This window comes from Zosterops lateralis, assembly GCF_965231275.1.
Source record: "Zosterops lateralis genome assembly, chromosome: 1".
In the NCBI taxonomy this organism is placed as follows: domain Eukaryota; kingdom Metazoa; phylum Chordata; class Aves; order Passeriformes; family Zosteropidae; genus Zosterops; species Zosterops lateralis.
In genome coordinates this window covers 121,520,680-121,664,858 of record NC_139762.1, presented here as the reverse complement: position 1 = coordinate 121,664,858, position 144,179 = coordinate 121,520,680, and the positions used below count along the sequence as shown (strand labels likewise).

At 37.1% G+C, this 144,179-nt stretch overlaps 1 protein-coding gene across 3 annotated transcripts; it reads right to left on the bottom strand.

Annotated features, from left to right (window-relative positions):
- Positions 1 to 50,612: 50,612 nt before the first annotated feature.
- On the bottom strand, positions 50,613 to 112,370 carry HNF4G (hepatocyte nuclear factor 4 gamma). 3 transcript variants are annotated; one of them, XR_014589719.1, is made up of 11 exons: positions 72,222 to 72,422; positions 69,214 to 69,382; positions 66,750 to 66,844; positions 63,179 to 63,285; positions 59,581 to 59,736; positions 57,384 to 57,471; positions 55,292 to 55,444; positions 54,875 to 55,111; positions 54,279 to 54,401; positions 52,870 to 53,868; positions 50,613 to 52,244 (listed from the first exon to the last, which is right to left on the bottom strand). XR_014589719.1 is itself a non-coding variant. In XM_083858191.1 (11 exons), exons 3-11 carry the CDS (start codon positions 69,357 to 69,359, stop codon positions 53,750 to 53,752), a joined length of 1,224 nt encoding a protein of 407 aa, XP_083714317.1. In that variant the 5' UTR covers positions 69,360 to 69,382; positions 87,167 to 87,272; positions 112,326 to 112,370; the 3' UTR covers positions 50,613 to 53,749. The 3 variants fall into 3 exon arrangements, 2 of the variants coding, with proteins under 2 accessions (XP_083714317.1, XP_083714316.1); XM_083858191.1 differs by lacking the exon at positions 72,222 to 72,422 and adding exons at positions 87,167 to 87,272; positions 112,326 to 112,370 and having other exon boundaries at positions 50,613 to 53,868; XM_083858190.1 differs by having other exon boundaries at positions 50,613 to 53,868.
- Positions 112,371 to 144,179: the final 31,809 nt, after the last annotated feature.

The window sequence follows — 144,179 nt, the reverse complement described above, 5'->3', positions numbered from 1 at the left end:
TTTAAATTTAAGTGCTCCTCAGAAATTATTCAGAGCAATGTTGTGTTTCCCTCATGCTGTGACTCCCCATTTCCTCTGAGTGATTCACGTGTGTTAAAACGTGTGGAGAGTGAGGTGGAAGTTGGAGGTGCACTGGGAACACAGCATCTTTCCTGTCTCCAGCTGCCAGGATATGCTAACAGGGGTAGCGTGTGCATGCACATCCAAATAAACTTTAATAACCATTCACCTCTTCTGCTTATAGGTAACCAGTGTGTCTGGAGATGGGGTATATTTTCGTATGGATATACGTGAACACAGCCGTCACAATGCCAAACTCAATAAGTTGTAAAAAAAATTCAAAGGAAGAAAGGTTGCTGTATAAGCAGAACAACTTGCTTCCTTAAAAATAGGTAGTATCAGTGTATGTACTCTCTTAAGAAATACTTTAAATTCAATACTGTATCACTTCACTTATATCCATCTGGTAAGCAGCGAGACGTCTCTGGAAACTGATTTTTAAAAATATTTGATTATTTTTCTAGTATTTAAAATCTCACAACTTAAGAACTGAGTTAGCTTACAACAGGAACATCATAAAATTCAGCAAGGAAATTCTAGATAATATTATAAAAATTTAATTTTAAATATCTATCTGGAGAGAGGTAAAATTGTATCTTACAAATGCCTCACATTTTAATAATACACTTGAACTATAACAGAGTAATTTCAGAAAGAAAGTATTCTATAAGTTATCTTTAATGCAGAATTTAGGGAAAAACCAGTATTGTAATAGTCCTCCACAGCTCTTCCTTTCACTTCATTTTCTTAATTTGGTTCTGCTCACTTCCTTTTGCTTTGTTTTTTTTTCCTGCATTCTTTGTATTTTAACACATGCCGATAACAAGAAAATCGTATTTAGAGCCATGTTTTCTAATTATTTTCATTTCTACAAATTAGATACTTGGGAAAAATCATATTATCACAAGTAGCATCCTTCTGGAAAGTGACAAAACCCAAAAGCTGTTTCGGCAAGGTACTGTTTTCAGCACCTTACCCCTGCCCAAGACAGTTGATAAAGGGATCTTTTACAGGACAGTTCAGTCACTCCATGCCATGTCAATTATTTGGAACAGAAAAACAGTAATGCTAAAAAGTAAAGCCTTAGGACTTTATCGCTTTTCTCCTTCTTAAGATCTCCTACTTATTACTTATTATTTTTTGATAATACAGACTAAGTTTTACCTCAAAAACCAAAAAGGAGTCACAAATGTTTGCCTCAGCTACAGTAGCTCTGTGCTGTGCAAAACAAGGATATACTCCAAATCTTATTTACCTGTGGCCATTTAATGTCTTATCTGTAGATGTAAGAAAACAGATCTGCCCATTTGATTATTCTTTGGTTTAATCACATGTAAGTGAGGGCTTTATTGCTGATACAGAATTTTGCAACTGAGCTTTTCCTTTTCTGTAGTGCTGTAAGATTCAGAAGGCAAACCACGCGCTCGCTCTAACAAAACAGTATAATAGGGATAGAGGAGAGAAGCAATTTGGAGTCTATAGGAAGGTTACCATAAAATTTACATTTTCCATAAAATATAAGTAGCCACCATTTTGCTGTAATCCCAGAGCAGCAACGAAATGGTGGTACAGAAGAAAACTACCCTATCAGACAGATTTCATCATTGCTTCCATCCATCACTATCTTCCTTCTCTAGCATGATTATCATTTATTCTCCGTCTTACAAGCAACATCCTACTTTTAAACTAAAAATTGATAAATATACCGTAGTAAATAGATAAGGTGTAATTATCAAACTAAGACTACAATACTGTACAAGTCCTCTTCCCCTCACCCCATTTCAAACTGCAAAAAAGTACTGCATAGTGTTTCTATCACACACTGATGAACACATCCCTTGGAACCGCTACTGTATGAAAGCTGTATCCTAGAGGTAGAACACATGGTATGGAATATGGCTGCTGCATTGGTCAGTATGTATTTTAATTATTATATGATGAGATATACATAAGTAACACTCAGAAAACCAAAATGGCTTAAGCGAATTGGTTCTGATTGTAATGTACAATGTTGTATTTTGTGAAACATCTTATATTTCAGTGAATATATGTATATTGGCATACTCAGTTTAGAAATTTATATTGAGGCATCAATTTTGATAAGCAATGCCTTTTTTTTGTTTGTTTGTTTGTTTGTTTGTTTGTTATTGCATGTTTTTCAGGTGTGGAAAGGATTGCCTCCTTGTACATAAAAAATGAAACAGTATTTGTATATTGTTGCAGATCTACTCTGTGATGCTGTGCTATACAAACAGTAAGAATTCATAAAGTTTATCCTGTAATCTCTATAGAAGCACTGTGTTATAAGCTTTATTAACTAGGTCCTAAATTTATATATTTGTAATAAACCAAAAAAGTATATTCTGTAATATATTTTCTAAAAGTGTGCTTGGTGTTTATTACTATAAATATATAATGAAGTTAAGATGGATCACATTTTCAAATACAGCATGTAGTAGGAAAATGTTCTTGTTTTTTAGACACAAGTTGAATATTTTCGATTTCAATATCATGTTATAACTAATAAATCAGAAAACATAAAAACGTGGGCCTTTTAGATGATAGTGGATACTGAATTTAAGTTATTTAGAACTCTTCGAAAACATCCTTAATGATGTGATATTTGTTTGTACAAATCTGCAATTATGTACAAGTAAAACAAATGTCCTGTTCCTTTCTAAGTACTCCCATTCTTTTCCAATACAAAGCAAAGAGTATTTAGGTAACACTGCCACCTATTGCTTAAAGGTCATAGTGACTAAAATCTGGTCCAGTTTTTTTATCCCTTATCATTGCTCGTTTTGACTACGATTTCCTCTTTCATATAAAAAATAATAAGCATCTGCCTTCAGTACTATGACTATGATTTATCTGGAATCAATGAAAACTTAAAAGACTTTCAATATTAATAAAATTAAGTTTCAAAAAAATACAAAAAAAAAAAAATTCAAATAAAAATCCATCCACAAAAGAAACAAAAAGAAGATTCTTCAGGTTATAGCGAATATTGGCGAATATTACAAAATCTATTTGTTAAATATAACTTTTCTGATAGAATCAAAATAGCAAAATACTTGTTAGCATTTTGCAAGTAGATAAGCAAATACTCAAATTGTAAACATACATCTGCAGGTCTTTTAAGGACACAGCTTTAGAAGCATGAAAATAAGTCAGTACAAGATCAGACATAATTCTTTTCAGTAAATAATTCTGTTTTCAGGACAACGATCAAAAAAACCACTAATTCCACATCTGAACAAGAATCATGCATGCCATAAGAATAACCTTTGTCAGCTTGGGAAAAAAAAAAAAAAGAAAAAAAAAAAAGAAAAAATAAAAAAGAGAGCAAGAAAGATATTTATTTTCACTTCTTTAAAAGAAAAAGTGAGAAAAATACATTCGATCATACCAAGGAAAGTCATATGAGTCAATTGGGAAGATAACATCGATTATAAAAACTATATAAGTACTGTCTAGGTTAATTTACAGAAATATAGAAAGATTACTTAGTTTGGAATAAAATTTATTGTTGAAAGGCTCTTTTTTATCCTCAGTCTGCATGTATAAAATAAGCTGACTTTAATTCTTCACTTTAATTCTTCATACAGGGAAGTATCCATATATTGGATAAAATCCCTTATATTCTCTTGTATTATTAGAAGAAAATGTACAAATCCATTGCTCTTGTGCCCAAAAATGTTCAGAGTTACTATGCAGAATGCTGACATTTGTCTTACATTAAAATATCTCACCAAGAGTCCAGTTCAATTTCTAAGATTTGTGAAATATTAAGACAGATGGATGCACTCAGGAAGAGCAAAAATAGAATATATTTTAAAAAATAAAGGTGGTTTGGTTTTAGTTTTGCTTAGTTAGTTAGTTAGTTAGTTAGTTTGTTTGTTTTAAGGCAGGAGGGGTCTGCTTCCTGTTTTTTGTGGTTTGATACGTTGCTTTTTTTCACCTATATGCAGGTATTTTAAATTTCAAATATTTAAAATGCCCATGATAGCAGAGAGAGTATTTATACAAACAGAAGGAATCTATATGAAGGCTAAATTCCTTATAGACAATTTTTTTTCTTGTAATCATAACTATATCCTTTCAGAACTCAGAAACAACATAAAACAAGACTGGTTCTTGCAGTTAGGGATTCCTAATCTTTTCCTCACTCTTATGGGTAAAAACCATATGACATTTTTAACCATTTCTCTTCTGCTAGAAGGTTGTCTCTCCAAACAGTCAGCTCTCACAGCCAAGCAGCATCAAAAGCTAATGTCAGAAAGGGAATGACTGAAGACAATACACTAAAGATCTCTACACACCTATTTTTATATTTTCTGCTCTTTTTCTTATTTCTACGTTTTCAACTGTAATAACAATATATGATTCTCATACTGGTGAAAAAAATCCTGAACTTTGTTTTCTCTTTTTTACTTCTTTAATTAAAGTGAATATTCAAGATTCAAGAGCAGTGTTATGTAATAAAGGAAAAATTTAGATATTTTTCAGCTTTCATTAAATGTTTATGTACCTAAAACATTTGATACCAGAGTATTCAACCTTAAATTCCCTCAACTTAGTACAGTAGAATGAATTATTAATGACCTAATTGCTAAACATTGATTTGTAATGTAATTACTTGTTTAATGCACCATTTTATGTAAATATCAGACCAAAACCTAAAAGTGTGGTGTTTTTAATAAATTTTCTTTGATGAATTACACCACTTGTATATATTCACATACAAAAATACATCCTTGTTTTCTCCTTTAACAAACTTTCTATGGAAATTGTAATATGTTTCCTAAACAAATGTTTTGTGGCATCAAAAGTTTGCAGGTATATTTTTCTCCATCCCTTTTACTACATAAATTCTGATACAACTAGGCATAGATTTTATATCAGAAAAAAAAAAAAAAAAATTAAAAGAATATTCAAAATGTGTAAAGAGAACAAACAAAAAAAAGGAATACATTAAATTTGGTGTATGAAACCTAGAACACATACAGAATAAAATGCAATGTCTGAGATTTAAAAGCCACAGAGGGCATTCACAAATAATTTGGCAATTTTATCTCCAAAATAAAATTCACACTTGCATTAAATCAATTATTTTTATAGATAGTCTACAAATCAGTATAATTTTTGTCTATCCTATATAGGAAGATTAACAGGCAGGCACACGCATACTGAAATGTTTGTGAAAATGCTAGTATGCTTTGCCTCTTAACATTTGTGTGCTAAAATATACTTAGTTCAGACAAAGATGAAACTTAATGCAGGGAATAAACAGAGCTTAGGTGAAAAAAAGCATCTTCCTTAGTTATCTGCTCTAATAAACTACACACCTCACATCAGAATGCACGTAAAAATGCAGAGATGCTTATACATCCTCTGCTAACATTATCATTACTTTTATACTTTGGCTTTACTAGATCATTGCTTTAAATGAGCATCACAGAACCAATGGAGCTTTAGTCTCTATGTTATATTTTCTTCATAATCATTTTCAATTTATTTTTTCTTGCATGTCATCATTTTAATGTAAATCTTTCTTTTTCTTTTCAATAAAATGAAATGATTAAGTAATCCTGCTTTTTGCATGATTAAAGATGACGGATAAGCTTGGGTGGATAAAAATCAAGGCTCCTAACAGAATCTATGCACCTCGCATGTCAGAATCCTTCCAGCTTGTTCAGTGCTAATGACAGAAAAAATTAGCATGTCTGTGAGTTGCCTAAAAAGGATAACAAGCTACCTTTAAGGACCTAACCATATCTCTACACTAAATTTTAAACAGTTGTTTTCCATAATTTTCTGTAATAAGCCCTGATGAATTGTTTTGAAACAAATTAATAGAGAAATCTTTATTTAGAGCAATAATAAATGATCATTAAATCTATCAGTGACTACTACTGGGCTGTTTAATCACCACCTTTGTATCACCAGATATAACACATTTAGAGAACAAAATGCAAGGGATACAATATGCTGAATATAGTAGCAATCTGATAAAAAACAATAGCATATTTAAATTAGCCAGTCAGACACGACTCCGTTTTAAAGAACAGGAAAAAAAACCTCCCAACTACTGATTTTTGTCAGTGTCTCTTTCCTTTCAAGAGCCCTATGCAATATGTGTTCAGCTTTTTGTGACTGAGACAAGAGAACTAGGAAGGGGATATTACAATACAGCACATACATACTGCCATCGCCTCTAGACACATGACCCAAAATGATGCTAAGAAGTCTTTCTCTGACCTCCTGCTAACCAGCCTCTTGTGATTAATTCAGCATGTCCTTGAAAGTATCTGCTAGAGACCCTGGATTGTTTTTTTTTTAATTTAAGAGTTTCTGAAGTCCACCTATAGTTTCACTGATGGATTTTTATTTATTTACTCTTTTTTTTTTTTTTTTTGTTTTATCAGAGGTAAAGCATTTATCTATGAACAGAGGTCTGTAGTAACAGAAAAACACCACCTGCCTAAGCATTCGCCAAATAGGACCATAAATACCACAACATTTCCTGACCTAAGTTTCGTAGACATCTGTATCATGGTAACACTGCATTTCCCTCCTTTGACAGATGAAATTACTATTCTTTGATTTCCACACCCCCCCCTCCTCTCTTTTTTCTGATTATGTTCTGGATGGCAAAATTTGGGCCACAAAATGCTAATTTCTAACCTAACACCATGACAGCAATCACAGCCATCACAAGGATGGAATAAAGAGAGCAATCTAACATCCAGGGATATGAATTTCTGATCAGTGGCTGGCAGACTGCCGTGAAAGCTTACAGTAATCCCATTGGACAGCTAGGGTTGATGAAGCCTGGGAACAGGCAGCCACAATGTAGGTAGTTCACAATTGCAAGCATTTGTCCATAATTTAAAGCTATATGAGAAGTGGAGAGTATTCATCTGAACAACAAGCTGTAATTTAACTAGAGTAACATTTACACAGTTTTTAACCCATTAAGTCCAACTCTTCTTGCACTGACATTCTCTCTGTTTAATGCCCATTGTAAACAAAACTCCTGCACACTAAATGAACGTGTATTTTTAGCATTTGCAAAGCTCAGAATAATTTACTAAGATTAACTCTTATTGTATATTGGGCAGAAAAGAAAGCATTTATTCTTAAATCCAAAGTCCAGACCATGTAAAACCTTACTGAAGTGAGTGGTTCCCCTGAAGACAAGGGAGCCAGGCCCAGCACCCCAGCTTGCACTGAGCAAAATCTGGTTTATAGACTGATCATACGATTAAGATTCTTTTCAAAGTGATAACGCCTCAATCATCCAGTGATGTTCCCACCAGAAGAAAATTAGCCCCTGACAAAGTAGGGAGGCTCTGCAAATGGCAGATACTAATGCAGGCTTTGAGCTCTGCAGGACGAGGGGGTTTCTCTAGCAGGCTTTAAAACTGTAGCCTGAAACATAAAGTGTTGTCTCGTGCTTGAAGGCCCCTAAATGCATCTTTCTCTGTGACCAAAGCATGTTCCTCCTCCGTCTCCTGGATTCAGCCATCATTAATTGTCATTTTTCTATTTTGTCAGGAAGCCTTTGCAGCGTGTGTAGCAGTGCTGCCAGGATTTACAAGGCCCAGACGTGATGCCGAAGCTGCTCTCGGTGAAGACTTGTCTACGCAGTCACGGCAGCACGGTGACAACTAATGACACATAAAAGTGGGCAGGTGAAACTGCCACCGCCATGCACAAAATGCAGCCCAACCACAAGCAAAGATTATCAGAGAAATGATAGAAATATGAGAGAGATGCGCTCGCAAACATTTTCTGATTTCCTTTGGAACCTGCACGGCAAAAAAAAAAAAGAAACATATTTACAACCCCAAGGCCCCCAGCAGACAGAGAAGGAGGAAAGCTGGGTCACCCTCTGGACACACAATTGTGGAAATTACTGAAATGAGGCAAGTTCCCAGAAACATTTTACATTTGTATGTTACTATTAGTATGTGCAAAAATGGTAAATGCACGAACGCTAAAAAATGCCAAGCGCTGCTGAAAACATTAACAAAAACAGCAACAAGCCCAGGATCTCTGAATAAGCTCAAAGAAAAACTTTTATTCTTTGTTTGTTTGTAAAAGGGAGAGGCTGCTTCAAGTTTAGTGTAATATGAGGACGGGTCAGTTCCATGTGCCCCCCAGCACGGAGGAAGAGGAAAACATCATTACAGAGATGTGGATGTTGTGGAGTGACTGCTGTGCTTTTAGACACAGACTCACTTTTTTTCATAGTTTCATCTGTTTTGGATATTTTACTGATTTGTGAGCTGGTTCTGAAAGGAAAAAGGGGAGGAGAAGTGGGGAAATAACTACTGTAACCACCTGCAAATATTTATCACCAAAATACAATAACTGCAGAGTAAGATAGGTTTTGTTCTTTTCTTTGTTCTTTCTTTTGTTCTTCCCTCAGTCATTTCTCCTGCTCACCCCCTCCTTCCTCCTTTCCTACCAGTTTCCTTTCCATAAACCCTTTGCTGTAATTTATTTCCAAATTAATTTTTCACTCACATTTGTAAATATTGAATCTACCTCCATCAGTTTCTTTTTCTTACAATCTTTAAATACATTCCTTTATTATTCCATTTTTTTCTTTTCTTTCCTTATTTCTTTTTTTAAGCACTTCACAATGTTCTTCATTACCTTTTTCTTTCACCATTCTTTCATGATCATCTCATTTCACGTGTCCAGGAGACAGCTTATCCAGTTTTAGCATTTTTTCAGAACAACTCAATAAAATATATTTACAGTAGTTTCCTGATCTGAAGTTGAGTCTTGGCTTGTTAACAGGACAACTTAACTGTAGTGCAGGTATATTAGTCATGACAGTGCAAGGTGGGAGGAAGCAGGAGATGGATGCCAGCAGCAGCTCATGCCAAAGAGCAGAGAATTTACATCACAGGTTCTCCTGTTGTGGTCCTTACTGTAGTCCCCCTCAAGCTACATTCAGAACAATTATACATTAGTTTACATTAGAAACATCCACATCTGTTTGGGCAAATCCCTCAGTATGCATGTAATCTACCACTAACTGATTCTGAACAATTTCACAATTTAGAGATGCTCACCAGAAACCCCTTAGCCAGAGCAGGTAATACAGGACTCTCTAGAGGGCAGCTAGACTCTACCTCTGTTCAGCTATCATTCGTATACTGAATTGATCTCTGGGGACTAAGGAGAGTGGGTCTTGACATAAAACAGTAAATTGTATTTATAACTATTTTTCTATATTCCTCATTACTTCTAAAAATCGCTTTTGGATGTGATTGTCCAACAGGCTTAACCATGCACTTTCAGGAATGTGCCTCAGAAAGCATGAGCCATCAAAAAGAAATGATTGGAGTTGTGCTGGATAAATAACCTCAATCAGAACAACAGCACCCATTTCAGAGTCTAAAAATGACTGTGCATTGTGTCCTGCAGAACGGGATCAAAGATTTGAAAACTACCACCAACAGATTTGTATGCAGTCTCACATTTGCTTCTTCCCCTCTAATGCACAACATAGAAACACAGTCAAGATTTGGAGAGGCAGCGTAGGCAGGAGGGAAAGGGGTCACTATGGATATTAGGTCAAGACTGGACTAAGTGTGAACACAAAGTATGGTTCAGAGGTTTCTTTTTATTTTATCCAAGCTGCTTAGCAATGTCTGAAAAGCATTTCCATTTCATGTTATCTGGATAATATTTTAGATCTCCCTAGGTGCAGCCTGCCTTGGGGCATGGCTTAACAAGTCCTCTACCAACTCCATCATGACTGGAGGATGCATCCATGAGCTGTTTAAAGAGAAAAAAAAAAAAAAAAGATTTTTTTTGAAACAGCTTTCACTTCTATAGTTTAACTACAACTAGATCCTGAAGTAGCTTGGCCATCACCAAATAGTATATGCAATTTATCATAGAAAATGTCTGTATATGAATAAGTGATGACAGTGAATATTTAACAATTCCAAGAATAACAAATACGCCTAAAAATCTGACTGCCATCATACAAAAAAACCCCAAAAAAACCCCCAAAAAACCAACTCTGTTATAATAAAAGCTAGGAATCCCAAAGCTGTTTCCAAGAACCTACATATCATCCCTGGTAGCAATCCAAAGCAGCCACTGGCACAGAAGACTCAGGCATGTTTCTGCATGGACATAAGAAAACAGGGAAAAGCAGAAGCCTCAGACACTTCATAAGCAATTTACAGCAGGGATCTCTATTTTCTTTGAAACTTTCTGTAAGTCTTAAAATCTAAGTTCACTCTTTGTTAAATGGGGAAGACAATATCCCTCTCCATGCCTTAACTGCTAAGTTGTCGGCCAAGATTCATTCACACTTGTGTAATGTGGTGATGGAATAAATATAAATGTTTAGATAAATACATACAGAAGAGACAACTAGACACACATGTAAAATGTCATGCCCCAAAACAATCTGCATGGCTAGCTTTGGGAGTTACTGAGTGGGGACAAGTGGGGTTGAACGGCTGTTTGAACCCAACCCAAACCACAGGGGTTGCCATTGGCAACCACTGTAACATATGTCTGCTATTAACCTTCCAAAAGCCTACAAATCTGAAGAAGTGTACACTTCGAAATCCACACTTGTCCATCAATTACACCAAGTCCTAACACAAAAAACAAGTTTTGATGCAATACTTTTCCATTTTTTACCAGAGATTTTATTTGTATTACTTCCAACTTTAAAGGATTCTGAAAAGGTGCACATGCAGTATCAGAAATTAATAAAGCTAGTTCAGAGACAACAGCTTTTTGCCATATTTTGGGTTTATCAGTCCACTAAAGGCAAATTTTCTACATATTAACAGCCAGCTGCTTCTTCAAAATGTTCCCATGAAAGAGAGAAGGTAAAAATTAAACAAAGGTAGCATGCCTCAGATTGTACAAGCTTTTTGCTGGCCTGATGGCAGATCAATTAATTGGGAAAAGAAAAAAAAAAGAAAGTAAAAAATCAATTTAATAGCATTTCTTTTAATCAGGGTTTCAGATTATCATGCAATGTCCAAGCACATAATGAAATACTCATTTTGTCTATTTTATTGGAGGAACCACTACCACAATCCTTTCTGTCTTTTACAACTCCCATTTTCAGTGCTGATTTTGTACTTTGCTTCCAATTATTTTAAGCCTGACAAGATTTCTAGCAAGCCTTACTAAAAGGCAAAAATGCAGGAACTTAAGAATTGCAAGCCCTCTTGATGCAATTCCCGTGCAGTTTCAGTGGATGCAGTTAACTGAAATGAACAATATATACTAAGTCATGCCCACAGTGACTTCCAACATATATTTCTAAGTATAAAATAATCAATGTTCCTAAATACACATTTTAGCCTCTTTCCTATATAGGAAACTTAATTCTTTTGCATGATTGTTTGTAATTCAAATGGTCTGTAATTCAAATGTGACAGCTGCAAATCTTTTTGTCAAAGGCATAATTCTTTAATAAACACAAAATACATGCAAATTTGAATTATTAAATAAATGTATACAAGGATACATGACTGTATGTGTTCTTATGACACATGTATACACATTAAAACATAAAAAAAAGAGAATTATTTCTATACCCACAGTATCAACCCAATTTTTATTATTTCCCCCTACTGCTTTTAAATGTTTCTTATCATGTAAGAACTCTTGAAAAGCAATATATATATATATATATATTTTTTTTTTTTAGAAGTTTGTTAAATCAATAGTATCCTTTACATTACTTGTATTCCTTTTGTATCACTATACCTGACTTATAAATTTACATAATCATTCAATACGAATTTGGCTACCCGAAAGTAACACTCTCACATGTTCAAAAAGCCCTGCAATCCAAAAAGATCACCAGGAGAGACAGAGATCAGGAAATAAGAGATTTAAAGTCATCTTAGGAACTGAATGAACATTTCACGGCACAGCACAAAATTTGCTGAAGCCCTTGCTACACCCAAAATGTTAAATCCTTGAGCAGCCTGTTTGTGTTATAGTCCTTCAAACTGCGGTCAACAAATCTACATAGAAAATTCTGTTATGAACTGCACTAATATGCAACATCCAACAAACTTGCCACCTGTTTTCTCCTTCTGTGCCATTTCTCTGACATCTGGGAAAGTAACATAAGGCTAATAATATTAGCAGAATCAGTTGCATAATTATGCAGTTATCACCCACGTTAGGAAAACACATTTTGTTCCTATTCTAGGTCAAGTCATTATGAAAATTTGTACGCTTGACTAGCAGAATAATTTGTAGAATGTTGTTTGCCCTGACATTTTGCTATCATAGTACCTCTAAAAGCCTGTTAAACTTCACAATTACATTTCAGCTCCTGGGTGCCGTTGGACAGGTCATGAGAAGCAGACAAGTGAGTGGTGAGTCTGTATTTCAAGCCTCACAAAGGAAGCATTCCCGAAGCTGTTGTCTCCTTGGTAGGTGTTCAAATGACCTTTCAACAGTGGATTGGCACAAAGTAATGGTCAATAACAGTGGTTTGCTGTAGGGAAGCTTTCCACTCTGTCACCATGGTTTCTGGAGACACCCTTAAAAGTAATTTTCAGGAAGTGGGACAAAATCAGGAATTGGATGTAAATATCCTTTGTTCAGTATGTTAAATCTGTGTGGGAGTTTCCACAGCTCTACTTTACAGCAGAGACCAACATGGATACCCTGGTTTGTACTTTAAATAAGCACCATGGAAATGCACGTGGTTTTACACTATTAAGTGGTATCTAGAATGTTATTGTACATTATTATAAACAAAATACAGGAATGTCACAGCTGACTAAATTCCTATCAATTATGAACTTAATTTTTACACACATTTAATACTTATCTCATTTCAGACTTTTCTATACTGAGAAATTTTCTTTTAAAGAAAAATGGTTTATACAGTTCACTTCCTGCCATAATCAAGGTCTTTCTAACCTGATATCTGAAGGTTATGCTTCAGTGAATAATTCAGTAGGTTAGTGAAACTGTGGCAGCAAAGAAAGTGCTAATCTTAGATGGAAGCTGTGTGGGATATTAAGAAACAATTGCAAAAAGTGACATATTTAATAGAGAAAGATTACTCTGTGCTACATCTATTTAATTTGAATTGAATAAATTTTGCCAGTATTTTATGAGATGCAGTCTGCAAATTATGTGAAACTTCATAGTGTCACTGAAGTCTAGAGGAAAGAATAAAGGATTTTTTCTCCCTCAACCATTTTATGAGTATTGTGATTTTTTGAGGACTTCTCACTCTTTCAAAAGAAATTTCAAAGGAACTGAAGAATCATTCACTGCAGGACTTTATTAATTTGAATTAAGGAAGAAGAAAGGGTAGTAAAAGGTGATAGTACTGAAAGATAAATAACAGGAGGCAATAGAAGGATCGGGTGTAATGAGACTTCTTGAAATAACTGAATTCCTTCTGGACTGTGACTGAGTGAGGCTGTATATGTTCTCAATCTTTCAGGGAAAATTTAGTTGATCTAGCTGAGACAAGTCTGAAAGTATGAGTAAATGCAAGTGTGAAAAATGATAAGGGGCAGTTTTTTACCCTTAATCACTAAACAGATCCTTAATGCAAAGGCAGTCCTGACAAAAATAATTTGTGTTCATACGATTCCTTGTATGGGTCAGTGGAATAGGAATATGATGCAACTACTAAAAATATTAAACTCATCCTATGTCATTTTAGAAGTAAAAACTATTAAAAATCCCTGCTATTTTTTAGTCTTTCACACACACATATATAGGCTTTTTTCTGTTATATTACTGGTTTTGTTCAATAATTTACAAGACTATTAACAAGTTATGCAAGGTAATCTCTTTAAAATATTATTTGAAAAAAAAATTAAATAATTTGCAACATCTTGTGAAAGTAAACAAAGACTTTATTACATAGCAAACATTTTGAAAAGAGGAAGATACATTTCTGTATACCAAGAAAAAATTGAGAGAGCAAAAAGATTTAATGTAATTTAAAAAGAAAAAAGAAAAGACAAGAAAAGAAAAGAGACCTTGCCCAAAAATTTCATTAGAAATCTGCTTTCCAGGAATTTTGAACTTTGTGCCTTCATCACCACCACCCCACTCCAAGTTATTCTGCTGCTCAATGCAAATTGCATGAAAGTTATGGGTTTATTATGTATGGAGTTTTTATTTGAGGACTGCAAATTCTCGTTTTTCAAACTTGCACTATTTTATTTTCAAGTAGATGATAGACAAACATAAAATATCTCTTTGTAAAATATATTGGGAAAATGAAAACTTCAGAAACAAACTATAAGTTTTGAAGTTAAGTTTTGCAAGCTGTTCGTTCGGAATGTGGATGGTTTCATATTTTCTGTTTCACTATAAGGTCACATTATTAAAAACTGAAAGGAGACAATAACTCCTTCCCCTACACTCTTCTTCCCTCTAAGTGCAAGAATGGTAAAACCACTGGAAGTCTTTACAGCAGGCAAAATAGTTCTCTCTGATCTGCACGGTGGATCCAGTATTCCCAATGCGAATTCTGTGCTGTGTGAATAAAGACACAAATTTCTTAACTGTAATTTCTACTTTGCCCATTCATAATCCCTTTTGTCTGCTCCAAACAGACTGAAAGAACCAAACCACAGATCTACTGTGCACTTCAGAAAAAAAAATTCTCTTGTATGCATGATTAAGCTTATACTGAACAATTCATATATGAGCAGGAGTGGAAATAGGATATGGAGCATTTCACCTGTGCTATAGGTTACCAGATCAAGTCTAGTGCGGGTCACTGATAACCTTAAGATATTACAGACTAATGGACTGTCTGTGACCCACATGAAATGAGCTGGACTTACTTAAATTCATGGAAATATATTTCTGTATCACACGAAAAGCCCACAAAACTCACTCAGGGCAAGCAACCTTCCTGGTAATATTAGCAGCAAACCGTAACTGCAGAGATCGGAGGGTCTTTTCACTTCAAATGGTGGTCATATGAGAAAGCTGCAGAGAGAAAGCTGTTGAAGTGTAGGAAAGACAGAGAAAGAGGCAGAGAGGGGATGCTGTGTTTGTCTATGTATCGTCTGATATGTGTACAAAGAGAAGACTTCAGTCTCAAGGCCTGTCAGTTCAGCACCTTTCACGAGTACAAAATGTCATGTACTACATACTGATGAAATAAAAGACAAAGGTGTCAAAGGAACCATTACACTATATTCTAGCAATGATCAGAGGATCAACAGCCTCCCTTCTAGATTGACACTATGTTAAACTATGCCAGCATATTTGGCCTGAACCTTTCCTTCCCTGCCCCAGTTTTACACCATGGGTGGAACTTAATTTACCCCAACAGCCTCACATTTTGTCAAGAGGAAGAGAAATTAAATACTCACGTATTTCCCTTCTAGATAATATTTCTACTATTTTTCAATAGACAGTGTGGCTGCATACATTCACATACATTAGGAAGCTCACTATTTCTGCTACAACCAAAAATAAAGGGTATGTGCTTACTCACCATACGGATGCAATGAGTAATCACAGTAGGCAGAATAACATCTTGCACCAAGAGGGTTGCTTATAGTTGGGAAAGCAATGTGTGAAAATACCACTCTTTCAAGTTCACTTCATCCTGTATATTTGGCTGGAAATATATTTATTTCATCAAAATACCCTTCTGTAAGTACAGATAATTATGGAAGGGCTCTGCATCTCGGCTAATGTGGATTGTGATGGTCTCATGATATCAGAATGCATTATCTTCTGCTCTAGTCCATCCACACTAGATGATACATTTTGAGAATTCTCTGAGAAACCGAACATATGAAAGATGTTCTTATGACTGTTTGTGACCTCAAACATGAGAAGTGACTTGACATGACTTTCCCAACTGATATTAAACTGATATTAACTGAAATTAAAACTTCTGGCTTGATTACTTAACTTGGATAATCAGTATGAAAGAGAGGAACTCTCTGTTTTGGGCCTTTATAACCATAACTGCTGCAGCAGCAGTGTTCGGTTGTTGATTAAGGTTACCAGATCCAGTCAAAATTAGATAAAATAGTTCTAAAATGTTTAAAAACATAATTCCTTTCTTCACAAATATTTTACTAGTTTGCAAGCCTTCAACAGCTTTGATTATGCAATGAATGTAGGCTAATTGCCTACAGGTCTCCCTGCATTATACCACTTACATAAATACAAGGACTAGTCTTCAAAGAGTAGCAGGTTGGCTTTTACAGGACCTAAAGTGAAATAATATGTAGCTTACTCTTTCCCAGATGCACCTTTTTCCTGGCAGGAGATTTCCCCTATCCATTCCAGAAGCATGGCTATAATGCACAGCTATAATGATGATCGACTGCTGTGTGGAGCCTCCTGCTGCTGACCAGGACGTGTTCCTGGTGGAACGGGATCTTCCCACCATCACAAGGGATTTCTATTTTGGCTTATGTTTTCAGAAAGGCAGTCTAAAAGATTGTTCCATTTTAATTACATTAGGTAATGCAAACCATGTAACAACCATCATTTGGACAGATGCTGTTCCTAGGGCTTTGTAGCTCAAATGACAGCTGGAAAACAAGAAAAAGAAAAAAAAAAGAAGGAAAGGAAAGGAAAGGAAAGGAAAGGAAAGGAAAGGAAAGGAAAGGAAAGGAAAGGAAAGGAAAGGAAAGGAAAGGAAAGGAAAGGAAAGGAAAGGAAAGGAAAGGAAAGGAAAGGAAAGGAAAGGAAAGGAAAGGAAAGGAAAGGAAAGGAAAGGCTACATTACAGCTAGTCCCTTACTCTTTTTTCATCACTATTGCACACAGTTATGGTGACAGCATCCTGTCCTCACCCTGCAAATTTGCCTCACCATGAGGTAAATCTTATGTATAATTTTTCACCCCTTATTATGTTTGCACAAAGAAACACACCTACTTCTTTATCTAAAATTAATATTCAAAATTAACATGGATTGTGAATAAGTGCACAGTACCCAGGATAGTCATGTCTGAACAGCTCACATAGTCTACTTTAGTTTTGTTAGTAATTTACTTAGTTACAACATAAGAGTCTCAGTTTCAAAGATTTCTTCATGACTGGTCATTTTTGTTGGGGCTCAGAAAAATTTCCTGAAATTTTTCTCCCATTTTCTGCAGTTCTTTCATCCATTATACTGCAGGCAAAAGCCTCTAAAACCCTCTTACCTTTTCTTAACCTTACAGGATAGTTTAAAGTAAAAGAAAAAAAGAAGAGAGACAGGCACTCTCCTGTTGATAGAATGTCATTTCAGAAGTCCTTCTGTGCTTCCTACTTTAGTCTGACTACAGCAGTTCGGCAACTTTGCCTGAAGTTTATTTAAAAAGGCTAGAAAGAAACATGGAGGTTGGAAAGGATCACTCTGCATTCTTTGAGCACAGAAATTATTGTTAAATTCCAGCTCTTGTTTTGTCATGCAAGGAGAGATGCAGTCACAGTAAAAATTCAAAAGAGAAACACCCAAGTAGAAACACAACCCCGTGTTTCTAGGCTAAAGCTGTTCAGGTATGTTTATACACTGACCTACGAATTAAGAAGTCAATGTTCAAGGTTTGCCACTCAGAGAGTATCCAAAGAATTCCTTGCTCAAGCAATGCTGAGCAATGCTGGAGGGATGGCACATCCCTCAGATAAACACATTTTAGGCAGGTACTTCTAAAAAATTGGTTTTACCAATCACATGTAAGCAGGAAGACATTTGATTAAGAAGTGTATTAATTTCATAATAAAATCCACCTGTGGAAAAAGGTGGCAGCTACTTCATCAGCCAAACATAATTTTTCCCCAGTGTCCCTCCCTATCTCTGCATTTGTAAGATACAGCAAGGTATAAAGTTACCAAAACAACTTATGCAATGGAAATCATACTAACTACCTCAGACTGAGACTGTGCTGCACTAAAGTCTGGAGACACCCATCCATCCCCCTCACCACGCATACACGTTATCATTGATATCATATAAAAGATGTAAAAGATGTTGCTGGCTCCTCATCCCTTGGTTCTTGCTGTTACACTGCAAAGTATAAAAGAACTTCTGATACCTGACCAGGATTCTTAAAATAGGTCACAAGATTTAAATACTTTCTCCAATGACATCTCAAAAATCACCCAGATTCACGTTGGGAATGTCAGATAACAGTCTCACGGTAGATCCAGCAACAAAAGAGGAATAAACAAATTTGGACAAGGTCTAAACTACAGAGGACTTCATTAGTCAGAAGACTAACACAACAAAAGGAAGGCAGTGAAAATTCTGGAGAATGAGTATCAACACTGCTTCCACTGATCATGTACATTCTGAACTTCAACAAACTTGCCTGTGAGCCAGCAATACGCCCTTGTGGCAAAGGGGGGCAGTGATAACCTCAGGTGCATTAGGAACAGCACTGTCAGCAGGTCAAGTGAGGTGGTTCTGCCCCTCTACCGAGACCTGATGAGGCCAGATCTGGAGTGCTGTGTCCACTTCTGGGCTCCTCAGTACAAGAAAGACATTGAGCTTCCTGAGTGAGCCCAGCAGAGGGTTACAAATATGAGAATTGGGTCTTTTCAGCCTGGAGGATAAACAACTGAGAGGGGACATCATCAATATATGTAAGTATCTGAAGGAATGGTGTCAAGGGCATGGAGAACAAGAGACAATGGGCAGAAACTGATGCACAGAAGTTTCACCTAAACATGAGAAAGAACTTCTTTACTGTGTGGGGGACTGTGCAATGGAACAGGTTGCTCATAGAGTTTGTGGAGTCTTCCTCACTGGAGTTATTAAAGAACTGTCTGGACACAATCCTATGCAAAGTGCACTACGATGACCCTGCAGGAGCAGGGGCCTTGGACTAGATAACCCAATTTTGTCCCTTCCAGTCTTAAACACATTCTGTGATTTTTGTGATTCTGTGATTTCGTGATTCTGTGAATACTATTTCTTGAACCCTGGGATCCCTACAGGTGCTCACTGCAGCCAAGCAAGCCAGAGGTAGCAAACATTAGACAGTGCCAGAAGAACTTGCTTTGAATTAAAATTTTGTGATCCTGTTCCTGGGAGAGAAGGGAAAGGGCATGTTTGCCCAGTTCAAGTATCCTGCCCTCCACAGACGGCCGAGATCTAAAAGGAGATGTACCTGTCATGAACCTGAGTAACAAATTGCAGGCAGTTCCATTCAAATAACAGTAGCCCTGAATCTGCTGTCAACCCTAAGGGTTGACACACTTGTACATCCAACACATCTGAATTTTCCTTCTTTTTTTTTTCAGCCTTTCATTGTTTAGAGATGTCCACCACAGGGGGTCTGGACCCTTTAAAAAAAGATGTGATAACCAGATGCTGAAGACTGGCATGAGGATGCTGAAGACTGGCATGAGGGTGTTCACTTCCCACTTCAACAAACTGTCCAAGAGGAACACACAGAGGAAAAAAAGAGGGTTTCTGAACGCTAAACACTGTCCTGTCACAATTTTTGGTCCTGAGCACTACACCCATTGATCTGTACACAGAAGACAGACAAATCCTTAATCCCCACCTGGCTCTGAATAAAGTATTTTCATTGTGTACAGACCAGGCATCGTTCTGTGCTGTGCCACGTCGTTCATGAGAACAAGCAACAGCGAAGACAAGGATTTTTCTTCCTGCCTTTTATATATCCACCCTGCAAACACAGACACACACACACACATATACACACGTACAAATATGCGCAGGTACGCGGCCACATAAAAATTCACAGTAAGGCTCACAATCAAACAGCAAATTCGCAAACGCTCCGAGTGTGTAACACGCAGTCTAACTAGACACACAACAAAAGGCTCCCGAAGCTTTATCAAGCACAAATTAACAGGAACACACTGGAATCGTTCAGCAGAACTGCGGGAGGGAATCCTATTGCTGCAGCGCCACCCAGTGGCGGGCGGGGGGCGGCGCGGCGGCCCCGGGGAGCGCGGCCCGGGGGCAGCGGGGGCGGCAGCCACGACCCCGCCGCAGCCTCCTGCTGCTCCCAGCGGGAACCCGCCGTGCCAAGGCCCTTTGCAACCGGAACACATGCTCTGTTCTCGGGATCAAAGCTGAGAGGCCGGCTCGCTCTGTCTGTTTGTTCGCCAGGTGAGGCAGCTCTCTCAGAGAACAGCACCCTCTGATACTGGCAGCATCGTCCATCTGAACAGGAGATAAAGCTGCCAGAATTATACATGTTTGTAATCAAAAGGAGTCTGAATTTTTATAGTCATTCAGAATTTTCTCAGAATCACAGATTGAAAGAGACCACTATGGTTCTTCTGGTCCAACATCCCTGCCTCAAGCCTAGAGCATCCCTGCCTCAAGCCGGGTCATCCTAGAGCACAACGGCACAGGATTGGTACCCAGGTCATTCTTGAATATCTCCAATGAAGGACACTACACAACCTCTCTGGGCAAGCTGTTCCAATGCTTGGTCACCTGCACAGTAAAGAAGTTCTTTCTCATATTCAGATGGAAGTTCTCATGCATCAGTTTCTGCTCAGCACCACCGAGAAGAGCCTGGATCCATCCTCTTTACTCCCACCCTTTAGATACTTAGACACATTGGTGGAATGATGAGGTCCTATGACCTTTACCAGATTAAATATACGGGAACTTACTGTGTCCATACTTTATTTTGGTATTTATTTGTGCTTCAGTAATATATTTTATTGTTTTAAAGTTTTTTCTAGATATGCACATGTTGGTATTGTTTATGCAGCTAGAGATGAGTGATTCCAGGGCATGCTTACCAAAATCTCTCTGGTATCTCAGATTTTGGTATCTCTTTGCCTGACATACCCAATTTGACAAAATATGAGAATCATGGTGTCATACAAATACATCACCTCTTCCCAGACGACACAGAAGGTAAGAACTTTGGAAGAGGTGTAGGCAGGAAAAAACAGAACTAATCCAAACCAAGCCCCCAACCCTTTCAATGCACATGGAGAATTGTCACACCTTTCCTGAAAGACAGTGAATGTGATGGCATGTTCACAGCTGAACCCCATGATTTTTATTTTATATTATTCACTTTTTAATAATTTTCTTGCAGCTTCTTTACAAGCAGTCTGTGTTCCATTGTGGCCCATTAAAAGCATCAATCTTTTCCAAAAATCAGCACACTCTGAGGCCCCCTGTGCAAGCAGCATCATTTGCTTCTGTATTTTTACCTAGTTGCTCCACTACTCAGTTTCCATGCTCTGCATGGGACATCAAGAACTTACCTTACATTTGAAGGTCCCTGAGCCACCGGCAGGAAGGCCCAGGGTTTGACTAGCAAAAACTCCAGCCCTGCTGCCAGAGAGGCAACCTGACACTGTTTTCTCCTACTAGAGGAGGTGAAAGAAAAGCAAGATCTGAAAACAAAAGGGGTATTAATGGAGAACAGTCTGCAGAAAGGCTGGGCTATACTGTTTCTTCTTAGTTATAGCATATCCAAAGATTAATCTTAAAGCAGCAGTATAAAAAATTTCATCACACGATTTAATTCATTCCAAAAACTATAGTATACACTCTGTGTGGTAGGGAGAATAATTGCAATTTTGTGCACATTCTTGCAAAAATACTTGTTACCACATGGAGTAAAAATTTAAAGAAAAAAACAGTAGTGAAAATATTTAGTTGAAATCGGAGCTTGCAAGTTTTCCTGTGGCAGCTAATGGGACAGTTCACAGATTTTAATTCACAGATCTCAATTCAGTGTATCAATATATATTTGCAGAGCTCTACATAAGCAAGAGGGAAGGGATCCATCTACCAGAATTATTTACTTCAATATTTGTATCTATTCTAGTTTGTTTCTCCTGAAAATACAAATACCTTTTTTCCAAAGAAGAAACCCAAAAGGTGCATAATGATTCCACTAAATTCACGTTAACTATACAGGGTAAATTAAGCAGAAAACATAAAGACCAAACACTGTACACAGTAATTAAGCTCAATATTACAGGGCTGTACTGTAATAATTACAGCCAGCATTGCATGCACACTCTGATAATTCACTTAAATTGCCTTCAGAACACGCCAAGAAAATCTCCTTTACCCAGAGAGCCAAAGAAGATTTAAAGAAGTCAAAGAGAAAGAAAAGCAAATTTGTACTTTTCATTTTGAAAACTATGATTTTTCCTTTTCCTATCTTGTTTCATCTAGAAAGAAAAAAATATATAAATAGAGCATTTGCTGTTGTCTTTCTACTAAAGCTTTTAAATTTAAGGAATAATAGATGCCTGTCTAGACAACCCTAAAATTGTTTTAGTTACTGATGTATGGATGACTGATAAATGTCATCTTTTCTGCCTGCAGTGCATTTTCCATCCAGTCTAGTGACATTTGTCTATAGCTGACCTGAGTCTGCATTTTTCATTTGCATTAAGCATTTAAATTTTACAACTCTGGGGCTTCAGGATTCACTGTTTACCAGAAAATACAATACCATTCCTTCCTTCCCCCTCCACCCCAAAGGAGAAATGCTTTCTTTGCTTGTCACATGGCCATTTTTAATTAAACCAGCAGGGAAGATTCTAATCAGACAAAGGCAATGGAATTTGCTTCATACCTTTCCAAGTGAAATAATTATTAATTCCCTAGTTTCACATTTCTCATACAGATAAAATGAAACATGCAGCATGGGCAATGAAAGGAGGTTTCTATTTAAATATGGACACATCTTTTGAAACAATGCAAAAGACAGTTAAGTATTTCATGGTAAATGACAAAAACATGGAGATGTGGAAATTAATAGGTTTACCAATTACTTTTAAAATATGCTTTATGCTATTAATGTCTTCAGGCATGTAATTGCAAGATAGTAGAATTACCTCATAGACAGATATCCATTACAAGACAGATCACTGCATTTTTACACATTCCTACAGAGAAATGTTTGTTGCTGCCTGCTTTGCAATACAGAACATTTTGATATTTCATTCTGTGAACTGCATTCTTCAAGCCAACATTGCTCAAACAAGGCAAGATTTTTTGAAATGCATTACCTCAAAGGACTGAACTCAGTGGAAAATTTTTGCAGTCTGTAAGTGTTCACCCAATTTTGACCATGGCTTGTTTTTCAATGGCCATGCAAATCCCAAATTGCAGCAAGTTTTTTCTGCTCATAGTTACTGCAAGCTTTTTTAAGGTTTGAGCTTCTTAAAAAGTCACCAAAATAAAATTCCATGGGAATTATTGTTTTCTATGAATATGTTTGGCAACAAAGCCTTAATCTTTTTTATTATAAATATTCAATATTATTTTTTCATTTCAAAATTTTCCTAGCAGTACTTTTGCAACTGCAGCCAAGGTAAGAGCTGGGGGAGATGATTTGCTTTTTCTGTTGAACTGACAACAAAATGGCTTGGCTGGGAGGCCTAAAGCACTGGTGTCCACCTTCACAAACCTGAATAGTGCCATTAAGCCCAGTGGATTTGCATACATCCTATTAAGGATAAGTAGTGCACAATAGACTTTTTGTTCTACTGATTAAGCTACATCAGGGAATATGCCCTAGAACAAAACCCTTGGGCAAATATTTTCCCCTGCTGACTGGGACCAGCACATTTCCTCGAAGCTCTGGGAAAGACTCACTTCTATGTATCTTTTTTTTCAACAGTTTTCTGAAAAGGTTTCTCTATGGTGTCAGCCTGTCAAGACTTTTCAGATGATGCAGAGAATGGCAACTACTTTTTCTATGCCTGCCCTACCTGTGGCAGAAGTGCACCAATGTAAGAGAGAAGCAGGGGTTTGTACCTGCCCCTGTGTTACCTAAATCTCACCATACCTGGTACAAGACTCCCTGTAGTTCCCTTGGTCTCGGCAAATTTTCTCTTAGTATTTTTCTATCAGGCTATACCTCATTTGCTCCCATTCTGCAGAGCTGGCTTTAATATTTTCACCTCTCTAGAACAAACCAGCACAGAAAAGCATCAACTATCAAGCACCCCCAGCAGTCACAGCTACAGTGGGAGGGAATAAGATTTCGAGGCACATATTTGTTTTTAACCACTGCCACTAAAAATACAGCTACATCTCAGAAAACAGAATTGAGCAGAAATGGTTTCTGGGCTTTTTAACAAGCATAGCAGATACAATTTTAAAATGGGACTTTTCACCAGGTCAAGGCAAATATCTCCGGCCTGAAAAAAACTGACCCAAGGGTTCTTTTTAAATACGATCAAGAAAGCATATGCTCTGAGCTCAGAGGAAGTTGTAGCAAAAGGAAAACAGAAAACAGTTAACCTCCACCTTGTCTATAAATCAGAGCAACAGATGTAAAAGTAAGTGTACATTTGGAACCTACTGACCCAGAACACCAGCACTGAACTTCTGTTTTCTCTCCTCTCCAATATGCCTCCATCCTGTGATTTTTCTCACAAGGCAGAGAAGACAGAGTAGTTTTGTTCTATTGCAAAATTCACTGAGAAACATTTCTGTCTTCTCTTCTAAAGCATCTTTTTTCCTCAAGAGAGTTGATGAGGGCTGTCATCATAGGACAACATCCAGTATTTAGACAATTTAAGGCACATGGTGTTCTTAAATGCAGGAATTGGGTATTGCCAGACCTGAAGAGAAAAAAAAAAAGCCCACAATAATGCAAAACCACTCTAGGATTGGCCTAAGTGCTCTCTCATCAACATTCAGCAGCAGTTCAAAAGCAAAGAGGAGAAAGAAAACACCCCACAGACACATGAGACAGAAGAAAGATAAAAGGTGTCCTGAATGAAGAAAAATGTGTTATTTCTTAACTGAGCTGTGGATTAAGCAGAGGAATGGGGCTCTGACATGGCCTGCAGCTCTTTGTTTATACCAACATTCTTCCAGTGATCTGAACTAACATCAGGTGGGAGCACATCACTATTCCTCATCTACTTTCAGCACTCTGCATCCTGTGCAAGCTTAGAGAAGTACGAGGTAGAAATTTGTGTGAAAAGGCTACAAAAAAAAAAAAATTCAATGTCTTATGCAGAATCTTCTAATTCAATGCTAGGAATCACACTAGAGTTTTGCATACTCACATGTACTATGCATCAAGGTCCCAATCCTGCAGTTCAGCATCTGTGAGCAGCCCTTTGTAGTCCACCCAACTTTAGGAACACAGAGACCTATGGAAAGCTGGAAAGGGTAGCAAGAGTTCAGACATTGATTTGGCAGCTAAAGCAGGAGATCTACCAAAAAAATAATAACAAAATAGAAAATATTTATATAAGTATATAATTAGGTACATATGTAGGTACTTTTATATAAACATATATGTATATATATAAGCAAACTGAAAATTGAAAAAGCTTTTATAAGCATTAATTTATTTCCTTTATTTAGTAAAGTTTTCTCAAAATTCTGTATCTTTTTAGAGGACTAATAAGCCATTTTTCTTTGTGAGGCTGGTACACTCTATATTGCAAATTAAACTCTTTACTTTTCACAAACAGTGTAAAAATTGTCTTCCTGTGACACAAAAGTTCTTCCTTCATAAAAGCAGAGCCTTATAAGAAGATTTTGGTCTTAGAATCCAGCTTGTATATGGCGGAGTAAATTTTGTAAAAGAACATTTTAACATTGTTAAAATGAAAGTGAAAGCAATGGCACTGCTTTATGGATCTGGTTTCATATCACTTCCACAGGCTGAAAATAATTTTTCTGAAACTACTTGTGTTACACCAATACAAAAGTGATCTAAATTGGACCATATAAGCTTTTTCAAGAGAAAAGGAATAAATATGTGTTCTTCAACAGAGGGGCAGATTAGTCTCTTTCCTTGGGCTTTTTTGTTGTTATTCTGAAAGCTGAAGAAAACAATTATTAGGATTGTTGTCTATATAAAAATTTCTGGCTATCATTTTTATTAATTTGTCTATTAAGCCACCCTTCTATCTCACTCGCCTTTATCAATAGGGTTTGCTTGACATCTTCAGGGAGATTCTTCATTAATTTCTACATACTATGCATCCATTTATGTATATAATGTGGCATTTAAATACAGAAATAATTCTATGCTATGTTGGAGAAGATTGCATCCACCAAATATTTACCTGGGAGAGATAGGAAGCTAGACAGATGGATATTTGTAAATGACATTAAAGGAAGGACAAGGTTGTAAATTGCTTGATCAATACAGTACAGCAACGGAGAGAAGAACTGAAAAAGTCTATATCCTATAGGGATAAGGATAAATATGGGTCAATGATGAGAATTCAATTGCCATAATAAAACGAGGTGCAAATGAGAAAGAATAACTTTCATGCACAGGCAATAATTGACTTTACATCCAATGGCTAGTGCTTGAAATATAAAAACAAGGCTATAAAACCAGAAAAATATCATGAAAATAATAATAAGCAGTTGGACCCCACTGCGTGTAAGTGCTGTCTGTGGCAATTTTGCATCTGCAAATTCCTCCCTGTGCCCAAACCCATCTCTGGACCTGGTCCACACAGTTTTTATAACCTGTTTCTAACAGCACTACTATTTAGTAGTCATCTGGACTCAACTATTGCTTATTTTCAGATGTCTTCAAGGGCAATGGAAGTCACATGGACTAATTGTTCTCTGTTTGCAGGTAGGGACACTCAGACGTACAGAGAGCATAATTTGCATATGATCCCCTGGGGACTCAGGAAAGGCCACTGCATGAGCCTCCTTAAGAGTGGGCAATATTCAAGCCCTCTCTCTTGAGGAAAGCCCAGTCCCTATCCCTACACGGGAAAGATTATAGAAGAGTTTTCTGCCATAAAATAGAAAATAGCTCAAAACAGTTCTTGCCAGGCAAGGAAGCACAATGCCTCTTGGTTCTGGGGGCTGGAGGGCTGCCCCTGCAAGCTGTGAGGTTTCACACAAGGTTTGTCCATGACTGGGTGTCCTCACCCTTCCCTGGGTGACCCCACTGTTTGGCTTCCACATTGAACCCCAGCATTATCTGTGACCTTGGACAAAACCCTTCACACCACACGGTCTCTACCTCAGAGTCCTAGATAGAAAAATTACTTCTTCTACATCTTTTAACTCTTCACTCCAGACAGTTCTTTTCTTTCAGAGAAATTTCTTTGCATCCCTCTCACTCAAACTGCATGGCTGTAAAACATCTCTGTCTTCAAGAGTGTGTCTTCCTTGCCATCATATGAATCGGATGTATAAAACATGAGTCTTCCTTCTCAGCATGGGAGACTGTTGGTTCAGACTCTATTACAATACAGCATCAATAACAGCCCTTTTCATGTTCATCATATCACATTCAGACCTTTATAACTTCCTGACATATCTATTTTGCAATCTGAATTTACCTAGGTGTTGATTCTTCCTAAAATAAAATTATTTAAGCTGTAAAACTTTTCCATATATTTCCAAGAGTTAGCTGAAAGAAATATAAAAAGGAAAAAAAAAGGTCCCCTAAATTTTAATTTTGAAGAGATCGAGAAACTAATAGATCTTGAAAACAGCAGAATTTTGGCCTAAGTGAGGAGCTGTGCGTAAATTAGTCTCTTTACAGGAGATTAAAAAAATAAAAGTAAAAATATTTGATAGCTTTTAAACTTTTGAACTGGTCATGTCTCTGAGGGAGGGGAGTGCATGCATTAAAAAAGCCTATAATGTATAAAATTTTCACTCTAACAAGCCTTCCATGTTACTTTATAAAAGAGAATACAGGATTCCATATTGAATGAGGTTCACCAATCTCATGTGAGATGATGATAGTAATTCTTTTCCTTACTATGGATCTCCTCCTTTCCAAATAGTGTAGTTAAGTCCTAAGTTACAACTTAGAGTTCTAAGATGGAATTTCTATGTGAAACTACTTGAAGTTCCTAATTTCAAAAAACTTGACGAGATGAAAAGCATTAAATAAATTAAAGGTTGTAAAGGTTGTTTGGAGGTTTTGGGTAGGTCAGCTGGGAAAAAGTTTTTAAACTGCTATCTTGGGCTAATTCTCAGTTGTCTTTTACATGGTATTGTTGCATGTGCTTCATGATAAAAAGCAAGAGGAGTATAAGTGCCATCAAGTTGAGTTCAAAAATATTTGCAATTATTTTGCACTGGAGTATACAGCTAAAGTAAATTCAATACAACTGGAAACAAGTCCCCTATCTCGATCTGCAAGAGCCCTTAGCAAGATGTGTCTTACATAAGACATTTGTTTATTTGGGACACGCTGTAAAAATCAAGGACAAAAGTCAAGTGGTTCTAGTCAGCTGGAAAATGGGATTACCTGTTAAAACTGTACTTTTTTTGGTTATTGCTTTCACAGTCCTTTATTTCCTATTTGAAACGAGGCAGCAGCAGTTGCTTATGGCTTTAGTTTCTGCTTGCACTGTTTCTGCCTACTAGCAAATTACAGTTTATAGCATTCCAGAAAACCTAAAAATCTAGCTATGGGTGACTCCCCAAGCTTCCATGTATTATTTTCATAAGCAATACATGCTCAGTTCTTTGTGTTGGGAGAGCTTTCTTCCTGATGTTGTTTGTTTGTATATGGGATAATACCTGACTTGTTTCTCGCTTTTCAGTTTAACATGACAGCCAAGGAGCTCTACTTGCACCTCCCCAGAATACCAAAAAGTGAAGTGTCTTGCACCCAGCAGAGGATATGTCATTGCCTTGGCAGCAAAGTCAATGGGAAATTTTACACTGGCTCCATTAAGGTCTGAATCCCCCATCTTAACCAATCTGCATTTTACCTCTGTCTAGGTTCTTAAATATCCTTGACAGCATTGCATGGTAGTGAGCAAAGTCCTCAAGTAGCATTTAAAAGTAGTAAGATTTGATAATATTTTGTTCTGTGAAAACTATGCACCCTTCTTACAACTCAAATGCGAGTTAATGTCACTTCACGGAAAAAGAAGGAAACCAGATCATTCGAATTACATGATTGTTGATGGATTAATTTGTGACAGAAGAAAGTGAAAGTAAGGTGGTGACAAGGGGATTAGTTAACAAGATGCAGTAAGAATGCTAGGAGAGCTGCACTTGCTTTACAAATACACTAGACTTTTTGAAGATACTGCTAGCATGACAGATAAAGGGAATGTAGCTGCATTATATATTTAAATTTTCCAAAGGCACTGGAAAAGATACCGCACAAATGGCTTATTTTGAAAATAAAAGCCCATGTGATGGAGAGAAAGCTGCAAAATGAATTAAAATGTAAGAAGAAAGAAGGGGGAGGAAAGGAATAATGAATATAATGCACTTAAAATGGAAGGTATTCTCCTGAGAAGTATCAGAGCTCTGCAGGCTTAAACCAGGGTATCTGAACCTTGTTATTTAATCTGTATAATGCTTTGCTTATAGACTCTTATTTGACTGAATTGATGTAAATACTTTATGGGATGCAGATGCAATTTTTTTTAACTTTATTTAGAGTATTTATACTATATTCAAAGTATGAAGCTTCTTCTTTGATGGAAGAAGAGGTTAGCAATTGCCTTTTCATTATAAAGCCCACATACCTAATTGTTACAGAAATTCTCTCCCACTTCTCACACAGAAATTATTTTTCTGTAGTACCTCTGCTATGGCTCTTCTTACACTGAACACCTGAAACCTCTAGAAAAGAAGTACCCAGTGGAGTCTATAACCCAGAGGTGTTTCTTTTCAAATAGTTTCTCTTTTCAGCCTTTTTAAATCATTGCCTCACTACCTTCATGAGCTACCGTGTTATTAGATATATCCATGCACAGATTTTACATGGTCCCATTACCTGCAATTTTATGATTGCACTTGTAGAATGTGAGAAGCATCAATATCCCATTCTTTACAGAAAAGGCGAAAAAGACAGAGAGAAACTTAAACATTTGTCCTCTTAAAAGTAACAACATGAGGTATTGCAAAATTTAAGACATCACATATTCAAATCCCTAATCATTAATCCATTATGAGACTCATGAACCTAAACTCAGTTTGTCCTTTTGCAAAGAAAATGACACAAAGGGTATAGACTAAATTGAAGTCTAAAGCATTCACACAAAGGCAGCTCTGCATTCAAGTTCTGCTGGAACTAGACCAAGAATTTTCCTCCTAGCTCTGCTAGTTCCCATGTGAATACCTTAATTGCAAAACACTCGAAGTGTAAATTTGTCTTATTGGTGTTACTCTGTGCTTTATAAATGATGTAGTAAGAAAAAAGAGAGTGCCTCTTTCTTCTAGCACTATTCATCTATCACATGGATGTACTTGTGTTAGATCCCTGCCACGTCAAAGGCAGAACAGGGATCTGAATCCAGTTTTTCCCAACCCAAGGAAAGAGATATTAGCACTTACTCAGTCTTGTGTTGACACAAATAAAACAAAATTGTTTCCAAGAGATCTGTGTTTCAGATATGTGCTTCATTAACCCCAGTTCTAAGCAATGTGTCTCTTCTGGGCAAGTGTCCGTCTGTCCGTACCCTCCTACATGGCTGTCGGCACTGATAGAGAGGATAGTACCTAAGAACCATCTCAAGCCTGTTTTGAAGAAAACAAGATCCATCAGGGTCAAGACATTTACCAAAAGATACATGTTGAAAAAATGGAGAAACTGAATCCATTGCTCCTAAGTTCACAATCTGTGTATAAAACATTCTTTTGCTCACATAAAGAGCATACTATATTTCTTGTCATTAACCACAATTCAGTTTGGCTCCTGTCACATCAAAACTTAGATATTTTACCATCTTTTCATACTTTTTAGGCAATTTTGTCTCCTTTGTAGCCACAGTTTTGAAGAAAATGCTCACATCTACTGAAGAATATAGTAAAGATTTTTGGTTTCATGGTGGCACTTGTAGAGAAGTAACATTTGCAGAGAATAACATTTCAAAGGACATTGAATCAGGTTAAGTGTGGTTTTTTGAGAGGGATGGAACTTTCAACCTGAGTGCAATCTTCTGCTTCTAAGCCATATTTCTTTAAGTGAGGTAATCAGAGGTGATTAAATTCTCTGGGCCCTGATCCAATAGAAAAGCTCTATTGAGTTGAACAAAGCTGTGGCAGACATTACATAAATAAGATGAACAGCCACTGTGACAAGGATGTTCTTGCCAGCCCAGTTCAGGATAAAATATTCAGCATATCTCAAATTTAAACTGCTTAATTCTTCTCAAATCAAATACAACATGCAGATACTAAAAAATTTCTTGGAACGCAAATGGTGCTTAAAGTAAGTTTTTAATATGTCCAATATCAAGATTTACTGCTTGCTTAGGGAATGTGGACTTCAGTTCTTTTCCAACATGAATCATATAACCTCTTTTTTGTTGATATCCAGACATCTAAAAAATCCTTCTAAGCACAAGAAATTATGGAAGTATTTTGGCTCAGAAATTATGAAGAGAGAATTTAATATATGAAAGATTGAAACTTGCAATATATTTTGGATTTTTTTTATTTTATAGTTGGGATCGGATCTGCTGTTACTGTGGGTTCTTAAAAATTTCTGAGATTTAGCTTTAAAAATCATTAATTGAAGCACACAGGCCACATGAATGCATTCTTAAGTATGTACTCCATCTCCAAATAAATGGGCCTGTATTTGAAAGAAAGACAAAACATACATATGGTCAAGCAAGCTTCTAACATGTCTTCAAACCGTTCTTTACTGTGGCCATTAGTGGTTTAAAGTCATGGTTCTACTCTGATATGCACGACTATATCAAAACCAATAATATTCATTTGCCCCTGAATTAAAGAGGAAAATAAATGGTGCAAAAACCCAACAACAATTGGAAGGGAAAATATCAGGAAATTAATAGAAGTGAATTCTAGAGACAATAGGATAATTCAGAAGACATTTCTGATGTGCTCTGCTCTCCTTGAATTTCCTGATCTGTATTCAAGGTCATTTGTTCATAATGTCAATGGTTTGGGCTTGTTTTAATGAAGACTATCATTCTCATCAGCATAATTTAAGGAACAGTCACAACATCAAATTGCAAACTAAAGAAAGAAAACATTGGTGACCATCACATCTGCCAAGAAATTCAGAAGGAATAGAAGTTTCAACAGGACTCAGAACCCAGCCAGTAGAAAAACAAAACCTATGCTGCATGTCTACTGGATGGCACACAGTGTATTTTGATTCATTCATTGTTTCTCTCTCCTTTCCAGCTCCAGAAAGCCTTGAGTTGCCATAATTTCTGTGAACCTGTTCTTCTGTGCACTGAGGATAGGTTCAGGGGTAAAACAGCACAGATTTTGCATAGATCATCAGAAATCTAGTAAGGGAAAATTGAAACTTGAGGGAAGGCAGGGTAGACCCTCAGAGGAAGAACTGCCAGGAAACTATCCACCCAAAGGCTTTCCCATTAAAGACTCAATGGTGAAAGAATTTAAAAAATAGCTGGTGTTGGTTGTGGAATTTCTTTCCTATTCTGGATTGTCTCTGTATTTGATGCTCCTGGCCTTGACATGTATTTTAATTGCCTTTTTATAGTTGATTGATATTTTAGGATTGACAATCCACACATCAGGTCAATCAAGGCTCTTTGGTAAGAAGCTGCAAACATGCACCACACAGCAGAAGTTATATAGGTGCAGTAGTTTCATCAGCTTTTATTTTGGAATCTGGGAAGCATATTAGGTATGGAATGGCTTTGCTGTTCAGGGAAACATTAAGCATGGAATAGCAAAGGAAATAGGATTGGGTAATTTTAACATTGGTATAGATGCAAAATTGTTGATGCTGGCTTATTGCTACAGGGAGGTGTTAGCTGTCAGATCCTATTGATTTCAGCTTAGATGTCTTAATTAGTCAATCCTATTGATTTCGATGAGGATGTCATGAAAAGTAATTACTCTACATTCAGCATAGTCATTTTTCTCTTTTAGCATCTTTTCTCCTTCAAAAATCAGACTTCTTAAATTGCTAATAGCACTAATACCAAGAAGGCAGCTAGATTATTTGGTATAAGAATCAAAACTAGGCTCCCAAGACCACTTATCATCATTTTGACAGTTTTTGAAACATACTACCAGAGCTACACTCAAAACTGTCAAAAAAAGTTGTGTTTCAATACTGCTTCTTCCCCAAGGTCTGATTACAGTTTGGTATTCTTAACTTATTGAATTTTCCCTCAAGTAGTCTTCGTGCCTGAAAATTGTTGGGCTGTTCCATCGTATTAGCAAGAAGTGCTTGTTCTAGTAGTGTACAGCAAGGACAACAAAGCTCAAACAGAGCTATGTCACCTCATTCATTTTTCCACACTTCTCACTTATTTATTTCATGTCTGATATCTTCTCTATGTCTTTGTACGATCAAAGTCAGGAAAGCTACTTTTTGGTGCACTGACTATGGATCAAAGGGTATTTTTATAAAAAAATATTACGTTTGGCTAAAATCAATATACATATTTTATAACGCATTTCAGTCTAGTCTCAAGTGTTGTTTGGGTCATGCTTTAATTTAAAATTAATCACATTTTACAGACAAAAGATCACGAGTAAAAAACTTAATTTGTAGACTAACCACACTAATACTAACCACACTAGAATGTGAATATATTTATACAAACTGCAAGAAAATTCTCCAGAACTAGGACAGCAGGAAAAATAACTTCTGCTGCTTTTATTTAAATAAAAAATAAAGAAATACATACATACACACATAAATAAATATATTAAAGCCAGCAATCTTCATGAAAAGTACCAAGTATCTTCAGGAAGTATTTTTAATTTACCTAAGTAGAGCACAGAAGTTTGATGACTCAATGGCCCTGTCCATGGGATTCTGACTGACAATAGCCCTATCCATGTGATTCCCAGGAAACACAGTTAACACAAACTTTTAGGCTTTCTCTTTTGCTGAGGCTGTCCAAAAGAATTCTAAGGCTGGTTGTCAATGAGCAGTTTTCCAATGTGATTTCCAAAAGCTGGTTGTGAGTTTTAAGAGCTGAGAAGATTATCTTAGGGGATAGGAATGCTAGGTTTTGAAGAACTGCACAAAAATATGAACATATTTATAAACTAAAAGAAAAAACCTGATGTAATGACATTTGACAACAAAAAACAGAGTCCATATTTCAACGATTTCTTGCCCATTCCTAAACAGATTTTTCCCCTCATAATATTGAGATCAGGGAAAGTAACAGAATATAAAATGGACAGAGAAAAACAGAGAAAATGTTTCTTGACAGACTAGCTCACTGCAAGAGACTATTCTCTGCACAGATACGAGTTTCCATGGTTGTTGTCTCACCAGTTCTTGGAGCATCATTGAAATAAAAAATTGTCACCTCCTATTAGTCCAGAAGTAGCACTGGTGAGCTGCAAGGCTATTTCACATGCTCTTCTTGCAGTGTTACCTGCTTGTTTTGAGAAGAAAAGGATGAAACAGACTAAAGAGATCCTTTCTAGCTTGTATCTAGGACATTGTGATCTTGTGCACATGCCCTGCTTTCACAGAAAAATAGTATCATTTTCCTAGCATTTTATACAACATGAACTATAAATATTCATTTATACAGAATGAGTTGAAGACAGTTCATAGACTAATTTCAAACACAAGAAGAGAAATCACTATATTAAAACCTTTTCATTTAGATTGGATTCTGGTAGTTTAAGAGGATAATATTTAGTTCATGGAATGTATATCAAAGATTCTGGGAATCATATGGTTTACAGTATCTGCAAAGACAGTGAACATTCTATAAAGCCTGTTGGATTGATTTAATATCAGGAGTAATTGTCTGACTAGATAAACCTGTGCCACATCTTCCATAATAAATAGTGGTTTATCATAGAGCTGAGATTGCTTTCTTAAAGTATATTTTTTTTATAAAATCACTGTTAATGCATAATTTATTTCAATGTTTTAATGATGTTATGTAGTTGTATAACTATTTATTATAAATTATAAATTTCCTGGCATGGCATATTCTACTTGCTTCAATGTGTATATTTCCTTCTTGAAATCAGGTGGCTTTTATTTTTCATACCTTCTGAGCACCTGCTGCCTGCTGGGATGGGCAGGAATGGAAGGACCTTTTCCTCAATACTTCAGAAATTAAGGAAAAAACCCAAAAGAACAAACTATTGCAGTAAGTTAGATGAGTCTCCATTATCTTCATCCAGGAAAAGCCCATTCTTTTATTTTCACAACTCATTTCATAGTTTTTACAGACCTCGTGTGCAACTTTTTAGTTGGTTAATAGCTTTCTTGCCAATTAATCTATTGGTTAGTAAAAAGTATTCTACTTGTCTATCAAATCTCTCTATTCTTTTATTGTTTACATATTTTCTTTACTGATTCCCATGGGACAAATCCCTTGTTATTTCCAATGCAAGAATAGGTTGTTATGCTAACAAATTTTCATACCAAGATTTTTTTCACGTGGGAACTTGCAAATTACTCAGGAAAAGTGACAGGCTAACTTTGGCAATTTAGCAGAGTAGGCCTGATTTTGTGAGGCCTTTCTTTTATAATTCTTTTACCTGTCACAACACAAACAAATATAAAACAACCCCAAGAATATCTACAGGAATTCAGTTCTGTGGGAAATTTAAAGGAACTGGTGTTTTGTCTGGGATTTCACAATTTAATAATCTATATATTTAGTGACACTTTCTATGAAGGTCATTTTTGAATCTTGTGGTATTTGTACACTATTGCTGTATCAGCTTTTTCTTCTGTGAGGTGTCAAATCTGCCCCTTTCTCTTTGTGCCTGAAATGTTCAGATTTGACCCCAAAGTCTAAGTTGTCGAAGCTGGCCAGGAAGTTCAATGATACCATAAAGCAATCCTTGGTGAACTTTTTGACTTTAATTAAAATAAATAAATAAATAAATAACTTTTATTCAGCTGTACAAGAGAAGTGTAATGCAATCACTTAGATCTTCACAGACACTGTGACTGCTGTATTTGTAGTGTGCAATATCTAATAACCAAGAGAGGATTTTTTACATTTCAATATACCCTCCTGAATACCAGGAGTATTGTTTTATATCCTTGTCTGCAAAGTACAGTGTTATAGGAATGAAAGATGCCATACTACAAAATTACTAGGCCAGAAGGAGGTTTCTGTGTATTACCTCCTGTGCTCCTTCCAGATGATCCTCACAAATCTGATTTTAGTTCAGTGTGTAAATTAAGGTAATAATCTGTAGCACGCAAAACTTTTATGATTTTGAGGGGAAAAAAATAATGTCTTCAGGTGTCATACTAAGCTGGAGTTTCTGTGGAAGAAAGAAGACACATTTATACTACTTTGGATGTCTAAGTTAGCGTAAGATATAAAATAATACTGCAAGAGGCAGTTTCTTCCTAAAATGGATGAAACAGATGGAATAATTCAATATTTATTATATAATTGACAGAGAACCAAAAAATTGAATCTTCTAAGCTTGTAGCAGTTTTTTATGTGCATACAGCAGTTGGTCAATGTAATATATATATATATATATATATATATATATATAAAACTCAGGTATGCACCATAATCTCATACTTTATTTAAATAAGCTTACAAATATAAACATTTTAAATAAATAAATATCTTAAAATTTTGCAACAGAACCTTTCCTGTCAAAAAATATAATTCTGAAGGATCTGAATACCAATATACATTACAGCTCATTTTTTTCTAGCAATCTCAAATTTTGGCTTCTCTTTTTGATTTTGTCACACTAAAGTGAATTGGAGCAGTGGATTATTTTACGCACTGATGTGTATGAGTGTTATGTGTTAGAAATATGGCATCTCAATTTCTTGTATGTCTCCTCTACAAAATTCTGGTGGAGTTTTTATGATACTTTGGGTTGCAACAAAAAAAAAAAAAAAAAAAAAGATTATCCATCTGACATCTTAACATGAATGAGTCAAAGATCAAAAGCAGCAAATTAAAAAATCTTCATATTATCTTTGGTCAGAAAGATATGAAAAATGGGGACTGTCAGATGTGGCTTTGGGTTAAGGAGCAAAGTTAGAGAAAAATACTGTAGAACTGTAGGCAGGAGGTGTATGCATCCCACAGGTCCTAGACTGCCCTAATTGTTACAGTTCCATTAGTTTCAAAAATATTTAGGAATATATTAAACACAGTTTGAAGTAGGAACAACTGTGCCTTGCATAAGGGCTCTTCTGGGTGCTGGGCTGCAGCAGGGTCTGACACTCCATGGCCACTGCACTGCCACTCTCCACCTGTGGGACCCCCCAGAGATGCTGAGCAGCCAGGCAGGCATCCAAGGAGCATGCTGAGTCCCAGAGATGGAAAGTGGCCGTCACACAGAGAGATGAGATGGGAGACAAATATATTTACAGAAAAAATATCCTGCTCTCATGAGCAATTCCTCTTTTTCCTCAGGGAAAACTTGTTTTAGTTTTACTACCATAGGTTATAAAGATAATAAATACAGATTTTTTTCCCTCTCCTCTGATCCCATTTTCATATCACCAAGAAATACAAGAACTGTTTTCTTACTCATCCTTTCAGCTGTGCAAAATTCAGTTGTTCATTCTCATTTATCTTTTTTTGCCTTTTACGGAGAGAAAAAAAAGAAACCAAATCTGTTTATTACCTTCACCTTTATAACTTCTGACTTACTTAATAGACTAAAAAAGTTTTTTTGGATGACCAAGTTTATTTCTACTTTCCTTTTCCACTGTTTTGTTAGCGTGCTCAGGAGTGCTCTGGTATATAAAGCTTTGATTCATCAGATTGCTCAATCCAAAGTTTAAATCTTTTTGAAACACACAATTAGGTGGGTGTTCTACTGAGGCAGTTCTTCAAGATGTGATTTTCTTTTATGAAAGTGATGTGAGTTATAATAAAATGAAGGGATCATTGAACTGGTTCAAAATTGCTCATTTAATTTCTGTGGATTTTTTTTTTACTTTACTGTGCCTGGTAAGATTATTATACCTGTAAGTCTCAATATAATTTTATACAGTTTATTCAGAAGAAAAACATATATTGTCTCTTTGTCACTTGTGTAAGACCTAATACAAAGAAAAACAGATTCTCATGGTTATAGTTCAGGTATCTTAATATCAGTGTGTTAAGCTGATTGATCTCAATGTGTCTATTTTGCAGTTAATGTAATCTTTATTTTGCCTTCATCACCTGTCTGAGCAACACATGCAAACTAGGGCTGTTCAGTCATTTAGCATATGTGGCCAGATGATTTTCTGACCTCTGTCCTCTAGAGGAAGAATAAACAATCCTGCCTGTGCTGTTCCCCAAGGCATGTCCAGCTTCTATAAACCCCTGGAGGGTCAGATGAACTTCCTCTGGAGCTCAGTCTCATATTGAAACCCATAGGCTCATGCTGAAGTTCACACTGGAGCTGACAGAATGCATGAGGCCAAATACAGTATTGCACACATCTAGCTCTATTTCATGATACTTTGAAGGTCTGGCTAGAAATAATTTTTTTTCCCACTCACATGAAATATGTACAAGCCTGTAAGGCTTAGGAGATCACAGTAAGTTGTTGGTACTGAGGTGGTCTTGGTTTGCCAGTGTACCAGCCCTGCAGGAAAGTTGGCTCCAGACCCTCTCCTGATGCATTTATAATTGCAGCAGGTGACAGAATCATGGAAATGCTCTCATTCTGCTGAGCACTTGCACCTTCAGGTTTTTTAACAGATAATTTAACTTCATATATGTCATATCAGTGCCCTGACTCCTTTATACGCTAAATAGAGAAATTACACAAATAATGAAATGTGCAAAAAAAACCCCAACCAAAGCAAGCAAGCAAAAAAAAAAAAAAAAAAACAAACAAAAACAAAACAACAAAAAACCAAAAAAAAAAAAAAAAACCAAACCAAACCAAACCAAAACAAAACAAAAAAACCACCAAACACAGAGAAAGCCTCATCCTCTTCAAAGCTAAATCCAGAATTTCTCAGTCCTCCTGAATCTTAAAGTCAGATTTTGAATAGGGTTCCATATATCCAGTTAGTGTTTCTTCTCAAGGCTAAAAATTGGCCTTTCTTTCTGAAGAAAGAGTAGGGAAAGATGTCAGGACATTATGAAAATGCCTTTTTAGTTAGTCCCTTCTGTCTAATTATTTCAACAACTGCCCCCATAATACTTCTGGACCATCACTAGATGACATCTGTCATCTCCCTGTACTCTGAGGTTTTAAAGACCAGTTTAGTTGTACTACATTTTGTCATTTGGGAGAACAATACAAACCTACACTCTGGGAAAAGATAAGTAAGTATTGGAAAGAAAAAGATCTGTGCCAAATATCTTGCTTGGACGGAAAAAAGATGCCCTTTCAGTCAGTATATACTCACTGAAAATACAGCCCCACCAGTCCATACCATGAGTATGTGTTGGAGTGATTCTGGCAGGGATCCTTTAAATCACGTCTGTTCCTTTGTTACCTCATCTTTCAAGTATTCTAGTGTTTAGTAGATAGTTATGAAGAAGATCATATACAGTGGTCTGCCTCCTTTTTTCTATTATTAGCATGAACCAGGATATTTGAACAATGTGCTAGATTCTGGTTTCTGCCCATTTGCTTCGGTGCCTTGAAGCATTTTGTAGTTTTGTTTCTTGAAAAAATAAGCTGCAGCATGATATTTATCTAAGCACACTCGCCTAGAAAATTCAATGAGCACAATTCACTCTGCAGGCACTTGTTTGTTTTTTGGTGGTGGTGGTCAATTACACAGTGACAATTGTGACACAGGACACTGGAACAAGACTGAGTTCCCTAACAGGCAGGTCAAATGATATTTTTAGCTGGTAAATCACAGAAGCTCAATTAGTACATGAATCATTTAAAACCAAATTGAAGAGAACAGTCAATAACATTCTTTTGGGAGTAATCTTGCACTTGCAGAGGGATCTATCTACTTAGCAAAGTGGCCTCAGGGCTGCTCTAACCTTTGCCTGAGGGCTGGTCCCCACTCAGCAGCCCAGAACAAGGGGAGGGTTTAGGTAACAGTTCTTGTTGTGCATTCCCACCCTCCATTCCCAAATAGAACCATGCACTTAATCACCACCTGGCACAGCACTTTGTTCTCCTGACACTTCTTCACTATCCAGCACCTTAAATCGAACGAAACCAAGATCATTAATTTTGCTATAATTAAACCCCCTTATTTTATTTTCTATTATTTCATTATTTTATGGCAACTTTTGAATTTGAAAAACAAGTGCAATTTAGATGTTTAACAGCAAGTTGAGAACATTCACAGCCATCAGACTTAGGCATGTACTTCCTGCTTCTAAGCATGATGAAACCTTATACATCCTTTAGTCTCACTAATTTCACCCCACTAATTCCAGGTAAAATTATTGCTATCATCAAGTTTCATTCTATATCAGCTTGACCCTAGATTCTTGTAGCAGCTACATCATATTAAGTTATATTTATTTTTAGAATTTACTTACTTCCTCCATCATATCTGCATGCATAGGATAATTAAGAAATCAGAATCAGGGAAGTGGCAAAAAATTCTCCTAAGATAGCACTGAAAACTAGGTCTACAAAGGAATCCAACACAAGCACATGCCTGTGCTGCACAGTGCAGCACAGGTGAAGAATACCAAATTAGCACAGACATACCTGAAAATGCAAACATGCTTCTAAAAGCAGTTTAGCCATATCAGTGCATCACATCTTTGAGATTATGTTGTACTGACAAGGGTATGATGCCTGCAGTATGACAGCTGGCATGACAGTGAGAGCCCAGAGGTGCTTCAGAGGCCACAGCATCATCCTGCGGCATGTAGAAATTGCTGAGCAGTGATTGTTCAGCATCATCAAGTTTTGGAGTGGGATTTCTATAAGCTGTTTTCGCCTGTTCTCCAACATCAGACTAGGTACAAGGAAAAACAATTTTACTATCAGGATGGTGAACAGGTTCCCCAGAGAGGCTGTAGATGACTCATACCAGGAAATAACCAAGATCATGTTGGGTGGGGCTCTGGGCAACTGGATCTACTGGAAGTTGACCCTGCTCATTACTGGACCAGATGACCTTCAAAGGGTTCCTTCCAACACAAACCATTATATAATTCTATGACCAAATTGGAGCTGAGGTGCTAACTGCCATCCTCAAAATTCTGCCTAACACCATGTCCTATGAAAATGTTCCTACATTTTTACTTGCGTACAGAGCCAGAAGCATTTTAGCCTCAATGGTTCTGAACTCAATCAAATTTCCTGAAGGAGATTCAGAAAAACAGAAAAGGGATGATAAAGAAGAAGGAAACCACCTGTTCTTCATTTTAGTAGCCAGCTCAATGGTTAGCACACATGTGAATTTCCACATGAGAGATATCTGCACTAAGAATGTTTAACTTCCTAGCCCACTGGCCACCCGTAAAATTCTCATTCTTGATTTAGGTTCTCTGTCCTTACCATACTTGAAAAGATGTATTTTAAATGGCAACCATGGCAGTCTAGTTAAGTCAAATTATGAGATCGCTGAGTTACCTAGTAGTACAGGAAGGTTTAATGCTTGTTCCTCAGTAGGGGTTTGCTCAAAGACACTGAATGTCTCCATTCAGGATACATCCTTCTCCAGGACTGGGTGTTTGAGATATGTCAGTCCCTTGTGTTAGAGATTCTGTGGATACAAAATTGGGCTAAGGCTTCCACAAGGAAAAAATATATCACTGCTACTATAAAGATCTCAACTTACTCTTTCCAGTGATTTATATACTGCTGGTATATAAACCTTTTCGTCCCTATATGAACTGCAAATGGTAGCCACATTTTTTTCAGATATGACAGACTCATGTAATAGGTTATTTTTTTCCATTAGAACACATGCCATTAAATCCATTATCCTTTCTAGTTTCTCTGTCAGGGCAATCAGTCTCTTTGCTTTGCTACAGTTATAATGCCACTATTAATTAATCTTATCCTTAATTTATAACTCATATATTTTTTAAAGTAAATGTACAGCTTGTAGTGAGCTGGACTGACATATTTTGAGATCAAAGGCACAGATCCTCAGAGATACATGCACACTTAATTACTATTTAGGTAGCCAGCTTTCATTGATTTCTGTAGTAGATAGGTGACAAAATATCTTTGAAGATCGGTGCCGAAGTTTAGATTCATGTGTTAGTTATAGCCCAAAGTTGGCATCACTAGATTCATTTTGAGGAGGGCTGTGTCAAAAGGTGTTAGAACACAGCACAGGGCCTCATAGTCCATTCAGTCTCCAACCTTGCTGCAAGAATATGAGTGCAACTATTTGTGGGCACAGCTTAGTGATCAGACGAAAGTTTTGTTGCGTTGGTGTCTCAGGAGTCTCCTCCTGTCTTGCCTCGGCCGGCCCTGCCACCGGCGACAAGCAAGGTATGGCTCAGTAAGAGGGCAAACCTTGCCGACCCTGGGAGTCCTTGACTCAGCGCTAAGGGTGATCACGGTGAGGAAATGGAGGGAGGACTCTGTTGAGGGGTCTGCCACTGAAGTTTACTGGTGCCCCGCGAGGAGCAACCTCACCACCAGGGAGCCTGCTTCAGCAGAGCACAGACTGCCCTGGTGCAACAGTTTTTATTGGGGTGAGGAACAAGGGGGAGGGTTAGGCATGGGACCAATAGGAACAGATCTGAGAGTGGCTCTGCAGATGAGGGACTTCTCCAGGGACCAATCCTGGAGGGGAAGGAGGGAACAGTTGGGATCCTGACCAATCACACAACAACATCACTGGAACTTTCTAGACCCAGGGTGAGGCCTCAATGTGACAGACAGGACCCGGGGATTACATAACAAATATATTGACAAATAACTGAAACTTGGGGTAAACCATAGGGGAGCGAACTTAGTGGGGGGGGGGATACATGGAACAAACCATTAACCATATACATTAAACAGGTAAAATTAAAAAACACACCACCACAAGTTTCTACCCACCTGGTGGTCAAACATTCAGTTCCAACAGTACTTCTCACATAGATCATAGATTCATATCCTCATTAAGCTAGAAAAAGACTTCCAAGATCATTAAGTTGAGCCTTTGACCAAACACCACTATGCTCACTAAATCATACAGCAAAGTGTCATTTCTACTTCTATTTTCAAGACTTCCAGGAATGGTGACTCTACCACTTCCCTGGGGAGCCTGTTTCAGTATTTATTTATTCTTCTTTCAGTGGAGAATTTTTTTCCTATTGTCCAGCCTGAACCTCACCTTGAGCACCTTGAAGCCATTCCCCTTGTCCTATCACCAGCTGCCTGGTGAAGAGGCCAACTCCTACCTCACCACAACTGCCTTCTCTTGTCCAGGCTTAACAACTCCTTCATTCACTCCTCATAAGAATTATGTTCCCGAACCTTCACCAGCTTCACTGCACTTCTCCTCTGGACACATTCCAGCACCTCAATGTCTTTCTTGCAGTGAGGGGCCCAAAGTTAAATACAGGAGTTGAGGTGTGGCCTCACCAGTGCCAAATACAGGGACATGTTCGCTGCCCTAGTCCTGGTGGCCACACTGTTTCTGATCCAGACTTGGGCACACTGCTGGCTCATGTTTATCCAACTGCTCACCCCTGGGTGTGGATGGAAAGAGCTACATGTTTCCTCCAAAACCAATGTCCAAGGATTAAAATCACAACTTTCTATCTGTGAATAATTTTATATTCAAAATGATGAGGATTTGGGGGAGCCTTTGTGATTCATAGCGGACGCTTAGATCAGAATAAACTTGTCTTCTTACATAATTTCCTGTGGACAGGAGAAAACATCCATTCTGCTAAAAGTGGGTGGGGTTTTCTTACAACTGTGGCTGAAGCAGCAATAATTTTTATGATGGGTTTTTATGATGGGTTGCAGCACTGCAGTGTTTTCTGTTCCACAGGGTGGCACACAGTGCACACTACCTATCCCTACATGGCATAGCATGCCACAGTGTGCTTGACTTCAAGCCTACCAGCAGCTCCAATAAAGTCAGCCATGACTGAATTTAAGTGTTGCTCAAGTGCTCTGTTGGATCAGGTCAGAGTGCTAAGTAGTTTTTTTTTTTAGATTCTATCTCAAATGTCTTAGCCTGAAGAGCTCTACCTTATGTTCTGAAGGCAGGTACTTTTATATACTAAACTATAAGAGTAAATGATGCCCAAATGCTCTTAATTTCTAGGACTCCTATTATCTTTCCTCGAGTTGGCTTACTCATATAACAAAATGTGACCAAACTGTAAAGTAGTCTTTAGTAAAATTTTCCTTTCGATAATACTATAATGCTTTGTATTGTGTCATAATATTGCACTGTAATATTTTTCATCTAAAGAAACAAAATGCCCAATGCATGGACAATAATCATTCCAATGAAGCAGCAGCTTTAGTGGAGGCTGAGCTACCTTTATTCCAGAGAAAAAGAAGCAGAAACTAACTCCCTTCGTGTTACAGGGTGGTATAGCCCTACAGACATGCTGGAGCAGGCACTTCGCTGCTCCCTAACATCAGGGGTCACCTGTGCCACTTAGCCTCATTACCAGGGAGGACACGTGTCACGTGGGACTGACTGAGCCCTCTCAGTGGTATTCCTCATCATTTGAAATGAAAGAATATTAAAGGAGCTCGACATTTTACTTCAAAGGTCAACAAATAACTCTCAGTGTCTCCATATATAAAGCAAACGACAGTAGACAACAGGCACAGCTTTGGCCTTGCAGTGGTTGCAGTTTAAAACAAAGTGACAGGAAATAATGAGGTTTAAATTGGTGAATTGGTTTGTGTGTACTGGGGATTAACCTGTAATACACAGTGCACCCAAATTACAGAACTTCTGAGATGAGCCACTTTAAAGCATTGTAGCACACACTCTGACTGCCATGATGCCTCATTTACAGAAATACTGGTATGCTTCTTTATTCTCCCACAGTCACATCATAAACTTAGACTAAAATCTTAAACTACCTTGCAATAAAATCAAGGGGTATTAGAAGATAAAACAGTCAAAAGACTATTATAATAAAATGTGTGATAGAGAAAGTAAGACGCATCAGCTAAAATGAGGTTTAAGTGTTATATTTTTATTAATATGCCAACATCAGTATTTATGGATGAAATGAAGTGCAAGAGCCAAAGGATGATTCATACATTTGTGCTTTTTAAACAAAAGAATGGGATGAAATAACTGTGCTGTTCGTATCCTTCTGAACACTCCCCATAACAATCCAGATGTGGTTTTCACAGAGAAAATGAGTGGCAGCACACAGACCTTTGTGTCACCATACATCTCCCTGTGACGTGAGGAACTACCATGCAGTCGCTAACATGTTCAGAGGTCATACAGAGCAGGTAGTGAATTCAGCAGCAGTGAGTAACTGAAATGACAGGATGCTCTGCATCTTCTAAATTTCGTGCTGTTTTCTCTTGCCTTTTCTAGACATTCTAGTAGGCAGAGGGGGTTGCTCCAGGAAAGTCAGCCTGAATTCACGTGAAATGGGGCTGGCACTGTGACAACACAAGTGCTGTAAGCTTGATGGGTTCAAGGATTCTCAGGCACGGGATTCAATATAAATTAAGCTGTAAATAAATAAGGACTCTTACTCTGGGAAAGATAAGATTCAGGTGAGAGAGAGGACAGGCCAATGCAATTAATAGTTATTACACTAAAGAACCTTTTATCACCAGCAAATTATGTTAGCATTAAAGATAGTAATTTGAGGAAATTATTCTATTCACATGCTTTAGTTGAAGTAGGTTCCATGAGTCTATTTATTGTGCTGGAGAAGGTATATTCTTTGGATCTGAGAGTTTCCATGGCTTTGGCTTTTTATTGACCTTTTCATGTCTTCATTCACTGCCCCCACCCCCCCTTAGTAAGCAGAACACAAAGATGACACCTGATATATCACAGTCAATTCCATACATTTAAAATCTGAAAAGAGCACCCAGAATATAAAAAAAGATTAACTTGTATAAAAAAATCAATAAGATGAATTCTTTTCAAATCAAAATAACAATCCACCTTATTTTACTGCAATAAGTTTCATTGTTTGAGGAGGTTCTCTGTTAACCATGGTGCCTTCAAGCTTGCTCTGACCATGACAAAAGAAAGATTCCCTTTCACATATTGATATACCTCCAGAATGTGAGGCATTGCAAAGGGCAGCAGCACTGTTAGTTCCTGGACTAAGTGACCTTCTGTGTTCATCAAGCCTTCTTGAATCTATCCTCTCTAACTGGGGACCCTTGAGCACTATATATAAAGAACTGTATTTTTTAAGGGATTTTTTTTCCACACTATTACCCCTATCTTCAAAGTGCAAATTTCTCCTTAAGCAGGTATCCCCTTCTGTAAGTCAAAAGCTGAAAGCTCCAACAGTGCCTTCCTCATGAACAGGGAGATGGGGATTCCTCTCCTGCCCTCCAGAAGGACCTCATCCCTCTTTTCATTTTCAAATTATTTGTTAGTTAATGAACAGCACCTCAGGCTGTCAATCTCTGAAGAGGCACAGTGTCACAAGGGCAGAATATCTGCCTCTATGTATTTAATCACACAATGCAATTTTAATCAGCCTGCAAAAAAGCCTGCATTAAAATAGAGGACAGATCGTGGTACAGTTAAATTGTGATTTTGGTGTTGAGATAAAAAATGGATATTAATGCTCATGTTGCAAAAGAAAAGTGTACTTCACAGTAGATACATTAAAAAAATAAGTTATTTTATAGTACATCTGTCTGCGAATTTTAGAGTATTGTTCCATTTTATTACATTTCTGATCAAGACTAATGCTCATTAAAAAACTAATATGACAATGAAAAATTTTACATTGAAAATTTGTGTCCTCTATTACAATTCCTATCTGCTCCACTTTTTGGAAACCACAGTAAATTAGACTTGGGCCATAGTAATCTTAATTATATCTTGAAATAGATGATGTTGGAAATATATTGAATAAACTCTTTTGGTGAGATTGCCTTTGCCTCTTAATTCAAACTCTATGTTCATATGCTTATAATATTTAAATTACAAAAGGCAGGCATCTGAAAAACTGGATGCTTTGTTGGGCAGTCATATTCATGAAAATTCATTCAGTTGTGAGGAGGTCAAAAAAACAGGGGAGAAAAAAACTGCCTGCTGATCAAATAGTAACATAAGCTGCACCATTTGATTTAAGCTGCAAATGCATAGGCTAAAAAGAGACAAAAAAGACAGTTCAGTATGATCTCAAAACTGTGTTCTATGCATTTGTCATACTTTTAGCTAGAGAGCAGCTGTAACCCAACCTATTTACTTGCTTTATTTGAACAAGACAGGAAATAGGGGCCATTCTAATAGGTGACACCAGCACTCTGCATGTCAGGTGGCTGATGTGAAAGTGACAGAGAAGAACATCACCAGATCCAACACTTTGGGTTTTGCTCCAGAGTTGTATCAGAATGAAATGTTGACTCTGAGTGCAACTAAAACTCCAGCCAAAGTTTTATCTTGTCTCAGTTGGCCTTGTGAGAAGCATGAAACAGAGCACGACACAGCAGGTGATACAAATGGCAAGTTCCACCTGTGTCACATGAAACAAGATGTGATGATAGAAGAGGATTGGTAACAGTAAAGACTGCCATGGGCTACATGAAGGGCATTGTTTCACTCCCATGGCATTACTGCCCATTGATAAGGAATGTGTTTAAGTAAGACTTAGAGGAAGAGTCCCAGAGCTGTGATGCATAATGTGGCCAGGCCTCCCTGTAGAGCGGCCCTGTGAAGAGCCAACAAGCTGCCCATGGGCACCTGAGGACATGTTAAGCTGTCATATGTTTCATGAACTGCTTAATAAAAATTGCAAACAAAGCAGCTGCTCTAAATATGAAGTTTGCAATCTACAAGGGATAAACTGAATCACAAACCCAACTACATTGCATATATAGAGCAAAGCTGTCTAATCTTATACCTCCAGTGAAGAGGTTTTCTTTATCTCTTTGTGGAATCAACAGTGTTACCCAATTTTTGTGTGTCTTCATTCCTTCCTCCTTTCACTGAATTCCCTTGAATGACTGAAGAACACCTTATTATGTACTCTATTTTTTCCTAACCAATCACTAACTCCTTTAAATTGTTCAGGTAATTTCAGTCTCAGAGACACATCTCTGTGTGCAATCTTTATGATTATGTTTCCTTGATGACCTTCAGTATTCTAAAATTGAAATAGCAACTGTTGTCTGTTTCGTCAACCCACCAATAAACTGGCAAAGGAGGTTAGGCTTCCAAAATGTCACTGAGCTTAATCAGACACAAGACACTCAACTGTCCAATTCTTGCTACATTAAGAGTCAAAGAGACCAGACAGAGCAAAGCCAAAGACATTTTATAACTGTGCATTTCTAGGCTTTCTGCTCTGGTCTCAGAGCAGAGTGCTAAGCTTTAGATGAAATTACCCCTTGATCAGACTGGCTAAAGGAAAATCTTCAACACTTGCTGCTCTTCACCTCATCCTGTTAGACACTGGTGATATTCACCCTTGCAAGAGGAGGAGGTGGTGTTGGGCCCAAAATTATTGGGTAATTAAGAGCTCTGTGCTGACGCAAGGGTGTCCCGCCACAATGTGACTTGGAGAAGTTGTCACTTCAGGCCTTGTTTCAGCAACCCTCTCAGCAGCATCAGTAAATCTAGTATTGATGTGCCATCTTTGACTGACACTTGATTCAGGTGAGCTACCAGATTAATGTCAGTAGCAATTATAGCTCCTCCTCAACATTAAGGAATAGAGGTCATTGTCATAAGAACATTTTTAGGCATATGTCTTGATGGGATTTTGCCCATCCTGTTTAGATGGTATTCAAAGGAAATTATTATAGTTCATGATACAAAATGGAAGTTCTCTTTCACTGTCATTATATAAAAAACTTTACATTTGATTATGTCTTCAAGTTTCTTACCCTTAATGTTTATGATTTTGTTTAGAAATCAGGCATGCATTTTAATTTTTATGAAATTAAGTTTTTAAATGTATCCCTGCAATTGAGCATCTTTAATCTCCTCTGCAATCAAATTTAGCTTTTAGCTTTTTATTTACACATAGACTATTCAATTAATGAAAATAGTTGGATTTGCCTCAAGAAAATAAGGAGCCAAAAGAAAGCAGTGATTGATGTCAACCTTGATGACAACAATCTCCTCTATCTATATATTAGAAAAACAACAGAAGAAAGAGAAGCGCAATTGCATTGTTAACATCATAACACTAAATTTATCGATAAATATTTTTTTCTATTTCTTGTTTATTTGTAGGGAGAATAAAGGGAAATAAGAAAGCTAATGCATCTGTATCAGGCCCAAGAGAAAAACTTAAAAATTAATTGGAAACCAATACAGATTTTTGATAGACTTACTAAAACATGGACCTAAGTATTTCTTTACTATATACTTTAGCATAAGTATCACAAATGGTGGTGCACAACGAAAAATAGTCTGTTGAAAGACACAAAAATATGTTAGACCATCACAGACTGACAGACATCCTTGAGGTAAAAACAGAACTTCCAAGTATATGAATAACGAAAGAATTATAAGAAATTTTCTTACATTTTGTGAATTTTAAATTTTCTGTCACAGAAGATTCCTGGAGCTCAGTAAATATCTTTGCTCACTTTCAGAATTCTTTAGTTGGGAGAAATTCTGGATAACGATTAGAACTGAAAGCTAGTTCATCCATCTCTTTCTGTAAAACTCACAATCCTGATTCACCTATTGGAGCTGCTTGTAAATCTGATTTATTAAAATCCTTGAAGAATAGTCTGTCAGGACTTCACTGCACTGAAGTTGTAAGGGGGTTTCCATATTTCCTCTGTTGTAGGCTGAGAAAAAAAAATTCTCTTCAGTTCCCTAAAATCATAAATCTCCTACACCCCAGTTAGCATTCACAAGTAGAGATTTCCTGCATGTAGAATAATCAGCCATTGACTCAAGTTCCTCAGAAGGATGAGAAGATTTCCAGCATTCAAAATAAGGGTCTCATCTTTTTCCCATGGCAGCTTTTCCCTATAGTTCTGCACTCCAGAGTAATGCCCATTTAAACAAAAGCAAGCAGCCCAAATCACTGTATTATTACTACTAACAAAAAATCACTACCACTGACAAATCAACAAACAAACCAACCCATAACACCATTTCGATTCAAAATCTAGTAAAGAGACATGCAACTGAACGTAATTTCCAAGGCAGACAAGATACTGGTTATCTATAAAAATGTATTGTAAAGAGTCTTTCTAAAGTTTAAAATGTCTTTATCAAGTTGCATCTAAAATTTTTTAAATAACAATGCAATGGAGCAAAGGCAGTGATTTCTTATGTTATCCCTGTACAGAATAAAACCGGCTGTTGAACATATGGTTAATTTTAAACACAGATGGAATTAAGCATGTGCTTCAGTTCTTTTTTGAGTCAGAAGTAAAAATTTAAGACCATAGCTATGTAATACTTTGCCATGTTACAGCAGAATCAACTAAAATGTTGCCATCATATTCTTTCATATGATTTCAATATCCTGCTTGAGCAGAGGGGGTTGGATTAGATGACCTCCAGAGGTCCCTTCCAACCTCAGCCATTCTGTGATGCTGTGAACACTGTAGAGATGAAAGCATGTTAGTTATATACTTATTCATTGTGTAAGGAATATAAACCACTCTCATTGTTTAAGTAAATAGTAAAAAAAAAAAAAATACTAAAAGGCAAATGTGTCATTTGGATCATTCATTTTTCTTTATTGAGCTCTGATGAAAAACAGTCCATTTGAAATATTTCCAGCAACCATTTCAATTCCAAATGTTCAATACAAAAAGTTGGTATCAGAGTTCAAACATATAAAGCTACATCTCATTATAATTTAATATTTAACAGCACTAATCATTTTTGATTTTTCATAATTAAGTTTACAAAAATAATGTTACATTTATAAAATAAATCAGCTTTTCCCAATAAATTACAGTGGTGTTCTTATTCAAAAATGTAATATATCATACAAAATAGACAACAGCTTTTTGTCAGATAAAATACTAAAGTATATTTTTCCTCTGGTACGTTTTGGCAGTGTGTGAAAACATTTTATTGTACACTTGATATCTAAAGTTCACTGTGAAAAATAAACTAAGCTATTATGCACATCTTATATAAGGCAAGGGTGGCCAGCTTGGTGACTGATCTTTATTTCTGATTACATGTTTTTAGTCAGACCAATACCACCATATTTATGCAACTGACTTCATATATCTGACCCAGTAAGTTCATGCAGATCCACTTAGAGTCCAACACTCTTTCTATGACAAGTACACAAAAGTGAGCCCAATCAGTAAACTTTTGGGCTGCTCAGTATCTCTCACACTTGTTTTACCTTTGTGTATCACTGTAAATCATTGGTGGTCAACTTGTAAAAACAGCACAGTGCAGATACCCTTAAAGTTAATGGCAAAACTTCAGTACCTTATTCTCATAAAAACTCATACTAAAAGGAACTTGTAAAAAGAGCAATGCATTAATAAAAAACAAACAGAAAACAGCAAAAAGAAAAAGGACCTTAAAAAGCAAAAGGCAAACATTAATAGCTACTGCATACAAACTTTACAAAAGCAACAACTTTAAAATAACAAAGAAACGCAGTGTCCACCTGGTGGTAGGTGCATTCTCATTAGAGCCTTTTGAATGTTCAGGTCAGCTCAGCATTTATTGTGTTGCATTTCCCGCCTACAAAAATGCATTTGAAGAATCATTCTAGATTGTTTGAGCAACTTTTATAAGCCAAGGGAGCAACTGCGCCATTTCTGGATGCTGTAATTAATGAAGGTGTCTGGTTCAGGATGACCAACATCCCACCCCGAATTTCTGACTCCATTATGTTTTCTCTTTGCAATAGTCTAGAAAAATGCAACGTATTATTATTTCTTTTTTGTCTGTTTCTCTCTTACATATCTTCTGGCAGAAAGTCTACTTTAAAGTACTAAATCATTGCTGTCTGGAATAAATAAAATGTGCAAAGTGGTGATTCTCTTATGATCTTAGTATTGTATGAAAAACATATCACTTCATATATCATAAAAGATTACTTTCACAAATTGTAACTGAGTAGTATAAATGCCCCAAGTGAGCATGTGTCACAAGGTCCACTTTGTGCAAATTCACAGAGGGTCCAAATCCAGATGGGTTGTTATGGACTCCAGACAGAAAGCCTAGTCAGTGTTGGATCCCCAGACTGGAAGGGGAGGAAGAGGGGGAGAAAGGAGTTCATCACAGAAAACCAAGTCATCCCATGCTTCTGAAAACTCTCAAAAATTGAGAGGATGAGTATGTGAATTGAGAGGGTGTGCTGTCTTGTGGCTGTCTTCTGTTTGAAATACCATGGCTCAAACCAGGAACACCTGGTGCTCAACTCAGGCATATTTGCCACTGAAATTTGTAAGTCATAGCTCTCCAAACACAGAGCTACTACATTAATTACAATTTTATGTAGGTGAATTTTAGTGATTGCTGAAATACCACCCAGTTAGACAAATAAACACAGTGGCCACTCTTACACTAGTAAACCAAACATCACAAAGTATACTCCAGCCCTGAGGTCAAATGAACTAGGATATGGTCCTAGTTAGACCTCATTGCAGTCTACAACTTCCTTGTGTGGGAAGAGAAGGGGCAGACACTGATCTCTGCTCTGTGGTGACCAGGGACAGGACACAAGGAAATGGCCTGAAGTTGTATAAGGAGGTTTAGGTTGGATATTAGAAAAAGGTTTTTCACCCAGAGAGTGGTTGAGCTCTGAAACAGGCTCCCCAGGGAAGTGGTTACAGAAAGGGGGACAGAGTTCAAGGAGCATTTGGACAAACCTTTCAGGCACAAGGTGCAACTCTTGGAGATGGTGCTATGCAAGGCCAGAAGTTGGACTCGATGATCTTTGTGGATCCCTTCCAACTCAGCTTATTCTGGGGTTCTGTGATACTCTCTGCACCCTTAAAGAGAAGGGCTGGGTCCAAAGAACCTGGTGAAAACCTGTCCCTAGAACCAGGTGAACCTGTCCCTAGACTGGCCCATTTCCCAAAGTGTGCCCATAATTTTTTAGGAAAGTATGAGTTAGTCCAGACCAAAAAGCCTACCAGTCCTTGTTCTAAGTATTTATCAATATAAATGCTTCAGCACGGGCCGATTGACTAGATATAGACATAATATCTATAGATGTTCTATATAGATTTTAAGAAGTCCTCAGGCATATTCACCTAGGCAGGCCTTCTGCTTCACACAAACGGTAAAGCAGGGAGGATTCAATGCTTTTGTTGAAATTTTATTTGAAAGAGATGGTCCTTTCAAATCAGGATTTTTAAAAATAGTTGGGCTTTTCTCTCCATTAAGTATGTTTTCCTCTTTTTTTCAATTCATGTGCTTTTTTGGTAGCCTAATGTTCTCCTATTAGTAGAATCTTGGCTTTTGCCTGAATAATCCATTTTTTCATGTCTACAATTCACAGCTAAAAAGCACTAACCAGTTCCATTACAATGAAAAAATTATATACACATCTAAAATAATAATATTAACACAACAACTAAAACAGGAAATAAAAAAATGAATCTGTGCAGTTATAAGATCTAAAAATAATATCTACCTCTATACATATTTGTTAGACTGCAGTGTCCACAGTTACAGTTGTATGCAGTAGTCAAAACAGCATTACTTTCCAAATCATGAGGTGTTTTAAGGAACACCCACTTAGTAGTGGCTGCTGAGGAAATAATTTCCTTTATCGACCTGAGATTTTAAATGTGCAAGTGTTCTACCAATCTATCTAGTGCATGAAAATGAAGGGAAGGAAGGATAAGACAGAGATAAAAATATTATCACAACGGTTTTTGTTTCAAAATAGATTGTTGTGCAATGACTGAAGCCTGATTTGCAGACATTTTGTATTCTTGCCCAGAGCCTTGTGGAGGGGAAGGTAATGGAGTTTCTGGAGTTGCTGAAATAAGAAATAATAGAAATAACTAAAAATTTTTATAGCATGGTCTACTCTACATATACATACTACCAAACTGAAAGAGAGGCCTGTTGCATGCTTGGGAAAGAGAGTGCCTTGACATGCTAGGGAAACAGCATATTTTAATGAACAGAATTTTTAGTCTATTAAAGATTGTGCATGTAAAAACAATGATAGATCATAATGGTGCTGAATTTTTAAAATTAAATTAAATTCAGGTCAAAGTCTATTACTTAACACCATTTAAATACATACATTTTTAATGCACAATTATTTTAATTTAAGAACGATGATGAAACAGCTCTACAAACACTGACAGGCCACCATTCTAATTAATATTTTAAAATGAAACAGTGAAATGTTATGACAGAAGGCTACTTAGAATTACTTACGTATCTGTTCTGTATGTACAGGAGCAGACATTGAACTTATGAGGACAGTTTGGCCAGTTAATGGATCTTGGGCTAAGTGAGGATGCATTGGATGATGCAGATGACTGGCATCATTAGAAGTACCTGCAAAAATAACATGAGCATATATCAGTGCAAAAGAGCATGTTGTTGCTAGTGACTTATACTTCAGTAATTACATTTCCACAGAGTAAATATTTTGATTGGCAATTTGAATAATTGCCTCTGGGTATTCATTAAACAATTTAAGCAGACTTCAAGCATATTAAGAACTCTGTTTATTTTCACTGTTTTGACTGCAATAACAGTGTGTTTCATGAAATATTTCTAAGGATTCTTTCATCTGCCTAGGGAATTGTAGGAAAACCTAGTAGTTACTGAGAAATGCACAGCAAAATCTCTTGTTGTAGGACTAACAAGATGTAATGCCAAGACAAGAAGGCTTTAGCTAACAATTACACAACACAAAGCTCAGACAGTGAGTCAGAGTGGTAGGTTAGATCAGGATTCCCTCAACATCCCAACATGCCAAATTCAACATAATACAAGATGGTAAATTTGACAAATTATTAGCTTACCTCCCAGTAACATTTCCTGAAGCAAACTGTCAATTTTAACAATTCCAAATAACTTAACCAATTGTATCTGCTCAATCATTTGCCAAGTGATGCTTTGGAGTGTAGGCAGTAGAAGAAGAAGTTCTCCAAATCTTCCTCTGGAGTCATACTGACGGTCATTAATATAATCCTCTAAACTGATTTGGACTTGAAATCGCATATTCTTAATCTTCAATGGATTACTCAAGCCTTTTGCATCTTTAAAAATGACAAAAACTTAAAGTCAAGGCATATTATGATTTGGGAGAGGCATCTTATTGTTTTTCATTTTATTCTTTTCCATTCAGCTAGATTACATGAACAGACGCTACATTAACAAAAAAATACTCTCAATACAATCACAAGTAAAACAACAAAGAGATATTTTTGTAAAAATACCTGGATCAAAAAACACAATTGCTTTCAAGCAAGCGTATTCATTGTCATCTATCTGAATCTCCTGGAAGGGACGAACTAATTCATCCAGAATCCGATTTGCCACTCGGCAGATCTCTATTTCAGTGCTGTTGCGATGAATGATGTAATTGTTGCCTTAGAGAGAAAGAATACCACATATGAATTAATAGAAACATTTTGATGTAACATACTAGATGAAGACAGTTTTCAAAAGTACATTTCATATTGGTTGATCAAGTTAATTTTTTTCAAAGTAATAACTCTCCCTTGCATCACACACAACTTTTCTTTGCAAACAGAGTATATGTGCAAATTATAGCTGTCACCCAGTAAATAATCTGTACATATAAGTATGTCAACATGTAGTTACTGATTAGTCCACAGGACCAAGGTTGGTATTTGAATGTAGAAGTATGAAGCAGGTGGACCTTTATGTTTAAATAACAGATAAATATATTAACAAATTGATCTTCTAATGTTTTCTTCCCTGATTTAAATAACATATCCCAAACTAAATGAAAAGGATTTGTCAGTAGACAAGAGGAGACACTGGAAATGCTTCTTTTTCTAACAGATTTTTCTGTTGTTCCTAATAAAATTTAGTAGCATCGTAAAATTTGTAGTTAAGAATTAATTTTATCTAGAGTTTTTTGGGTTTTGGGTTTTTTTTAAATATCCATTTTGGACATCTCCACTATGGCATCTTAATTCACCTTCTGAAGAACACTAGGAATATTGTGGAAATTTCAGAAACCACCATGCAGTTTTTAAAAGAAAAACTGATAATTATATAACAAGAAATCCATGTCAAAATGACTCATAAAACAGATACCTGCCACCAAGCATCAAAAATAAGCCTTGAAGCCTCAAATTTCTTCCTTTGGCACATCTGCTGATGCTTGTGATATATAATTTTCTTACTATTACTTTATAATTTTTTTCTTTATTATCTTATTACTAATCTAAATATAATTGCTTTTTTTGTTTGTTTCTGTTAATTTTGTTAGTGAAATTGTATCTAGGGAAATGACTACCTTAATGAAGCCATTTGTACAGCTTTTATCTTGAAAGGATTACTGGTGAGAGAAATACCTTCAGACCAAGCCCTTCTTGCCTTTTTAATGTTTTAATATGTGTAAAAATAAATTCAAGCTAATTTAGAGCTATGAAAAGGCAGACTCAAAGAGGAAGGAGAGCAAATAGTAGAAAATGTCTTTGTACCACAGCACCAGTGAAGATACAAGTCTGAGTCCATATTCCATATGGTCTTGCCGCAGATCAAAAATCTTGTCCGAGACAACCAACGGACTTTCTCAGGAAATAGCCCCAATGCTGAATATGTCTAATGAGACCCTTTTTGTCAGAGTACATGACTCTCCATTGCATAAAGTAGAAGACATGCTTCCATCCCTGATAGGCACGTTCCCTTTATATAACCCAGCATGGGACCCATTTCAGCTGACCAAGAATATGCTCCTGTAGGTGTGCCTCATCACTGTGCCACATGGCAGGGACAGCAGGAATGATGTTTATGTGGTGGCCATGTGGGGACTGTTGAGGAAGCAGTGAGAGGGGTTTGAGAAAGTGAGTTGCAGGGAACAGGCTATCTAATATTTTAGCCAGTAGAGTCTTCTTTGAGTCTGAAGGACTCCTGAGAAAGCTCCAGATAAAAGGTTTTCATGAAGTCTGAAAGTAGTACATGTGCAATAGGCTGGCTGCTCCTTTTCTGAGCAAAGGGAGGTTTATGCTGTTTTTGTGGACTTGTTGTTTTGTACCATTTTTTTAATGGGAAAAGGTGGAGAAAGAACAATAGTGTAAGGAGATAATTACCAGGAACTCCCTTAAGTTGTGGTTTCTGCTATCCAATAAACCTTAATCTGTATTAACACACATGAAACCATCCACCTGCTTTTGCTAGAACAGGACATGTGACATTATGTCATTAATAGCTATTTAGCATTTACAGAATGCATCGCTCTGATTGTGCCAGAACAGTTGTCCCACTTAAGTGACTACACTGTTGCTAATGTACTATAACATCATCATCAGTAAGTAAAACAAAACCAATATTTACCTAAAAGTAAAATGTCCTTATATGCCATGGACCGTTTTGCTGCTCCAAGCAACAGGTGCTCCCCAGCATGTGCTCTTAGCAAGGCAACCTCATTAAAAAACAGAAGACTCGTTAGATGACAAAGCAGTAAGTTTCAATAAAAGCAAAAGAAAAGAGGATACAAATTACTGTGTGTTAGGTACATGTTTAAGATTGTTAAGATTCCAAAATAAAATATAAACTGAATGTAAAAATCTTAACACCATATAAACAGCACTTTCTAATTAAACCATAATCCTCTGTCTCTTCTAGCATTCTGCCTAGATTTGAAACATCAGGATCTGCAAAATACTTCTCAATAAATACACTACCTGCATTTATTTCCTAGTGTATTCCCTTGACAAAGTTTTCTCTAGTATTTTAAGTTGACATTAAAGACTCCAGTGGACTGGAATGAACTGTTACAATAAATTTGATTCTATCAATTTCTCATTTTTCTCTCGAACCAGAAATTTATGTGGCACTTAAAAGAGCTTTTTTCCAACAAATCCAGATATGCTAACAGAGCCACTATTGTCCACAAAGAGAAATCCCAATTTGTATTGGGAAGAAACTTAAAAAAACTTGTGTTTATTAGTTTACTCTTTGTCACGCATTTACTTTCCTCTGGTTTTAATGTCTACTTGAAATTTTAGCAATGGCCTTTATTTCCTCAAGAAACTAATTTCTTGACAAGTAATTCTAATCCAAGACAATAACTTTAGGAGAGATACAAAGGTACACAGCACATGGGTAATACTTAACAGATAAGACTTTTCAGGTTCTCAGTAGAGCTACCTTAGCAGCTTTGGCTTTCTCTATGGTCTGTAAATAAGGCTGACTCCCAGATCAGGAATCATTTTTTCAAAACCAGATGGCTTATTTTATAACTGAATGCACAATGCCCCTTAGAAACTGGCTATCACAAATCAAAAAGTGGCATTTGTTTTATGTCTCAACATCTTTGTCCCTACTTTTCTGAGATACTTGAGGTTTCAGAGTATTTCCCAACATGTACTCTTCAAGAACCGCAAGGGTGTTTTCAGCCTATCGTTCTAAGCTGATATTTTAGTTTTAAGTGCAGACAGAAACATTTAAAGGATATTTGATACTTTCTCTTTTCCTCCATGCTATATTAACAATAAAAGCAGCAACATTCTTTGCTTGCTTTTGTTGCCCTTGTGTAGCAGCGTAATTTGAAATTCTCTTTCACATGAACAGAGTTTTAACTTATTCGAGTATGTTAAGCTTGTGCACATAAGTGCTCTGTAGGTCTGCAAAGACATCATTTAACTCCTTTTTTGAGGAGTCTCCTGTGGCCTCAAACATTTATATTCTTGAGGAACCATATAAGAGGGAATGATTCAGTTCAAAAGCAAGGATGACCTAGCACTTGTAGGATTTTGTTAAAAAACTGAGAGACTGAAGAAGCAAAAAAAGAAGAATTTACACAACTCCAGCTCACAGAGTGATTTTCAAGATCAATCAGATTTTGGTGTGGAATCAAGAGATCCCAAGCAATGAATTAATCTCCTGCTGAGGCTGCTTTTCAAAGAACTGAGCACCACAATGTGGAGATACTGGTTCTGGGTTTGCCTGCACACCTACTCTGAAAGCCAGTGATATATTAGGATATATTACAGATGTGATGATAGATCACATCTCTGTCATGAAAATCCTTCTGAATTTTCAAGATTTAGTGCTTTTTCCCCTTTCATTTACTATATACAATATAATTTTAGTACATTGTATTGTATGAAAGATTATTTGCTATGGATTGATATAAATGTGTTTGGAATTTGTTTGAGATTCCAAACACTTTTGGTTTTTGCAAGTAGCGAAGACTTGCTTCAAATTAAATAACATGCTATCTTAAACCATATTATAATGAAAGGTGAACATGAAATATATACTTTTTAAGGTCAGAAAATAGTTCTGCTTCCAAAACAGTACAGAAAGAACAAAAACTTAAAGATGTGCTGCTTTGCTGCTTCTTTTTGTTCATGTCTTTTCTGGTGTTATTTAAAAACTTTTTAAAAAAAAAAAAAGCTTAAGAGGGTAGGCCTAGTACTCAGCTCTATTTGTTCAGACAGAAAAGAATGAGTGCTTCATCATGACATTTAAATATCACAAGGATAACAGAGCAGCAATTAGTTTTCTCTTTAGTCTCCTCTCATACCTGGTCATCGAGTGGTAGTTCACAGAAGCCTGGAATATATTTAGCCCATTCCACCAGGACTAAAAGTTGCTGCTTCATAGATTCACAGACATCACTAACACCAGCAATTTTCTTAACATTTATATCAGTGCTAGCACCAGGACTGGAGACTGAGATCTGGCCATAATGAGAGAAAAAAATGAATTATGTTAAATTTCATGTAATTTTATTCTCACTGGTTAACAGCATATTTAAGGAAAAATCACAGCAGTAATCATAGATACTCTTGAGAAATTCCTTGACCATATGGACCATTACCCTACATGTAAATTATAAATTTTTCTTTCTCATTATTACCTATATGCATTTCAATATGCTAAAATTTTATTAATCATATAATGATAAAATATCTTCTCATTCCAAAATTCTATTTTTAATAGTAAAGAGATAATACTAGATCTCTTTTCATTTGTAGAAGGGAGGTGTTTTGTTTATTTTTCCTTTAAAATGGTTGACATTTACCTCACTTCTGAAGAAAAGAAGAGCTCATAGTGGCATGCAGTAATATTAAGGGATAGAGATATTAAGAGAAAGAGAATGATAAACGGGTAGCATGTTCTTCTAGTGTAAAGATAAGTATCATTAACTTTAGAAGGTAAAACAGGGGGGTTTTAGTGCCTGGAGGAGAATGGTTTGTAATGATGAAGCAGCGGTATAGGCAGAGGCCTGAGATGTTTCAGTGGAAATGCAAAGGATATGAGTGTGCATTAGACCACCTGCAGGGAACAGTGCTCTGTGAAATGGCAAGAGAGCAATATCTTTCTGGGCCTGAAGCTGGGGCACTTCTGCTGAGCCAAATCCTCAAATTCTTAATGACTTTTCAATGAAAGGAACAAAACCAGGCTTTTTCTTAAGCCAGGCGGGAAAGCCAACTTAAGATAAAGCCAAACCTGGGAAGGTAAGGTCAGTTTACAATTGCTATAATACTAGGGAAACAAAAAGAAAAAGGAAGCAGAAAGAAAGAAAGAAAGAAAGAAAGAAAGAAAGAAAGAAAGAAAGAAAGAAAGAAAGAAAGAAAGAAAGAAAATAAAAAAGAAAGACATGAAAAAGAGGAAAAAAGTGAAAAAGAAAAAAGAAAGGAAAAGGAAAAGGAAAAGGAAAAGGAAAAGGAAAAGGAAAAGGAAAAGGAAAAGGAAAAGGAAAAGATCACTCTACAAACCTATGAAACTGACTTCCCCTTTATTACCAAAAGCATAATCAGGAAATTATGTAGCATAATTATCTTCCTCAGGAAAAGAAATTAATTGTTTGGTCTTCCAGTACCACATTTCTACACTTTTCAGGATGGTGGAGTGTATTTAGGTTGACTCCAACCAGTTCCCCTTTGTTCATATATCCATGTTAAACCCCACAGTGGGATCTGTGGTGAAGTCTCTTATCCTTTGGTAGTCAAAAGGAGTTGTACTTCTGAACTAAAGCTCTGTGCTTCTTACATAATTCAGTAGTGTAAAACACTGAAAACAGCTTAGATATTTGTGTCAGTTAACCAGCTGAACATTAGTTCTCAGGGAAATACAGTAGCTAGGCAGGTGAAAAATTCCTCAGACGCATAATTCAAAGTCTACCATGTAGGAAAAAGGTTAGAGGTATTGCCTCTTTGTAGACAGAGAATGTGTGAAATCCATGCTATAATCATGAATCCATTGCTGGCATCTCCTCTACAAAAAGGAGGTTGAAAATACTGATATTCATTCAGGCGAGAGCTACCAGAGTGTCAGTCTAGAAAATCTGCAGTACTGAAAGACAGTAAAGAAATTCAATACATTTCATTTTTTTTTTCCAGAAGAGTAAAGGGGTCTTGATCATGATTCAAAGGTACAAAGAAGAGATTTCTGACAGTAGCTTGCACTCTGTTCTACCTGAAAGTTATACTAACCATGGACCAACTGGAAGATAATAGAAGAAGGTAAGGAAGAGGTAGATTGTTTAACTGTTAGACATACCGACTCATGAAGTAAATACATTGTCCTTCCTTTAATATATTTTAATCAAAGCTGTGCATTTTTATAAATTACATTTTTTCATATTTACATAATCCTTGAAGCCTTTCCCTGGTCTGTACAAGAAAAATTGCACTTAGACAATTCTCCCCTGTAAGGGATCTTAAGGAACAAAATCACCAATTTTCGCTGTTTAATATGAACACATCAAAAAGGATGAAAATATCTAGTTTTCCTTATTTAATATGAACATTTCAGAAGAGATGAATGCCACCCTCTTCCTCATTTCACAGCTGAAGTACTTGGATAAATATTTGGGACCCTACCACCTCCTCTAAGTCTTTTCTCAGGGCTGAACTCATCTTACAGACCTATTCAACTGAGGGAAAAAACAAGTACTTTTAAGACTTCTTTAATTTTCCACCATGTAAAAGGAGTCTCTTGGACTTTGAGTCCGAGATTGTATCTTCGCATATGCTCAACATAGTGGAAGCGATTCTGTTTTACTAAAACACACCAAATGATAAGTACAATAAATTTGCATATACACAAGGAGATGTTTCAGGCCAAGAACCTACAGTTTGCAAAGAACTTTGTGCTATAAACAGCTGAGGATGTGATTCTGTTCAAGACAGCCCTTATTCCTGAATTGCATTTACCACTTGGATATGATTAAGGAGTATTATAAAAAAAGCACAATAAGCAAGTTCAAAAAACTACTAAGGAGATAAATATAGTGATATTTTTCATACTGTATAGGTATGAAAGGTAGAAAGGTACATTATGTTCATCTAGTCTGCCCGGACATGCAATATGTGCCAAAGACTATCACCCGGTAATTCCTGCATCAATTCTTTACAGAGAGTTCCAGCCTAAGAGAGATGCTGATAAAGGATGAGATTACAAAACATTTGGGGATGTATAAATCAGTCAGCATGAAATCATAAAGGTGGCAGTTAAATTCTAAGCAAGTTAGTAAGAGGTGCAAGAATGCAGAATCAATGACCATGATTTATCCGAGGTGCAGAAAAGGACTGGAGACTGTTCCATTCAGCAATTGATTGGATAGGGAAAAAAAAAAAAAAAAAAGAAAAAGAGAAAATGAAGTTCAGATGAGACAAAGAAAATTTAAGAGGGAGATGTGAATAGACTTTGCAGTTGGAACACTTCTGTTTGCCTTACTTATAATGTCTAAGGATATTAAAAATGGGATTTTCAAAAGAATGTAAGGAAATGAATGTCCACACCCCTTTGAATGTAATGGCTTTGGACAAATTTTTCCCTACGTTTCATGGGAAAGCCTGCTTCAAGGATAGATAGATGCCACCAGCTGCCTAAGACAGCAACTGATTTAAAAGCAGTAAGAACCATAAACCTTTATTAAGAAAGGTGCCTAAGACATATTGTCCTGGACAAAGTAGAATTTTTTTATTGACTGTGCTTCAAGAATGTATTCTATTACCCCCTCTTCCATTCAGAAGAGGAAGCTGTGTGCATTTTGGAAGTAGAAAAAAGTAATCTCAATAACTATTTTTGATACAATAAGAAATTGAAAAATATTTAATTTTAGCAAAAGTGGTCTTAATGTCATTAAATAATTTTGTGATAGATCTCAGTACCTGGCGGGAGAGTGTCTCAGCTTGTGACAATGTGCTAATAGAGGGACTGTTGCAGCCATCAAAAGTGTTTCTTCTTGTACTTATCCTGTCCCGTTCATTTTGTACAGCTGGAAAAGAATAATCATCTCATTTATTGACTTATAAACACCGAGACAGAGAATAATTTCAGAACTTTACTAGATTTCAGAAGATAACTCTAAGAACTGAAAGGTATGATCTTCTTTGAATATGGTCTGGTCTTAGCTCTGAGTGATGAGGAAGGATAAAACATGTTTATAGTCTCTATCAGAACACTGCTTGTCTGTAAAAAGCACATATAACTAATTGCAGATAGATGCTGCATCACAAGCACTTCTGTCACTGGCTTAATTGAAGTCAAACCTCTTTCTTCCTTTGAACTTGAACACATGGTCTCAATTTCAACCAATTTAATAAGTCAGGCTTTATGATAACAGATATGACAGATAGCAGAAATGGACATTTCCAGACTGCCAAACAGGTCAAGTGGTACAGCATCATCACTGAAAAATATTTCTCAGAGGAAGTATGAAAGCCCTACTCATGCTCTGCTGTGGGAAACAATGAAACAGGAATGTATCATTAATTTAATCCACTAGCAAGATAATTTTGAAACTTAAATCTCATGTTCCTCCTCAGTAACATTGCATTCCTAGACACTTTATGGAAGATTAACAAAGTTAAAGGGGAAAAAAAAAACAACCCAAAAACAAACGCACCAAAAAAGTTTTAGAACAGTAAATTCAGTAAGCTTTGTCTCACGGGGTCCAAAAACAGGCAGAAAAAGCTTTGGATAAGGAATCTGTAATCAGCACATGAAAGGCTTATGATGCAAAAAGGTATACTTTTGAACTAAAGGACGAAGAAAAAAATAAAAACTTACAGTCAGATCCTTCTAAAACCTAGATCATGTCCAAGATTAAGCCAAAGAAAATAAAAAAGGAGAAAAAATAATTGTGCTGATGGAAATCTTTCTATTGCATGAGGAATTTCACTGTCTTTTAAGAGCAGCAGCTTCATTTCTGAAGATACATTTGCTATTTTGTGGGAAACAATCTGCATTACAGAATGCAGAACAAGAGGTTTCAAATAATAATAAAAAAATACTCTGTGCACTGAGTAGGTTCAGGGTTTACCAGAACAATGCACACAGTTTATTCCAGAGGTGTAGTAACTTTTTTGCAGGAACACTCACGGATGGGCCCTTTACTAAGGTCACAAGAAGAAATCTTGTGTGATGATAAACACACAGTATGTTGTAGATAGAAAAGAAAAAACATAACCTCTTGTAAAAGAATGCTGAAACAAACATCCAATGCTGAAACAAACATAGATAATTAAAATAAGTTCAGCATTGATTAGTTTTGCAAAAATAGTAAGGTATTCTGACAATACACCACTAGCAAAAATCACTGGTGGAGCACACTTAAAACCATAGGTGCATGCTTTAATTTTCTTCTACATACACATAATTTTGGATTACTAGACTATGTGGCTAAAGATTTTTCATGAGTTCAGGCTAATTTAAAGAGACCCCAGGAAGAGGGTGGTACATTTGCTCAAAGAGGACTTGTAAAGCTTTTAATAACTGAAGCCTTTATCTTTGTCCTGAAGAAAAGAAAGAGATTTGCTAGAAATGTGAGAAACTATCATAGAATCTACACTGCACTTATACTATGAGACATGCCCTGAATATAAAGTGTGATTATAACAAAACAAAAATGGTGTCAAAGTTTTAGATGCAGTGGGGTCAGAGTAGGGCAGAGTAGCGTTAAGTGGGTTAAAAGGTATTTTGTGCCAAGGCTGCATTAGTATCTTGAGAGAAACGAGCATTTCTCTGTTTTGGCCTCCCCAGCACATGAAAGATGCTGGAAAATGAGGGTAGTGCCCAGCAGAGGGCTATGGAAATGTAATCCACAAGATGCACAAGGTGAACTAGAGACAGGCATTTTTGCTTTTGTGGAAAAAAGAGGACCAGCATGGATGTGAGGGTCTTCATTTCTGTAGCATAGAGAAAATGGAGCCATATTCTTCTCAGATGCATAATGAAAAGATAAGACCCAAGGGACACTACCCTAACTGCAGTAAGAGATATTCTAACTAGTTATAAGGAAAAAAAAACCTTCCCAATGAGGGTGGTCAAGCATTGAAAGTGATTGCAGAGAGAGAGGTTGTTGAATCTCCCCTCCCAGGGACTGTGTAAAGCTGTCTGGACAGGGTCCCAAGCAACCTGACTGAACATAGATGTCAGCCTTGTTTTAAGTGGGGACTGAACTAGATGAACTCCAGATGTCTTTTCTGAGATAAAATATTCTTTATTTCCAGGTTTTGAAAGTAAAGCTCTGCTATTTGCAAAACTTCTAGGGCTGCTGTGCATAGACAGATCTTCCCCTTTCTTCACATCAGATTGATAACATATATACAAGGTGTTAATGACTTAATGGCTCAAATTCCAGAAGGCCGCGGTGTCTTAAAGAAGATCCACAATAGTAGGCAAACCTATTTCATACCCTGTGTAATGCTGTTTTGGAATATCCCCATCCAGCTTCAGGAAGAAAAATCCATTTTATCTCATACCAATAACTTGATCACTAGCAAAGTACTGCTACAGGACAGATACTTAAGAGCATAAAGAAAAAGCTTCCTCTCTACAGACAAAAAGAATGATAGCCACGTTACAAGAGAACTAAGCATTCACATTTCAGACTGGCCTGCAAGCAGATGAACCATGCTTCAAACAAAAAAGGTAGCAAAGTTTGTGACAAACCACTTTTGAGTGTGTTTTTGAAACAGATAAGGACATTTTTTGCCTCTACATCATTATTATCCTTGAAACAACAGCCCAAACAAACAAACAAAAAAACACCCTCTAATATTTGCACTGCCCTTCTTTCCCTATTGCTCTGCTCCTGTGGTGATCTGGTCCTTCCACTTGGACAGAAGAACCACTGTGACACGTTTCTCATATCTGTCAATGAGATGCATAAGTAGCAATTTTCCTATATTAAGCCCCAGAGAAATTAGATTTTTTTGTTAATTAATGTGGACACTCCACTGACAGCTACTACTACTCTTCTCACTACTTTTTCACTCAACTTCATAGTTCTTTGTCTGGCTTAGATGCTTCATACATTTAAATTAAAGGGAAGAACCAGGAAATTTACCCTGTAATTATTTTAAGGCAGATACAAATTGTATTATTCAGATTTGGTAAGCATTTTAAGTAAAATCTCATGGTTTGAAATATTCCAGCCTATGGCTTAATATGTAGAAATCAACGAATTTTGGTGCCAGAATTCATGAATTAAACAGTTGCAAATTCACTTTAAATACATGGACTTGTTAATGTTCCAATTGCTAGAACCTTTTACCCACTTGAAAGTTAGAAGACATATATTTCATGTCAATATAAAAGCACTTCCTCATTATGAAGGTATTGTAGCAACTTTCTATTGGTTTATTCTGCTGGAGTTTTTTTACAATATTCATTATATTTCCAAGCTAATTTGTATTTTTTTCTCTTTGTATATCAAATAATAAATGACTCCATTACCTTCCTTTTTCATTCCTGCTCGAAAACACTTTTTTAAACGACAATATCTGCATTGATTCCTTTTGTCCTTGTCAACAATACATTGTCGGTTGAATCTATCAGAGACAAGAAAAGGTAAATGTATAAAGCATTAATAAAGTAGCACCCTGATTACAAGAAGAAAACCAACTTATCTGTCCTGCCAGAATAATGTCTATAACCACAGATTCTTTTTCAGTTGCATTGATTCTTCTTTATTTATCAGTTTTGAGAGGTGTTTCATACCTGCTAATTTTCCAGGAATATATGTGTGTGTATAAACACATGTATGCATTGGAATAGGCAAGTGTGGAAAATGTTGTAGTTATGTACACCATTTACACCTCAACTGATCTGTGGTATGTCAGTAACTGGCTGCATCAAATGGCAGTAGAAGAAAAACAAAAGAAGAAAAGCTGCAAATGGAAAAAGGAAAGGACGACCAAGGAAAAAGCCAAATGATGCTGGCATAGAGGAGCCCCTTAGCTGCAAAACCATTACCCTTGTCTGGCTATGTTTACTCATTCTGGGAGATAAAAATGAACAAGCTGCATATATTTATCACTACAGGTGGCAACCAAAACAGTAAATGAGAGGAACCAACACAATGAAATCAAGATTTGAGGAAATACATGGAGCCTGACACTGCAAGGCAGCTTACCCAGGCTATTACACACATCTAGAGGTGTGTTAAAGGGAATGCATATGAGCCATTTGTCCTGCTCTCTGTCTAGGTCTGCCTTTTTTTCTTTGCATGTGTTTGTTAGATAAATAGACTCTTCAAAAGCAGAGCTCTTCCTAAAATCACTTATGTCAGCTCTTGACACACCACTTCAGGGGTATGTCCATGCTATATCACTGTGCTATAAGGGAAAGGTTTCCTCATAAAAATATTATGCAACCAAAGAAGATTGTGGGAAACAACATTTCCAGTAACAAGCCACTCTTATAAAAGTTTTATCATCACCCCATGCCATGGCACAGGGGGACAGAGAATGGGGGCTACCATCAGTTCACCACATGTTATCTCTGCTGCTGCTTCCTCCTCAAGGGAAGGACTCCTCTTGGTCTTCACCTGCTCCATTGTCAGGTCCCTCCCAACAGAGACAGTTCTCCAAAAACTTCTTTAATATTAGTCCTTCCCATGGGCTTAGTTCTTTACAAACTGCTCCAGAGTGGGTGCTTTCCACAGCATGCAGTCCTTTAGGACTGGGCTGCTCCAGCAATGGGTCCCCTGCAGGGTCAACAGTCCTGCCAGAAAACCTTCTCCAGTGTGGGCTCTTTCTTCCACAGGGACAGAAGTCCAGCCAGGAGCCTGCTGCTGCACAGTCTTCCCATGGGGTCACATCCTTCTTTCAGGCATTCACCTTCTCCAGCAGGGGGTCCTCCATGGGCTGCAGGTGGATATCTGCTACCCTGTGGATTTCCATGGGTTTCACAGGGACACCTGCCTCATCATGGTCTGGACCATGGGCTGCAGGAGAATCTTTGCTCCAGCACTTAGAACACTTCCTCCCCTTCCTCGTCCACTCACCTTGGTGTCTGCCGAGCTGTTCTTCTCTCATGTTCTCACTCCTCTCTTCTCTGGATAAAATTTTTTTTCTGCACAATAATTATATTTTCTTCTTAAAAACATTATCCCCAGAGGCACTACCACCATTGCTGATAGGCTCAGCTTTGGCCATGTTGGAGCTGGCTGGCATTGGATTCACCAGACACAGGGGACACTTCTTACAGCTTCTCACAAGAGTCCACTTTTGTAGCCCCATCACTAATAAAATCTTGGCATGAAACCCCAATATATCCCTTCAGTGATTTGTTCAAATTCATTGAGTTTTCCATATATTCTGCTCATGACTCAAAAAGGACAGTTTATGACCCTGAGCCTACACAGATAATTCCATCAAACATGATGTAGTAGGATATTTTGGGCACCATTCGGAAATTAACAGATTGCCATTCAGACAGATGGGGGGAAATGGCTGCTCAAAAGACCTGTGTGTCACACCAAGTGGGAATATGTGCAGATGTGTTTGTACAGCCCTTAAAACAAGACTCATAAATCTTAGACTTTCTATTCAAAAACTACCTTCATAAGGAAAGAACTTTAGAAAACAGTTAAGAATTACAGTTTTCACATTGCAGTGAAAATATAAGCTTTTTTTTTTTTTTTTTTTTTTTTTTTTTTTTTTTTTTTTTTTTTTTTTTTTTTTTTTTTTTCCAGGAGATGACTCTTGTAATCATAAATAAAAGAATGAAACAGCTTCTGAATGATGCAATGATATCAACAATATCATGCATCTGGAACATAGTTTCTGGAACGTGCAATATCAAGTAGCACTCCTTAAGGAAAAGCTGAAAATCCCCTGACATAGTTTGAAAATTCAGAATATAACTTTTGCTTAAATTCATTAATTTAGTGCCTCTAGATGAATTTTTGAAATACCTGCATGAATAGACGTGGTTTTTCCTTATGCTACGTCTAAAAAATCCTTTGCATCCATCACAGCTGGAAGCACCATAATGTTTTCCAGTCGCTCGGTCTCCGCATATTGCACAGAGACTACTGACCCCGTTGTCAGCAGTATTCATGTTGACAGCTTCTCCTGAACTGTCTGACAAGAGACAAGAACATACATAGTTATGGGTAAGACTTCCAAAAACCACCCCATGAGCAAGTTTTACCTAAATAGAGGCTTTTTCTGGCCTTTTCTCTTTTAATTGCCTCTTAAAATTTATATAGCATGACACATCTGATTATATCTGGTTCTTACTGACATGAACACTTTCAAAGTGATAGAGATGTAAGAAGAAGTTGTGAAGTTCCTAACAACAGATAATCATGTTCTGAACTCTTTTCAGTGGAAGGGTTAAAAACCAAAGTACACTTCTGCATTTATAATTACACATATGTTCCTATTAACATGAAGAGGAACTTTGGCACAAAGCAGTCTTAATTGGTAAAGATCTCATGTATCAGTTCTCATATAGTAACAAGCAACGGTCATACAAAGATTTATGACATTAAAAAAAAGAAACAAAAAAGAAGGGTTTTGTACAAGTTAATTTAAAAAAAAATAAAAATGCATGTTAAGAGCACTGTTATTTCCTTGAAGATATTTTTGACGGGAGCACTGGCACAGTCTTTTCTTGCACAGAATATTAGCTATGTGATTAACTATTAGTCACTGAATATGGTAAACACTACTGAATAAATTCACCTGAAATGAAACCAGATATATTTATTCTTTGAGTCACAACGTTAACAGAGGTGTTCAAAGAAACAACGGCAAAATAGCTTTTTCTGGTTTGCTTCTGGTTTAAATGGAAGAAAAACATACCCTAACCATTTGTAGCTGTTTTTTCCAGGAGAGGAGAAAGTGACACATGAATTAGATGTGCAAACATGAATTCAAAAGTCAAGTACATGAGCTCATGAACAGTATACAGGATGAGCAGTAAAACTGTTAATACTGATAAACAATATTACTCATACTGTATAGATCCAACTGAAATGTATAACACAAATACACTATAAAATTTTCATTGTGTCCCACAGAGCTTAAAAGTTAAGAGTTCTTTAGATAGAGAGAGAAGCAACCTTTCTGTTTTGTTTTGTTTTGAAGAGCTGTAATTGATAGGAATTACATTAAAATTATTAAATAAAATTAAATCTTAGAACAATTCTGTTCTGTAAAGAATTTATTTTAAAATTAGGATTGTCATGACTGGAAAATCTTAAACTATTCTTAAACTAGGTTACAGAACTGCTTTATAAAAACGTAAGACCTTTCTTTTGGAGTCCTGTAACTTTGCATCGCATAGCAGAATAATTAGAAATACAATATTTAAATGTTATGATGAAATATTTCACAGTAATATAAGTTGTGCATATGTATAAGGGCATAGTTATTTTCTTTGGTATTATTCTGAAACAAAATGTCTAGAAAATTAACCTGATGTTGAAAAATTCTTTGATTTCAACAGAACTGTGTAATCTGCCTGAATGTTGCTAGTTAAACTTGTCTAAATGTTCCTAATAAATTTAAATATCTAGAAAAGATACACAAGAAGGTTCATGAGGGGGAGATTTCAGTTCAAAACTACTACTGTAACAAGACAATGTTTTTATAAATGCTGTAAGAAAATACTTAGGCTAAACTCAAAACAAACTCTAAACATAAAACGGCTGCCCCTAATAAGTAATAATTATCAAACTAATCACTTTCAGTGATAATTTAACCAACTCTATCGCCAACGCATAATGCAACCAAGCACAACCTCCCTAACCTGCCTTCCCATTTAATTTAACATTAACAGATCCAAAAAGGTGCTATTCAGCAAAAAACAAATGACCAATGAAATACCCATATTAGAACAAAAAGCAGAGAAATCATCTAAAGTTATATAATCATTGTTGACAGCTACCAATTTAGTTAGTGCATAAAGTTCTGTTTTTTCTTTCTGAATTGATAACCAAATCTACACTTCTGTTTACTAAGCTTGCTGCAATTTAACATCAGAAATTCAGATAAAACTTAAAGCCCAACAATAAAAACTTAATTAAGTTCTATATGGCAGGTATATGTGGAAATGCAGGTGCTAAATATTTTTCGTGCAAATCACTACATATTGGTTCTGCCTTTTAAAAATACATACAAAATATACTTTAAGATACAATAAACCAATGTTTTCAGTGTATTAAGATTTGAAAGGTCATTTTTGAGTAGTTAAATTTGCCTGATAATTTTATTCACAAATATTTTTTTGTCAGTACTCGATGGCAGAATGAAATGGTATGCTTTCTATTTCAAGCATAAATTACTGACAAAACTCTCAAAAATGCATATTAAAAAATCTGCCTGAAGTGTTACATTAGCCAAACACAAATACTTTTTCTCAACTAAACATTATCCTCTAGAAAGCCGATGTGATTCTTTTTAAATCACTCTTGTGCATATATACACTTAGCTAGAAAGGCTAGATTAACACTTGAATAAAAAAATATTAGTATAACAATTACAAACTAGGCATCAAGAAACAGTAGCTTTTTTTTTTTTTTTTTTTTTTTTCACAAACTTCGGGATAATTTTGTCCTATCCTTCTGAAAGTTACATACAAAATATACTTCCATGTCCAAACTGTCAATACTAGTTATTCATTTGTCTTACAGTAAATAAAACAACTGCTGAACTGACCATTTCTTTTCCTTTGATTAACTGACTGGCGACAGTACAGCTACTTTATTATATATAACCTCTCTTTTATTTTCCTTAAAGAATTATAATGTTACTAACTCAGAGTCAGCGATGAAGTGTAAGAGAGCAGATTTGTAGTTTGAAAACAACCCCCAAATGCTCCATTAATAAAACATTTAATTTATACCTTGTAGCATTACTAAACTTCACTTTCTCTATTAACTAGCTTGAATTTGCCTCACAGGGCAGAACTCACCATCGCCATTATACAGAATCTGCATAGTTTCGAACTCCAGTGCTGTATATGTTGGATCTAAAACTTCACTGTAGTTTGCCATTTCCATGTCCAGTATTTGTTCTGAGAGCCGCATCATTGAATGCAAAAGCTGTGGAAAAGCTGCTCAAATGTACAACCTTCCCATTCTGTTTCACAGTGATTGATAATCCAAAGTTAACTATAACTGTGTCACTTACGTGTGGCAATGGGAGGAGCTGGAAAACTGCTTCTGCATGCTGTATTTTACCTGGGAATTTTTTTTCTTTTATGATACAGTGCAACCCTTCTGATAATCTTGGAATGCTTTTTGAAATAATCTTATCAGAGGTTGTATTGGTTCTAGTTCTTGCACGAGCCCAAGGACGCGCACGCAGGAAGCTTCCTATCCCTCTTGCTTTGCTGCACATTTTGCTGTCAATGTGTGGTACAGAGAGTTCTAAACAAACTGCTCTGGTTGTTCCATGTACAGACTGTAAGTTCACATGCCATTTTGCTCTCTCATGTCAGGACAATAAGGAAATGTGATATGATTATGGACTATCTCAAACTATACCCAAATCACCCACCTACATATTTTAAAAGACAGCTGTAAAATCTCCCATTTTACAGCTGGTAGTGTTCTTTTCTACTGGCAATAACCTAGCTCTGTAGGCACCCATAAGCAAGGCTTCAAGTCACACAAGTCTGCAGCAAGACCAGTTCATAAATCCCCTCCATCACACACTGTGCTACTGCAATGGCTCCAGGCACTGTACCTTGCAGCCTCTCAGACAGTGGCTTCGTGCTCTAACCCTTCTTCATACAAGATGTGATGGCTGAATGGCATTTCCATCCATTCAGATGAACAGGGGAAGAGAAATATTAATCACCTTCCCTGTAATGAAGAATCTCTGGGTAGGTCCACAGCTCATCAGTTGGTAGACATGGTGCGTACAAACCCAGTTAAAAACTCTCCTGTAAAGCTGCTTGAATCTGTGCCAAATACAAAGCTGAACAGCAGAATTTCACTTGCTAATCTGGTCCTTTCAAACGTTGGATAGCAGAATTTCAAATGTTATTATTCTCAATACATTCTTTACAGAAAACTACTCTTTACACTGCTGAAAAACAGTTACATAAAGATTACTTATATTGGAAAACTACCCAATTGATGCCTAATTAACAAGAGCTAGTAACTGTACATTCAGCATTGAAATGCATATTTGAATGGAAAAGTGTCTGCAGTTCCTACTCAGTAAAAGTAGCTGTAAAAGGGAAACATGACCAACTCCTTGATTAAATAAATAAATAAATAAATAAATAAATATTTTCAAAAGCAATTTATGATAGACAAGTTACCAATGAAGGAGGTAAATCTACACCAGAAGACCTAGGAAAAAAAAAAGCCTTTTGAAAGGTTTTTTTCATCTGTCCTTTATTCATCTTTCTAATACCCATGTCCCCAGGGTTACCTGAGAGTCACAAATCATCCTGTCTCCTTGTGGACATGTAGATGCAGTCTCAGGCCAGTTCTTCTCCTGACTCCAGCAGAGCCCAGTAACATAATTATGACAAGAGGATTCTTGTATTATTCACAGACCTATCCCTAAACCAAAGCATATTTACAGTTGTGTTACTGCTTCCACAAATTCTCCTCAGATTTTGGAGGGTCTCCACAGGGACTGTGCTTTTCAGCTTATTGCTATTCATTTTCCTTTAAACCATTCATCCATTATTACATTTAATGAGATATCAAAAAACTGCAAAAGTTACTTCTTAAAAAGAGCAACTGATATGACTACAAATACTTCCTATACATGACAGAAGAAAAATAATACAAAAAATGGCAATTTAAAAAATAATATTACTGAAATTTTAGAATATTTACTGTCTACAATCATGGAAAAAATTACTTGGCAAGTGTAACTTCACAGTACTGGAAGTGTACAAGGTTTCACAGTTTTTAAACACATCTAAAATTTCTTTCATTTACTTAAAAAAATATATTAAATTAAGATTGATGAAAAGCTACTTGTTGACAGCCAATATTGTTTAGGAAATCACTGTAATTTCATCATGAGATGGAAAAATTTTATATTACCTGATCGCTCAGTTTGAAGTTTCTTCTGTAGCAGAATTTGTTGTATTTTCTACAATCATTTGTTGTATTTGTATAGCATTTGCTATAAAACTAATTACTAGTTGCATAACAAATGATTCATTGCCTTAATATGATACTTAGCATAATATAAAAAGGCTTACAGGTTAACTAGAATTATCTATTGTTTTTCGGTGTACACTTTTTGATAATATGTTCTATAAATATTATCTGGCTCTTTAATACCAAACCCGTATGCTTACAAATATATCCATTGCATATTTTTTATTTCAAAATGCCAGTCCTGAAAACATTCTGGCATATAAGTAAATTTAAAATAAGGGAATGAATGGAAGATGGAAGATATCATGTATGACATGATCAAATCCTACTATTCCCCCTGCTATTAGCAGAACTTCTTCAGTGCTGCCAAAACAGGTCCCTTAGTGACTGCTAAAGAGAGGGAATGAATTGACCCTTCATACTTCTGTCATATAAAAACTCATTTCAATTGATTTTTTAATATGGAAAAATGTATGCTATAGGAAAGACATTCTTTATACTATTTTTTCATGTTTTGCTAAGGAAACTTCTTACAGTCAAATCTCGCACTCATAAAAATGTGCTTTCTGGGGGATTTTTGGCATCATGAAGTACATCATGAACAATTAATGTATACTAAATCACTGTGGTAAAATATTAATATGTTTTCATTCAGCCTTAGGTGGATTAGAATGCAGTCCTGGAATGAGAGCAGTTGATGAAAGAAGCTAATGATGAACAGCTTTTGGTCATATGTCAGTTCAAGCTTTATACTGTTCACTAGTATTCAGATTCCCATACAGCAGATTTCTTTTCCTGTTAGACACCTGCACTGTTTTTCAAATTCTGAACAACATTGCAGGCTGTAGTATAAAATAGCGTAAGTCAAGTCACCTACTACTGACAGCCAAGAAATATCAGCCTAAGGTAAGCAAAAGTTTTAAAACTGTGCAATTAGCCAAACTGCTAAGCACTTCTTTGAGATAAGTGATAATGTAAATTTGAGTAAGAAATAACTTCTCAAAATAAATTTTGCAGTAGTTGGGAAGAGAAAGCTACAATAATGGGTTTGTTCATGTGGTTTTCTTGCTTCTTTTCTTTAAATCTGATGACCTCAGGATCACATGCAGAAAGCATTCCTATCTTATCTTTAAGACTATTAACTCTGTTAATTGTTCAGCTCTCCATATTAAATGTAATCATTCTTTCTGACTATGGTATAAAATACAGCACAACCTAATAAAATCAAGGTTATTTCCATAAAAGTCTTCCTGAAAATAAAAGCAAATCTCAAATCTCAAACTTCCATCACCCCTGAAACACTTTTGGTTTTCTCACTCTCTCTTTTTTTTTTTTTTTTAATAAGTAACAATATGCTCCTTTACCTTTCCAGCTTAGTAAGAAATGTAAGTTTCCAGAAAAAAAAAAAGTGTTAATTCAAAAGTGTTGTTTTGTTTTGTGTTTTTTTTTTTTCTTGTTTCCCATGTATTCTAGGTAAGAACACACCTTCACTCTATTTCCTGCTTTGCAAGTACAGTGAGTTTGAGTTGTGGTGGACGGCATCCTATTTTTGTCAATAACCTGTCATATTTATCCAGAATGCTGGCAAAACACATATTTTGATCTGTATCCCTTCTTGATGGTTGGCACATGTAGGACAGGGAAGCCATATTAAAAAAACCTAAAGAAACCAAATGAGCTGGGCCAGAATGCCTCCTTATTACAGTAAACTCAAAGACCTCCAAGCCAGAGAGTTTATTGCCAAAAGCTTGCTACCCAGGAAGCAGTGTGAGAATTTCCACACACCCAAGGGCAATCTCATCTTTGGCTTACAAAGATACACGCCCATGTAATACCACAGACTGAATTTCCCTCTCCTAAAACACACCCTCAGTGCCAGGGAGAACACTCCTAGTCACCATGAAATCTGCTCTGCTGACACCCACCCCCAAGTGCTTCATAAATATTCCATGAGTAATGACTGGGAAATGTTTGCTTGTATTCTAAAACATAAAACTATGACACGTTTGACATGGAAAGCTTTGTAACACTGCGGCATTACTTCATTTGACAGAGATTGCTGGGTTTTTTTTGTTTGTTTTTTAAATAAATAAAAATGTTAGAGTTGGATCATATCAAAAAATGAGTAATAAAGCATAAATGTGTATTACTGAGCTTCTTCAAAAAGAAGCCTTTTTGCTTAACATGTAAGTAACATGATGGAAACGTGGCTACATTCCTCTACAAGATATTACAGCAAGGCTTGTAATGTTGTCATGCCTCCCTCTCTACCCAAAAAAAATTCAGACCCAAACAAGGATAAAGTTGCCTTTGAGCTGGTTAATGTGAAATGATTTTTCAGAACAATTTGTGAATCGTGAGAATAAATATATAGCACAAAGGTGACCAAAGGTGACCTTGGTCACCACCTTCCACTAAGGTGACCAAAGGCATCATCTCATACTACTCAAACCCATCACCAGCTATCACTTTCAACAAGTAAACTTATGGCATGCAGACTTTTGACTTTGTCCTAAAAAATATGGTGGTTAAACAAAACACTAGAAAAGCAAAGTCAGTACCAGAATTGAATAACAGGCTTTCATGGCACACTTATTAGGCAAGGTGGTAAGATTAGCTGCAACAAATCATGCCGGGTTAAACTGAAGTACAGATCTTTGTGGGAAATCCAGGCTAAGCCTGTTTTCATTACTCACAATTTTAGACACTTAGACCACCCCAGGCATTCTAGAGAAAGGAGATTCTTGCACATATTGAATTTGCCTCTTTTTTCAGTTAAATTGGTCATTCATTATGTTGAGCTCCACTCTAAAATACAGCATATATAGCTTTATTTTATAAGTTATGTTGAGGGTTGTGGGGGTTTTTTCTTTTTTTTTTTCCTTTTTTTTTTTTCATTTTGATGTAACAGGAAACAGACAATTATTGTGAGGTCTGATTGTCTTCATATTTAAGTTTATGGCTTAAAATATTACTCATCATTCAGAACAACCAGCTACAACTTCAACAGTCATGAATGTGAATAAATATAAAAAATAAAAAACATGCCTGGTGTCTGACTTGTCAAATACTATGGATCCACCCTACAGCACTCTTCAGAGCTTGAAATAATCCCCAAATAGTTATTAAGATGTTCAATGAGTAATCTACATCAGAGTTTCAAAGCTGAGTAAGAGATCTAGCACTCAAAAATCTTCGATGAGCAATTTACAATTTTAATCTTGCATCCACTTCAGTATTTGCCCTTTCAGTAGCTGAGGGAAAATATCAAAGGAATATGAAAGCTCTAAAATATTTTGAGCCTGAAGAATAGTTGCTGCAGGATAACTTTAAGGATAATTTAAACTTGCTGAGGACATAGCCTGCTTTCAGATTCTCCATCTCTATTACAAATATAATTTGCTCCATCTTATCCTAAAATGATAAATGTTTGATTTAATTATTCACTTTATGTACCACTGTGTCTTTGAGGGGATATGATGCTAGGATAGCAATAGTAATATAATGGTGTCATATGCAAAGAGATGTTACTTCTTCTTAAGGTGAAGGTAGACAAAATTATCTGGTTTATCTGATTTTATTTAGCACTTACACATGCACACAATACATCCATGAGTGACCTGGGTAGCATCTCAAAAAAGTATAAGACATATTGCACTTCACAAACCTTTAGTTGTATTCTCTCTTTAACAGAAAGGTGTTTTGAGGATGATTGTCACATCATATTCACTCACAATCTTCACAGACCAAAATTATTGACAGTATCTTCTTCATTTTGCAGATGTCTCATGCTACTGTTTGTCAATGGTTTAGTGAAACCCATGGTGTATCTGTGACAGCCATACAGCAAATAATACCACCAGTAGGAAATATTCGACAAAAAGTCATCTCATAGCCAAGAGGTCAATCATGGACCATTGCATTACAGGCCATCCCTAAATGTCAACAGCTAGCTGCACAGCTACACTGAGGGAGAGCATTGTGTCAAGGTGACAGAAGAGTCAAGGCCATGATGATGTCAGTTGAAGTAGCACATTTCTATGGGAATATTTACAAGGATGAGTAATAAATAAGTGGAAGCTTGAAGTCATTCAAAAAGGAGGCTGAGGGGTGCCCTCACTGCTCTCTACAACCTTCTGAAGACAGGAAGTGGAGAGGGATGGAAATGCTGATCTCTTCCCCCTTATATCCACAGATAGACTGAATGGGAATGATTCAAAGCTGTGTCAGGGACACTCCATTTAGAGTGGACATTGGTAAGAATTTTTTTTTTTTTTACCAGAAGGTGGTTGAACATGGAAGATTTCCTAGAGAGGTGATCAGTGCCCCAAGCCTGCCAGTGTCTAAGAGCCATTTGGACAATGCTCATCAGAGTTTTAATTTGATCAGTGGTGATTTGGTCAGGCAGTTGGACCAGATAGCTGTTGTAAGTCACTTTCAGCTGAAACATTCTATTCTTTTTTATTCCAATCTTGTCTAGTCTAGTGTATCCTAATATTTTCTATTCAGTCAGAACACAGTATGTCAGATACAAGGGTTAGGCAAAAAAGACTGAAGACAGAATATCTAGCCATTCCAGGAGGATGTCCACAATAGACTGCAAGTCATGTACATATCAAATGTTATGCAAATTTAAAATCTTGTTTTATGTACACATATGTTTATATATAAGTATGTACACACAGGAATTTATTGTCAGCGTTTTTGTGACAGCTGAATTTGCCTCTTGAATTATCACTGAGTATATCTACAAAAATTAATCTGATGGAGAAGCTCTCCCTTCTACATACAGATTCTTAGTAATTATTCACATTGTATTGTTCATATCCAGATTCTCTCCATGGATTAATAGCAAATTTGTATTTTGTCAGTTCAATCCAGTTCTGTGCTTGCTTTGTGTCCAGATTAACAGCAGATTTGCTAGCCCTATCTGAGGTTAGCAGGCACTATTATAAAATTATGCATATGTATGGGGAGGAAAGATAAAAACCACGATATTTTTTACATTGCAACAGATTAGCTTTACTCTTAGGTACATGAATTACTATTAGGTAGACTTTAGTACTTAATATTTCTGTTTTAACTTAATATTCTTTAATTAATTTTATTCTTGAAAACTCACTATGGCCATGAAATGCTGACCATTGAGGGAGCTTAAACGATTTTCGTAGCATAGAATTTTGTGGTAAGATTTGCTGAGGTACAGTTAAATGACTGGATACACTTGTTAATTATTTGCTTAAATCAGGTAACTTATTATTTTCTGCTACACACAGGAAAATTAATCAGAGAATTGTCCTGGAGAGCAGAGTGAAATAAGAAGAAAAGAGGAAAGAGTTCAGGCATAAGATAAAACCAAACCATCATACTACTGATAAGTAAGACTAAGCACTCCTGTTCAGTCATCCCCTGGTGATTAGTAATTTCTTAATAAGCCTTCTTGGCAGGTTGTATGCAAACTTGCTCGTAAACAATGTTTTATATAGCTAGTTAGATAAAATTAACTTACAATTTACCCACAGTTATCTTAGAAATACCATATAATGAGATTTTTTTTCCCACAGATAAACACCCTTGCCTTTGTCATACACAATAAAAGAGTTCAAAAAGAGGTTAACCAGTATCAAGGCAAGGTTTGTTTGGTATTCTTTTTTTCAGCTTGCCTGGAATCTTTCTTTTCCTTGCGATCAATTAATCATAGTAAGTCTTCTAATTTCTATATTCTAGCCCCTGCTGAATGAGTTACGTATTCTACATAACATTTCAAAACAAATTCAGTACACTTCTGCCCATGCTAGTGACTATATAACTCTTGGTCCTACGTAAAAGGCTAATTAAATAACTGAACAGTCAGACAAGTGCCGTCCTTTTCAGTTACTCTGTCTAAAATTAAAATTTTTAACTACAGCCTAAGCTGACTCATCACATTCCTGCAGAAAGAACGTTGTGTCAACACACTCAGTTTAACTCTTCCAAGACACTAGCATGGTTATGCTTAGCTTAACAAGTTCTGTAATTGCTATTGTTACAAAAATGAGTTAATGAGAACTTCAGAGCATATTAAAGACTATCAGTTTAGAGTGAAACTATGACAAATGAACAAAAAACTTCAAATACTCCCTGAACAAAATAACAATAAGAAAGCATAAAGGCACATTCTCTGTTTTGACCATATTTTGGATCAGCTCTTTAAAGTATCAAAATAACTCAATTTTATGTATCAAATAAATAAGTTTTTAGAACGACTCACAGCCTAGGAAGGCATGTGTGTGCAACACTCTGATTTTCATAAAACCATAGAATGATTAGGGTTGAAAAAGACCTTAAAAAACATCTAGTTCAAACTCCTCTGCCATGGGCAGAGACACCTTCCACTAGACTGGGTTACTCCACCTCCATCCAGCCTGACCATGAGCTCTTCCAGGGATGGGGCATCCACAACATCTCTGGATAGCCTCTTCCAATGACTCACCATTCTCACAATGAAGAACTTCTTCCTAATGTAAACCCACAGTCTCTCAGTTTCAATCCTTTCCTCCTTGTCCTATCACTGCATGACCTTACAAAAAACCACTCTCCAGCCTCCTTGTAGGCCATCTTCAGGTACTGAAAGCTTGCTATAAGGTCTTCCTGAAGCCTTCTCCCTAAAATTATTACATTTTATTTCTTAAGAGAACAAAGTAATTCTTGCTTTCACCAGACATTAACTAACAGTGTCTCCTTGAAAATTCAAACAATTCTTTCCTAAGAATCAGAGAGATCAAGGACACCTGATATCTTTATTGGCAGAGGCGTCTACACTCTAAGCACAGAAAATCCAGATCCCAGTGAGCACAAAGCGGAATTCTCTAGAGAAGGAGCTCAAGCCTTTGCTTTGCTGTACACATCCAGACACTCTTCAATTGGCCAGGGCTTTTCTTTTTAATTTTAACAGGTTAGGCGTGTTCCCAGGTAGGAACAAAAATATTAAATACTGTGACTTCACAGAAGTACAAATATATCTGCTCCCAAAAGATTTAAACCAGTGATTTTAACAAGCTCAAAATCAGTAGAAGTCGACTTTAAAAGCTGATGATAAATATTAGAAAATAATTGGGCTGCATCTCTTTTAACTAATGAACACTGATTGAGCTGAACAGGAAAACATTCGCTGGCATGGAAGATAAGAGAGAAGTGGTCTAGTAAAGTTTGAATTAGTCTCTATCTTGAGTGGAGGTAAGAGGTAACTTTGAGAAATGGTTGTAAGTGCAGTTATGCATAAAAACACAATGCAAGTCATCAAGATAAAATATTTAAAAACTTTGTGTAGCTGTAGTAATGTAGGTTACGTGATAAAGTTTACCTCTAATATTAGATAGATTCGATAGATTAGAACTGTTATAGATAACAGTTAGGTCTGTGTGGATTTTCTGGACCTGAACAACATCCATGTTGCTGTATTTCTTGTTTTAAATGTATTCATGTAGAAAGGCTCCATCATTTTATCTGAGAATTTTGCAATCAGTAACATTATTTCCCCATCTGTGAGAGAGGGACAAACTATAGTCCCCTTTTAATAAACAAAGAAATGAGGCAAAGGACAACTAAAGATAGTGTTTATGACACTTGAGTCCACGTGTCTATAGTACAGTTGCCGGCACACAAACCAGACATTCAATTCCCTTTGTATATAATGATCAGAAACAGGCACATCTAAACAGATTCCTCAAACTTATCTTTAACAGGAGGTTGAACTAAATCACCTCCATTTCTTCCCACTGGTTGTCCAACTAAAGTGCTCAAACAACCACAACACTTGGACTTAGGTGAGGCAAATCTACAGAAATGATTCCCTAAAATCTGAGAAGCTGAAGGTGGAGAGCCTGGATGGAGACCCACCTCCTACACTTTCCACTGGAGCACATTCTCAAAACTGAAAACATATTATATAGCACAATTGCTACACTTTATAAATACCAGGAAAAACATTTTTGATATCTTAAAAAAAAATTAATTTTTTTATGTCTTAGTTCAATAATTAATGTTGTCAACAACTTAAAATATATTTCAGAAGGCATGAGCTTCAAGAAAAGAGTCAGCCAACTTCACAAAAATGTCAGTGTGTGAAATCATAAAATTATGCATTATACCAATTGAGGATTAACAGAATCAGACTTAAAAATCAAACTAAAAATAAGCTAGATGAAAAACATTCCTCAGAAAGCAACAACAAAAATATTAAGTTACTATATCTAAAAAGGGGACAGTTGTCCTGCATGGTCTTGGCCTGCAATCCTGGTTTGTGAATGGGCACCCAAAATCTCCATGACCAAAGGACAGGACTATAATTTTCTTTAGAAAGTACACCAAGCACAGGTTCTTTTCCTTGCTGATACCTCCTCTGGCCTGACAACCAGAAATACAAGGTATGCAGAAGACACGGGTCACTTCCCCACCCTGCTGGGACACTGTTCAGATGCATCTCCGGCGGCCAAGACTGTGACGCACATACACAGTGACAGAAACAGCTTAAAGTTAAGCTGCCTTCTCAAAGCTGCACTCTATTTTGACCAAAAGGAGTAATTATAACAGATTTGTTAAATTTATCTCCAAAGACACATAAAAGTTGCTGCACTCCAAAGTTTTGGAGTTTTCTTTAAAACAATGCAGTAACGATATACACCTTTTTGTCTGATTAAGGAGAAAAAACAGCTGTGAACTGTACTTGCTACTGATTAAATGCCCTGACAACACCTAAAATTGATTAGTCTTCTAGATAACATTGCATTAACTAGACATGTGAGAAAATATCTAAGGTGACAGTCCACTTTTGCTAAATGAGTTCTGTTAATAAATTGGCATTTAAAACACATTAGTATTTAAATACTCCTATCTGATTTATGAGAATGGCAGAAATAGCTTCCTGTGAAAATGTAGTCCTTCAACATTGAAAAAGAAGCAGTAGAAAAGACTGTCCTAACCAAAAACAACTATTTGTTTAGGAATCTGAAAAGCTGAGTCAATAGCAGTTGTATTCAAGGAAACAAAGATTACTTCACTTAGGTGATGGAAATTTCACGACTGGGTATATCCTATTTATGTTAAAGTAGATTAAACATACAATGAACCAGCTATTTGTAAACTTTTAGAATCTGCAGGTGAGTGGAAAAATAGGACTAACAATTTTCTTTTTAAGGCGATGTAAGGTAGAGTCTAGCAATTGTAGAGTTTGACTGCTAAATTTAGCAACAACGTAACAGCTGAACCTGAAAGAATAGCAGTGCTGGCTGTTTGAAGTGGAAGTCCTACTTGGTCTAATAAAGATGGCACTTCTTGCTAAAAATTGGGCTTGCCTGGGCTTTTGAGTAAGTAAAACTCTGAACAACACTAGAACTTATTTGTTACACTTACTTTTTTTCTTTACATACAATATAATAAATCTTAGGGATAGGAAACATCATAATATTTTCCAGTTGAAGACTGTGACTTGTCTCATTTGATCTACATAGTGTTCCTGGGGGAAAACAAAGAAACAAAACTGCCATAATGTTGTTTGCCATTATCTTGAAAGGACAAAAAGTATCTGAAAACTAACCATTCCTAGGAAGTGTGGCAGTAGTAATTTAGAAACCCAAAGTGTTCAGAATCATTGAATACTAAAAATACTAAATACTAAAAAACATGAAGATACATTCTTGTAACCAGTTTGATTTTACATAAGTGAAGTCATACTTTTTATTATTTAGGAGAGAAAAACTCAAATACTCAAACATAAAACAGGATACTGGGCTCCTTGCTAATTTCCAAGATTGAAGTGAATTAAAATGACTAATATCATAGCAGATTGCTGTATTACATCGTTTTGAAGTGAAGGAAGAACAAGAAAAGTAAAAAGAAAGAAAAAGGAAAAGAGAAAGAAAAGAAAAAGGAGAAAAAAATAAAATGAAAAAGAAACTATTACTTTGAGAGTTATTTTCTGAAAGGGAACTGAATATAAAACCCAGTCAAGAAAGAAGAGATACAGGATAGAACTAAATCACTGGGTATTCGTATAGCATCCATTAGCAAGTTTTATGAGTCTAAAAGGAGGAACAGTACCAAATACTACTATGGACTACTAAGGAATCTTGAATACATTCTTAATCCTTTATGTCAATGTTTTCAGGAGATCATTGGTTCAACTTTCATCTCAATACAGGTCACACCATGTTACTAAGGGCTTGAAAAAACCCTCATATTTGAAAATACTTTGAAGAATGGAGACTGCCTAAACTCTCTGGGCAATCCATTTTCCTACGGGACCTGGTGTCCCCTAGTTCTCACAATGGGAATTCTTCTCCTTACATTCAGCCTGAAATACTTTTATTTCAACTTACATCCATAGTCTTTTAGTCCTCTCAGCCATCACAGCCCTCTTATCTCCACCACAGTGAAAGCCCATCTTTTCACAAACAACCTTGAGGTACCAGAGGTTGCAGTGAGGGTCTCTCCCACAAAGCCATCTCTAGGCTGAAACAGCTCTGGTCCATTAGCTTGTCCTCAGCTGGTCAGGTGTGTCAGCCCCTCACTCTGAACTTGGTGGCCCTCACTGAACTTTCTTCAGTCAATACTTTTATTTCCTCACAGAAAGAAGGAGGTGAGTGGGCAATGATGCACCATTTTAGATGTCATCTAACAAGTGATGAGTAAAAGAAAATAATAATTTCCCTGAGCGGTGTTAATACAGCCCAGAATGCTGTTGACTCTCTTCTCCCGGGATTCACTGCTGGGTCATGTTCTGCTTGCTGTCTACCAAGACTCTTTGGTTCTTCACAACACAGTTTTTTCCCAGCTAGTCCTTTAATTCTCTCCCCAGTACAGGATTGTTCTCCAGTTGTTTCCCACTATCACAATTCTCAATGAAATTTTTATTCTCTAAGAATCACAACAGCTTTTTATCCTGCCCAGGCTAAATTACTAGCATGAATAGCACTCCCTATTTTTCAGGTGTATACATAAATAAAATTACTACGGTGGACTTGGTTTGAAAAAATCAACTTAGCTGTCTCAAACAGCCGTAATTAAGACACTCCCATGTCTGTTAATTTAGCCAGAATAAGAAGCCAGCCAATCACTTCTGGACTCGTTTCCTACAGCCAGCAGAACTCACCTACACCTCCTGCTATCTGTCATTAATCTGACAGTGAATGGCATTTTTGCTTCCATCTACACAAGAAGTGGAGTTAAAAGCTGCCATTACAGCTGGAATTAAGGAGCACTAATGGCTTGCCAGCCATGTTCAGGGCACAAGAATGTAGATCTTACTGAAGGAGACTAAAAGGAGTTAGTTTGCCCATCTCAGGGAAATGAAAAGTGAGAGGGAGTTTATTCTACAAATAAATCATGGGCTGTAAGCTACATAGGGGAAAAACTTATTTAGACAATAAAACAATTCTGCCATAAGAACAAAGGCATAAATTTGAGGTTGGCAAGTGGAAAGCTTCTACACATGTCAGGGTTATGGCACTGCAACAAACCTCCTCCATTTGGGCAGCTGAGGCAAGGAACCTAACTGGTTTTAAGACATGGAGAGAAATTTATGAAAGGTATTATATGAGTTGGTGATGTCAGCCAAATTGGTGACTCGGGAGAGCTCTTCTAGTCTTAATATGCTGAACATTTGCCTCATGACTATTTATTTATAAAGTGGCCAGTGAAAAAAATCAAATATTTTATTCTAATTAAAAATTAAAGAAACATAAATGACAGAAATTTAACCTCATTGTGATAAGCAATTAACAGAATTATGCTGTGATTAATCTGATGCATAATTAACAAGTGCTGTAAATTATGTTATCCATCTAATTTTCCCAAATTGGAATAGCATTATTCTTAGGCATGTTTAGCAAGTTCTGTGGTAATATGCACTTGAATGAAGTGCTCTTTACTAATGTGTTCAAATTCACAAAGCTGTTATTAGAATTGCAAATAAGATATACACCAGCATCATTTCCTCTGCCCATCATTTTCTCTTCTTTGGAACTATCCCTGACAGAAAATCAAATTGTAACAAGTCCAAAAGATGTTTGCACAAATCGAGCAAAAGTAGTGTTATTAAACATGAAAAATTTACAAAAAAATCATAATGATGAACCAAGTGGGACTGAATTCAAAACACAAGCTGCTGCTGAGTGGGAAGGAACAAGACTCATGGCGCTCACTGAGTGACAGAGGAAAACACTCAAGGTAGAATTCACTTAACAAGTGGAAAGGGGAAGAATGTTTTTTTTTAGTGATGTATTTTTAAGGCCTAGAACTGAAGGATCTCTGCTCATTCAAAGTCTAATAAAATCAGTAGAAAAAAATCATCAGCTTTCAAGTATAAGGTCTCCATGGTCAATACATGTTGGAGTTGTAAATTCATTAATTAGCTGACTAAAGGTTACCAATTTAAAAAAAGAATGAAGTAACTAGTGGCTCACAGGTCTTCCAACTTTTCCCCAAAGGATATTGGAAAATCTGAACTGGAGAAAGTAATAAGATATGATGAGGCAACAACTGCCTGATGAGGAGAACACACAGCTTTGGGTGGACAAAATAATGGTACCATTCAGCAAAAATTTTGGGGGTGTGCCCATCTTCCACCACCCTACCACCAACTTCTCCAATTCCATACATATTTATATGGCTTTCAGAAGCACATGATCTTCACAACTCTAAAGGGCCATCAGTTTCTGAGTGAGAGGCATATTGAAACAGGTCAGGTAATGATACAGTTTCTAACAAGCAAGGAGGTTAGTGAAGCATGCAGAAAAACTTTACTTACATTTTAAAAAGGAAACAACAAAGCACAGACACTTCAGTTCTTCATACAGAGATGAGGAAAGGCTGATTTCCTAGGCTGTGTTTCCATCCTCATTTCTAGGTAATACCTGCAGCCAGAAGAGTAAAATAAAAGCTAAGATACCTACAATGCAAACCAACTATGCTCCTAAATAAAATTCTTATTTGGATTATAAGGGTTGAGAAAACCATGCTTTCATTCAACGTATAAAGGCATTTCTGAAGATTAAAGAAAATGCTTAAGTCATCAGACAACATTGATGCCAGATTTTCTTCCACTTGTAGAGTAAAAAAGCATAAAATTTATACAATGTCTTGAAATACTATCTGGAAGGATTACATATAGGGAATAGAAGACAAAATGGTTTTTAAGACTGCAGTTGTGTTGACATAGAGGCATATGAATAAAAGATCTCCTGCTCTTTGGATGACTAATATTTAGGTAAACTGGGTAAACTACATAGTAAAACAGGATTTGTAGTAGAAAAGCCTGAAAGAAAAACAATTTTAATTTGACTATGTGCACAGCATTTCAAAAAGGATGAAGGCATGAAAGAAACAAAGGGACATTTTGTAGTAACCTTGAGAACTACTTTACAACTCTTGCAGCCTTGCAGACTTTTCTTGGGTGGGGTGAACTGCACTTTTAAATGCTAAGCTTTAGCTAGGCATGCACTACCTATTTATTGCTTTATATATTTTTATTTCAATGTGCCTATTAATTCTATACATTCTTATGTATGTGTAGTCTGTACATTTATGAGCAACTCTTAAATCCAAACAAAATATGCACTGGTCACTCATAAAGTTCTGAAAGACAATTTGCTTCCTGCACCCCAAATATAAGTTCACGCTCTTAAGATCCAAATAAAAGCATGTCATTTTTAGCTTTTTGTATCTCAAAAAATATCCACCTGCTTCAGCAGCATTCTTTGCTTTGCCTTTTACATTACTTGAAACCTTATGGGTAATACATTCTACTTTCCCTTGGAAGAAAGTGACAACATAGAAAATCACTTCTAAACACCAGGGATGAAACTAACTCCCCTCCTTTAGATACAACAGGACTTTAGTCAAGAACAGAGATTCTTACAGTCTAAATTGTAAGTCTGCTGAGGTACTACATTCTTTATTGATTTTGTAAACTGCAGTGCATGCAAAAGAGAAAGCAGTAAAATTATTAGCCCATCAGTACTTTCTGTCCTCAGAAGTGATACTGTTACACCAGCATGCCAGACTGACTCTGGCATTATCATAAATTAGACTATTTTAACTATTTAACATATATAAAATTAATTCTTATCTGCATGTTTTCACGTATCCAGGGGCTCCTGGATCAGGAATACACCATTTGGCTAACAGTGGAGGAAAAAAAGCACTACTTGAAATGACATAGCCTCTCCCACTGGCATCACTATAAGACACATAGAAGTCATCACAGGTTCTAAAGTGGGGATGACATCTAGAAAATGGATCGGTTCTTGAGGTCCCTCTCTGCCTCTCTCCGTACCCTCACTCATCTACGTGAGGTAAATTAGTCTCTCCATCATCCATGATGTGAAGTTGGAATCTCGACAGGAAGCACACACTCGTACCTCTTTTAGTTCTACGTTTTCAGACCTCCCTTACACACCTAATTCTACAGTCATTAGTAGGGCAATAAAATGACATAAAATGAGCAAAGAGCAATAAAGCAATCATATCCCAGCATGTTTATTTAGTGTGGTCCTTAATGACAGAGACCTTCGCACCCACTGATACCTGGAGCTGCTACTACTAATTCTCCTCTGCCTCAGACCCGTGGTTATTATTACTCTCAACTTATGCCCAATGTTTTAAAGCCTGCTTCACATGAACTAAAAAAAAACCCCCAAAAACAAAAACAAAGACAAAACACAACATCTCACAGAAAGAAAAATCAGTTTTAAGATGGAAAAGAAAGCTTTGCAAATTCAGCCCAAATCTGCTTGCATTTGAGTTAGATACAAAGAAAAATTTGCATGGGTGCAGTGAGGTTGTGCTAAAACATGTGAATATGTGCCTTAGCCTTTGAGTACACTGTCCAAATTAGCTGCAAACATCAAATGGTATTTGCTGACGGTTGTTATTGGACGTAGACACATGCTTAGTGGTAAGAAAGGTATTCAAAATCTAACTACATACTTGTGAATCTGATGGCAAATCAAACTTCTCTCTGCCCAAAATACTTAACAATCAGTCAAATTAATGTTGTACTAACTATAGCGTACCGTGATTAGGGATTAGCAATTAGTTCTACAGCTCTTTCTGCGTCAATCTAAAATCTGTTGCATTGCTTGTTCTTCTCTTCGTCTCTCCACCTTTAGACTTTTCTAGAGATAGTCACTCTTTTGGTTAGCCTTTTTGGTTTTACTGCAGATTTCAGCAGGGGGTTGTTTCTCTGCACTGAGCTCTGGGTGTCTGTCGTCTTTCAGACTGGAATGAGATGCACAAATGCGGAATCCTGACCACAAAGTAGCAACTGCTCAGAACACATAAGTGATGTGACTCAAATAACAGGTGATATGCTGCATTAATATTGTAAGCAAAATATACAACAGGTTGAGTTTGCACAAGCAAGTGCATCTAGTATTTAGAAAATGTATATAGATTACCAAAATTCTACAAATAGCATGCTCTACTTAGAATAGTTGGTCAAAAACTACTCAGATAAAAGTTTTCCTTTTCATTTGAATTTTCAGGTGTCCAAACACTATCCCATTGTGCAAAAAACCAGCTTGCTGAAATAAAAGCACAATAAAAAAGAGCTACGTCTTGAATTATTTTAGTGAGCTAGGATCCAAAGTAAAGCACTATGATAAATCACATAATTTTGCTTAAAAGCAAGGGGCAACAAAACATGGACACATAGAGGAGAAAAAAAAAAAAAGAAAAAGAAAAAAAAGAATAATGGGAGTAAACCAAAACACAAAACAAAGCAGTGACTCTTTCAGGATGATTGAATCTTGCTTAATCCATATTTTACTCTCTACTTCATAATTTTATACTCTTGACAAAGTCAGGCAGTACAAAGAGGGTTGGAAAAACATATGTAGCTTTTTGTCAACTTTATGCCTCCCTAAATTTAGAAGACATTTCTGAATAAAGAAGCTAAAAATAAATCACAAAACAGTGTCAATAATGTGGTCTGAATTATCCAGCCATAAAAAAATACAAACACATTTTTAATATATTTTAATAGAATTTTCATAACATAAATAATGGCAACAAGATGACTGGCCACAAAAAATGTTATTTGTAGCTGAACTCACATAGACGATCGTTTAAAAATACTCTACACTGCCTATATATACTGTGGCTTGTTTACCTACATATTTTAACTATTCTAAAAACTCAGTTAAAATGTAACCAACATGTACTTTACCTAATCTTAATAGCAAAACCTGGCACTGAGGTCTTGGACAAGCAAACATAGTCACATTAATAGTTACAATTTTAGTATCCAAAATGAAAATCGATACTAATTTATCTGGATACTGTAAATTAACAAATATATAGAAAAATTAATGTCTACAAATTTACATTACAGTTTTATCTTAAACATAGAAAGAGAGAGAGAGAGTGCTTTTGTGTACATAGGGAGTTAGAAGGTTATGCAAATGTACATATCTAAATATGCACATATTTAGATAGGGTCCTGTTTCAATGCAATCCCATTATCTTTAAGGAAATGTGCTGAAAAGCTAGAAGATGCAACATATACATTTTCATAACTACAGCAGGTTTAAATACAGAATTTCTAAGAAGAAAACTTCCAGAATTTGGTAAACATCCACCATAGCAATTCTTCAGTCATTACAGAAGAATTATCAAAAAGACCTGACAAGAATGGTAACTACTAGGCTAAGTCAAAAATCTGATTAATATATAAACTTTCTGAAAAAGCATCTATAGAACAATGAGAGTGAAAAATGAAAAACAAAGGATCAAGCTAGTTGTCAAAATTAAGAAAATGTTAGTTAATTGAATTATGAAAAAATTTTATTTAAGTTAAAAAAGGTTATTTAAAACTTTAACAAATTAACTATTTTTAGAGATAGAAAATTTCTAAAAATAGTTAGATTCAACACCAAAATCAGGTTCATATTTACATCCATTTCTTCCAATTAATTGCCTCTTCTCTACCCAATAGCATTTTAGCTCCAGAGCTGCAGTACCGTACCTTCCACCTGTCCAACCAGCCAACAAGATTAACCTTTTTTCTCTTTGGGAACTTGTGACCAGTGAGGAGCAGAATGATTTAAAAGCTCTTTTACAACCTCTGTATGAGATTAATCATGTCTCACCTTAAAAGTCACTCAAGTCCCTGAAATTTTTCATTCTGCTACCCTTTCATGTCAATCCTCTTGTTCCTTACTCTTTATAGTCTTATTAAGATTTTATTTTCCTGCGTTAATGAACACAGACTTTTACCTCTCACTCTGACAAGTTCACTGCTGAAATCGCTGTTCATCAGAAATATGTAAAAGAAAATGGTATTAATTCTATGAAAAATGTTAGTAGATGAGAAAACCAAGCCACTGGTTTTGATTTTCCAACATATCTACATTAAGCTAAACAAATATGATCACACAATAAACTTGCAATATTTAACTGAATGTAGTTGTAAAGTATATCATTCAGTAACCAAATCCATACATAAAATGTGCAAATTATTACAAAGCAGCATTACATCTCAAACAATAGCAATGTGTGCTATCTCCCAGGCAATACTAAGGGACAAATTGTCCTGAACGATACATATTTTTAGTCTTAAAAAAATATGTATCATTCAGGCCAATTTTTTCAAACAAGTTGATGAAAAAAGCTATCTAGTACCCATAGTAAAAAGTAGAATTAGAAAAGACATATTTGAACCCAGAAATAAACAGAAGTCTAGACATGGAGCTCACATCAGTCTGAGGGCAATCTTCAGATGACGGCTGGAATGCAAGTCTGATAAAAGATAATCAAATTTTAGTCAGACCAAAAAAATACTATTTTCAAAGGGTTTATGCCATAAAAAAGGAAACTCTGTAATTGGTTTATGCCACAAAAATATTTACTAATTTGTTTATAGGCTCTCAATAATTTTAGTGGAAATGGTCTTTTAATTATAGGAAGACATGGTATAGAAAACATTGAGCAAAGCAGTATCTAGTCTTCAGAAAATTAACTGAGATGAGATGATGAGATGAAACAAACAGAAATGAGAAGAATCACTGAGATATACTGCTCTGCTGATGTTCCTTTCACAGAGAAGGTTCTGCCCCCATCAGTTCTAAATACTAAAAGTGGCACACAAAGACTGTGGAAGGTGGTACACACGGGGTGGCTTACGACTCATCTTCTCAAAAAAAAAAAAAAAACAACAAACTGATATAAGAAGAATCAACAAAACATAAATTAGCAGAAGATCAAATATCCCCACAAAAAGGAGCTGTGGAGATTTTCAAAACTTTTTAGGCACCTTAAGATGTAAATAGGCAGTTGGAGAACCCATGGTGGTTGATAATGGCTGGCCTCACACTGCTGAAACCAGCAAGCTGAAAAATATCCTCATTTGAAAGAACTGAAAAAGGGAAGGAAGAACAGGATTGCTGGCATTCAGAAGAGGCTGAATAAGAGTAGGTATCTAGTGCAGCAACTTCTCAAAACCAAAATTTCCTCCTACATACACACAGAGCTACAATATTCATTGTACCACCATTCTCAAAAGGAAAGAGAACTAGCAACCACAACTATTTGTGATGGTTTTGATTACTCTTCCTTTTTGCTGGCAGACAAGATGATCAGTTTACACACACCACATAAAACAGGTAGAATGTATTTTAATAGCCATCTAATTGCAACTTTTGATGCATGAAAATCTGACCCTAGTCCTAATTGTTCTCTAGACTAATATGATAATAAGAGTTTATATTTGCTAGAAATAAATGCATTATAAATTCTAATTCAAATACCTCTAAATTACCTGAAAGAATTTAAATAATTCTAAATATTACCAAGTATTAATTAAAACCATTCCTCCCCAAAACTGGTTTCCATATATCTAAACTGCATGTGACTTTGCTATCAGCCATATTCTGACCTACTAAAGCAACATAGCCAGTAACAACTGAGAAAACACATTATACATAGCACTTACTTTGCCATGAAATTCTAGATGAGTTAATGATAGATAATGGCCTACAATTCACATGTGACATATTTTAGCAAATCTCACTGATACAGCAATTCAAGCACATTGCGCCAAGGCTGCACTAAGTATAATCAAAAGGGGTTGCAGAAAAATCAGCAGGAATTACAAAACACTTAATGGAAAAGAAAGAGACATGCTCAGAAGTCTCACGAATGCAGTGTTGTTTGACTGTTTTAACACATCTCTTTTATCAGGATTTCCAGTGCACAGTTTGTGGAGAAAAGAGGTAAAATATCTGTTCTCACTGGTACCCTGCTCCTCCCCCAAAGAATTGAAATAGTTACAAAATCCTATCCAGTATCACTGTGATGGCTGCCATCTTGACTGACACCAAGGTGAGGCGTATCTTTGCAAGCTCTCTTAACTTTTTAAGTGGTTTACCAAGTCCGCATCCAACACCTAAAACGTGGAGACACGTTAGATGTACTCTGCAGCAGTGAGTCTGCAGTAATAACAAACTTCGCAATCTCGTTAATCAATACCTTTTAATAAGTCTTCATGGATATATTGAAAAACAGAAGTCCTAAGAATATCTGTCTATCTGGACAAATCTGTGTGTCACTTCATTAGCAATTTCCTTTCAGTACAAAAGCTAACTTTAAGCCTAATCCTAGCCCTGCCCTTTGTTTTCTATTAAACAATCATTAATCCAGGAAAAATCTTCCATCTTAACTCATGGTAGGTTTGTTTCCTTACATGCTTTTTTGTGGAAATTTGCCAAAAGCTTCTTGGAACATTAACTATACAGTGACAAAGCCTAAAACCACAACCAGAAAGCACTGAAAGGTCCTGAGCCTGATACACCCCAGCTTTGCTACATATTGCATAGGGATGAGGCCTGGAAGGGCTCCAGCAGCCTCGCTTCCCTCTTATTAATCCTGTTGGCAGGAGAAGAGCTACGGTATTCAGTTGTTCTCCCAAGGCAAAGCAATCAGAGACCAGGACACATACACAGCATACACCATGAGGACGTTCACTGAGGCACACCTGTGTCAATAACACATCGCTATCCTTGCACCCAGTGATACGATACTTATGCAGTTTGCACTCTTGCTGTAAAAATTATTTTTATCAGACTTTCTTTTTCACTGAGCTTAAACTGTAGTTCCACCGATTTCATCTGCAACCCTTTTTAGAAATTAATTAAAAAAAAAGTAATCGTTTTTACCATTTTCCACGGTTCTTTGATCTACTGTGGCAGACACAGACTAGTGAAACAGATTAGTAAATACAAACTGCAACAAGATAGCTGAAATAATAATATCTTCAAATACCTTCTTACTTGTGAACAGCATGAAAATAAAGACAACTTCACCAGTATTATGTGCAAGAACTTAATGGGGAAAAGTTGAACAGCTGAGACCAAAACCATTTAAAATAGAGCAAGAGGAATCCTGGTTCCCTGTCTCCTGCTGCTCTTCAGACAGGTGCCATGGCACCACAGGAAATCACCTTACTGCTGGTCATTCCAAAGGACCCCCAAAGACTCCACCCTGGGCTCTCAATGGCAGCTCACTCGCTGGAGCCACTGCCAGACAGACCAGTGATAATGGGCTCACCTAAAATAAAAAAAAAATCTGCTCTATGATCAAACAGCCATGGAAGCTCACAAGCAAAATATGATGGGGCATATTCAATAGAAATGTAGCTGATGACTAAGAAATTTCAGTATTCATTTGCTGTGAAAGATTCTTTTTAAAATGGTGTATATAATTTAATTTTGGTGTGTTGGTGTGGTTTGGAAAAACTAAAGCAAAGTGAATAAAAAAATACACATGCAAAAGCCCTAACAGATCCTAGAGAACTTGAAACATATTTTTCTATTAAAAATATAAATAAAAATTCAGGTGGCACATAATCTGGAAGAAAAGAAATTTGAGTAAGATTTTTCTTAAGAGATCAGGCAAAACTAGACTATTTCCACAACAAAATATAGCCATATAGCCTGAAGCATAAACTTTATCATTATTTAGTTTTCTCAACTATAACTTCATTCACCTAGTGGAAATACAAATTTGTGTGTCTATGTAAATAGATGCAGAGATCCTCTGTGTAATCATATTTCCTGATTATATGCTTTTTTATTAATAAAGACCAAATATAACAATTATCTAAAGCTGAATTACCTGTTTTACTTGATATTACCTCTTCATCCTCTTCAACAAAAAATCCATAGGAACAAGATAAATGTCTTTGCCCTTCTGCTACTGTTTCAGTGTAAATCTAAAGATTCAGGACTGTTTAGAATCAGGTTGTTTTATAAACTACATGGGGTTTGAAACAGTATAGTTAATTCACACACATAGAGATGGATCCTCATCAAAATAATTATCTTTGGAAGCAATGGCTACTTCTCAATAGGAAAAATGTAGTTTAACTAGATAAAGAGACTGAAACAGTTCAAACTAACTTATTAGCAAGAGCTCCCCTATGAAAAATGTTCATCCAAATCTAACATCAACATGGCATTTTTTGCAGGATCAGAGATTATTTTCACCAGAAGAAAATGATCTGTAAGAAAGTGTGCAACAGTGCCCTCTGGCGAGAATGTGCCTGAGAACGTGCTTGCCTTGCAAGGGCAAAAAGATTTCAGTGACAGGGCTAATAAGCAATCAGATGATTTTGCAAACTGAATTATGGTACCAATTTTCAAAACCAGCAATGAATAAGTTAGGTGTTTTGAGATTTTAATTACTTTATACACATTTTAAATGAAAAAAAAATTATGCTCATTTTTTAAAACACAACCTTGTATGACGAAAGGGACAGTAGCCTTGACTAGGTGAAGATTTATGAGTGCCATAGATAGCATAGCTACTTTTATGGCTGAGAATGCAATAGATCCTAAGCAAACATTGATAAGTTCTCTATTCTTCTGAGAAGTATCCACCCACCAAGTGTCCTGACATTGGAAAGCCCCGCAGTTTTGATAATAAAGACCAGCTAACTGTAGAAAACAACTTAATTTCTCAACGTAGTTGAAGACATTCATCAAATGTTTTGTGGGCAAAGGCTGCATCTTCTTTCACTACTGAACAATGACCACCATATTTTCAATCCTACTGAAATGTGACACTCATTATGAAATATGTAATATAATACATATATTTACCCCATAAAATATATGTATTTATATATGCATATGTGTACATATACATAGAAAATAAGTTAAAATATTGGACAGGCTTGTCACTGAACCAAAGAGGAACATTCTACTTTCAAAAGCTTTAAGTGTGACACACAACAGAAGATACTTCATAAAAAATAGTTGATACAGATTCGTTGTGGTGGTCAATGCCTGAAAATAACCATTCTGGTCTAATTTATTATCTGCTATTTGTGATTAAATCAGAAGTAGGTTTACTCAGACTGTCATGGTTCTTCACCAGTACCTCCTAATGATCCTATCTGTTGTCTTTGAAACTACCACGGCAATTAATTTCAGCCTCCTCAATGCAACCTGAACTCCAACAGTGTTCTCTTTTGCTTCATCAAGTAAACCTGAACTACAGGAAGATGCTATGGCTTCTTTTGTTGCCAAATGAGAAAGTGTTAATAAAAACAAGATCTCCTTCCAGGCATATTTGAGTTTCAATGCTAATTGCTGATTTGGCTAAAATACACTTCTTGATCTTAAGTGATTTCCAGATTAAATAACAGCAGCTGAGTGAATTTCATCATTCATATAAATTACTGTTGCTAAACTATGATTACTGTAAATAATAATTATTTGCTGTAATAGCAACACCTAGAAATCCTTTGTGCTCAACTGAGTTTTCTCTCAGCCATTTAATAATTTGAATGATCAGAAAGACAAGAAAACTTAGAGAAGGTACTAGAACTATTTGTAACTATAGTGTTTATATTGCATGAGAATATGAAATTAATGAAAGTATTACTCTAATCAACTTCTCCATCTGTAGGACAGTCCTTCTTCTCACTCATATCAAGTATGTCTCATCACTCTCTTGCTCTAACTTTGGTGACTAATTAACTTCATTGTTTTTAAGGAAGGAACTTGGCAGTCCCAGTTAGCTGTTTAACAAATAACCAGATGTCCCCAGAGGACTCAAAGGAGTCACTTACAGCCAAGTTCCATTGGGTATAAACAGATATAAACATCAAAAAAAACCCCACCTCAGCAGGTGGCAGCAAAAAGTGAGGCAGGAACAAAATTGGTAAAACATCATCATCAAATAAAATTTTTCAGTTTACATTATTTAAATGTCTGGTCTATTTAGCATAGAGACATCAGATATTCTAGGTCTGGATTATAGCGTATTGTTTCTCAAAGGTATGCATTACCCTCATCTTCTACACTCACTTAACACCTCCTAAAATCCAGCTGTTAACTTTCCCAAAACAGAGGAACTAACACTTTGAAAGATTTCAAAGCTAATTAATTTTACATATACACACACACATACACGCACAAAGAAAAAACAAACAAACAAAACAAAACAAAAGTGTAGATTGTTACAACAACAAATTAAAATACTTTCAAAAAGTTAAAAGTTCTTCCTCCTTTGCAAATTTTCACCCCGACAAAAAAAAAAGGAGGATGGAGTTTGGAAACAGTTTTGGAAACTGTTTTCCAAAATCTAACATGACTTTGACAGAAAATTCCACTTGGATTTTGACAGAAAATTAAGCCAATTTATTTTGGCAAATAAAGAAGGGAGAGGGCTGTGTAAGTCAGGTCTGCAGCAGAAATATTAACTTTCCTGATCATACTTAAGCAAGTATTAAAGGCCCTAGAATAAAGGCTACGTTATTACTTTGGTAAATAATGGCATTCAGCCTTGTGATGCCAACGAACATCAGAGTAATATATGAAAAAACACAGCAGTGGTGCAGATCAGCTTGGGGTCTGCTCTAAACCTCAGATATAGGGTAAGTTAGAAGTCAGCAAATTAAACTACTCGCTTATAAACTGTCCTATGATGTATTTTTGCATAGCTCTATAAATACTTCTCAATTAAGGCAACTAACAGTGTAAGACTATACAGTAGCAAAACAAAAGAGTGAAACTACAGTGTAAATTGTCACCTTTGCTTTTGCAGGAAAAGTAAGAGCTCGATGCAGTCACATTATATAAGCATTCCTCACTGGTGAAGTAATTTGTAGCTGAAAGTGCTTGGATGAGAACATGGCTATTTTGTGCCAGAGTGATAATTTTGTTAGAGTGAAAAATAATTATCCAGAGCTGCAAGCAATACTCCATGGAAATCTAGTGGAAGTAACAGAAATTGAAAAACAAATAAACAAATATAAGAGTCCACATTTCCACAGAAAACCTCAGCAAACTGGCAAAACCTGACAAAGATGTTACAGTCCTTGCACGTTCAGAGTCAATGAGATTTGACTGCAATGGATTTTTTTTTCTCCAGGTACTAAAATCAAGAACATAAAAAAGTCAGAAACACTGTCCTGCTTAGGGCTTAGCCCTGGCTTGTTCCTCTCACTACAAAGCTCCACATTCCTAGGGTGTAGCGAATTCCTGCGTGTGCCACCAAGGCTAGTGATGGCTGCTCTTAGAGTCTTTGTAAAACAGTTAAAGGAAGTTTTCCTGAAATTAAGTCCTTTTTAATCAAAAGCAAAATAATTGTCTCTCTTACAGCCACATGAGAGAGTAGAGGATAGTTGTTTGGAAAATGGAGAGTCCTGTTAGCACTCCAGGCTTTTTTAATTCCAACCAGCACATCTTTGTCAGTACTGCAGCACGATGGCATCAAGCCGACTTTATTATTCTGTTCACAAAGGTGTATTTCCCATGTCTTAGATCAGTCACAACTTGCCTCAGTGTTTCTAAAGGAAGTAAAATAAATATACTATTATATTCTAGCTTTTAAAACATAACAAAAAAACAACTGGCAGAACATACAGATTTTCCTGTGTATTTCAAAATCTCAGGGTGCTCTGACAGCAACGTTGCATAGTAAATAAAGTAAAAAGAAATCCATTTTAATCAATCTATTTCTTAGTCCTTTAGATGCATTACGTTGACAGAAGATGGACTCTAGTTTGCTTTCTCTGGGATCACACAGATAGTAAAACACAAAGTTACAAGAAAAAGTAGGATGAATTTTTTTGTTGTTGTTTCTATCAAGTTTTTATAGTGTCTAGGTTTTCCATCTCAACTGCCCTTGTTCAAAGTAAATCTAGTTCAGGAAAAAAAATCCCCACCTCATTTCCCTGAGAACCTAGTTATTTTTATCTACCTCAACAACCAAGCTACTCTACCTTGTCATTTCAATTTTCACATATTTTCTCTTTGTGTATTCGTTCTATGATTCAGTGAAATCTCATCTCTTCAGCCCAATGCCATAAACTACTGTCCGGAACAAAGCTCTCTCTCAAATTCAATCTCAAACAAAATGAAAAAGAAAAAAATCACAAATGAGAAAGTGGACCACAACCAATCCTATGGGCCCCATTCTCACAAGGTCTGTGAGTTATTTTGCTTCATCAAGTAAACCTGAACTACGGGCAGGTGCTATTGCTTCTTTTGTTGCCAAATGAGAAAGTGTTAATAAAAACAAGACCTCCTTCCAGGCACATCAGTGTGTCAATGTTAATTGCTTATTTGGCTAAAATGCACTTCTTGATCTTAAGTGATTTCCAGATTAAATACAAACAGCTGAGATTTTATCATTCAAATAAATGGGGACACAGACTGTCACACATTTAGTGGAATTACTGCTGCTAAAATATGATAACTGTAAATAGTAATTATTTGCTGTAATAGCAACACCTAGAAATCCTTTGTGCTCATCTGAGTTTTCTCTCAGCCATTTAACAGTTTGAATGATCAGGAAGGTAAGAAAAACCTTAATGTTTACATTATCTATACCTTAGCGTGAAAAGACTCTTGAGCTGCAGAGGATCTCACAGATGAAAGAACTCTTTTAGAGGAAAAAAATATTTTTGTTTAAAAATTAATTTAATTTTTTCTCTGACCTATTAAAAGCTTTTTAATTTCCAAGTCTATGCATTATTTTTATTCTGTTGATAGACTTTGTAACAGCTTTGTATTGAATACAGTATAGTAGCTTCCACAAGTAAACTTATATCTGTAACTCATAGGACTGGATTATGAAGGTTTTCTTTCCAACACATATCTGGAGAACACCAAAAATTAAACATTTATGTAGCAGGCATTTCTACATGCTGGAAGTAAGCCACTGTGCATGAACCTGTGAGTTAAAAGGAGTGAGCAAAGAATCAACTAAGGTTCTCTCCTGTAAAAAATACTTTGTCATATAATGGTGGCTGTAAGTACTTTCTGCAGTCAAGAACACGCAATTGTCAATATCCATACTGTTCCATTGTTAAGGTACAAGCTACGCAAGCCCATAAAATTGCTTCAATCAAGTAACACAAAAAGGCAGTTAGCCCTGAATTAAAATATAAGTGTCACACAATGAAAACATGTTTAATGAAAATGATGGAATTCATTTTACCTTCTATCACAGTAATTTTTTAATTGGCATAACTTAATTACCTTTAGTTTGGTCAGCAGAGCGATCCACAACAGACTGTGCAGAACTGATGCAAATATTCGCACATGCCACATGACAGCAGCAACGTACTAGTAACAGTATATTGATCTGGATGTTCTGGCATCTCTGTGACTATTAAAATAGTGTCATTTTGTTAAAAAAAAGCTGTACTTAGAATTCTTTATTCAGCTGCAAATTAGAAATGTTATTAATCAAGCTTTTTTTTTTACTTCTTCAGCTTGAGCTTTTGAAAAGTTAGGCTGCATTGAAAAATTGCCAGCATTTCTTACTGATTTTTCAAGGTAGTACCTTTTTCTTATCAGGTTTACACCAAAGTGATTCCATAAGACTGCATTTGCTGTAGAATGAGACACCATTAAAGATTTTGACAAACTGCAATATATTAAAAATGAGCCTCCAACAGGTATACGTATACATGCCTTGTAATACATACACATTTCTCTAATTCCTCAACTCTCTCTCACTGTCTTAGCAACATAAATCTATTGCTACTAATTTTGCTCATTTTTCTTGTCTCAATATTTGTTTTTGTCTAAGCAGACAATTTCTCCCTTGTGACTCCTACAGGGCTCAGTTCCGAGCCCTCTATCTTCGCTCCCAGGTCATCACAATAATACTGTGAACCTGAGGTCATCAGTCACCTATAACCCTAACCACCACACCAGCTCCAGTGATGCTTATTTTTAGATAATTTACATACCTCCTTCTCCTTTACCCCCAATTTTCAAGTTCTGTGTTTCCTCTTGGCTAACAACACCGCAACCTGAGATGTGCCTAAAGCAAGCACCTCCTTCTTTACCCCTTTACCCCTCTGCGCTTTCTCAACTGATTCCGTATTTCATAGTTTCAGCATCAATCCAGTTTTTCTCTTCTGCTTGCAAACAGCATGCTGATTCCCAAAACATTCTCTGTATATAAAAATTCCTTTGCCACACAGCCAGAGTGTGCCATTTTTCTCCAAAAACTTTGTGGACAACAGATTACTCAGAATCCCAGACCCAGCAATGGAAATCTTTGCAGATCTTGTCCTTTTTCAAAGGTAGTTCCACCTGGAAGTCCAGCCGTGTCCATTACCTGCTGTGACTGTTGTCTGAACTCCAATCTTCTTGGCCACAGCAACTCCAGGTGCTGGAGGTCAGTCACTTCATTTCACCCCTTACAAACCTGAGGTGAGAGAGCAGAGCCCTACAACCCCCCTATACACATCTTCACCAAATTCCTCATCTTGAGTTTCACCTGTTTTTAGTTCAGCTATGTCTCTTTCTGCCCTAAAGCCAAGCTCTCCAGTCCTAGAGACGCACAGACCATAATGTATGCCCTAACGCACAGAATGGTATTCATGCTCCTCATTCAAGAGTAAGTTACAATAACAAGAATAGATTTCCTACAAGATTAATCCCCTCTCTCTCCAAAGAATCTGCTTGTAGAAATCTACAGTTATTCAGTAAGAACATGGTATGCCACATTTTTTATGCTGCGACTGTCTGCCAACAAACTACACTTAATATCCTGGCAGCTGTCCTCCTTTCATCTTTAGCAAAAGATGGTGGGCTACTAGAGAGGCAATGAAAAATAAAGAGAAAAAATGCCAAACAAACTCCCAAATACATGCACAAGACGTATACAATCAGCTCTTGTATGGAAAAAAATACCCCTACACACTGTTCTTATTAATACTCATGTCTATAAATAACTTGCATACACTTATTTTCATTGCTTTATGGCAAGGCAATTCTGATGGAACTTCACAGCTACACTAAAAATGGGAGAAAATTTATATAGTGGGAAAAGTCAAGATTTAACTTCACAGAGGCTAAAAATCAACAATTTTGCTTAAATAAAAATGTACATATTTGTGATATACGCAGAAAGTCTGTTATTCTTTATTTTGACATAGGTAACAATATAGAATAAGCATCAAAGCTCAATCAACAGGCATCAATAGGCATGAAGAAATTGCTCAGGGAATTCAAAATTTCCTTCATTACAACTAACGTTTCCTAATGTAACTAACTAAACCTTAATGTTCTATTTAAATAATAGTCTACAGTAAGGTTCTCACATGTGTGACATCATTCCATAGTGTTACAAATAAAGTTCCTACAACTGAAAAATGTGTCAGTCAAGACCTAGACTCAAAAATTTTAAATTACTTTTTTTAATTTTAGATAATAATTTAAGAATCTGTTAAAAAAAAGCCAAAACACACACACACACAAAAAAAACCTCCAACCAAATATAGAAATATTTATTGTGATTGCCTATATTTTGTTGGAGACTATTTTTGAAAGATAAATTTAAAGAGGCAAAGAGTTTGCTTAATTCACAATTTCTCAATACTGACTGCATGTAGGAAATAAATATAAATATAGAAAATAATTATAAATAAAAATATAAATTTATAAAGTGCATCTCATTTTTGAAAAGGAATAATTGTTTAATAAAGGAGCTGTTAAATGCTTTGCATTTTTTTCTTACAACTATGTCTACTGGAGTTGAATCTGCTTTGGTGTTGCGGCACATTTTACACCATGATAAAGTAGGTGTCACTGCACTAATGAACAAAGCATTTCTTATTTTTTTCCCACACTCATTACATACGAGATTTAAATAACACCAATCTTTCTTTGGGTTTTTTTTTTTCTGTAAGTCATCATCAGCCCCATCCCATTTCTTGAATTTGGTGTTTTTCCCATGAGAATACTACAAGGAATATGCATAAAAGCTAGGGACTCTTTCTCAGACCATAATCTTCCCAAGGCACTTCCAACACTCTCACTCTGAATTTTACATAGAAGTCAATAATATTCTTCTGCGTCATATGGTGTCTTTCAGGAACTTAACACCTTTTGCTTTAAATGTTGACAGTGCTTAAGTATAGGACCTGTCTTTAAAACAGTTTCTGTATTTATTCACATTGACCATCCACTTTCTAATGGGCGATGGCACAGAATATTTAGGAATATATTTCATCCGGTACATTCAGTTTCCATGAAAGCAATGTAGCAGATGAAAGAAAAAAGAAAGGTAGCAGTGGCATAATCCCACCTACAGCACATTGTGTATTATCATCAAGAGCACCGATTGAGAATCGCTGTTCTGTTCAACTATAAATACAGGTATTTATAGACCAGCAGATATATTTAGTGTCATAAACATCCCCCTTGGTCAGAAAAATTAAATTACATACACTGTTTAATATTAGGTGGCTGGTTTGTTTTCTTTTTCTTTTATTCTTTTTTAAATTACAAGGCTAATGAGGCATACAAAATGATTCTAAATGAATTTAAGAAAGGATGTAAGACTTGCTTTATTGGAAGGCTATTGATTTTCAACAGGAATCTAACTATGTCACATACTAATAAGAGCATTACATGTTTTGTATCAGAGCAAGAAGGTAAGCAACTTTCAGACTTGTATGACTCACAGATATAGGAAATATATCTCCAAATGCTGTGTCTAAAAATGTAAAAACATACACTCTAAGTACTTCCCAGCATTTCCAGCACAAAGACACACACAAGCTCCTCTTCAGCTCTAGTATAACTACACCAACTCCAAGGTCAAGGTCACCACAAAAACTCGACACCAGGTCCAAGCAAAAATTATGCAGAAATCTGAATTCAGTGATTTTAGGATCAGGACACACAGAAAGAAGAAAAGACGAGGATGTTTGTGGTCTTTGGCAAACTAATTCCAAAACTCTAAATGGGAAAGCACAGCAGCTGAAATAAAGGGAGTCCTGCAAATAGGAACCACTAGCAAAACATAGACTTTTCTTAATATCTGAAAAAAAAAATCCTTTGACTTATCAAGGACTACAGGACATGTTGAATTCTTTACCTAGCTAAGAGCAATGGAGTATCTTTGATTTTCCAGGACTGCAAGCTGCACTTGCAGCAAGCAGATGTACCCTCTGTGGGAAATACACTACACAATCCATTTTCCAGATTTCTAAACCATGTTCCCCAAAGTTTCTGCTTCCAGTTGTACTTGTCTGAGGTACAGCAGAGCTCTTAAACTGAAAAATACCAATCTATTACTTTGACCTCCTTAAATTACCAGAAAAGGCAGAAAAAGCTGTTTTCATAGGAACTTCCAAGAGTGTGCTGCCTTTCTATGTTTGATAAGCAGTTAAGTTCTAAACAGCAGCTTCCCTACAACTATTTAACTATGTCACTTTTTCCAGGTAATAAAAATATGTACCAAAAGAGTTCTTCCTTCATGACCTTCACTATATGGCCAAGGATTAAAAAGCACTTTGTTTGCTTGGACTGTTCACAATGCTACTTTTCATCCTTTTAGAGAAAGTAGGAGCTCCAACCTACAAATCCAAAGCTATAAGATGCATAAGACCACTGACCATAAAGGATTAAAACTTTTGCTGCATTATAGGTATTTTCTTCAGGCCATTCAAAGTTGTGCTCATTTTCTACCTGCCAATATTTTAGCAATTCATACATGTATCTTAATTTCAGGATAGTCCTTTATGCTCTCTGGAACCACAGAAGCTTGGGAATTAGCATTGAGAATGTCTTTCATTTTCTGCCCTCTTTCAGCTTCAAATTCATCTTGGGAAATAAATTACTTGACCTACTAGATTAAAATAAGATAAAAACTCCACTATTAAATTCTGCACTAACAAACTCATGGTAAAATTTATGTTAACATTTGAATCCCTTTCTCATCCAGAGCATGCAAACTGCTTAACATTTCCTTGCCCTTGAAATATAAACCTATGAATTGAAAGTTTTCAAGTTTTGCGCCATTATTTAAAAGATTTTTATAGATCTTTATATATACCTGAAAGACTACATTAGTGGAGTTGCTTGTTCTTCTGTTTACCTCTAATCAACATGTTAAACATGTGAAATGAGTTGTCCTCCATACATTTTTGAGCAGGCAAATGCCCCTTCCATTATATATCTACGTGGTGGGTATTAAAGATTTTTAATATTTATTCTTGTATCCTTTTAACTTTAAATTGATATCTACACTACTACAAAAACTTTCTATGTTTTCTATTTCCCACATCTACCAGTCAGCCTACTCTTTTTAGTGAGAAAAGAAATTACAGATTTTGTTGACTGACTCTTCTTTTCAGCAGTACCAGCACGGGCGAGCACGCATGCAGACCTCAGCTGTGCAAGTTCAACATCCCCTTGATCAACACACATCTGCCTGTATTTGCCCATTTAAGCAACCATCTCCACTGGGGCCAAGCATTTGTATTAATGCTGGCACCTCTGTTATAGGGACAATCACCTTTAGGACAGGTGAGAGCTTAAGTGGAGAAGCAAGAGGTGCTAATGCCTTACACTGCCTTGGTTGTTTCCGCCAAGCCAGAAAATGGAAGCAAAATGCGTCAGCCTGTGCCGGGGAACTTGTACACTTTCTTCTCAGCTCTTAAATGTGTGCAAACAAAGGTAGCTGAATGGAACCTGAAAAATCTGGCTAAAATGGATCTTAAATTAACCCAAAAGCTCAAACCAGTCTTCTGTTCCCTGAGGAAAAGAATGCACATGCATTTTTAAATGTAGTACAGGTGGTAACGTCTGAGGCACCGGGGCTTTAGTTCATACTACTTTGGTTTTACACTGAATGCTAAATTGCAATAGTTAAGGAGATACAGACCCTCTGAAGTAGTATTAATTTGAGGTAAGTTATTTTTTGTCTTTATTAATTTTAAGCTAAAAAAGCAATAATAAACAAAGAAATCAAATCCATTCACGGCCCTAACGTATTATACCTGCAACCAACTTAATGAATTTTACATTTTTTTCAACTTAAAATTTCTTCCTGACAGTCCTGGAGCTACTTTTTGCTGTTTTGGGGAAATTCCAGAGAAAACTTCTTTTATTTAATTTTAATTTTTATTTTTAAAGATAGTGTTTTGCTGTTGATATAATGATCCACTTTTTTATACAAGATTGGGCACCAGAACCAAACTCCTAAGGGGACTTAAGTTTGTATCACTGTAACATATCTAGAAGAGCCTGAAATTAGGTATAACAAAATAAATCTCATAATAAACCTGTCCTTCTTTGCATTCTTTCTCCCTTACTATCATAGCCAAAGTTATTCATACTCCTGTGATCAAATGTAAAGTTTTACCTTAAACTTATGCCTGCCTAAGTTCTGGCACTTCAAAACTGAAATAAATTTAAAAACATTGTCCCTAAGTCTCCCTAAAACTCTAGTTAAAATTGCATGTTCAATATTAACACAGTTACTGAAGCTCAGATAGTCAGATAAAAAGACAAAAAAAAAAAGAAAGTTTAAAGCAGTAACATGGGGTAAGACATTCTAAAACATCACCAGAGACAAGAGGGTTGGCAGACATTAAGGACTCTTTAAAAATGTAAATCTTGCTTTGGATTTGGCAAATACAGTCAGAAATATCACTGTTCTACCAAAAGGTAAGAAATAAGGATAATACATACCTATTATGTAGATAGTGCCTAGCACCAAAATCAGAACTAGCAGTAAAAGCTATGCATTGCTTTCTCCTTTGTAAGTAAAAACCCTACTTCCATTTTCGTGAGGACAAAAGAGGACCTATGAATCAAAGGGTAACTGCCCAGAAACCATGTAAAACTTCCCGTGCAGCCAATGTATGGGATCTCTATCCCACCTAATAGGGCCACTGCATACTTACTAAACAGTCCAGCAGAAAAGATTATTTTCAAGTTGTTTAGCAGTTGGGAGTAGGCAGTATTTAACAATTTGGTGTACAAAATCCTATCCACTTCTGAAATCGTAATTTTATACCTGTAACTACCAAGAGCAGTTACAAGCTAACACACCTGTTAGGGACTGAGAAAGGACAGGGATTGAGCATTAATGTGCAATCACAGCATGGTCACCATTTCACCATTTCACCATTTCTTTTCTGTCTAGTGTCTGAGTAGTGTCTAGACCTTTACTGAGGCAATTTTGTCAGCAACGTAATGTCAGTCTCTATTTCCTTGCAAAAGAAATAAGTATTACCATCCTGAAGGGCATAAGATACTTTAGGGTATGATTCTGAAACAGGTGGTATCAATAAGAATCATCTTTCTCCTCATAGTGATCCATTTACAAAGAAAGAAAGAAACAAGGAAACAAAACACTGTAGCTTCAGAGGTGCAAAATGTGCTTAAGATACATAATCAACTGGGTCATTGTAGTCAGAAATCTTCAAGTATCTGGACCAGCTCTGAGAGTATGAACTGGCCTCACTCACTGCTGAGTGTTGATACATGTCAGCAGTCAGTGAAAATTTGTTTATTTAACAAAGAAAAAGGGAAATTCAACCACCATAACTCTCTGTCACCGAGGCTTACTTTGGTTAGCAAGTAAATGGTGACATTGCTTCTGTGTCCACCAAGTCCAACCCAGGCTGGCTCAGCCTAGCCATTTCAGACAAAAATTACCTTCAAAAAGAGGATTCTCATTGCAACACTCCCACAGATGCACCATCAATTCCAAGCTGAGTCGTATTTGTCATTTCATGGATCTCTGTCCCCCTCTCCCACCTGAGCTGAATTCTGTTATTTAGGCAAGCACAAATACACATCAAGAGATCCTTTTCTATCAGAGAGCTAAATATAAATAAAAAATCTGAAGTCTGCAGACATATTACATGTTAGAAATAGTGGAAACAGTGCTGTTTGTGCAGGTCTATTGCAGTTGGATTCCCAGATAAACAGGAGGCAAGGAAAATTCTCACAGCACCTTGTATACTGCTGACTGTAATGTATGTCCTTGTTGCCTGGATACCTCTAGTGAATTACCGAGCAAGGGTGCTAGTTTTTTTCCTTGATCAGTATTAAATAAAAAAAATCCCAACCTCCTGCTCTATAAGAGGCAGAGGATGCACATGGAAGCTTCCCTCGCCTGTGCCAGCCAAATGCCAGAAAGAGACAAATCGAGCCTTGAGAATTTTAAATCTTGTAGGTTGCTGTGCCACGTTATGAACTAGATCTCATACAATTCATCACCCAAGTTGCAGAAAAATAGTTCAAGAACTCAAAATAATGAATTCTGTCATTTCCAATAGAAGTGTGAAGGGAGAATTATGAATGAACCTTTTAAAAACACGTATGTGGAGGGAGATTGCCCTTCTACAAAATGAAAGCAGCAGGCTTCTATTTAAATGGCCCAATCCTGAAAGCGAGACCTTTCATTTTCAATTAACTTAAATTGACAATTGAGAAAGGTTTGAAAATGTTGTTGGAGCCTTTCAGTTTGATAGATCTCAGTTCTGACATTACACACACCATTCTGACCTGATTTTTAGGGTGTGCTGTTTTAAAATTGAGAATTTGAAATGAAAAATATTTGATTCAATCAAAGGTGTTGCAAGACATTCAAACATCTTAATCTGTTTGAAATGTATTTTCCTTATTTTCTCATCGTATATATAATATCAATCATTCATTAAGATACATTAAAACCTAAGAGCCATGCCTTTCTTCAACCTTATATTCTTTTATGTTGCAGCAATACTTTCACGGAGAAATTTAATTTTATTACAGAATACATTACCATGTACAACAGGTAACTATTTACCAGACAAATAAAACCTCTCTTTATATTCTAAAGCACAAATCTATGCTACAAATCTACCGTACCAGAGTAATGCAGTTACCCAATATGACGTACCTCCTTGTCCACCTGACACCACACAAGCAAATCAAACTGATTTTCAGGGTTAATATTAATTCTCAAACACAAAAATGGAGCACTTCTGAAGAGCTAAACAACTTCATTAAATGAAAAAAAAAAAAAAAAAAAAAAAAAAACCCCACCCAAAAACTGAAACGAAAAAATCAGAGAATATTTTTAAGCTCAGGAGCAAGAGATGAGTCTTTGAAACCACTGAGAAGCCAGGCAGAGGGATCCTCACACTGAAATACTCCATTTATCAATTAATACATGAAGTACGTTGCCTCTGCTATTTGACAGATGTAAAAGTACAATCTGCTCAGCTCAGAACACCTCTATACCAATGATGTAGCTTTAAATCAGTCATGAATTATTGTTTGTTATAATAGACTAAATTCCCAAATGAACCGAAAACAAATAAAAATTGATGGGTTTTTCCTATTAAATGAGTTTCCATATTGCTAGCTTTGAATCTAATTTTTTTTCAGGAAGTATCTTCTAATTCATGGTCTGCCAATAATTTAATTGTTTAAAGCAATGTTTTCTTTTTCATAGCCAGTGGCAATTGATGTACATGATGCAGATCTGCAGTTAACACTGATGACATACTAGATCCCATTTTTCCACCACAGGTTGGACTGAAGGGCAACCTCTTGTAGTATGGATTCCATGTGCCTATGACATAAAGTCTGATGTGAAGTTTGAAACAAACCACGTCGAGCTTAAGGACTGAGTTCTGTTCTTGCACTACTGTAGGTTTTGGGAAACTCAGTAGAATCAAACAGGATTTGATTTAGAGATTCAAACCTGCACAGGCAATACTGAGTCTCAAGCAATCTTGAGTGAAGGGAGCAGCAAAGTCATGCTTAGACAGGGACACTTCTATTAGGGAATTGGCTAAGCAATAATTTAATTCTGTGCACAAATTAGAAGTAAACACCACTTGGCCATCCAAGGAACTGGCTGTTATAGCTGGGCCACAAGAAACCCATTTTCCTCATTGCACCTCCATGGCAGGAGGCAGGATGGAGGGCAGCGGTAGCTCCGTGCCACCTGAAGCATACTTACAATAGCCCTCTTGGAAATGCAGACTGGACCTCTGCCTTGCTCTAGTTTTAGACTTCTGCTGCTAAGTACTACAATTTTTGGCAGAGATATTCCTGTCTTGTTATATGAGGCAAGTTGTAGAGAAAGTTCCACTTTGTGTTAAGGAAACACGAAGTTTGCATTCCAGGAAAAGAGCCCAAATGTGTGAGTTGCAAAAATCAAAGGTAACATCATGAATGAAATAACAGCATCCTGATCCTCTTTGTTTGGGATTTTTTTAATACATGTATGAAGTGAGACTTGGGCAGCCTGGTATCTTTCAGTAGGAGAGAGGGGTACAGAACACAGATTACTGCACAATGAAAATAGTAGTTTCAAAATTCTTTTTTTACTCTGAATACTTCTGAAGATGAAGGATAATGCAAAGTGTGAACTCAACTACCACAAAGCATTTTGTCTCTTCTCCCCTTACCATACGACTATGAAAAACTGTGAAATCACAAAAATTGTTTTCATCATATTTGAAAAACACCTGCACATATATAAACGTTTAATATGCCTCCTATATAAGATGCAAGAACTTCTTAAGGAATACGGGAAATGACACAGCACTTTATAGTTTTCTTCAGCACACAAGAGACTCCGGGTTTGAAAGTTGTGTAGCATAGTAAGTCTGATTCACTAGCTCAGTTTTAATGAACTCAGCAGCAATTAACAGAGATGAAATGTTAAATTACTCCACTTTCTTTGTAATACGGATGAGAAATCACAGTAATTCAAAGCATGTACAGCACTTTACAAGGCCTACCCAAGGGAAGGTCCAATTTAACATGGAATAGGATTCACTGTTAAAAATGTGTAAAGTCACTTTGTAATACTGATACCATTGTCATCTACTGTATACTTTCCAAAATGTTCGACTGTATTGCCCATTTCAGGGTACAGAACAGATGTTCAACTCACAAATCAGAAAGCTGGCTTTCATCAAAGATACCCTGTAAACAGTGCACCTGCAGCACTGTAAAAGCTGGATCCACCTGCAACACTCGCCCTTGGATTGCTTTGCTTGTTTCATGTTTGAATTTTTCTCTTTGAATTACTTTTCCTCTAAGTACTTTGGGATTCTCTAATAAGGCACCCAGCGCCGGCCAAGTGCTACTATGAGCACATCTCTACAACAACAATTCATCTGTCGCACAGGTGACCGCGCGGGCGGGGGCGGAGAAATCAGCAAGGGAGGCAAAACCAAAAAAAAAAAAGCCTTTAGAAAATGTTCCTAAACCCGGTGCAAAGCCGGGACTTGGGCCGGGACTTGAGGAGCCACAAATGCCAGCACAGCGCCAAGGAGCAGCCGTGCGGGCGGGGGCGGCGCGGCCGGGACACAGGGACACGGACAGACGGACAGGCACACAGGGACAGGCACACAGGGACACGCACTGCCAGGGACACGCACACACACCCCGCCCCGGGGCCCGGGGCTGCGCCCAGTGCGGCGCCTTTCCCGCAACGCCCCTGGAGCCGATAACAGGGACACGTGACCGGGCGACTTAGAAAATAATAATAATAATAATAATGGAAAAAAAATTAACATAAAATCCCCCCTAAGGTAGCTGCAGTCCGTGTGGGCACCAGCTGTGCCAGGGCACGCCGGCGGGCCCGGCGCGGGGCGGTGTCACCGGCGGCCGCCGACCCCCCGAACTTACCGGCGGGGCCGCCCCGTCCCTCGGCCCCGGACGGCGCTCGCAGCTCAGGCCGGCGGCATCCCCCGGGCCTGCGGCCTCCCCCGCACCCCCCGGCTCCCCGCGGCCGTCCCGGCGCTGGGCTGCGCGACTTGTTCGGTGCGGTGACACCGTCCTCACCATATGCCGGAGCGGGAAAGGAGGAGTATGTGTGAGGGTGAATTAACTTTGCTCAATGGCGACAGGGCAGCAGCCTCAGCCCCAGCATCAGATCGATTTACTAAACAAACTGAAAACGTGGGTGGGGACGTTAAACAGTAACCAGCGGCCTCAATGAAAACTGAAAGCTGCTGCTGCCGCCGCCGCCGGCCGCTGGCCTGCGCAGCCCTTGCCCGCCGGCGGGCGGGCCCGGCGCTCCCCTCACGGCCCGGGCGCGGCCGGCGGGAAACGCGGAGCTGTGACGGGCCCTGGGCCCAGCCCCGGTGCCCCCGGCCGCCAGGACGGGCAGCGGCCAGTGCCCTGCTCCCGCGGCTGTCCCCCGCCGGTCTGTGACAAGGGCGGGGAAATGTCCCCCGGGCCGCCCTGCTCGGCGAGCCCAGCGCTCCGCAGGGCCCGAGCGAACCGCGGCCCGGCCCCGCGGCCCTCAGCTCCCCGCCCTCTGGGGCAGCCACACATCTGCGGGAGCCCCGATCGCAAATGTTCCCGTCCCGGTGCCGCTCTCGTGTTCCACTGAAGCTGTCACGGGAGGAAAGAAACCCCCCGCCCTCCTTTTTTAGCTCGGTGCTTGGCTCTGTAAAGAAATGGGCTCAAACACTGCAAACTCTGGGTTCCCTGGGCTAGAGACACCTCGCTGGCCTCTCAGAGCTGGGGTGACACGAGGAAGTGCTTATAAAATAATAATTGCCGTTGTTTCCAGACATCGAACATTCACAGACTGGAAACAATAATTAACGCCTTGCTTATGATGCCACCCGCTCACACCCACAGAGGCGTCAAGAAGAAGGGAAATAATTCAAGGCAGGACGGTGTCTTGTCACTTTCACGGATCACCCGGGGGCCTCCTCAGGCGCCTCAAGGGTGGGCATTTGGCACAAGTTCCCGTGTCAGAGTGACAAAAGTCCCGTAGGAAGGGGCTGCCTGGCCGTGGGTGCTGAACACGCCTGACACCCGCACCCGCACAGCCCTGTCAGTGATTTAATGACACTCACAGGAGAGGGACTGCACGGGCACTACGCAGGAAGGAGGCTGGAAAAAAATAATATGAAAAATGTTCTCTTCCTCCAGTCTCTGAAAGCGGCCGGTGATTGATTGGTTTCCCCAGCGAGCAGATCAGCGGGTTTCCTCTACTTTCTTACCGGCGGTACCTTGCCATGCTGTTGGATCTCGTTAAGATGGCCAATTCCTTATTTCCAGGATTTGCCCGTGAAAACTCTGGATCCCGTTTCTAGGGGCTTTCGATTGTCCCTTGAAGGGAACAAAGAGAATTTTGCTTGACATTTCCCCCCCCCCCCCATTACAAAACATTAATAATCACTGGAAATAATTTTCCAGATAGCCACAAGGAAGGTGTAAATACATCCAAAGCCCTCCGGTGTTATTTCAGAGGCGGTTTTTAAAAGGCCAATAAAAGTGGCCGAGCAAGACTTGTTTCTGAGGAGTTCTTGCCCATCTCCTGCCGCAGATAAAATACTGCAGGCAAGGGCAGCACTGACAGTGAAATAAACGTTCCTGCTGCTGGCTCCAGCGCGCCTCGGAGCAATCCGCAGGCACAAATAGCCGGCTTAAAAAGTGACTGTCACTTACGTGAGGTGGTTTGTGTTTTTTTATTTATTTATTTTTTTTACCTCTCTTCAGAGAATCTCGGGCATATGCCGTGGGCTAATAACCAGTTTTCTTAGATGCATAAAGAGGATGTGTCGGTGTTTCTTTGCTGTCTTAATTAGAATAAAGTTAACACGCTAAAGCCATGTGGTCATCTGAGGCAACTGTATTCCTACACTGGCATCCAGATGCTGGTAGATTTGGGGGGGTGCAGGAGGGGGTCAAGACGTTTTGATTCCAGTCCCTTCAGCGTATACCAACGTTATTAGTATTCTTTTTGAGGAAAAGGTACTGCTTTGTTCCAAAAGCAAATAGCTCGCAGAAGAGTAAATGGAATTTCTTTCCTGTGAGGGGAATATTCGCTCGGAATTTCTCATCACATAAGGCCACATTTGATTTAACCTTAATGTAACTAGTGGTTTTCATTTTGACTTCAGCGTTTCCTTAAATGGTTTTTATGAAGTGGTTGCCTCTTATAGTTACCATTTTTTTTGAGGAAGAGTGGGGTGTGCGGCACAGGGTCCTTTGCTGGTCACCTCGCCGCCAGTGCCACCTCTGAAGCAGCATTTCCACGTGTCACGTCCAAGATGAAATCCTGCGGCCGCCCTGGGAGCGGCGGGAGCTGTGAACTGCCCCAGTGCCCGTGGTCGGGAGCCCTTCCCGCTCCCCTCAAGGGTGGGGGCTCCCGCCACCTGCAGTCCCCCCGCTCTCTGTTGAGGATGGAGCACCGAGACACTGGGGCAGCGGCCAGATCCCTCTGCCCCGCATCTCCGAAAGCACCAGCTGGGCCATCGGAGGCAGGACATATCCCTTTTGCTCTCCACATCTCTCCCTAACTACACCCCGGGGAGCAGGGCGGGGAGACGGTGCCGAGGGGAGAAAACCCACGAAGCCTTTTACAGCGGAGATAACGAATATTTCCAGGCGTTGACCTCAAGGGAAAAGTCCCAGACAGTATGATCTCTGTGCCATTTTGAAGAAGCCCGTCTAATGACTCGGCTGCCTCTGGCTGTGTCCGCAGACACCTGCTGGGCGGCTGCCCGCCGGCTCAGTCCCCTCGTTCCAGCGGGGCCGGCGACCCCCGCCCCGGGCCAGCAGCCCGCCACGCTCCCGCAGGGCAACATCTGCGAGGGGCTGCCCTTCCCGACCTGCTCTTAGAAGCGTTTGTCAAGCCCTCGGCAGGCAGTTTATTCGGGGAGAAAACAAGGGGAGCTGGCGGGGCCGGCTCTGCGGGCGGCGGGGCAGGGGCTGGGGTCGGGAACGGGCGGCCGCCCATCGCGGGAACCCGCCCGGGCTCCTCTCGCTCCGTTCCGGTATCATTAACCTGCGGGTGAAGCAACTGTTTGTGTGCCCGCTCTCCCTCCCCTGGGCTGCTTTTTTCCCTGTTACTGATCCATCCTTCGTAAATCATTTATGGGGAACTAGGCACTTCTCTCCTCGCAGGAGCTTCCCTTGAAAAACTTTCCCATCTTAAGGCAAGCGCCTTTCCTTTGTTATCACGAATAATTGATAAAGGACCCCAACGTGCCTTCAAAAACCATCTAAACGGCTGCCGGGAACTATAGTCACTTGGGGTCACGGGGTGCTCCTGCCTTTAAAAGCGCAATACAGGAAACGATCAGGACCAAACCGGTTTAAAGAAACAGATAGTTTTATGTGGTTACCTGAAACCATAAATGGGAAACGCGGTCTAATTTTACAGGTTCTGGGATCGAGCGTTCAAGCTGACTTGTGCAGAGCCCTTTCCCCCTCCCTCTGATCAGAGAGCACCTGGTGTTCTGTACTACGCTTTCTGCGTTTTGTTGCTTCGAAAAACAGAGTGAAAGTGCATTGTTCAAAAGAAAAAGAAAAGCCGTAAACCTCTTAAAACTCTAAATCGTCAGATTACGCCGGCACCACTCGGCTGTGAACCGATTTCAAGGGCTGCATTAGAGACTGGTTTCTTTAGAGGTTCCCTGGCTAAACTATTAATTGTCAGGATTTCATGAAAGATTTGCAGACTTTACAATCATTTATGATCCGTGCAATAAAAACTCGGGAGATACGGGCAAACTGGTTCAAGGTGTAATGCAAAGATGTATTAGGTGCCCTTGGCAACTATCTGTGGGTGCTGTTTGTGTTCTCCGAACACGCCCTTCGCTGCAATGAACATTTCTGCAAACCGCGGGTTGGGTTGTTCATTTCCAGAGCTCTGGAGGTTCACACAAAAGAGCTATAGATTTCAGGCGGGGGAATCGAATGCTTGGAAACTCATTCTAGTCCCCCGAAGAGTTCAAATGCGAGTGAGATAATTACCCTTGACGAAAAGTAAACTTCGAGGGAAAATATATGCCTTTCCCCCTGGTAAATTAAAAGCCCGCCGAGAGCGGGTCTGAGTGTCGAGCCTCGCAGCGCTCCCCTGACCCCCATCCAGGCGGAGATCACATCATTGTCCGCCACAGCGGAAGGCGGAGAGGAACCCCTCGAATCCCAAGAAAGACACCTCAAAGGGTGTCGCCGGCCCTCCGCCGATATCCTATTTAGGAGGCTCACAAGCGAGCACCCCGGGCGTTTTAAAGATTATCCCCCTAAAGATCTTTGAAGATTATGCTAATGACTGCGGATTACACGAGTTTACCGCCAGAGCGGCCGAACAAAACCCGCCTCGTGGCGGCTGCCCGCGGTCATTTTCTGCCTCTCTTTTAAGATGATTTGCGCCTCCCTCTCTCCCTCCCTCCCTCCCTCCCTCCCTCCCTCGGCCGTTCCCCTCATTAGCAGCGGCGGGAGGCGGGAGGCGCGGGGGGCTCCCGCTGCTCCGCTCTGTCTAACGGGGTGGGGTGTGCTGGGCCGGGCCGGGCAGCGCCGCAGGTACCGGGGGAGCCGTGCGAGACCCAGCCGTGCCACCTAGCGGTGCCGGGCCGAGCCGAGCCGAGCTGAGCCTCCTGCCGCCCGCCCGGCACCTGCTGCTGCTGCTGCCGCCCCGCACCGGCCACAGGGTGCCCGCAGCGAGAGAAAGGGAGGAGCTCTAAGGCAGAAAGTGGGCAGCATCCTGCCGGCGTGTGCCTGCATATCGCAGGGGGAGAGGAAGCCGTGGGCAGCTGCCTGAATGCTTCGTTCATCCCAGCCCACTCCCCATCTTGACCCATTCGCCCCACGAACAGATAGATGGCTAAGAAAAGGTGTAAGAGCCGGGATGTCCTTCCCGTTTGACTCGTGTCAGTGGTTTTAGGTATTTGTTCCCCGGAAAAAGCACATCCTCTGGTCCTGCAAATAAAGGGTGTGGAGCGGATCATCGTCTAGGACGTTATCATTAACACACCTGTAGGGAGTGTGAGAGCATGAATCATGTTCGCTGTGTTTGTTTTGCAGATTAAAAATCCTGCCAGGCTAGAGCAGGAGTAAGGGCTCGGAAGCACAAATGCTCCACTGATGTAATGAGAACACGTGTAATGAAAATTATTCCCCAGCTGAAGACAGTAGCTACATATTTGGAGATACAGTTTTGATCCTGGTGCTTACCCCAAAACATATTCATAATATACCCTATGCAAATTATGATTAGTTTCCTTTCCTCCCAAAATACAGCCAAGAAATGCACACATGAACAAAAGATGAAAGGAAAAAATATTTATTGTAAGTACTTCAACATGTCATATGTGAAAGCACTGATTATAGCAGATCAGCTGTCTAAGGATTTGTTGCTTGGTCTATGCATGTGAAGTGTGTTGTTCTGTGATTATTTGATGCTTATCGTGTGATTTAGAATATACCTCATGCTTAGCTACAAAAACTATCAGAAGGATTTACATGCACGGCAGTTTTAGAATTATTCTGCTAGTCTGCATGGTCTGTGGAATATGGGCTACTCTGAAATGATCCTAACTCAAGTGGACACTTCTATGAGTATGCAGTGGTTGCATTAGACTGCCTGTCTGATGATACAGGGAAATACCTTGGAAACTGGATAGTTCAGCAGAGAACATTGCTGGTGAAAGAGATTTAAACAGTACTGATACAAGAACATAGTAAAATGAAACTTCTGCAAGAGAGATTAACAGGATGAGCATGCATCTGATGCACAGTTTACACACAAAATAGTTCCAATTCATTGATTCAGTTAGAAGAGATTGATTTCAAAATGTAGGCATTGAAAAAGAAAATAATCTTTTACTGATAAGTGAGTATAATTCACACTGTGTATACTGCTAAACAGTGTGTATACATTGATATTGACACTGTAGACATGGTATATGAAAATCATGTTCTGCTGAGAGTTGGGAATAATGCAATCTCCATGACATCAACTGATGAAAACTTCTGTTTTCAGTCAGGCTCCATGGGCAAAAAACACCCTAGAAGTCTAATGAACCTTTTAAGAAATTCCATTTATGTGTTAATAATGACAGTTAAAAACTAAGTGGTCTGTCTGGGCTATTTTTATGCTCACAATTATGCAGAGAAGACAATTCAATTTTGCCTAGGTCTTACAGTTTGCTAGTCAGTTTTATAGCATCCCAGGGTGCATTGTTCTTGGCACTGGAGTTAAAAAAAAAAAAAATGCAGAATAGGTTTGTAGCCCATTTCGGGGTTAAATTGTTTTTTTAAAAAAAATAACTTTTTCCCTTTGCAAATCAATGCCTTTTAAGTGGAGGCACAGACTCATGGCAACACTCATAGTTTTATTTACTTTTCTTAGTATCCACTCACATTCTCCTTAATCCATGCAAACCACAGTGATTCATCTTCAGCTGAAAAGCACTGCTTTAGGAAGATCTGGCCAGCTCCTTCCCTGTGGTTTCAGTGTAACTGGTTGCACTTTAACCAGTTCAGCACTGTTGGCTCGGAAACACATGGTCAGGTCTTTAGTGCAGAAGAAGGCCCAAGTCTTGGCCATAGGAGCTTAAGCTGAAGGGCCAGAGCCAGGTGAGTGCTGAAGAACTTGGACAGTCTCACCTTTGCCCCAAAAACTTCTTCCTGGGTTGCCTACCAGCTGGCTTGAAGCTGCTAGTTCCTCACATCTGCTGCCAACTGTGTCAAAATTACATCGGCTTCTTTCCAGTTAGATGATTCTAATAGTATTGGGCATGCATGTAAGTTATGAGACAAGATCTGAGCAGGAAGATAATGTTCAAAACACGGATCAAAGGGGAGCTGGCAGCTTGCAGCAGAAGGTAAGTGACTGTATTCCTAGTTAAATACAGTGCTGGAGATGTTGAAGGCATAAGAACTAGATGATCTTTAAGGTTAATTCCAACCCAAACCATTGTATAACTTTAGTCATCTCTGAGGGGAAAAAATCTGCGTCTATATTCAAGTTCTGAAGTTATCAAACCCAGAAGGGGCAGGCCCCTTTTATATGTATCTTAGCCTTTCATAAGGTCGTAGAACCACCAAAGCGATGAGGAACCCTGGGAAAACAGTGATTCATGTATATTCCTCATACTCTGTACAGAGCTCAGGAACATTCAGCACCCATGATCCTCTACTGTGTTCCAATTGATGTTAATAATATGAGCCTATTTATTTTTATTTCTAAGGTAATCAAAATGAAGAAGAATGGCATTTTGGTATTTCAGTAGTTATTTTTAAGACTGCTGCTTAACATAGGTAAACTCCACATTTTAATTTTCAGAGAGAACCATGTGAAATAATACAGCCTCCCTTAAGTCTAACCCAGAATATCATTGCCATATGGGCATTCTTATGATGCCTTAAGCTTTAGCTTTCATATTTGCAGATTCTGTGCTGCCTAGGGATGTAGTTCTGAGCCTCCTATTAAGTGTTAGTAAGCTCTCTTCACAGGGTAGGTAGACAAAACAAATCCTTTTTCTGCTGAGAACCACGGACAACTTTCAGGCTCAAAAGCATAAACAACGGTGGACTGAAGAGGGGAACAAGAAGGATGGGACTTCATAACCTGAGGCTGTAATTGGACAATTAAACCCCAATATGCAAATGGACCAAAACTAATAAAAATGTAAAATCTCATGACCTGTTTGTGGCTATTTGTAGTGAACCCTGCATGCAGCCTTGGTCAGGCTCCTGTCCTGCCCAAGGTGGATCCTGAAGGCCTTTCAATAAATACCCACTTTATTCTCTAGCTCTGTCCAGTCTCTGTTTCAAGTCAGCCTTCCAAGGCATCACTTACATTCTAAACAGTGAACTTAAAATTGCCATTTATTTAAATATTTTGCATAAAACTAAAAGCTTAATAAAGGAAGTGTAAAATCAAACATCACTTAAGGTTGCAAAAAGACAATAAATTTATTTAATAATTAATTTGTAAAATTCAGTCACTAACCCCATGAAATATACTGGGGTCACCATAAAAATATCTGCACTTCATAAATTATATTGCACTATCTAAAATAATACTGCTAACTTTTGGTGTATTTTCTCATACTGATTTGTACACAGGCATTTTCTTTCACACAGTGTGAAAGATTGATGAATGTTTTTGCCAGCCTGACAGTAGGATGTTTTAGTGTAGTGCTCAGATAGTTTTTTTCCTAGAAAGTTTGTATGTGGTTTGGTAGGATGCTAACATGGGTGAATTTGACAATATCCACCTTTTCCTGAGAAAAGGAAACAAAAAGACCACTTAAGTCCAGATGATGTGTTCGTTAGAAGAAAGGAAATGCATCAAACTCATTACAAGATAGTTGTTTAAAGAGTTACTGGCCTGCCTCTTTAATAAAAAAAAATGTAAACCAAAAGAATACTTTGAAAGGAAAGTTTCTCCCCAGTGTGGAATACATTGAATGCTCTGAGGAAGAAGTTGTTGGGAAACAACTGCTTCTCTATTGTCTCTGCTACCATCATCAGAGAACAGCTGATTTTTCTTTGAGGGATGATTTATATATATATTTATGTACTTGTTTAGTTGTACTACTTCCTCTGCTTTCTCAGTAGATTTATTGTGTGATACTGTGCCAAGTTTCTAGGCTCGCTGTGTTCCGTTTACTTATCCATGTACCTAGTGTAATGGGATGTTCCTCATGTAACAAATAGAACTTCTGGAGAGAAGGCCAGACTCACATAGGAAAGGAAAGAGGCTTCATACTCCCTAAAGATGAAACAGCATGCTCCACAGGGTCTAGCACAAGAACTTAGTGCTACAAAGCATGCATGGAAGAAGGCCCAAGACATATTTTTTCAGGTGCTTGATACGTACCATACGCACTGGAACCAGGGCCTGTGTTGCATCTGAACTACTGGTGTACACCAGATTCATCTTCTGCTGTTGTGTCTGAGCCCCAGGGCTGGAAATGTGTACTATGAAGTGAACTTCAGACTTTCTTCTCTACTAGAAGCATGTTTTCCCAAAACCATTCATCACACAGTTGTATGAAACAAGGAAGGGGATTCAGAAACATGAAACTTAAATGAGTCTGTGACTGAAGAAGTTATCAAATGAGCTTCTTGAGAAATTTTATTTTCAAAAACTCTCTTATCCCGACATGTAAAGGGACAAAAGTGATCAAAGTGAGGTACCACACTGAATGGGCTGCCAAAATAAGCTCTTCTAAGGGAAAACAGCTATTTCTATGCTTTAAATTTACTGCCACTGTTCGAACAGGTAAATTTATGCCAATGCATTTCTGTCATGTTTCATCTTATTTTTGACAGAATGAAAATGTGTAGCTGAAACGCATGCATGCAGCCCTCTTGTGGGCCTTAATTACAAGAGTTGTGCTAATCACAGAGGCAGAACACATGTATATGAACATACCAATTGGAAGAGTAACTCTTTCAGTAGATGAGTCTCCTTTTGTGCTTTAATTCAAAATCCCTAATTATAATTTTAATGCTTCATGGAAAGAAGCAGAGAAATTACATCTTTTGTCGGTTTTATTCCTTTGCATATAACAATTTTAACAATTTGAATTCCAACTCTCTGTAGTAGTTTATGTGTCTTGTATTTTGTGAGAGTGTGTAAAATGTAAACTCTATTTTATTTCTCTGTAAATGTCAGGAGAGTATAAATCAATAATAGAGTGGTAACTGTGCAATTAACTCCTGTCACCCCTGTACCTTCACATTAGCATCACTGAGAATGATCTTACCCTTTCAGTGACCTCAGTAAAAGCAATAACATCCTTTTCTGCTAAAGTTAATTTTTTTAAGTGAACTTAAAGCTCCTGAAAGGTGATAGATTGACAATCCTGTAAAGTGAAGTTCCTTATTTGGTCATTGACTATGGGTAGTATGTAATTCCACAAATTATCTAGTGATCCAACCCTGTCCCAGAAGGATAAGAATGGAGTCTGGTACTTCTTCCTTCACCCATTTCATTGAGGCATCACAACTTGAATGTCAGTTGTCAGGGTAGTTTCTGATGCAGTTGCTGTCAGTTAGCAAGCAGAGTTGGAATTCCAATTCATTTTCATTTACTGTAATTGCTATTGACAGAAGGTAGACGGCCACCACAGACATGCAGTTAGTTGTAGGTTCTGTATCCTATCCCCTAAGCTGCTTCATTTGCAAAATGGCACCTAATAGCAATTCAAAATGCATCAGGAAATTCTTGAAACAACTAAGAAAGTTAAATGCAACGTAATAACCTTCTATCAAGCTGTTAGTAAGATTCTGAAAGCTAAAGCTTTGAAAGCTTTATGCATTACTGGGGAAAATGAAGAAAATTCAGCAAACAGGCAAGTGCAAGATAATTTAATTACCCTCACAAGTGTATTTTCATGTATTGATTTTACATCACGTGATAGTACTAATCAAGTCTGTGTGTATTTGCCAGAATTCTGAAAGGTATATGGCACTCTGAGCTTTGCAACTACGAGGATTTTCACTTGTCCCCCCTGCTACAGATCTCAGCCAAAGACAGAAATGTCTCTGTGCCTGTCTCTCTCTCTTGCCTGTAAGAAAAATGCCTGAAAGTGTTCCAGGCCAGTATGGATGGCACTTTGAGCAGTCAGATCTAGTAGACGCTGTCCATTATGTTTAAGGTCCTTTCCAACCCAAACCATTCTTTGAAAATATGCAAATACTTCCCTATTTCAGAGCAGTATAGAGTACAAACAAATATACAGAGAATATGAACTCTTCTGATACACTACCAACGAAGGAGTCAGATAGGAAGCTGAGGTAAGACCGTGCCAGGATTCACCCTTTGATGGTTGAAGGGTTTTTCTTTCCTTGAATGCAGGTGCAGAAGAACATCTGAAGAGCAGTTGAAATGGTCCCTTTTTCTGGTTCATCTCTTTGTCAGTGTATTTCTCTATTTTTATGTTCACATGGATCATAGCAGACTGCACAAAATAAAGTCCCCTTTTGTTTTCCATTAGTCAGTGATGTAGTTGCAATCAGCAAAGAGCTTATCTTCTGCTTTCTGCCACAAGAGAAGAGTTTTGTCATGAACATTGTCCTCTAGTTTTATGAGGAAGGTGAGGGGTTTTGTCTCTCATTTCAATCTTTTTTGGGGAAAAAAAAAAAAAAAAAAAAGGTACAACCAATGGAGTATTTATCAGGAGCAAGTTTAAGCCCTTGGACTATGTCTATGCTAAGAGATAAGACAGGAGTTAGGGGTTATACTAAGGGTAAGATAGGAGTTAAGGGTCCTACTTCTTTTCCTGTGGTTTTATAGGAAGGAAACCTGAGAGGTTAGGCTGGAATGAGCTACTGTGCTATCTATGTTTTCTACACCACCCCTTACTAGACAATAAAGTGAGAAGAGCTAGAGGGCATATTGGATATACTGTACATAGTCATAAGGTCTTGTAGCATTCCTATCATAATCAAGTCCTACTATTTTCTTTACTGAAAGTGAGCTGTTCATTGCAGCACTCTTAAGACTGAGCCTGGTCCTTTGAAATGTGACAGGGGTCACAAGATTTGGAGCAGAGGATGATGGAGTTATTTTAAATGTTGAAGGGACTTAGGCATATCTTTCATTAAATATATTGAAGGATGTGTTTCCAGCCCTTGGAATCGTTTTTAAAATATTTCCCCTTTGTCTTAGTATAATATTTTCCTATCTGGGATAAGTGTGGTTACCTGGATTGGAAAATGCTGTAGTTCCAGGTTACACTGATGGTTTTCCTGTGGAATGCCTGCCTGGGCTGCCTTCAGGACATTTGCATATGGGGCATCTCTTCTTACATTTAAATCCAACTGCTCCCCAGTATGCTATCTCATTAATTGTACACTGGAAAAAAGAGGAGAAAACCGTGACCTGTGTATGTGTAGTACTTAGTGAGAACCTAGGGAATTATTTAATGAATTAAATCACTTCAGATATTTCTTCTACATTCTTGAATAGCCCACCAGATCCCATATGCCTGTAGAAATTGCTATAGGGCTCAGGTGGTCCCTCATTAGCTATAATGTCACTTAATTTCTTCCATCTTTATGCTGGAAGTACCTTCAAATAAGGCTTGATGGCATAATTCTCCATGGCCATAATTAACAAATGAGGCAGAGGTGGGACAAGAAGCCACATGTGAGTGCAGAAGAGATCCATGTTGGTGGCAGACATCACGGTGTTTACCCAGTGGCAGCAAGGTAGTGAACTCAGCTGTCAGTAGCAGTCCCTGCAGGGACAAAGATAATGTTAATTAAAATTCACTATGAGCAAAAGGGCCGTTCCTAATGAACACGTACTGATGAGATGTTTAGCTATGTCTCTTGCATCTTCAGATGCATTAGAAAAAGCTTTCATGAAAGATTTCTATTCCCAGGAAGAGTTGTCAATTTTCCTAGAGGATTTCAGTCAGTACCAGTGATTTCTGTGTGAAACCACACAGCGACAGGCAGAGCACACTGAAGTAGAAAGTGTATTTAAAGTATTGTTATTTTGCAAGAGAGATTCAGCTCGAGTTTCTTTGTGGTGTTGTCAGTACTCGGGTCAGAAGAGCTTCTCCCTTCTTTTCAGTGGGTCATGGGAGATGGAAGAAATGGCCTCCAGAGGTCTCGTCCAACCTTATATGAGTCTATGATAATTTCTGCATTTCTGTGAAGGAAAACTAGTATGATAAATATGTATGAGCAGAAATTAGTTAATTTCATATGAAATGTAATGTTGCCAAAGTCAATAGTAAGATTCCTTTCACCTTCAATGGAAACAAAATGACTTTTGTTTGCGGTGGAATGTGATTTTTTTGCACTGAATCCATTATAGAATGTACAGGCAAACATTAACATACAACTATAACAATTGTTTATTGTAACTCCACCCTGACATGTAATGACAGACATAAGAATGGTTTTACTTATGGATCTACTGTAAATACTTGCTCTGGTTCAGTACCAGGTCATATTGCAGCTGAAGAATCTCAATACATCTTTCTTAATCCTTTTTTGCTATGGCTATGAAGCTGTCCTCAGAGCAAGACCAGACCTGAGTCATGCAGCACATTCTTGGACCCTGCATTCCAGGGTGTGCCTGTTGTGTTTTCATGGCAGAGATCTGCAAGGCTGCTCAGCATAGCCCTCCTGCAGAGCAGCCTGGAATAGTCACAGGCTTCAGAGAATCTGTGCATGTGAGATGGCAAGAAATCTTCATTTGGCTTTTCCAATGGCTAAAGGGAGCGTACAAGAAAGCTGGAGAAGGACTTTTTAAAGGGCCATGAAGTGATAGGACAAGAGGGAATGGCTTTAAAATGAGGGAGGGTAGGTTTAGTTTAGATATTTGGAAGAAATTCTTTACTGTTCTAGGGGTGGTGAGACACTGGAAGAGGTTGCTGGAGAACCTGGTCTAGCAGAAGGTGTCTCTGCCCATTGCACTGGAGTTGGAACTACATGATCTTAAAAGTCCCACCCAACCCAAACCACTCTATGATTCTATGAATAGTAATTGGGTATATAAGCATATCAGCTGGTATTATTTACATAACCAAATGGAGTTAGGCACTTGGCAGCTACCAGAATTCAGTGTATTCATGCAGCACCTAAAAGAGACTGAAAATTCTAGCTGCATGCCCCAGTATTCCTGCTCCACCCTGCTGACTGTGCTGTAAAAGTCTAGACACAAGGATAGCACGTAAGTGAAATGAACTTGTTTATTACAGTTGTCAGTGTTTCAGACAGAATTTTAGGTTTCAGCTTTGCCAAAATACCTTGAGGCCTGACTGAAAACATTGTCGCTCTTAAAGAATATATGCAAAGTCGCTGTCAAATGAGGCGTTTTGATGACCTGCCTTTCTCACAGTGAGCGCTAGATGGCCATCTGGCCTTTTTCTTCTTGCCATGTTAAACCTTAATTACGATATAGCCCCTGTGGTGTTCTGAATGACTATAAATAATATCACATTAGGAAATTATTCAGGAAAATTTAGCCCACGTTAGATTGATTGCATCAGGGTCAGAAATACACAATTCTTTATTGTACCTGATAACTACACCCTGTGGTCTATAAGAGATATAGTAAAACTAATTTTTAAAAATATCTTTTTATGAAGAAGAGTAAATTATCTGATAAAAATCCCTTAGTAACCTTTCAAGGTACATTCTGGTGTAACATAGCTTATTTCCATGAAGTAAGACTGCTGCATAGTATAGGTGAATATTCACAAATCTGTTTAGTGGCAATCCTTAAATTAAGAGGCATTTCCTATCTATTAGACTATAAGATGATCTGAATACTGTGGATAATTTACATTCACAAAGCATAGGAATCTTTGAGAAAAAAGTCACATTAAACAAAACTGTTCAACATCTTCACACATAACTCTAGAACAGGGTTTGCTTTATCATTTTACAGTGCATATCTTCTTTTTTACCAATGGTAAATTCTTCAGATTTATTTGTAAAACTTGAATAATTGCAAAGGATTTGATAGAAATCATTATTTTTCTCACACTTCTGTAGAACTAGTATATTTTTCTTTCATCGAGAAGGCAATATTGTTCCTAAATTCCTAGTAACAAACAAGAACACTAGTCTTTCTGTTTTCAACAGGGCCTTTGACTTCCACAGGTTGAATAAACTTTTTACACATTATTTTCTTATCCCATGCTTTCACTATCTCTGATAGAAATAGTAGAAATTTTCCATCATCTGATTTTGGTTCATTTTTCAGTAAGAGAGAACCTTTATGAAAATGGTAGATCCATTCTCCACTGAAACTAAATGTAGAAATGGCTAAAAAAACCTTATCTTTAATTTGGGAATACCCAATAAGTAATAAAATAATATCTATCTCTAGAATCATGTATTGAGATTATCTTTCTCTTTTAAAATTAGACATTCCAAAAAACAACAATGCACTATTTATTTAAAGAAAACCTACTGTAAATTCTGGAACAACTTATTGAATTTTTTTCTTATTACCTAGATCACTGCACAAACCAGAATTGTTTAATAATAAGAATTATTAAGTTCTTTGAAATTGTGTTAAAAATATTATCCTTGCTTATGCAGAAGATGTGTACACGTTTTGTGACTTCTTTGGCTTCAAATTAGTTTAGATAGACTTTTATTAGCAAAGTAACATAAATTTTGGCATTACCATGTGGGATTAAATATTAAATTTTTATTTAGGATACTACTGGATACCTATATGAAATACTGTCAAGATGTGAGATTTTTATGTTCTGCCCAAAGATTTGAGACACATATTCTAAACAGTTTTCTGGATTTTAGGCAGATGGCTTGTCCTTCGTTTACGTTAGCCTTGAGTGGTGGATCTTTATTGGCCATAAATTTCTGGCACTCTTACAGTGCAGCTGCTTCATGTTTAATATTTGGATGGCAGAATGCTCAATAGTATTGAAAGCCAAGGAATTGGATTTGAGTTTAATGCACTGCTTATTACTCTCAAAGAGCTATTTATTTCAGGGGAGATCAACTATGTATGAGGGCTCTTATATCAAACAGATGAGCAGTTCTTTGCTGTAGATAGGACAAATCCTTCTTTTAAAATCTTCAGGGCATATACAATGCAACCCTAGGTAGTTCCCATTACCTTCTAATGGGTAGGTCTGGACTCCTTGGCTTGTTCTCAAAATGTGTTTGGCAGCTGTGAGTGGCTTTCAGTCAGATTCCAGCACATTTCAGCAGCCAACCCTAACCTGGTCCTTTTTCCATGCTGATTCTACTTGTAGCAGAAGGATGGCCTAGATGGCCTCCTGAAATCCCTTCCAAGCTGAATTATTCTCTGATTCAGGAATTTAATTCATTTTCCTGAAAAACATTTTGAGGTTTTTTATTACTTCCTACAAGTTCCTACCTTTTCTAACAATGATTTTCTGCCTGTTCTGGGAGAAAGCTGAAGTGATGGTTTCTAGGCACTAGGCTCAATAACAAGTGCAATGTCATTTGCAGACATAAACTTGCAGGAGACTGTAGGTAGATTATTGGTGAATGAGAGGTAATCACTCTTGAGCAAATCCTTCATTCAGAAATTTGATTAAGTATACAGATTTTTCTACTGTTAGGCACCATAAGTGTAAGAGTTGTATGAAAGTTAGGGATGGTTGATAACATAGACGTAAGCTTAACTGTCAGGCATCCCTCCCTGCAAAACTTAATAATCAAATGTAACTAATACAAATGTGCTTGAATTTCTTTCACTAGGTGTAGTCAGTAAAAGCGGACTATGCTAGAACTTTACCAGAGCTGTTACTAAGTGATCTCTGATTGCTCCGTTAGGGCAACTGTTTCCATGGCTGGTTGCTTGAGAAGGAAGATCTCTAACCAGCTGTGACAGGCACTATACTGACAAACATAATGACTTCTAGAGGGTAGAATTCACTGCTTGCTTGCTTCCAAGATCATAACCTTTCCAACTGGATATTCTTTGAATAGCTTGCCAGAGAATTGAGTATTGTAAAGAAATTTGCCAGATCCTTCTTTCTGTTTCAAAGTTCTTAAGGACCTCTGGAAAGGCACCAGCATGACCAGCAGCCTTCTATAGGGTAATATCAGCAAGTCCTTGTTCTATGTCCTGTACTGGTAAGGAAACTGAAAATATAAAGAATGTTTGACAGTTTGACATGTTTTAACAAGTTGTTTATAGACTTGACTTTGACAAAAATTATTTATTGGAATCTTCATGTTCCTGATATTTATAGGATTTGGATTTACTTGAGTAGCTTCTGAGTTTCTTGATTTGCAGAATCAATAGGTGGGAGGTTTTGCTGACTTTGCAGAGTTGGTGACCTTTGCAGTGTCTTGCTGCCATCTTTACTGCAAGTTCCTATTTGGCTCAGAGTCCTCTTCCTGGTGATCCAAGGGAAAGAAATTAAGCCTAACACAAGCCTTTAGAAGAAATAACAATCAAAATATGATTTTTGGTATTTCTAAAATGTTCTCAATTTGCATTTCCCACCAACCTAGTAATAAGACTGTAAAGTGACAAAAATGATGGATTTTGGCACTGACTTTCTAGTAAATTACTGAATAGAGCCTTGTAAACAGATTGTGCATAGAGCAACACAGAACACAAAGTAGAATTATAGCAAACCTTTGAGGGGCTAACATAAAATGTTCAAATGTTCTTTGGTTGGTACTAAAATACCTAGGTTTTTGGTTTTTTTTTTTCTGGAGAGATGTGTGAACATAATTTTTCTTCAGCATGGATGATGTCTCCATGTTTTTGTGTGCATTTTCAAACCACTGACATTGTGGAAAGATGGTTTAATAAACTTACAGTGTTGTAGCCATTGATTCCACATGGAATGTACTGCAGATTTTCCCCTCATGGAGATCACATGAGGTTACAAGTACAATCATATTTAATTCTATGAAAAGGCTTACTTGGGCAGATTTCCTGAGCATGCAATTTACCTGTTTCACTATTCACGTAGCACTTGGCAGTAGTATTATGTATATGCTCATCCTGAAATGAAAGCCTTCTATCCCAGTTCAGTTTTCTGAAACACTAGGAACTCAATATTTTTGTGGTCACTGACACCTCACATTTTCTCTTTTTTCCCCCATGGTTTTTAGTATATCACCCTATGTTCCATATTCCACTTAAGGATGTGTTGTGACAGATTTATTATCCTATTTTAGGTGAAACGCTCCGCTATTATTAATTAAATGTTCCGCTATTATTAATTATCTATACTATAGCCACATAGACTAAAAATTTGACACATACTGCAGGTATTTCTAGTAAACATTATACCACTTCATTACTGATTATGCCAGCTGAAAGTTCACAGCTGATATATAATTGATATATAACTAAACAAACAACCTCATATTAGTAAAGAATTAGGGAAACTTCTTTCTGGTTAAAGAATGTCCAAACTTTCATCAAAATTAATATAATTCTTTACAGTCTGAAATGTTTGAAGTGTAATTTGACTTGGTTTTCCCAGTTAAATACTCAGGTTTTATCAAATTAACTCTCAAACTAGTTCTGAGACCTCACTATGCTGTTTGCTTTGCTAAGTGTGTGCATTTGAATCTCAGAAGTAAATAAGACTTTTTGGCTGTACTGTCCAAGATCCCCCTGAGTCTATTCACTGTCTGAACACACACTGTTGTCCCAGAGAAGTACCCTAGCAGAACTGGCCAGGCTACTATTTGGTTTTAATTGCATGTTTCAGCTAGTTACTACAAACATTGAATGACAATATGCTGTAATTTTTTATACATCCAAAGACTGTTAGCTAAAATATACAATAAAAAAGATTTTTTTTTCTTCTATGTAGTGAGTTATATTTTGTCATGTCAGAATGGAAAATCTCTACATTTAGATTATATCTCCCTAGTTAATATTTATTGTTAAAATTAGTCAGTTTATTTTGTGGTCTATTTCTGTTTGTAGTATTCAGCTTAAAAAACACACACATTTACCTTGATATATTTTAGAGGTCATGATATTTGTCAGCCATAGGCATTTAAAAGCTTGAAATTCCAGTTTTTCTGAAGATAAAATGATCAACTTTTTAACAATGTCTGTGGCAAACTAAGGTCTAACAGACTGTAATCATATATCAATGTAAGCTCATACCTATCCATTTCTAGTAGGAAGTATATAGATACAAAATAAGGAACAAAGCAGCGCAGGAAAGGAATATTGGTACCCAATCTACCAGTTATTCAAACATTTACAATAAAATTTACATGCATCTTCCTCCTGTCAGACATAAATAACCCTGAGTTTTGGAGCATGATTTTTAATCTAAATAGTTTTCTTGATCCACTTCACAAAGCAGCCTCATGAAGAATTCTGTGGGCATAACTGATATGACACACTGAGACACAGGATAGGAAAAAGTAGTCAGAGACAAAGGGGATGGGGATGAGAGCTTTAAAAGTATCCATCTCCTCTAATAACACATACTGGAGTGCTTGAACATACTTCGTTCAAGGGCCTTATAAAATATTAATGGTATTATAGGTTAAACTGCTTTTAGAGCAAATAATACTCTTTAAGAAAAAATGATTGTAGTAATAATGTGAGCACCACTATCCCCAGTCATGGGTACATAGACCAATGATATATCCTCTCTGAAACAGAAAACACTGATGCAGACTTTATTCCACTGCTTGCAAGGAATATGCTGTGTCAAAGCAGTTCTCCTACATTTCCATATGAGTTGTCTGTCACACACAATGCTGAGCTGTCAGTTCCCCAACAGGACCTTCATAGAACATGCAAGCTGTTTCAAATGACAGTTTCTGTTGTGGTGCCTTTTGGCTTTACCAAATTTCTTCATGCTTCTGTTATTTGTTTTAAAATGGTTTGTCCCTGTACCCCCATGTTAAAACCCCTTTTGGTTTTTCCTTAATTATGAGTCCTGTCCATCACTCTGCAACCCTGCCCAGATGGCTAGAAAGTTCTATTGGGAGGCCAGGGTAATTGGCAGGGTCCATGCCATCCCCTTCCTTTTTTATGTATGGGATGGTTCTACTGATTGTCCCCTTGTTTTGGGTAACTGCCCCTCCCTCTGGGATTGGTTCTAGATTGTCCCCTGCCCCCTTGACACACCCCCTGTACTTAAGCTGAAACCCAAGAGGAAAAACTCACCTTTTACATGGGCCCTCTGAGTGAAATAAAACCCCAGCTGAAACCCACGTGGAAGTCCTCCTTTCTTCCTCGCCATTGCCACACTTCAGCCTGAGGCCAAGACCCACAGGATGGGAAAGGTACCAAGCTGTACCCTTAAATAGGAGTTCAGTGAAAGAGCTTGCTGGAAAGCAGCTCCAAAGCCCTGCGAGTTTCCACTATATCTCTTAAGAATTGATATACAATCCTTTTACGCTCCCCAAGAATAGAAAGATTTCATATTATGTAGAGTGTTATGACCAAGACTGACAAACTCATGGTCAACTGACAGGTGGAGGGAAAAGACCCTGTATCATACCCATACAGCTCATCTTATTGACCCAATCTTTGCCTTATGTTATGGCAGCTTATTTTATTGACCCAATCCCACCATGATGTTTCCTTGGAAATAGTTTTCTTTTAAGGCTTCCTTCTTGAAAGACCTTCCACTAGACTTTTCTCTTATGACCTTCAAGAGTAAAAGGAAACTGAATTAATTCTTTCTACTGAATTTATACTTATAAACTATTTTTTATGCCAAATTAAAACTATTTATACAAGAATAGACAAACTCTACCTTTCTTTTTTTCCTATATCTTCAGATGCATGTATTCTTCCTTTGAAATCTCCAGGGTTTCAGAATTTCTTCATCCATCACTCATAGGATAAAACATCCATAACTGAGCTACAGTGACAACATCCTTCAAAGTAGGAGGAGAACAGGAGGAAAAGTACTGCAGCATCATCACACTATCTCTTGCCTTATGAGTTTTGACATTTCCTACCCAATTATTTATTTTTATCATCCTGTACCTCTTGGAAACTGTCTGCAACTGAAACGTCCCTGGGCCACCTACTCATTCTGAAATATGTCCATCAAGCAATATACTCTTTCTTCATATTCAAACTATATGTTGGTTTTAAATCTTGTTTATATTAATTGCTGGTTATATTAATTGTTCTGGATTATGTGTGTGGATCAAATTTATGATAGTGGCAAATATAGGATCTAGAAAATTCAAGCTGGAAGGAATGCCAAGAGATCTCTAGTCATGCCTAGCTCAAACTGGGATCAGTTGTGAGGTCAGATCATGGCTTTAACCATTTGGGTCATGAAAATCCCCAGAGATGGAAACCTAATTGGGCAAACTCTTTTATACCATGACATCCACAAGGAAACAACTTTTTTCCTTCTGCCCTTTATCCTTGTTTCAGCTTGTGTCCATTATTTCTCATGTCCTTCACAACTGCACAGGGCATTGCTCCATATTCCTGTTGACCTTGTTGGAAGAATGCTATCAGGCCCACTTGAAGGTAAAGTTCTCTTCTCCTAGGATATTCTTCCCATTCCTTAACTATGCTATATTCTCTTGCTGCCAAAGCAAATGAAATTACAGGAAACTTCTGTCCTGGGCAAATCTACCTGTTGACCAGGAGGGGGAATCAAGGAAAAAGGCCAGTGTGTCAGATCTCTAGAGGGGAAAGGGCTAAATGCCTCAAGTAGAGACTGCAAGTCCTGTTGTGGAGAAGGAAGACACTCTGCAGTGAGCATAGACCATCACACTTATTACTTAGTGATGGGCCTATCCTTTGTGACAGTGATCTGTTTTTTTTTTTTGAAGCCTTTTATAATTTTGGGCTCCACAACGTTTCTGGTATTTAGTACCATGATTTATTTTTTTTTTCTTTATGAAAACTCTTGCTTTGTATTTAAAATAATTTGTTTGCATGCTGCTTCCTCTTTGCCTGTAAAAGTTCAGTCATCATTTTAATGATGCTCTATTACAGCCTTCCTTGTCTTTTCCCAGTTGAAGAGTCCCAGTTTACTAAGTTTCTCTTCAGCTGGTCGATAATACTGATTATATATATAATTATATTTTCTTTCTAGCTTTTCCAGTACTGCTGGAACCTGTTCACAGTGGACATAGTAGTCAAGATGTTACACCAATGCAGACTTTAAAAGTGATATGAGAATATTCTTTATTATACTTCCATTTTTAAAGGTTGATGAAGAACTCAATAACTTGAGTTATTATCAACTTTGATAAGCAAACTGTGAAACTCTCATCAGATGGACAATGCCATTTTTTACTTTTAGTTAGTGTTTCAGGTTTATTCCTTTGCAAACTGCTTTGATTAATTTTATTATCTCTGCTCAAATTAATGTTTTTGTGTGTCTTCCAAAACTCACTTTCAGTTTCATAATACAAACTCCTTAGGCATGATGGATGATTCCATGAGAAATTATCAATCTCATTATTTTAAAACCCTCTTTTAAATTATTTCTACTTAAGCTATTGTAGAACATCAATATGGTTTTTCCTAGGATTTTGTCTTTAAATTCCTTCTGTTACCCAAAATGAATTGCAAGCAAATTCAGTGGTTTTATTCATAATGCAAAACAAAACATGCTTTTGGTAGTTTAACTATTTTATTCCAGAAAACATTCTTTAGCCTCTATATGAAGGTCCTGTAGCTCTGAGCCATGGTGTTTCCAGGCAAACAAATCTTCCCTAGAAGCCCAGTCTTTGGTGATCTATGGCAGCTTTTAGATAGATGAGCCTCTCAAACTTTGAAGCATTACAGTTGAATGTCACCTACATGGCTTGCAAAATGTTACAGTCTCAGGCACGGGGCTGTTTCAAGCAGAAGTTCCATTACCCTCGATATCTAAAAATAAACACAGTCTGGACAACTACCATCTCAACTAATCCAACTCTGAGAGAGCAAACTTTTCAGCTACAGAGGACTCTGGGACAGGTAAATGAGCCCCTCAACCTTCTCGCAAAAATACTGATCCATAAAGACTGAGAGTTTTGACCTTGTGCTCATGCAAAACTGCTGCATTTGCTCTGCAGCTGTTTTAATTAATGAGCTTGCTGGGTCTTATCACGTGAAATGACAAGCAGAATTTAATTTGTTTTGTCTAAAAACTGAAGGTAGTCACACTTTTTAATTTTTATTTTTTTTTAGAAAGAATAAATCTAGTTTAATCTAGTAGAGTTTTAAAGAAAAATTCAACAATGTCATCTAATCATTTATTATTTTGGGAAGGTTTGGATACAATTTTCACAGTTAATCAGCTAGACCTGAATTAGTTATACCTAGACACTTGCAATCACTCAGCAGAATATCCATTTTGGAGAAACAAGAATTATTAAAATATCCAGTAAAACAAAAGGTCCCATTCCTTCAAGGACAGAGAAAAAAAAGACACTTAAACCTACACTTGACCTGCTTCCACCTAACAAATAAAATTAAATATAAATACACTAAAAAAAATGGTTGTAAAAATAAGGACATGGATATATAAGAAAATGAAATTATTGAAATCCATTTTTAAAATTCCTAGCACAATGAGAGTAACCAAAGAAAAAATATCAAGAGCTAAGCTCCACAACTTCTTTAAAAGTCCTCAAGCTGTTAAGAAAGTGTACTCAGTGTAACAACTCCTGGTTTATTTTTTCGTAGTGTAACTGACCTATGGGAAATTCCCAGGGGATGAAATAGTTTCTGCTGCACTTGTTTCTTTTGTAATCAGGAAAATAAGTGTTCTACAATGCCATAACTCTGGGCTCAGAAGTTTGCTGCTCTAATTAAAAAGTGAATGTTCTCAGTGTTTTGCCAAATAAAGCTCTTTTATGACAAATAACCTTTTGATGGGGAAACCACACTGTTTGGACACCAAAAGGTAATTTTAAGGCTTATCTTGAGTGTGTGCCATGGTAAATACAGTCTAGAGCTTCTTGCCTTTCCTCTCTTTACTGAGGAATCAGATGTATTTCAGCAAACAGCTTGTACAAATATTGTACTGTAAATGTAACTGAAGTTTGGGGTGACAAATTCTCTTCTAATGACATTTTTGGAAGGATTACATACACTCTTTCTTACATTAGGGAAATGGTTCTATAGGATAATGTTATGGCACATTTTCTAATATTAACATAAATTTGCACTGCTTTTGTTTAACTCTCACAGAAAACGTCCTTTTGGTCTGAATTTTTTTTTGGCCTTACTCTAATATCTCTTCTGCTTATTTTTTTTTCAAGTTTGAGGCTATTCAGACAAGTTTCATCTGAACCAAGTAGCTCAGAAAACTCAGTAACTGTAAACGAATTTAAAAACACACAAAATGTAGATGTTGATAATTATGGGTTCAGTCCCAGTCTTCCTAATGTTAATTTAACAGTCTTTTAAAATAACTAGAATTTCAGTCCATAAACAGAGTACCCGTGGGTAACACAGTAGTGGTGACAGAAGCTGTGGCATCCTAGCTTGCAAACCTTGGTAAGGGGAAGGTGGAGGTGAGAGGAGAAGAGGGAGAGATGGTTTTCCTCTACAGTTCTGCACTCCTTTCCATCAGCTTTGGAGTATGTGTTTAAGGTATGGCCATTCAAATCTAATGTCACGTGAGTTACAATGTAATATTGAGCATCTCACTTGATTTTATTTTGTTTGTATCCTCAGATTCCTTAGTTTGATTTGGTTCAGTCCTGAGCACTGACTTTCCATTGGTAAATAAGCTGAATACAAAGTTGTTTCTACAAAATGCAGAGGGTCTCCTTGTGGCCACTGGAAGGCTGGAACTGACATTACCTTTTGAGAAGCGCTCAGTAGCTTGCAGATTTTCCTCTGGAATTTGTAAAAGTGAGAACAGCTGGGCCACTAATGCAACACACCACCAACATTAGCTAAGTAACCCCAGTTCATGGTATTGCCACCCACCCAAAATCTTTATCACCTTCAGTGAGGCTTTTTCCTTTTTTCAAGGAAGGAAATATATCTGTGGTCCTTGGAAGCCTGTACTGTTATTCCCTGAAACCTGAAAGCAGTAGACAGCATGTTGATTTGTCAGCCTGGGATATACACAGTAAAAGATAAGGAGTTGAGGTAGAAAATATTTTGATATCTACACATCTTTATATGCTATTGTATTTCACAGGATATATTAAACTTCTAATGTCTTATTACCATGAGAAGACAAGAACTGCAAACAGTATAGAACTGCAGGTAATCCATTTTTATGGCAAGTTTTCAGTGTGAATGAGGAATAGCAAGCATAAGCCATTCTCATTACTGTATTCTCATTGTCCTCCATAGATGTCACACCCAAAGCAATCTGTTCAGTTATTTTTTTAAAGAATTATATTTCATTTTATTAGATGTTCTTGAGCAGACTAGTTATCTGTGTTAGCCACTTCCAAAAACAAAAGTAAATTATCCTTGCTCAGACAGTTCAAGAAATGCATGTCAAAAATGAATAATAGTTGGGAGAATTTATGAAATATCTAAATGCTTTAGAAAAATTAAAGCCATTCTGCAGATTCTGGTTGTACAGATTCTATTTTGATGCGTATGCAAATTAGTGTACAGCAAGGCAGTTATAATGCATGTTTTTTTAATGAAGTACAGAATATACATATGAAACATAATTAGAGCTCTTGGGAACAGCGTTGCCTAAATTTAATTTGCTGACATGCTGTCATAAGGTCAAGTAAGTCTTTAAAGAAAAGAACTCTAGTAACCTGAGATCAGAGACTTCCAGATTTTTCTTCAGATTTCCATCACTGCTTATTCATGAACATGTTCAGTGGAAAAACTAACCCTTTTTGATAATTCACAAGGCTCTAAGCCCTGCTGTTACCATCCACTGAAGTCATTAAGTACTACATTATAAATTAATACACATTTCTTATACTATGTCTCTGGCTTTGTCTTTTTATTTGTCCTTCACAGAAAAATAATTTTGAGGATTGCGGCAAGATGAAGAAAACAAGTTCTGTAAACTATTAGGTCTTCCTTGCACTTGCACTTTACTGCTATCTCTATAAAAATATTCATATAGTTCAGTTTATATATTGATAACTTCCTCAGAATAGATTGCTGTTTATTTGAGTTCACAGGTCACTTATAACAGAAGGATACTGGTGCCTCTTACCATACAGATGGCTGTTCAGCACAGTGGCAATGTTTTGGCAGAAATTATTTTTCCTCAGAGTTAAAGATCTTTAACTTAAAAAACAAAAACAAAGCAGCAACCCATTGAAATTTATTTCTTTTTTCTTTCTTGTGATTTTTTTTTTCCCCTAACAACTCTTTTGATGGCGTCTGGGAAGTTCTGGTTTGGAAAACATTATGTAAGTTAGGTCAAAAGTCAAAAAACATATGGAATTTTCCATAAACAATACCACAGAGGTTTGCAGTTCAATTTAGGAGTTGAAAAGTATAGTATAGATTGCAATTATACAGATATACTGTGTGCTAAAATACCAAACTCCCAACTCATGATTATGTAAAAAATATGCTGAGGTGGCTCACATCTAAAAATATGACAGTACTAAAAACTGATGATTTGGGATTAGGACTGATTCCGGATTATGACAGTGAAGAAAATAAATGGATCCTTCTGTTTTACTGTGGATCCATTTTCAGCAGACGGCTTTGTCGTTTCTCTTATACTAATGTTACACAGCACAATGGGTTTATTCTGATTTATCTGGAATACACTAAGTCAAATATTTTCCATTCACAGCTCTTGAATGGGGCATTTGTGAGCAGCTTTGAACATCACCTTGATGGTATTTTTTCTATAATTTTTATTTCTTTTAGATGCTCCAGGTGAGGCTAAATTCTCCCTATGCTTGGCACCCCAGACAGCTAGCAAGATAGACTCCTTTCATCAAGGAAAATGCAATGTGAGTAGCAAAGGTGGAGGAAGAACACCAAAATAATCTAGCCTTATTTTAAATGGAAAGTTCCATGGCAGTGATAGCTTTTTGATTCCATGCTCATAAGCTACATTCCAACCATTATGAAGTACATGCGTGTTTTTAAAACAAGCACTTGACTTTCCTGAATTTTAAAAGTAATTCCTAATTAATAAAGTGAATTATAAGCTCATGTAGTATTCTTAAACCTAATATATGTGGAACTCATCTTTCCCTTACGTATTTATAAAGACACAAAGGAGAGACTTGTTTCTTTGATTTGATTATTATTTAATGAAAGACTTTCTTCAGAAAAAAAAAAGGTCACTGTAATTGGGGATTTTTTTCATTTATTTTTTAAAGTTACAAAATCGTTGCTGCTTTCTGGATTTATTGTTTTGTGAACTCGGTCTTGATAAAATCTTTCATTTTTGGAGATATCTTGTAATTCCTGAAATTCCTCTTCCTTGGATAACCTTAATTTTTATTTTTAAATGGTAAAGTATGAAAAAAGTTGCTACTTAAGAAACATTGAAAAAAGTATTTTGATAGGAACAACTTTGGTGATACACTTATGTGATACACTTACTTTATGTAAAAATGTCCTACTTGCTAAATATCTGAGAAAAAAAAAGCATGTTCTGTACAAAATTTTGAGCTATATTTTAAATCATTAAATTTCTAAATAAATTATCTCTTATGTTTCTTTGTTATCTTCCTCTCTATATATATTTATCTCTTCGTTTTATGCAAACCACTCTCCCTATAATTCATTTTCGCTGCATTGGACGCCCAGCAGCTCCCTGTCACACCCAGAGTTCAAGCTGCCATGGTCATGCTTTCATCCTTCATTTCTGTTACTCCTCTTTTTTTTTTTTTTTTTTTTTTTTTTTTTTTTTTTTTTTTTTTTTTTTTTTTTTTTTTTGTGATTTATGTTCTGTTGTCCAGCCCTTAGCCCCCTCATTTTTTCCCTCAGCTCATGTTGCCTCCTACTAATCAGAGGTCATTTTCCTTTTGGGAGTCATTCAACCTCCTGCAACATCAGATCTCTTATCAATATTCCCACAGTCTTTTCCACTTTTAATCTGTTCACATTGAATGTAAGTTTAAAAAAAAAAAAAAAAGAAAAAAGTGCTTTGAAAATTAAACTCTTCTTAACATAGCTTTCTCCACTCATTTTATTTTCTAAAGTCTTTTTTTAATCTTTTGTCTCCATTCATTTTCTGCTATCATTTTTCATTATTTCATTTTTCTAATTCAATGCCTGATCTAGCTCTACTTATATAAGCTTCCCACTGAAATTAATAATGCTTTCAAAAATGAAATACTTTCATCTGGAACCTCACTCTTCTTCTCTCTGTAAACCCTGCTCCCTATTCTAAGTGTTCAGGCACAGGACAGTACAGCTTCAGTTTTAAAGGTGTTTACATAATTTGACAGATCAGGAGGCTGACTGCTTCAGTCCATGCATGACAGCCCAAATAAATTTACCTCTCATTCCAGTTTTGGGTTCTTGACTTGGTTGTCAGAGGCTTATCGGTGGTTTGGTGAATCAGAGAAACCAGTCAACTCAGCCTTCACAAAGAACACTGTCAGGAATTCCTGAATAATTTATTTTTCTATCCAGCATAAAGGGATATGCAGGGACCTCTGTGGAGGAGCCCAAGTGACCAGGGCCAGGAGAAACAAGGAGCAGCACCCTACAATTTTAATGCTTGCTTATTTTCTTTATAAATACTAACCATGGACACTTGCTGTTCTCTCCAGTTGTAACAATGGCTCCTTTTGCTGCATTTGCCCTTGAAGAATTCAGTCAGAAGATAGTGGGTCATTAGCTTATGTACAACCTCATTATCTCTAAAAGAGGTAAAAGTCCAGATAAATACCCAAGTTAGCCGTTGTAATGTGGATGCTTTCCAGACAGGCATTCAGCACATTAGAATAAGAAATTGTCATTAATCATAATTTCAGTTGTTGTGTGAGATCACTGGTAAGTAAGAAAAAGATCTGTTGCATGTTTATGACTGGTCCAACTATTGATTTGGTTTTTGGGCTCAGTCCAAAATCCATTTGGTGAACTTACTATTTATAATCCTAACATTGGAATCTATTGGAAGAGTTTATAGGTAGAGGTATACAATTCTGAATATAAATAGAAAAAGGAATCACAGCTTAGCAGTGTTCAGTTAACCACTGTGAATAATTTTCTCTCCTGACTTCTTCACATATCATTAATTCAGAGCAAAATCTAAAATAGGGTTAGCACCAAAATTTTTTCAGTATGGGTCTGAGTACAACATGCTTGAATGGTGAAAAGAATTGTGAAAAGAACACTAAAAAATGAATAGGAGATTTTTCATTTCTTTCAGAAAGCTTCATATAAGTTCCAAAATCAGGCTCATCCTTCATATATCTGTGAGTGAGATGAAGCTTACTTATTTGAGTGTTTTACTTAATACTTCACAGCTTCTGCTATAAAATATATGACTCCCTCCATATGAAGAAGCGTTTCTCAGGTTTAAAATTTATAATATACATACATATGTATGAAAGCTACAATATATACAAATAGCTATATGTATAAAAAATCCTTTCACAATGAAGGAACAGTTTGTATGTGGATGGGAAGCATTACCTGAAAACATATGTCTGGCCAATGCTTTCCTTAAAAATATTTCTGACAGACTTGGTTTTATTAAATCCATCATTGTGAAACTAGCTGCTATGCTGAGATGATAATGGTGCTTGGTAGCTCTAGGTTTGCTATGATTATTACTATCTTCTGAAGCAAGAATATAAAATATTTGGGAAGGGATTTTTTACATGCTGTTTCACTGACCTAGCACTCTTAAAAGGCGAGAGTAAAACAGTTATTTGTCTTGACAGTCCCAATGTCTTTATTGTTAAAATATTTACCTAGTATTGATTTATATGCACTAGTGCATAAATGAATGTATCAATGGCAGCTGCCATTAACTGCCTACAAACAGTACAAGAGCTGGTGCAATTGATAGGAAGGATGGCAAAATCCTTGGCTGAACAAAGTGGAATTTGTGTTTTTCCCTCCTTCTGCTATCAGCTGTGTAACCTCTTCTAACAAATGTTTTCATACACATGTAGATTCTCCCATGGGGTGGATTCACTGGCTGCAAGGCAGGGTGAGCTTCGCTGTGTGGCAGATCCCTGAGGGCTGTATAGGGGCAGGGGAAACCAGCAAACCCCCAAAAGTAAAGCAAGGACTCTTGATGAGCAGCCTTTCCTCAGGTATTTTGTGCCACTAACAGTGATATGTGGAATATTTTTCAGGACAGGTTTTTAAAGGGTTTGTTTTTTAGATATATCTCATATTAATAGCAAATTCGGGAAAATAATTAATAATTTTTGTGTACACATAGAGAGCTTGGGTTGTGGGAAGGAAAAAGATGTCTCAGCACTGAAAAAAATCCACCATGTGCTATAAAACATAACATAAAATTAGGCCCACATTTTCCAAATACGTATGGATGTACTTAACTTTATTATCTTGAACAGTTGCAGGCAGTCAAAAGGTACAAAGCCTGAGAATCAATGCGGAAGAATTTTACTATTATTATAATGATTTAATTACCACGATTTTAACTTTAGGCTCTGAATTCCCTGTGCTTAGAGCTCATTTGTGTCCTTTTTAATGGTCTAATTTACCTTTAAATGTGAGCAGCTAACCATGTGAGGTTTTTCTGGAACACTTTGAAGTTCCAGATTTGAAAGTGCCTCTTTTGCCAGTTATCTGAGGTGAGAATCAGGTCAGCTGTATTGTTTAAACAGCTTTAGTCTGAAAAAGAAGTTTGGTTAAATTAAAAAATAAGATGACATTTTTTACCATTTAAAATGTGAATATTTCTGAGAAACCATCTTCAGTCAAGAAAAAAGTACCTTTTGTGTCTCATACTTGACGCATAACCTTAGAAAGGACACCATTAGATCATGCCTGGCAAAACATAGCTTATTATTCTTATAACAAATTATTTGCTAGGTGCCAACATTGTGCTGCTTCACAGAATCAGGAAGAGATGGAGACAGAGCTCCTGCCATGAGGATTTTACAGTCTAAATATGGAGATCAGACAAATCCATCCCAAAATGCAAAGCACGTTGCTGTGTTTTCATTTGAGCAGGCAACGATGTCTTTGTTGAAATTAATTAGCCTTAGTGGGCAGAAAAAGTTAATTTTAAAAAACTATTTTAGTTAATATGGATAGCACATGGGGCTGATTCCAGGACAAACAGGTACACAGAAGCTATGAAAAAGCAGCTCAGAGACTGAGGCATGCTGTAATGACAAAGAAGAACCAGTTGAAGGCCAAAGACAGAAGTTCAGGCTTGATGTGAGAGACAAAAAAGCCATGGAAGAGAATTTTAGAGGAGAGTGACACAGTTCTTGTGAAAATACAAGATCTGTACAGAGATACATTTTAAATTAAGTGCTAGCAAATTTTCCAAAATATTTTGATATCTTGAAAATACCAACTTGTCTACGGAAGCAGGACAGTAGGATAGGACATAATTGTGGATGTGTTAGTAGGTGAAGTGTTCTTTTATTGAAGTAGGAATATCTTTGCAGAATGCATCTGGGAAATGTGTCAGAAATTCCAACTTCCAAACACAATCTTGCTTAAGTAGTATTTAAAACAAATGGGCAGAAATTTTGTCTTGTTTTATGTCTTCTCATGGATTTTGATTACGTAAAGTTTCACTGGGCTTTAAATTTTTCTGCCTCCAAATACCTTGAAGATTTGTGGCTTTATTCAGTTTAAATTCATTTCTCATTTTGGTACATAGGATAAAATCTACTTTACCCATCAAACATCTATTTCTGCGACTTGTATTAATGAGAAATTAGCTATTATCAGGTATCTCAGGCTTAAATAATTAATATAACTTCTGAAAAACTATGTGTGATTGGTCAAACAAGGCAAATTAAATTAAGAAAACGATCAATAATTTGCACCATTATAAACCATATGCCTTGATTCTATAACAACTGCTTTGTATTAAATTTCTCTGGTATAACTAAAGCATCTGTTTTAGAAAACACAATATTCCCTAGTTATTAATAAAGCTGGGGCCACTTTAATTGTTTTTGAATGTCAGTATTGTGTTACCCAGTGCCTGCTGTGTTGCATTCAATTCATTTTTAGGCACAAGATCACAAAAACAATTTCAATAAAACCCACAGGGAAACTGGATGTTCAGGTTGAACCTTTGTCCTTAAACTATAATGTTTTCATCTTTAAAATTCAATCTCCAGAAAAAAGAGGAAAGCCTAAAGTAAAATAACAAATCTCTCAGTGGTTGCTTGGGGCCACGTGGAGTAACATCACCACACGTGTTCCTAAGGGTGATCTTAAAAGCATTTTGCCAAATTTCAAGCCCAAAGAAG

Excerpts from the sequence above, each read along its gene's own strand:
- HNF4G (XM_083858190.1), bottom strand. The coding sequence starts at position 72,339 with ATGATGCGGCTCTCAGAACAAATACTGGACATGGAAATGGCAAACTAC. Across the intron at positions 55,112-55,291 it reads AATTGTGTTTTTTGATCCAG|ATGCAAAAGGCTTGAGTAAT; the intron begins GTATTTTTACAA and ends TCATTTTTAAAG. Across the intron at positions 53,869-54,278 it reads TGTACATACAGAACAGATAC|CAACTCCAGAAACTCCATTA; the intron begins GTAAGTAATTCT and ends TTCTTATTTCAG.